Below are 144179 nucleotides of genomic sequence, written 5' to 3' on the forward strand. Positions count from 1 at the left end.
GTTTCGAGTTCAATCCATCCTTTGAAACTCTCCCAGAGATTGGGACAATTTCGTAAGAGGATTCCGATGGGAATGGACACAGGGCAACTCAGGATGCTAGAGAGTGCAGCTCCTTCAAGTTGACGTGGCGGTACATTCTGTTGTGGAGTCTGTTGTTGGAACAAAGGCTCGAGTACAGTATCAATACTTTGTGGGGCCAAGTCATGGAGTGGGTCTTGAGCTTGTTTCTGAGCCTCAAATTGAGCTTGTTCATTTTGGACCCATTGCTGAAGTGCCTGAAAACGAGCCTTCTCCACCTCTGCATTCGGGAATGGAGCTTCTTTTATTCGAGGCTCGGGAGTTGATGTGGATGAACTCGGCTGCTCAGTGCTTGGCGGAGGTGGAGGCACTTGTGCTTTCTTTCTCAGAAGTCGCTTCGGTTGGATTGGAATGATAGGGTCCTTCGTGGCCTCTTTCTGTTGGCGTGTAATTACATTGAGAGGCTGTGACCTTAGACTTGCCGGACCCAGACTTTGGTGGTCCACCCCAATGATGCCGATGGGGACGTCGGGCTTAACCTCTGTTTGTTCTGGGACCTTATTTTTCATGGGACAATCCATACAGGCATGTCCTATGCCACAATCTCTGCAGAGTGGTTGGAAAGTGGCTGGGCTACCGCGATGAGGGCACTCTGCGATTCTATGATTTTCTCCACAACCATAACACTTGATTGGTGCGCGAAATGTGCTGGGTCGCAGTTGATTTGCATAGACTGGTATTAGACCCTCTGCACCTTCTACATAGTACACTGGGTACTCTGCTTCATACTCAAATAGCGAGTCTACTTCCTCGGCTTGTAATTGATGTATGGGAACTGCCTGAGGAGCTGGATTAGGTGCTCTTGGATATGGTCGTGGATTCGGATTCCTGAGTAGTTGTGGGACTTGTGTCCGAACGGGAACAGAATTTAGCCTCGGAGCTGGTGGCGCTTGTGCAAGTGCCGGTTGCCTGTATACTGGCATGGGTGCCGCTTGGTATTGTGGTGGTCGAGGCGGATTGTTGCGCATGTTGAAGATGCAACTGGTCTCATCATGGCCGCCGACGACACAGATATGGCACCACAACCGTGGCGGTGGATTTGCTTGTGCAGTGATTCTTGCTCTTAGGACTGGACATTCATTTGCTGTATGATTTGCCAAGCAGTGTGGGCACCAGACATTTTCTCGCCGTGGATATGTTTGAGTTGGCGGCTGAGACAAGTGAAGTTTTTGATCCATGGCCTGCATCATATCTTCTTTCAGCTTCAAGGTCATGGCCTCAAGGCGATCTTCATTGGATGTTTCGGCAGTGTCCTTTGATTTACCTTTTTTCGAGCGTTTATCTCGTGTATTTGATCTGGCGTCATCACTGCTAGTGTCTGAATCTGTCATGCCATCTTCGATGTCAATGGCTGCCGCATGAGCAGCACTGAATGTTTCATAGCTACTTATCTTTTTCATATCCTTGCGAATTTTCTTTCTGAGTCCTGCTATGAACCATGCCGTGAGGTACTTTGCATCTGGGCGTGGGTCACATTTGGCGATCAATCTCTTCATCTTTCCCAGGTATGTGCGTACATCTTCCCTCCGGCCTTGTTCGATCTTGCTGAGTTGGAGAGCGGGATCATCTTGTAGTCGTTCCGTTTGAAAGCGACGTTTGAATTCGGTTTGAAGTAGGTCCCATGTAGCACGTTCTTCCACAAGAAGGTCGAGGTACCATTCCGACGCCTCATCAGTTAAGGCCATTGGAAACCAAGCCACCTTAGTTTCATGGGATTGATCACCACCTGCTCGACATGCGGCATCAAAATGTTGGAGGAAGCGAGCAGGGTCTCCCCTACCATTATATTTGGGAAGTTCCAGTTTTCCCAAGGGGCGTCGGCCGTGATTGTTGTGATTTTGTCGATTGAAGAAGTTGTCAGCCTCGGCATCGAGCTCGATGTCCCCATCATGCTCAGGACAACGTCCAGCCATGTTGGGGCGTGGAGGAGTTAAAGGAAGTTGATGAATCTCAGGGGGGGATTCGGGGTAGAGGATTGGCGGGGGCGGTTGTTGCAGTGGAGTTAGTTGCGGATTGGGCGAGCGTTGGAGTCGAAGTCGTTGGCCGGAACGTAACTGCATGCAGATGGTGCGTGATTTGCCAAGGGTATCGCTACCCCAAGTGTGGGAGAGGTGGTGCTGTTAGGAGAGTTAGAGTGGTGTTAGTTTGTGTAGGGACCGTCGTGTTAATAATGTGCCTAGGATTGTCCTACGTGTGTAGGGAAATGTGCCGGTGCAGACGGATTGTTAATCGGAGGTCGCGGCGTGAAAATACGAGTGAATTAATGCAAAATGAGGCCCATACGGGGGCGCGAATGAACGGGTGCTAGGGATGCCTAAATGGTGTGCAATGGGTTGGAAAAATACCCCGGAACGTGGTGTTTCCGTGTGTGAAATCTGGGTTCAAACGGGGTTCAATTTGGGTCCCAAACGGATGAGTTTCGAGGGGTTAAAGGAGGGGTAAATTTGGCGTTTGGAGGGTCCTAATGGTGGTGTGAATGGACTTTAAGGCCAACCGAGGGGTTGAAACCAAGTGGCTCTAGTTAGAGTAACTAACCTAGATCCTCCCAGTTACGGTAACTGGGAGGTTTAACTAACTGTAGTTAGATACTAACTGTAGTTAGTCTAACCTAACTAAGGGCTAACTAAACTAACCTAACCTCAAGTACTACTAACCTAACCTACGTAGCTAATCTAACTGAGGTTAACTAGCTAACCTAGGGTTAACTAACCTAACCTAACTGTAGTTAGTACTAACCTAACTGTGGTTAAACTAACCGTAGAGTTAATGTTAGGTTAGGGTTAGTTTGGTTAGGTTTAGTTTTTTTTTTTTTTTTTTTTTTTTTAAAAAAAATGTGGGGGGGGGCTGCCCGACGGCGGCGCCCGGAGAGAGGGGGGGGGGGGGGGGGGTTTGACGCGGCGGGGGGAACGGGGGAGGGCGAGGGGGGTGCGAGGGGGATTGCGAAGGGGAGGGCGAGGGGGGTGCAAGGGGGGGTGCGAGGGGGTTTGCGCGGGCGGGGGCGCGGGGTGGCGGGCGGGGGGAGCGCGGGGCGGGGCGGGTTGGGGGCGGGCGGGGTGCGCGGGGCGGCGGCGCTGCGTGCGCCGCTGCGGGGCGGGGGGTGGGAGAGGGACGGTGAGCGGGGGGGGCGGCGCGGGGCGGGGTAGGCGGGGGCTGGAGGGGCGCAAGGCGCGGGCGGGGGGGCGAGGGGGCGGGGCGGCGGGTTAGAGAGAGGGGGGCCGGAGAGCGGCGGGGTGGGGCGCGGGCGGGGGCGGCGGGCAGGTAGGGTAGGGGGGCGGGGAGCGGGGGCTGCGCCGCCGCGGGGCGGGGTAGGCGGGGGCGGCGGCGGCGTCTCTGCGGAGCGCCGCCGCGGGAACGAGGGGGTGGGTGGGGTGGGGTGGGTGGGATGGGGGGGTTGAGCGGGGTAAGGGGGAGGGAGAGAGAGGGGGATGGGGGGGCGAGGGGGGAAAGGGGGAGAGAGAGAGAAGGGGTGGGGGGATGGGGGAACGAGAGGAGGAGGGGGGGTGAGGGGGATGGGGGAACGAGAGGGGGAGGGGGGTGAGGGGGGTAAGGGGGAACGAGAGGGGGAGGGGGGGTGAGGGGGATGGGGGAACGAGAGGGGGAGGGGGGTTGAGGGGGATGGGGGGACGAGGGGGGTAAGGGGGAGAGAGAGAGAATGGGTGGGGGCGGGAATGAGGGGGAGAGTGAGAGAGAGAGGGGGTGGGAGAGAGAAAGGTGAGAGAGGGGGATGGGGGAGGGGGAGGGGAAAGGTGAAGAGGGGGAGGGGGAGAGGGGAGGTGGTGGAGAGGGGGAGGTGGGGGAGGGGGAGGGGAAAGGTGAAGAGGGGGAGGCGGAGAGGGGGAGGGGGAAGATGAAGGGGGAGGGGGAGAGGGGAGGTGGTGGAGAGGGGGAGGGGGAGAGGGGGAGGTGGTGGTGGAGGGGGAGGGATAAAAGAGCAACAACAAAAAAACTGAAAGACGGAAATTGAAAAGCAAGGCGAAGTGGTTACCTGACGCTCTCCAAGTCTTTCTCGATAGAACGGGATTGTCGCGGAACAATGGACGGTGGGTGGAAGGCTAGGTCATCGCTGCGAGAAGGGCTCGATGTCACTTACATGGCGAGGAAAGGAGTAAGGGGGCGGTCGATGGAGAGGGAGGAGTGTCTTGCGTGGGGCTCGGAAGGAGGAAGAGAATGGAGGCAAAAGTGAAAGATGAAGAATGAGGGGGGGGTGGAGTAGGTTTTTATAGGTTTGGATTTTAGGTTTAGGGTTTAGGTTTAGGGTTTAACCCTAAACTCTTCCCGAGCCATAACTTTTTATGGAGAGCTCGGTTTGCCTTTCTGTAAAAAGGTAAAATGATCGTAATTGAAAGCTCTACGCAACCGTATCCACTACCTAGCCTAATTGTACATCATGTGGCTTTTATTTAAGAAATTAAGAAAATCTCTTAAGGTAGTAACCCAAAGTGGATGTTTGGGGTTGATATGTTTGGCTAGATTTGGAAAAATTTTTACTCTCCTTGCCCTTGAGTGGTATGTGCGTGAAAGATTGAAGTAGTGACTTGTTTTACACCTACCTACGCATGTTTACTCGCTACTTGAGACGCTAGTCTCCCCGGCAACGGCGCCAAATGTTGGCTCTTTCCTACTGCCTTCGTAGGAAGAGCTGGGTATTCTATGTTGCAGGGTTCCGAGGCTTTTTGTCACCTACAGATATATTGGAATTGTCGTTGTAGTATATATGTAGCTTAGGACCTCGAGTCGTGTTCCGGTGAGAGACGTGGGCTTAAGTGTGGTGAGTAAACATAATGCAAGCATGTGTAGAAAGAGAGTTTAGGAGGACTCTCTTAGAGAGGTTGTAGGGTTTAGAAAGAGTTCAAGGGTTTAGGAGAAGTTCCAGGGTTCAGAAGGAGGTTCCAGGGTTCAGAAAGAGTTCCAGGGTTTAGAAGGAAGTTCCAAGGTTTAGAAGGAGTCCAGGGTTAGAAGGAGGTTCCAAGGTTTAGAAGGGGTCCAGGGTTAGAAGGAGGATCCAAGGTTCAGAGTAGAGTACATGGTGGAGAACTCGTCTCCCTCGTAGATCATGGAGTTTAAGGGTTTAGGAGAGCATAGGAGTGGGAGAGGAAGAAGGTGTAAGAGCATGGGTGAAAGAAGAGAGAGGAGGAAGGAGGAGGAAGGAAGAGGAGGAGGGAGGGGGAGGAGAGAGGAGGAGGGAGGAGTAGGAGGAGGAGGAGGAGGAGAAGGAGGGAGGAGGAGGAGGAGGAGGGAGGAGGAGGAGGGAGGAGGAGAGGGAGAGGGTGGGTTGCAGGGTTGGAGGAGAGGGGAGAAGGGTTGCAAGGTTAGGACATGCTTTTGGACGTGCAGTGCAAGGAAGCATGGACACTTGAGACAAATGCTTGGAATACCAATGTAGACTCAACACAATGCCCCAAGAGTGTGGGGTTCATTCCATTATGGGGTATTTATACAAGTTGGAGAGCTTCTCTCTCTGCATGTAACACAAAGTCGTATCACAAAGTTGTAACACAAAGTTGTATCACAAAGTTGTAACACCTTCTCTCTCTACATGTAGAAGTTGTAACACAAAGTTGTAACACAAAGTTGTTACACAAAGTCGTAACACAAAGTTGTGTCACAAAGTTGTAACACAAAGTTGTATCACAAAGTCGTAACACAAAGTTGTAACACAAAGTTGTGTCACAAAGTTGTAACATAAAGTTGTGTCTAGAAGTTGTAACACAAAGTTGTAACACAAAGTTGTATCACAAAGTTGTATCACCTTCTCTTTCTTCATAAGTTCATGTTGGCACAGAGTCAACAAAGTCCATGAAGGCATTGCAGGAGGACACTTCCAAGGGGAAGCCACAGCAAGAAAAGTTCTCCTCGCAGGCTACTGGTGGCCAACACTGTGGGCAGATGCCTATGAATATGTAAAAGGCTGTGATGTATGCCAACAGACTATTAAACCACAACACAAAGACTTCAATCCCCTAACAACAGTTGTTGCACAACAACCATTTGAAAAATGGGGGATTGACTATGTGGGTCCCATACATCCAGCAGCAAAAGGAACACAGGCATGCTACATCATTGTGGCCACTGATTACTTTACAAAATGGGCTGAAGCTAAAGCAGTCGGAAAGGCAGATGCCAAAAGCACAACAAGATTCTTATACGAATATGTGATCACCCGATTCGGATGCCCCATTGAAATTGTGTCGGATAGAGGCTCACATTTTGTCAATGAGGTAATCCAAGAACTCTTGTCTGGCTTCATGGTCATCCATAGAAAAAGCACACCCTACTACCCCCAAGGGAATGGAGTAGCAAAATCCACAAACAAAATCAGATGCAATATCCTCACCAAGGTAGTAGAACCACAGCGTTCTGATTGGGCAGAGAAACTAAATGCAGCCTTATGGGCATACAGAACCACATTCAAGGTCAGTACAGGGAACACACCTTTTCAATTGGTATACGGCCTTGAAGCCGTGGTCCCACTCGAATTTGTAATACCAAGTCTATGCATCGCAGTACAGGAATGCATGGGTGATCATGAGTCCTTGAAAGAAAGGCTCTGTCAGTTGGAAAAGCATACAGAGACAAGACTAGTCGCTTATCATGCCATGACAATAGAAAAACGTCGAAGAAAGGCATGGTTTGATAGGAATCTGAAAGCTAAAGACATCAAGGAAGGCGACTTAGTCCTGTTATACAATGCCAAAGTACACAAGGGAAAACTGAAGTATCTAGGTCAAGGACCCTACCGAGTATGAAAGATGAATCCCATCGGAGCTGTGCTACTTGAAACACTAGATGGAGTCCAATTCAACACAACAATAAACGGGAGCCGACTGAAGCGCTACTACATCAACACGCGAGCCCTCCCCGACAAAAATGAAGATTTGGGAAACCAAGTCTTCCTTAGTTAGGATTAGATTGTATCACGAGCACTCACTTGCATATGTACATCTTCGCACATATAGGTAGCATCAGTCGATTTTACCTAGAGCTCAGAAGTGATGAATGAATTCTAGGTACCCTATGAAAATCCCAGCAAAAAAAGCATATAGTTAGTCCCTACTTAGCTACTAGGTCACGTGCACTCACATGTTTTTGCTTAGACACATAGATGATTGCATGAATAATTGTACCACACACTTTCATTCCACACTCTCAAAAGATGTATAAAAAAAGGATCTCTCTCCCACACACACACAGAAACGTCATACGGGCATGCCAATCAATTTAATGATCAATGGTACACTACATGTACATGGATGCAGAAAAGATGCCGCCACTAAAGAGGATGTGCAGAAAGAGCCCACCACCTCAACCACGGGACCCCCTCCAAAGTTTGCAGCCATCTACATCTTCTCAACCATGGAGACCACAGGCATTCGTGGTCCAAAGCGATAGCTCCGAAGAAGATTCAGTGCATGAGCAAGCAGAACAAATGCCTCCCCAGTCACAACCGGCCTACACAACCGTTAACAAGGCCCAATCATTGGAACTTGTCTGGCCATCCACATCGACTTATGCTCTTTCCCAGGAAGCAACATCTTACTTAGAGCAACGGGGTCTAGGCAATTTGCATGAGAACCTCAAATCCTTGGAGGGACAGTCCTATCCTGACCACCTACATCAAGGACTTTCTCCATTCTTACTACTCCAGCAATGCAAAGGATGGCAAGTACGGTACAATCACTGTACAGTAGAGCCCACTGAACATTATCCTCGACAGTACGGTCATTCAAAGGGCTTTCTCACTGCCAAAACAAGGTGGCTAATACCCTAAACGGTCTGCTGATGCAAAGTTTATCGAAGTACAGTCTCTCCTCACCAAGGGTAACCTGATCCATAGAGATGGCATATTGCTTCGCACAATCCTTGACCATCGCCTCAAGGAAGCAGCACAATTTCTATCCACAATCTTGGGAATAAAGTACGGTAAGGAATGCTCCCTTCCAGTCCGCACATTTGTTTTGCTGAGTAGGAAGCTAAAACAAGACTGGGTACAGCACTTCGTCATTTTCTTTATCAAAAAACTCGATGGTTCTTCAGGCCAGAAATGTAAAATTCCGCACTTATTGGCTATAATCATCAAAAAAGGACTACAAGAAAGAGCAATGACTCTGCCCCAGTCTCCAAAGCCAATTGAGTAGTTGGACATACCCTTCTCACCAGTATGGGAGCCGTCATCAACTTCTCCAGCTATCACATTGATAAGTACAGATGCCTTAACAGAAGTACCTATTCTGGAAAGCAGGATTGTGGAATTGCCCCAGGAAATGCTACAACTCGGTGCACAACTACAACCACTAAGTCTCCACCAACAGCACCAACCCGAGCTTGAGACAAGGTTGGCACCCAAACCTGAGGAAAGATCAGCACTAGAGCTTAAGACCACATCAGCACTCAAACCGCCCATCGATGCCATGCTAGTCGATGAGCCCCAAGGAGAGCTAGTGCCAGATCAGTAGTATGACTATTGTACATAAGGGACTGAAATGTCATTGGAACAACCTCCCCCAAGTACTACAGAATCAACGGGATGGCTACATGGGCACCACTTGTATCAGCAATATCGCCAGACCTCATCACCGTCTATCATTCTCCAACATCAAGCTAGCCAAATGATCCAAATGTCAGAACTCTTCACTAGCTTGGCCAAGGAAGCATATGCAAGAGAATTGGAAAGGTAGACTGCATCAGAAATCGAAGACCAATTCCAGGCAATTGCCATAGAGGTCAAGGCACTTCGGGCACAGATAGATGAGAAGGAGGTAGAAGAAGTGTGCATGAACCAGACCCTCCAAGCTCAAGAGAAGGCAGTAAGGGATGTGACCTCCAACCTCCACCAAAGTCAAACACAGCTGATTGTGGCAGTAGAAGCAACGGCAATCCTATAGACCTACTATAACTCCTTGATATTTGCACATGCACAACAAACAGAGGTAGTGGCACAAGCTCGACTCACTCTCATTCACAAAGAAGAAGAGCTCCAAGATTGCAAAGACAAGCTTGAAGACATGAAACAATCTTTGGCAGTACGTGCCTTCAACATTGATGAGCTTACAAGGGAATGCCGACTCTTAAAAGACCAACTTGCTACTGTTCAAGAGGCCAGCACTTCACAAGCCCAAGTCTTGGACCAATGGTCCAATACCACTGAAGACATTCCTCAACAGGCAAAGGTCACCTTGCAAATGAAAAAGCTTAAGGAGGCATACACAACCATCTACCATCAGTACAAAGAAAAAATAATAGCCATCTCCAAGCTTGAACTCCAATTGCTAGTGCACAACAATGAGGCATTGGAAGACAACACCAATGACGCCCCACTACAATGCACAACCGTGGTGTACGAAGAGCTTGTGGCTGTGTTGGCTCTTTCCTACCGCTTTCGTAGGAAGAGCTGGGTTCTCTATGTTGCAGGGTTCCGAGGCTTTTTGTCACCTACAGATATATTGGAATTGTCGTTGTAGTATATATGTAGCTTAGGACCTCGAGTCGTGTTCCGGTGAGAGACGTAGGCTTAAGTGTGGTGAGTAAACATAATGCAAGCATGTGTAAAAGGCGCGTAAACCATTGTTGTTGGGGTAATGAAGGCTTCCGCCTTCATTGGGGGTTGTAGGGTTTAGGAGGAGTTTAAGGGTTCAGAAGGAGATTCCAGGGTTTAGAAAGAGTTCAGGGTTAGAAAGAGTTCCAGGGTTCAGAAGGAGGTTCCAAGGTTTAGAAGGAGTTCAGGGTTAGGAGGAGGATCCAAGGTTCAGAGTAAAGTACATGGTGGAGAACTCGTCTCCCTCGTAGATCATTGAGTTTAAGGGTTTAGGAAAGCATAGGAGTGGGAGAGGAAGAAGGTGTAAGAGCATGGGTGAAGTAAGAGAGAGAGGAGGAAGGAGGAGGAGGGAAGAGGAGGAGGGAGAGGGAGGAGAGAGGAGGAGGAGGAGGAGGGAGGAGGAGGAGGAGGAGGAGGAGGGAGGAGGAGGGAGGAGGAGGAGGAGGAGGAGGGGGGAGAAGGGAGGAGGAGAGGGAGAGGATGGGTTGCAGGGTTGGAGGAGAGGGGAGAAGGGTTGCAAGGTTAGGACATGCTTTTGGACGTGCAGTGCAAGGAAGCATGGACACTTGAGACAAATGCTTGGAATACCAATGTAGACTCAACACAATGCCCCAAGAGTGTGGGCTTCATTCCATTATGGGGTATTTATACAAGTTGGAGAGCTTCCCTCTCTGCATGTAACACAAAGTCGTATCACAAAGTTGTAACACAAAGTTGTGTCACAAAGTCGTAACACATTCTCTCTCTTCATGTAGAAGATGTAACACAAAGTTGTTACACAAAGTTGTTACACAAAGTTGTTACACAAAGTCGTAACATAAACTTGTAACACAAACTTGCAACACAAAGTTGTTACACAAAGTCGTAACATAAAGTTGTGTCTAGAAGTTGTAACACAAAGTTGTAACACCTTCTCTTTCTTCATAAGTTCATGTTGGCACAGAGTCAACATACCCCCGGATCCATTTTATTACCCGTCCTCGGGTTATGGCTTATTGCGATCACGTACCTGGGTTGCCATGTTTTTAGTCCAGTGGCTGTGGAACTTGTGTCGTGCCAGACGGTCCTGCTGTAGAGCCTTAGCACCATACAATTTTTGCACAGTTTCCAGGTAGCCTGTATCCACCATTTGCTCGAACAGAGATATGTGGCGTGCCTCCAAGAAGATCACTCTTTGGTATAGTCGGCTTGTAATCTGAGCATCAATCCGTTCATTGGGATTAAAGCTGAGTGGAGGCAAATGGGAATCAAGGTAACAAGGGACCTCCAGAATTAATGCTAATGTTTTGCAGAATATGGCACTTTGGCGAAGGAAGCGATCAATGTTGCCGCGCATTGTTTGTTCATGCTGCTGAAGTGCTCGGATCATGGCGCCTTGGATAGTCCATTCTACACCAGAGTAGGATTCGATCATTGGCCAATTAATGACTCGATCTTCAACCAAAGTGTGTATGTTGGCTTCCCATCTTTTACGCCGTGGAACTGCATAGAACTTGGGATGGGTTCTGAGACATGGAGGTGCCCGTAAGTACTCCTTTAAGAAGCTTACATCAAAGAGCTTGGGACGGCGCCAATCAGGTTGTGGATCCAATTTGCTAATCCAAGCTTCACTTATTTGGTGCTGACGAAGATTGGTAGGGAAGTTACCCAGGGTCCATCCACCGCGAGTTTTCATATCAGGATATTTGCTCCAAAATTCCTTGATGGGGTTACTGGGAAGTGGTATCTCATCAAAATCATACTCATCATTGGAACTTGGCATGGGTGTACGAATTGGATTATCCGGATCCTGATATTCAAAATCAAATACTGCATCATTTTCTGCTGATGGCAGCACTAGAAGTGTCGGAGGTGATGACGGGGCCGGGAGAGAAGCAGGGGACATGGGGGAGAAATATGGCTGAGTGATAGTGGCGGAAGGGGGAGCAGAGGGGAGGGGGGGAAGAAATGGGCAAATGGTTTGAGCAGCTTGGTAATCCTCAAGGGTAGGATTAGCAAGGGAGGGGAAAAAGCTAGGTGTGAGGGGCTCGTAAGTTTGGGACTATTGGGTAAGTTGAAAATGGTGAGAGGCATGAGCAAAGAGACGATGGAGGGAATAGATGTTAGGATGAAGCTCGGGGAAGGTTAAGAGGGTAGCAGCAGCAAGGGGAAGTGAGGTTATGATGTTGGCAGAAAGAGTGGTTAGATATGGGAAGTTGGATGTGAGATAGGCCTTGTCATCGTCCGACACTTCTTTTTGCTGGTGCGATGGGATGATCAGCTGCATGGGTTGGATGCCCGTTATGTCATGCCGTGCAAATAATAGGGATGGCCTTTGCAGCAACGGCAACAAACCTGCAATAACCCTGAGGGGAGGACTACCCATGAGGCAGGCATATGCAATGAAAGCATCTGTCCTGAGAGTTATAAACCCGGCATGTGTAGACAGGCAGAAGATATTCTTCTCATCTTCAGACAAGTCTTGGCAAATGATGCGCAGGGTTTTAATCCCGATGGATCATTTCCAGTCGATTGTTGGATGAGCAGCTATGATCTTGAGTTGGAGTTGCTTCCATTAGATCAGCACGCGTGCGTGGAGGTGATCTTCCATTTGGAGAGCAGTCACAAGCTCTTCATACACCACAGTTGTGCATTGTAGTGGGTCGTCATTGTTTTGCAATGCCTCATTGTTATGCACCAGCAATTGGAGTTCAAGCTTGGAGATGGCTATTTTTTGGGAGTGCATCTCATTCATCTTTTCTTTGTACTGATGGTAGATGCTGGTGTATGCCTCTTTAAGCTTTTTCATTTGCAAGGTGACCTTTGCCTGTTGAGGGATGTCTTCAGTGGTATTGGACCATTGGTCCAAGAACTGGGCTTGTAAAGTGCTGGCCTCTTGAACAGTAGCAAGTTGGTCTTTTAAGAGTCGGCATTCCCTTGTAAGCTCATCAATGCTAAAGGCACGTACTGCCAAAGATTGTTGCATGTCTTCTAGCTTGTCCTTGCATTCCTGGAGCTCGTCTTCTTTGTGAATGAGAGTGAGTCGAGCTTGTGCCACTTCCTCTGTTTGTTGCGCATGTGCAGTTGTCAGGGAGTTATAGGAGGTCTGTAGGATTGCCATTGCTTCGACTGCCGCAGTCAGCTGTGTTTGACTTTGATGGAGGTTGGAGGTCACATCCCTTACGGCCTTCTCTTGAGCTTGGAGAGTCTGGTTCATGCGCACTTCTTCTACCTCCTTCTCATCTATCTGTGCCCGAAGAGCCTTAACCTCGATGGCGATTGCCTGGAATTGGTCTTCGATTTCTGATGCCGTCTGCCTTTCCAATTCTCTTGCATATGCTTCCTTAGCCAAGCTAGTGAAGAGTTCGGACATTTGGATCATTTGGCTAGCTTGATGCTGGAGAATGACAGATGGTGATGAGGTCTGGCGATATTGCTGATACAAGTGGTGCCCATGTAGCCATCCCGAGGGTTCTGTAGTACTTGGGGGAGGTTGTTCCAATGGCATTTCACTCCCTTGTGGACAATAGTCATACTGCTGATCTGGCACGAGCTCTCCTTGAGGCTCATCGACTGGCATGACGTCGATGGGCGGTTCGAGTGCCGATGTGGTCTCAAGCTCTGGTGCTGATCGTTCCTCAGGTTCGGGTGCCAACCTTGTCTCGAGCTCGGGTGGGTGCTGTTGGGGGAGACTTAGTGGTTGCAATTGTGCACCGAGCTGAAGCATTTCCTGAGGCAATTCTGCAATCCTGCTTTCCAAAATAGGTACTTCTGTTAAGGCATCTGTACTTATCAATGTGATAGCTGGATCAGTTGATGATGGCTCCCATACTGGTGAGAAGGGTATGTCCAACTCCTCAATTGGCTTTGGAGACTGGGGCAGAGTCATTTCTCTTTGTTGTAGTTCCTTTTTGATGATGATAGCCAATAAGTGCGGAATTTTACATTTCTGGCCTGAAGAACCATCGAGTTTTTTGGTAAAGAAAATGACAAAGTGTTGGACCCAGTCTTGTTTGAGCTTCCTACTCAGCAAAACAAATGTGCGGAGTGGAAGGGAGCGTTCCTTGCCGTTCTTTATTCCAAGGATGGTGGATAGAAATTGTGCTGCTTCCTTGAGATGAGGGTCAAGGATTGTGCGAAGCAAGATGCCATCTCTATGGATCAGGGTACCCTTGGTGAGGAGAGTCTGTACTTCAATAAACTTTGCATCCGCAGACCTTTTAGGGTATTCGCCACCTTGCCTTGGCAGAGAGAAAGCCCGTTGAATGACTGTACTGTCGAGGATAATGTTCAGTGGGCTCTGCTGTACAGTGATTGTACCGTACTTGCCATCTGTTGCATTGCTGGAGTAGTAAGAGTGGAGAAAGTCCTTGATGTAGGTGGTCATGATAGGACTATCCTCCAAGGATTTGAGGCTCTCATGCAAATTGCCTAAACCCCGTTGCTCTAAGTAAGATGTTGCTTCCTGGGAAAGAGCATAAGTCGAGGTGGGTGGCCAGACAAGTTCCAATGATTGGGCCTTGTTAACAGTTGTGCACGCCGGCTGTGACTGGGGTGGCATTTGTTCTGCTTGGGCATGCACTGAATCTTCTCCGGAGCTATCGCTTTGGACCACGAACGTCTGTGGTCTCCGTGGTTGAGAGGATGTAGATGGCTGCGAACTCGGGAGGGGGTCTCGTGGTTGAGGTGGTGGGCTCTTTCTGCGCATCCTCTTTAGTGGCGGCATCTTTTCTGAACCTGCATCCATGTACATGTAGTGTACCATTGATCATTACATTGATTGGCATGCCTATATGACCTTTCTGTGTGGGTGTGGGAGAGAGTTTTTTTTTTTTTTTTTTAAAAAAAATAAATAAAATACATCTTTTGAGAGGGTGGAATGAAAGTGTGTTGTACAATTATTCATGCAATCATCTATGTGTCTAAGCGAAAGCGTGTGAGTGCACGTGACCTAGTAGCTAAGTAGGGACTAACTATATGCTTTTTTTTGCTGGGATTTTCATAGGGCAGCTAGAACTCATTCACCAATCCTGAGCTCTAGGTAAAATCGATTGAGGCTACCTATATGTGCGAAGACGTACATATGCAAGTGAGTGCTCGTGATACAATCTAATCCTAACTAAGGAAGACTTGGTTTCCCAAATCTTCGTTTTTGTCGGGGATGGCTCGCGTGTTGATGTAGTAGCGCTTCAGTCGGCTCCCGTTTATTGTTGTGTTGAATTGGACTCCATCGAGTGTTTCAAGTAGCACAGCGCCAATGGGATTCATCTTTCGTACCCGGTAGGGTCCTTGACCCAGATACTTCAATTTGCCCTTGTGTACTTTGGCATTGTATAACAGGACTAAGTCGCCTTCCTTGATGTCTTTAGCTTTCAGATTCCTGTCAAACCATGCCTTTCTTCGACGTTTTTCTGTTGTCATGGCATGATAAGCGACTAGTCTTGTCTCTGTATGCTTTTCCAACTGACAGAGCCTTTCTTTCAAGGACTCATGATCACCCATGCGTTCCTGTATTGCGATGCGCAGACTTGGTATTATAAATTCAAGTGGGACCACGGCTTCAAGGCCGTACACCAATTGAAAAGGTGTGTTCCCTGTACTGACCTTGAATGTGGTTCTGTATGCCCATAAGGCTGCATTCAGTTTCTCTGCCCAATCAGAGCGCTGCGGTTCTACTACCTTGGTGAGGATATTGCATATGATTTTGTTTGTGGATTCTGCTAATCCATTCCCTTGGGGGTAGTAGGGTGTGCTTTTTCTATGAATGACCATGAAGCCAGACAAGAGTTCTTGGATTACCTCATTGACAAAATGTGTGCCTCTATCCGACACAATTTCAATGGGGCATCCGAATCGGGTGATCACATGTTCGTACAAGAATCTTGCTGTGCTTTTGGCATCTGCCTTTCTGACTGCCTTAGCTTCAGCCCATTTTGTAAAGTAATCAGTGGCCACAATGATGTAGCGTGCCTGTGTTCCTTTTGCTGCTGGATGTATGGGACCCACATAATCAATCCCCCATTTTTCAAATGGCTGTTGTGCAACAACTGTTGTTAGGGGATTGAAGTCTTTGTGTTGTGGTTTAATAGTTCGTTGGCATACATCACAGCCTTTCACAAATTCATAGGCATCTGCCCACAGTGTTGGCCACCAGTAGCCTGCGAGGAGAACTTTTCTTGCTGTGGCTTCCCCTTGGAAGTGTCCTCCTGCAATGCCTTCATGGACTTCACTCAGGATTGGCAGGATCTCATGAGGCATTACACATCTTCTTAATATCTGGTCCTTGCCCATCTTGTATAGTTGTCCTGCAATGAGTTGATATGGTGCAGCCTTTAGAATCAATTTTCTGGCATCTACTGCTTTCATGTCAGGGGGTGGTCTTCCTGCCATCAAGTACCCAATGATATCTCCACACCATTCTGGAACAGCATCTATTTGAAATAGTGTGGCATCTGGTAAGTCATCTTCTACTCCAGTGGCTTCTTCTCCTGTCTTTACTCGAGACATGTGATCGGCAATGTAGTGTTGGGCACCTTTGCGGACCACAATTTTGAAGTTGAATTCTTGCAGCAAGAGGAGCCATCTGGTTATTCTTCCTGTGGTACACGGACGGTTCACAAGATAAAGCAATGCTTGATGGTCGGTGTAGAAGAAAAAATCATTTGCAAGGAGATAGTGCCGAAATTTCTTTACACTGTACACCATTGCTAGGGCTTCTCTTTCTGTGGTTGTATAGTTGATCTCTGCATCATTGAGTTGGCGACTGGCGAAGTAGACGGGGTAGTCTTTCTTATGTTCACCCGGTTGACAAAGCACACTCCCAATTGCATACTTGGATCCATCAGTATGAACATGAAAATCAATATCCCAATTGGGAGATAGAAGGATGGGTGCTGTGATTAGGCGCCACTTTAAAAGCTCAAAGGCTTGGTCGCACTCTTCGGTCCATAAGAACTCCACTAATAACTTGTAAAGTGGTCTAGCTATCATGGCATACCGCAATATAAATCTTCTATAATAGCCGGCATGTCCCATAAAGACCTGTACACCTTTGGAATTTGTAGGAGGAGGCAATTCCATGATGATCTTGATTTTGTCCATGTCAGTTGCAATCCCATGTTGAGAGACGATGTGTCCCAAAACAACTCCGTGGGTGACCATGAACTGGCATTTTGTTGGATTTAGGGAGATGCCATACTCCGTGCATTTGATTAGTACTTCTTCCAGACATTTGAAGTGGTCCTGTTTGGTTGAATGGATGCACAAATCATCCAAGAACACCTGTAAAAACTTATTCAAGAATGACTTGAAAGCTGTGAACATGACTCGCTGGAATGTGGCCGGGGCATTACAAAGGCCGAATGGCATGACTCTATATGCAAAAATACCCCATTCTGTAGCAAATGCTGTTTTTGATTGGTCTTGAGGAGCAATTTGTACTTGGTTATAGCCACTGAAGCCATCCAAGAAGCTATAAATTTCGGATCCTGCCACCTTTTCCAACACTGTTTCTGTTAAGGGTAGGGGGTAGTGATCCCTAATTGTGGCGGCATTCACATTTTTCAAGTTTACGCATATTCTGAGCTTCTTGTTGCGTTTAGGCACAATGACAATGGGTGAAACCCAATCAGTGTGCTCTATCTCGTAGATGAATCCGGCATCTAGGAGTTTTTCCAGCTCGTCATAAACCATGGTGCCATATTTAGGATTTGTGCGATAAGGTCCACATACCTTAGGGCGAGCACCTTCCCTTATAGGGATCGTGTGAACTGCCACTTCTGGTGAAATTCCTTTCATCTCTTTGTATGACCATGCTAGGCAGTCACGGTATTCCATTAGGAGTTCTTTGAGTTTGCTTTCATCTTCTTGACGGAGCTGTTTCCCAATGAAAACTAACTTTTCTTCCTCCCCTTCAAGGGCGAGGTTTATTGTGCGTGTTTTTGCCGGTCCCTCATAGATTGGAGTTTCTCCAATGCTATCAGTTTCTTGAACTTCAGATTCTCTGATTGGTCTTGGCATTGCTATTGGTGCACTGCCACTTGTATAATTCTTAAAGTATTCCGGCACTTCTCGAAGATCGGCCTCTGATGGGGTTGAACTAGCCTGAGATGTGTCATGAGTACTGGGTGGCATAGTTGCATTAAGTAATTTGTTAGGCTCTTCTTTCCTTTCTTTTTCTGAAGTCTCTGGATCAAGCTTCATCCGCACATGTGGCTTATATTTCCGAAACTTCTTACGTTGGGAACTGTGGGGTAACTTTTCCACTGGCAAGGTGTTTCCAAGTAAGGGTTCATGTGCTGCACATACTCCTTCCAGTCCTTCAGGGGACCATTCAAGAGGTGGTGGTTTTGACTTTGAGGGGACTGCCTTTGCAAGATACAATTCCACAATCCGTGTTTGGACTCGTTCGAATTCATTGAAGTGCTCGGCCTTGGCTCTTCTGCGATTTCCTCCTGCAGCTTTCTTGCGGGATCGTCTGCTGTTATGCAACTGTGGAGGTTCAACTTTTGGGAGCTCAACTGCCATTAGGGCATGCAGAATGGCGAGGTCATTATCAAAGATTTGATCTTCAATCTCATCATTCGCAGCCTTTGTTTCAAGGTCCCAAGGAAAATCTGAGTCATCATTGGTATGGGTACCTTCTTCAGGTTCATTATCCCATTCGAGATCAGCCATAAAGAATGGCATCTCTAGATCGATTTGTTCTTCATGTGTCGGTGGAGGATCGACCTGTAGTGCGTTAACATCTATTTGTGAGAAGATGGGGTCTAATGAATGGCAGTTGTCAATGGTTGCCAATGTTTGTATCCAGTTATTGACATTGCTTTGTGAGTCACCTGCTATGGCATGCTGTTGCAAGGGATCTGATTTGCTCGAAATTGTCGTGGAAGATGTGTCATCCAATGCTCTAGGAACAATGGGTTTAATAGCTCCTGTCCCCACATTCACCCTGACTGCAGTGTCTCGATTTTGGATTGTCAATCTATCCGTTCCCCAGTCATGGAGGACTGATGCTTCCCGTAACCAAGGACGTCCCAGTAAGATTTGATAGGATTTTTTGGGGAGATCCAGGATTGTGAATTGAAGGGAAAAGCGGACTCCTGCGATCTTTGTGGACACGCCATTCACTACTCCCAAGGGTTTAGCCCGTGAATCATCGGCAAGGCGTATGTTGAAATTAGCCTTTTGCATTGGTGGGAGACCCCATTCTTTGTAAAGCTCCTTTGATAGGACATTGACACCTGCGCCACCATCCACTATGGCTTGGATTTCATTATATGCCTTGTGGATCAAAGGCACAGTGATGTTGCGTATGTCATCTTTCTCACCCATCCGCACAGGGATATCATCAATGGCGTTCATAGGTGGAGAGGGATTTGCGAGTTCAATCCATCCTTTGAAACTCTCCCAGAGATTGGGACAATTTCGTAAGAGGATTCCGATGGGAATGGACACAGGGCAACTCAGGATGCTAGAGAGTGCAGCTCCTTCAAGTTGACGGGGTGGTACATTCTGTTGTGGAGTCTGTTGTTGGAACAAAGGCTCGAGTACAGTATCAATACTTTGTTGGGCCAAGTCATGGAGTGGGTCTTGAGCTTGTTTCTGAGCCTCAAATTGAGCTTGTTCATTTTGAACCCATTGCTGAAGTACCTGAAAACGAGCCTTCTCCACCTCTGCATTCGGGAATGGAGCTTCTTGTATTCGAGGCTCGGGAGTGGATGTGGATGAGCTCGGCTGCTCATTGCTTGGCGGAGGTGGAGGCACTTGTGCTTTCTTTCTCAGAAGTCGCTTCGGTTGGATTGGAATGATAGGGTCCTTCGTGGCCTCTTTCTGTTGGCGTGTAATTACATTGATAGGTTGTGACCTTAGACTTGCCGGACCCAGACTTTGATGGTCCACCCCAATGATGCCGATGGGGACGTCAGGCTTAACCTCTGTTTGTTCTGGGACCTTATTTTTCATGGGACAATCCATACAGGCATGTCCTATGCCACAATCTCTGCAAAGTGGTTGGAAAGTAGCTGGGCTACCGCGATGAGGGCACTCTGCGATTCTATGATTTTCTCCACAACCGTAACACTTGATTGGTGCTCGAAATGTGTTGGGTCGCACTTGATTTGCATAGACTGGGATTAGACCCTCTGCACCTTCTACATAGTACACTGGGTACTCTGCTTCATACTCAAATAGCGAGTCTACTTCCTCGGCTTGTAATTGATGTATGGGAACTGCCGGAGGAGCTGGATTTGGTGCTCTTGGATACGGTCGTGGATTCGGATTCCTGAGTAGTTGGGGGACTTGTGTCCGAACGGGAACAGGATTTAGTCTCGGAGCTGGGGGCGCTTGTGCAAGTGCCGGTTGCCTGTATACTGGCATGGGTGCCGCTTGGTATTGTGGTGGTCGAGGCGGATTGTTGCGCATGTTGAAGATGCAACTGGTCTCATCATGGCCGCCGACGACACAGATATGGCACCACAACCGTGGCGGTGGATTTGCTTGTGCATTGATTCTTGCTCTTAGGACTGGGCATTCATTTGCTGTATGATTTGCCAAGCAGTGTGGGCACCAGACATTTTCTCGCCGTAGGAAAGAGTCTTTTAAAAAAAAAAAAAAAAAAAAAAAAAAACCTAAACCTAACCTAACCTTAGTTAGGTTAACATCAACTACAGTTAGGTTAGGTTAGAGTAGGTTAGTTCACCCTAGGTTAGGTTAGGTTAGGTCGGCTAACCCTAGGTTAGTTCGTATAACCTGGTTAGGTTAGAATACCTAGGTTAGGTTCGTATTCAACTACAATTACTAACTAACTCCAGTCAGTTCAACCTCCCAGTTACAGTAACTGGGCGGACCTCAGTTAGTTAGTCTAACTAGAGACACTTGGTTTCAACCCCTCAGTTGGACCTAAAGTCCATTCATACCACCCCTAGGACCCCCCAACACGCCAAATTTACCCCTCCTTTAACCCCTCGAAACTCATCCGTTTGGGACCCAAATTGAACCCCGTTTGAACCCAGATTTCACACACGGAAACACCACGTTACGGGGTATTTTTCCAGCCCATTGCACACCATTCTGGCATCCCTAGCACACGTTCATTCGCGCCCCCGTGTGGGCCTCATTTTGCATTTATTCACTCGTATTTTCACGCCGCGACCTCCGATTAACGATCCGTCTACACCGGCACATTTCCCTACACACGTAGGACAATCCTAGGCACATTATTAACACGACGGTCCCTACACATATTAACATCACTCTAACTCTCCTAACGACACCACCTCCACGCCCGCCCTTGGGGTAGCGATCCCCTTGGCAAATCACGCACCATCTGCATGCAGTTACGTTCCGGCCAACGACTTCGACTCCAACGCTCGCCCAATCCGCAAATTACTCCACTGCCACAACCGCCCCCGCCAATCCTCTACCCCGAATCCCCCCCTGAGGTTCACCAACTTCCTCTAACTCCTCCACGCCCCAACATGGCTGGACGTCGTCCTGAGCATGATGGGGACATTGAGCTCGATGCCGAGGCTGACAACTTCTTCAATCGACGAAATCACAACAATCACGGCCGACGCCCCTTGGGAAAACTGGAACTTCCCAAATATAATGGTAGGGGAGACCCTGCTCGCTTCCTCCAACATTTTGATGCCGCATGTCGAGCAGGTGGTGATCAATCCCATGAAACTAAGGTGGCTTGGTTTCCAATGGCCTTAACTGATGAGGCGTCAGAATGGTACCTCGACCTTCTTGTGGAAGAACGTGCCACATGGGACCTACTTCAAACCGAATTCAAACGTCGCTTTCAAACGGAAAGGCTACAAGATGATCCCGCTCTCCAACTCAGCAAGATCGAACAAGGCCGGAGGGAAGATGTACGCACATACCTGGGAAAGATGAAGAGATTGATTGCCAAATGTGACCCACGGCCAGATGCAAAGTACCTCACAGCATGGTTCATAGCAGGACTCAGAAAGAAAATCCGCAAGGATATGAAAAAGATAAGTAGCTATGAAACATTCAGTGCTGCTCATGCGGCAGCCATTGACATCGAAGATGGTATGATAGATTCAGACACTAGCAGTGATGACGCCAGATCACATACACGAGATAAACGCTCGAAAAAAGGTAAATCAAAGGACACTGCCGAAACATCCAATGAAGATCGCCTAGAGGCCATGACCTTGAAATTAAAAGAAGATATGATGCAGGCCATGGATCAAAAACTCCACTTGTCTCAGCCGCCAACTCAAACATATCCACGGCGAGAAAATGTCTGGTGCCCACACTGCTTGGCAAATCATACAGCAAATGAATGCCCAGTCCTAAGAGCAAGAATCACTACACAAGCAAATCCACCGCCACGGTTGTGGTGCCATATCTGTGTCATCGGTGGCCATGATGAGACCAGTTGCATCTTCAACATGCGCAACAATCCGCCTCGACCACCACAATACCAAGCGGCACCCATGCCAGTATACAGGCAACCAGCACTTGCACAAGCGCCCCCAGCTCCGAGACTAAATCCTGTACCCATTCGGACACAAGTACCCCAACTACTCAGGAATCCGAATCCACGACCGTATCCAAGAGCAGCAAATCCAGCTCCTCAGGCAGTTCCAATACATCAATTACAAGCCGAGGAAGTCGACTCGCTATTTGAGTATGAAGCAGAGTACCCAGTGTACTACGTCGAAGGTGCAGAGGGTTTAATACCAGTCTATGCAAATCAAGTGCGACCCAACACATTTCGCGCACCAATCAAGTGTTACGGTTGTGGAGAAAATCATAGAATCGCAGAATGCCCTCATCGCGGTAGCCCAGCCACTTTCCAACCACTCTGCAGAGATTGTGGCATAGGACATGCCTGTATGGATTGTCCCATGAAAAATAAGGTCCCAGAACAAACAGAGGTTAAGCCCGACATCCCCATCGGCATCATTGGGGTGGACCATCAAAGTCTGGGTCCGGCAAGTCTAAGGTCACAACCTATCAATGTAATTACACGCCAACAGAAAGCGGACACGAAGGAACCTATCATCCCAATCCAACCAAAGTGACTTCTGAGAAAGAAAGCACAAGTGCCTTCACCTCCGCCAAGCATTGAGCAGCCGAGTTCATCTACATCAACTTCCGAGCCTCGTATAAAAGAAGCTCCATTCCCGAATGCAGAGGTGGAGAAGGCTCGTTTTCAGGCGCTTCAGCAATGGGTCCAAAATGAACAAGCTCAATTTGAGGCTCAGAAACAAGCTCAAGACCCACTCCATGACTTGGCCCAACAAAGTATTGATACTGTACTCGAGCCTTTGTTCCAACAACAGACTCCACAACAGAATGTACCACCCCGTCAACTTGAAGGAGCTGCACTCTCTAGCATCCTGAGTTGCCCTGTGTCCATTCCCATCGGAATCCTCTTACGAAATTGTCCCAATCTCTGGGAGAGTTTCAAAGGATGGATTGAACTCGCAAATCCCTCTCCACCTATGAACGACATTGATGATATCCCTGTGCGGATGGGTGAGAAAGATGACATACGCAACATCACTGTGCCTTTGATCCACAAGGCATATAATGAAATCCAAGCCATAGTGGATGGTGGAGCAGGTGTCAATGTCCTATCAAAGGAGCTTTACGAAGAATGGGGTCTCCCACCAATGCAAAAAGCTAATTTCAACATACGCCTTGCCGATGATTCACGGGCTAAACCCTTGGGAATAGTGAATGGCGTGTCCACAAAGATCGCAGGAGTCCGCTTTTCCCTTCAATTCACAATCTTGGATCTCCCCAAAAAATCCTATCAAATCTTACTGGGACGTCCTTGGTTACGGGAAGCATCAGTCCTCCATGACTGGGGCACTGATAGATTGACAATCCAGAATCGAGACACTGCAGTCAGGGTGAATGTGGGGACAGGAGTTATTAAACCAATTGTTCCTAGAGCATTGGATGACACATCTTCCACGACAATCTCGAGCAAATCAGATCCCTTGCAACAGCATGCCATAGCAGGTGACTCACAAAGCAATGTCAATAACTGGATACAAACATTGGCAACCATCGACAACTGCCATTCATTAGACCCCATCTTCTCACAGATAGATGTTAACACACTACAGGTCGATCCTTCACCGACACATGAAGAACCAATCGATCTCGAGATGCCTTTCTTTATGGCTGATCTCGAATGGGATAATGAACCTGAAGAAGGTACCCATACCAATGATGACTCAGATTTTCCTTGGGATCTTGAAACAGAGGCTGCGAATGCTAAAATTGAAGATCAAATCTTTGATAATGACCTAGCCATTCTGCATGCCCTAATGGCAGTTGAGCTCCCCAAAGTTGAACCTCCTCAGTTGCATAACAGCAGAAGATCCCGCAAGAAAGCTGCCGGAGGAAATCGCAGAAAAGCCAAGGCCGAGCACTTCAATGAATTCGAACGAGTCCAAACACGGATTGTGGAATTGTATCTTGCAAAGGCAGTCCCCTCAAAGTCAAAACCACCACCTCTTGAATGGTCCCCTGAAGGATTGGAAGGAGTATGTGCAGCACATGAACCCTTACTTGGAAACACCTTACCAGTGGAAAAGTTACCCCACAGTTCCCAACGTAAGAAGTTTCGGAAATATAAGCCACATGTGCGGATGAAGCTCGATCAAGAGACTTCAGGAAAAGAAAGGAAAGAAGAGCCTAACAAATTACTAAATGCAACTATGCCACCCAGTACTCATGACACATCTCAGGCTAGTTCAACCCCATCAGAGGCCGATCTTCGAGAAGTGCCGGAATACTTTAAGAATTATACAAGTGGTAGTGCACCAATAGCAATGCCAAGACCAATCAGAGAATCTGAAGTTCAAGAAACCGATAGCATTGGAGAAACATCAATCTATGAGGGACCGGCAAAAACACGCACAATAAACCTCGCCCTTGAAGGGGAGGAAGAAAAGTTAGTTTTCATTGGGAAACAGCTCCGTCAAGAAGATGAAATCAAACTCACAGATCTCCTAATGGAATACCGTGACTGCCTAGCATGGTCATACAAAGAGATGAAAGGAATTTCACCAGAAGTGGCAGTTCACACGATCCCTATAAGGGAAGGTGCTCGCCCTAAGGTATGTGGACCTTATCGCACAAATCCTAAATATGGCACCATGGTTTATGATGAGCTGGAAAAACTCCTAGATGCCGGATTCATCTACGAGATAGAGCACACTGATTGGGTTTCACCCATTGTCATTGTGCCTAAACGCAACAAGAAGCTCAGAATATGCGTAAACTTGAAAAATGTGAATGCCGCCACAATTAGGGATCACTACCCCCTACCCTTAACAGAAACAGTGTTGGAAAAGGTGGCAGGATCCGAAATTTATAGCTTCTTGGATGGCTTCAGTGGCTATAACCAAGTACAAATTGCTCCTCAAGACCAATCAAAAACAGCATTTGCTACAGAATGGGGTATTTTTGCATATAGAGTCATGCCATTCGGCCTTTGTAATGCCCCAGCCACATTCCAGCGAGTCATGTTCACAGCTTTCAAGTCATTTTTGAATAAGTTTTTACAGGTCTTCTTGGATGATTTGTGCATCCATTCAACCAAACAGGACCACTTCAAATGTCTGGAAGAAGTACTAATCAAATGCAGGGAGTATGGCATCTCCCTAAATCCAACAAAATGTCAGTTCATGGTCACCCACGGAGTTGTTTTGGGACACATCGTCTCTCAACATGGGATTGCAACTGACATGGACAAAATCAAGATCATCATGGAATTGCCTCCTCCTACAAATTCCAAAGGTGTACAGGTCTTTATGGGACATGCCGGCTATTATAGAAGATTTATATTGCGGTATGCCATGATAGCTAGACCACTTTACAAGTTATTAGTGGAGTTCTTATGGACCGAAGAGTGCGACCAAGCCTTTGAGCTTTTAAAGTGGCGCCTAATCACAGCACCCATCCTTCTATCTCCCAATTGGGATATTGATTTTCATGTTCATACTGATGGATCCAAGTATGCAATTGGGAGTGTGCTTTGTCAACCGGGTGAACATAAGAAAGACTACCCCGTCTACTTCGCCAGTCGCCAACTCAATGATGCAGAGATCAACTATACAACCACAGAAAGAGAAGCCCTAGCAATGGTGTACAGTGTAAAGAAATTTCGGCACTATCTACTCGCAAATGATTTTGTCTTCTACACCGACCATCAAGCATTGCTTTATCTTGTGAACCGTCCGTGTACCACAGGAAGAATAACCAGATGGCTCCTCTTGCTGCAAGAATTCAACTTCAAAATTGTGGTCCGCAAAGGTGCCCAACACTACATTGCCGATCACATGTCTCGAGTCAAGACAGGAGAAGAAGCCACTGGCGTAGAAGATGACTTACCAGATGCCACACTATTTCAAATAGATGCTGTTCCAGAATGGTGTGGAGATATCATTGGGTTCTTGATGGCAGGAAGACCACCCCCTGACATGAAAGCAGTAGATGCCAGAAAATTGATTCTAAAGGCTGCACCATATCAACTCATTGCAGGACAATTATACAAGATGGGCAAGGACCAGATATTAAGAAGATGTGTAATGCCTCATGAGATCCTGCCAATCCTGAGTGAAGTCCATGAAGGCATTGCAGGTGGACACTTCCAAGGGGAAGCCACAGCAAGAAAAGTTCTCCTCGCAGGCTACTGGTGGCCAACACTGTGGGCAGATGCCTATGAATATGTAAAAGGCTGTGATGTATGCCAACGAACTATTAAACCACAACACAAAGACTTCAATCCCCTAACAACAGTTGTTGCACAACAGCCATTTGAAAAATGGGGGATTGATTATGTGGGTCCCATACATCCAGCAGCAAAAGGAACACAGGCACGCTACATCATTGTGGCCACTGATTACTTTACAAAATGGGCTGAAGCTAAGGCAGTCAGAAAGGCAGATGCCAAAAGCACAGCAAGATTCTTGTACGAACATGTGATCACCCGATTCGGATGCCCCCTTGAAATTGTGTCAGATAGAGGCACACATTTTGTCAATGAGGTAATCCAAGAACTCTTGTCTGGCTTCATGGTCATTCATAGAAAAAGCACACCCTACTACCCCCAAGGGAATGGATTAGCAGAATCCACAAACAAAATCATATGCAATATCCTCACTAAGGTAGTAGAACCGCAGCGTTCTGATTGGGCAGAGAAACTGCATGCAGCCTTATGGGCATATAGAACCACATTCAAGGTCAGTACAGGGAACACACCTTTTCAATTGGTGTACGGCCTTGAAGCCGTGGTCCCGCTCGAATTTGTAATACCAAGCCTGCGCATCGCAATACAAGAACGCATGGGTGATCATGAGTCCTTGAAAGAAAGGCTCTGTCAGTTGGAAAAGCATACAGAGACAAGACTAGTCGCTTATCATGCCATGACAACAGAAAAATGTCGAAGAAAGGCATGGTTTGACAGGAATCTGAAAGCTAAAAACATCAAGGAAGGCGACTTAGTCCTGTTATACAATGCCAAAGTACACAAGGGAAAACTGAAGTATCTAGGTCAAGGACCCTACCGAGTACGAAAGATGAATCCCATTGGAGCTGTGCTCCTTGAAACACTAGATGGAGTGCAATTCAACACAACAATAAACGGGAGCAAACTGAAGCGCTACTACATCAACACGCGAGTCATCCCCGACAAAAATGAAGATTTGGGAAACCAAGTCTTCCTTAGTTAGGATTAGATTGTATCACAAGCACTCACTCGCATATGCACGTTTTTGCACATATAGTTTGCACTAGATTGTTACACGCACAGTCACTGCATACGCACATTTTTTGCACATTAGGGATGTTTGAGTCTTAGTTTCCCTATCAAATCCCACAAATAAGCATATAGTTAGACACATCACATGCACTCACATGATTTTGCATAGGCACATAGATTGCATAAAAAATAGTATCACACACTTTCATTCCATACTCTCAAAGCATGCAATGAATTCACAAGCAGTACACGAAGCTATGCCAAAGCTCAAGATGAATTGGCAACAGAGTCTGCAGCCTCCGCAACGAGACCCCCGCCAAACATCACAGCCGTCTCCTATATGCAAAAATATCAAACTTGCAAGTTCAATGCTACGGGTGCAATCGCATCCAACATGTATGCAAGATACCAAGAAATGACAGCCTCAACAACGAGACCCCCGCTAAACCTCTTTCCCAGAAGATTCGATGGCAGCGTCCGCAACCTCAGCAACGAGATCTCCTCTGACATTCATAGTCATCTACCCCTCCTTAAGAAGAGATAAGTTTCTTGACTATTGACTACAAATTGTGTGATGCAAAAGAATTACAGCAGGAACGACTCGCATACCACAAGCTAAATAGCCACTGAATTACACACATGGCATCCCAACTCTGAAATCAAAATAAGCCATAACCCGAGGACGGGTAATCAAATGCATCCGGGAGTATGTTGACTCTGTGCCAACATGAACTTATGAAGAAAGAGAAGGTGATACAACTTTGTGATACAACTTTGTGTTACAACTTTGTGTTACAACTTCTAGACACAAATTTATGTTACGACTTTGTGTAACAACTTTGTGTTACAAGTTTGTCTACATGAAGAGAGAGAATGTGTTACGACTTTGTGATACAACTTTGTGACACAACTTTGTGTTACAACTTTGTGTAACAACTTTGTGTAACAACTTTGTGTTACATCTTCTACATGAAGAGAGAGAATGTGTTACGACTTTGTGACAACTTTGTGACACAACTTTGTGTTACAACTTTGTGTTACAACTTTGTGTAACAACTTTGTGTAACGACTTTGTGTTACATGCAGAGAGAGAAGCTCTCCAACTTGTATAAATACCCCATAATGGAATGAAGCCCACACTCTTGGGGCATTGTGTTGAGTCTACATTGGTATTCCAAGCATTTGTCTCAAGTGTCCATGCTTCCTTGCACTGCACGTCCAAAAGCATGTCCTAACCTTGCAACCCTTCTCCCCTCTCCTCCAACCCTGCAACCCACCCTCTCCCTCTCCTCCTCCCTCCTTCTCCCTCCTCCTCCTCCTCCTCCTCCCTCCTCCTCCTCCTCCTCCTCCTCCCTCCTCCTCCTCCTCCTCTCTCCTCCCTCTTCCTCCTCTTCCCTCCTCCTCCTTCCTCCTCTCTCTCTTACTTCACCCATGCTCTTACACCTTCTTCCTCTCCCACTCCTATGCTTTCCTAAACCCTTAAACTCAATGATCTACGAGGGAGACGAGTTCTCCACCATGTACTCTACTCTGAACCTTGGACCCTCCTTCTAACCCTGGACTCCTTCTAAACCTTGGAACCCCCTTCTGAACCCTGGAACTCTTTCTAACCCTGAACTCTTTCTAAACCCTGGAACCTCCTTCTGAACCCTTAAACTCCTCCTAAACCCTACAACCCCCAATGAAGGCGGAAGCCTTCATTACCCCAACAACAATGGTTTACGTGCCTTTTACACATGCTTGCATTATGTTTACTCACCACACTTAAGCCTACGTCTCTCACCAAGTTCTTTTATACCAATGTAGACTCAACACAATACCAATCCGCTTGGTATTGTGGTGGTCGAGGCGGATTGTTGCGCATGTTGAAGATGCAACTGGTCTCATCATGGCCGCCGACGACACAGATATGGCACCACAACCGTGGCGGTGGATTTGCTTGTGCATTGATTCTTGCTCTTAGGACTGGGCATTCACTTGCTGTATGATTTGCCAAGCAGTATGATTCGATCCCCGGCAACGGCGCCAAATGTTGGCTCTTTCCTACCGCTTTCGTAGGAAGAGCTGGGTTCTCTATGTTGCAGGGTTCCGAGGCTTTTTGTCACCTACAGATATATTGGAATTGTCGTTGTAGTATAGTGGTAAGTATTCCCGCCTGTCACGCGGGTGACCCGGGTTCGATCCCCGGCAACGGCGCCAAATGTTGGCTCTTTCCTACCGCTTTCGTAGGAAGAGCTGGGTTCTCTATGTTGCAGGGTTCCGAGGCTTTTTGTCACCTACAGATATATTGGAATTGTCGTTGTAGTATATATGTAGCTTAGGACCTCGAGTCGTGTTCCGGTGAGAGACGTAGGCTTAAGTGTGGTGAGTAAACATAATGCAAGCATGTGTAAAAGGCGCGTAAACCATTGTTGTTGGGGTAATGAAGGCTTCCGCCTTCATTGGGGGTTGTAGGGTTTAGGAGGAGTTTAAGGGTTCAGAAGGAGGTTCCAGGGTTTAGAAAGAGTTCAGGGTTAGAAAGAGTTCCAGGGTTCAGAAGGAGGTTCCAAGGTTTAGAAGGAGTTCAGGGTTAGGAGGAGGATCCAAGGTTCAGAGTAAAGTACATGGTGGAGAACTCGTCTCCCTCGTAGATCATTGAGTTTAAGGGTTTAGGAAAGCATAGGAGTGGGAGAGGAAGAAGGTGTAAGAGCATGGGTGAAGTAAGAGAGAGAGGAGGAAGGAGGAGGAGGGAAGAGGAGGAGGGAGAGGGAGGAGAGAGGAGGAGGAGGAGGAGGGAGGAGGAGGAGGAGGAGGAGGAGGGAGGAGGAGGGAGGAGGAGGAGGAGGAGGAGGGGGGAGAAGGGAGGAGGAGAGGGAGAGGATGGGTTGCAGGGTTGGAGGAGAGGGGAGAAGGGTTGCAAGGTTAGGACATGCTTTTGGACGTGCAGTGCAAGGAAGCATGGACACTTGAGACAAATGCTTGGAATACCAATGTAGACTCAACACAATGCCCCAAGAGTGTGGGCTTCATTCCATTATGGGGTATTTATACAAGTTGGAGAGCTTCCCTCTCTGCATGTAACACAAAGTCGTATCACAAAGTTGTAACACAAAGTTGTGTCACAAAGTCGTAACACATTCTCTCTCTTCATGTAGAAGATGTAACACAAAGTTGTTACACAAAGTTGTTACACAAAGTTGTTACACAAAGTCGTAACATAAACTTGTAACACAAACTTGCAACACAAAGTTGTTACACAAAGTCGTAACATAAAGTTGTGTCTAGAAGTTGTAACACAAAGTTGTAACACCTTCTCTTTCTTCATAAGTTCATGTTGGCACAGAGTCAATAGGCTGCTCTACAAGTGGAAGATCACCTCAACGCACGCGTGCTTATCCAATGGAAGCAACTCCAAATCAGGATCATATCTGCTCATCCAACAATCAACTGGAAACGATCAATCGGGACTAAAACCTTGCGCATAATTTGCCAAGACTTGTCTGAAGATGAGAAGAATATCTTCTGCCTGTCTACACATGCCGGGTTTATAACACTCAGGACGGATGCTTTCATTGCATATGTCTGCCTCATGGGTAGTCCTCCCCTCAGGGTTATTGCAGGTTTGTTGCCATTGCTACAAAGGCCATCCCTATTATTTACATGGCACGACATAACTTGATCATCCCATCGCACCAGCAAAAAGAAGTGTCGGAAGATGACAAGGCCTATCTCACATCCAACTTCCCATATCTAACCACTCTTTCTGCCAACATCATAACCTCACTTCTCCTTGCTGCTACCACCCTCTTAACCTTCCCCGAGCTCCATCCTAACATCTATTCCCTCCATCATCTCTTTGCTCATGCCTCTCACCATTTTCAACTTACCCAATAGTCACAAACTTACGAGCCCCTCACACCTAGCTTTTTCCCCTCCCTTGCTAATCCTACCCTTGAGGATTACCAAGCTGCTCAAGCCATTTACCCATTTCTTCCCCCCCTCCCCTCTGCTCCCCCTTCCGCCACTATCACTCAGCCATATTTCTCCCCAATGTCCCCTGATTCTCTCCCGGCCCCGTCATCACCTCCGACACTTCTGGTGCTTCCATCAGCAGAAAATGATGCAGTATTTGATTTTGAATATCAGGATCCGGATAATCCAATTCGTACGCCCATGCCAAGTTCCAATTATGGGTATGATTTTGATGAGATACCACTTCCCAGTAACCCCATCAAGGAATTTTGGAGCAAATATCCTGATATGAAAACTCGTGGTGGATGGACCCTGGATAACTTTCCTACCAACCTTCGTCAGCATCAAATAAGTGAAGGTTGGATTAGCAAATCAGATCCACAACCTGATTGGCGCCGTCCCAAGCTCTTTGATGTAATCTTCTTAAAGGAGTACTTACGGGCACCTCCATGTCTCAGAACCCATCCCAAGTTCTATGCAGTTCCACGGCGTAAAAAATGGGAAGCCAACATACACACTTTGGCTGAAGATCGAGTCATTAATTGGCCAATGATCGAACCCTACTCTAGTGTAGAATGGAATATCCAAGGCACCATGATCCGAGCACTTCAGCAGCATGAACAAATAATGCGCGGCAACATTGATTGCTTCCTTCGCCAAAGTGCCATATTCTGTAAAACATTAGAATTCATTCTGGAGGTCCCATGTTACCTTGATTCCCATTTTCCTCCACTCAGCTTTAATCCCAATGAAAGGATTGATGCTCAGATTACAAGCCGACTCTATCAAAGAGTGATCTTCTTGGAGGCACGCCACATATCTCTGTTCGAGAAAATGGTAGATACAGGCTACCTGGAAACTGTGCAAAAATTGTATGGTGCTAAGGCTCTACAATAGGATCGACTGGCACGACACAAGCTCCACAGCCACTGGACTAAAAACATGGCAACCCAGGTACGTGATCGCAATAAGCCATAACCCGAGGACGGGTAATAAAATGGATCCGGGAGTATGTTGACTCTGTGCCAACATGAACTTATGAAGAAAGAGAAGGTGTTACAACTTTGTGATACAACTTTGTGTTACAACTTTGTGTTACAACTTCTACATGAAGAGAGAGAATGTGTTACAACTTTGTGACACAACTTTGTGTTACAACTTTGTGTTACAACTTCTACATGTAGAGAGAGAATGTGTTACAACTTTGTGTTACAACTTTGTGATACAACTTTGTGTTACAACTTTGTGATACGACTTTGTGTTACATGCAGAGAGAGAAGCTCTCCAACTTGTATAAATACCCCATAATGGAATGAAGCCCACACTCTTTGGGGCATTGTGTTGAGTCTACTTTGGTATTCCCAGCATTTGTCTCAAGTGTCCATGCTTCCTTGCACTGCACATCCAAAAGCATGTCCTAACCTTGCAACCCTTCTCCCCTCTCCTCCAACCCTGCAACCCACCCTCCCCCTCTCCTCCTCCCTCCTCCTCCTTCCTCCTTCTCCTCCTCCTCCTCCTCCCTCCTCCTCCTCCTCCTCTTCCCTCCTCCTCCTCCCTCCTCCTTTTCCCTCCTCCTCCTTCTTACACCTTCTTCCTCTCCCACTCCTATGCTCCCCTGAACCCTTTGTTTCTCAACCCTTAAAACTCCATGATCTATGAGGGAGACGAGTTCTCCACCATGTACTCTACCCTGAATCCTGGAACCTCCTTCTAAACCCTGGAACCTCCTTCTAACCCTAGAACCTCCTTCTGAACCCTGGAACTCTTTCTAAACCCTGGAACCTCCTTCTGAACCCTTAAACTCCTCCTAAACCCTACAACCCCCAATGAAGGCGAAAGCCTTCATTACCTCAACAAAGATGATTTACGTTCCTTTTACACATGCATGCACTTTGTTTGCTTACCACACTTAAGCCTACGTCTCTCATCGGAACACGACTCGAGGTCCTAAGCTACTCATATACTACAACCGACAATCCCAATATATCTGTAGGTGACAAAAAGCCTTGGAACCCTGCAAACATAGAATACCCAGCTCTTCCTATGAAAGCAGTAGGAAAGAGCCAACACATGCATTTGCCTGTCTATTGTGAAGAATGTATTTTGTTCTATCAGTGATATTTCATCAATGACAAGTAGTTCCAAGCTTGAATATACTATTGATAGCGTTTGCAATTTTTCAAGAGTTAAGCTAGTATAACTTGACACTAGCAAGGGAAAATGTAGTTTTGAGTGTATGGTGCATCCGACATTGTAGGCAGCCTTTCCTATGTATGCTAGAAGTAAAACCCTAGGCTTCTCAACATCTAATGTGTTTGTTTATGTGTAGTGTCAAAGAAGTCCTTGTACAAGAAGTGTCAAAGAAATGCTTGTAAAAGAAGTAGTGTGAATGTTTTTCCTATTCCAACGTTACTAGATAAGAATCGAACAATTTGTGTGATGGGTTGTTTCTTCTCTTCACCATAATGTCTTCAATAATTGCTCGTTGTTCATAATCCAATTTCCTTATAATTGCTCATTGTACATCGTTCAGTTTCCTTAGCATTCTTGGTAATCTTCAATAATTGCTCATTTTTCATGATTCAGTTTCCTTGGCATTGCTTGGGACCCTTGGTAATCATTGTTTCATATGTCTTTCATGGTTGTAGGGGCAAAAGGTCAAACTGCTCTAGTTTATGCTATGCCATTGTGGAGCTGAATGATGTGTTATTGTCACTATTGGTTGTTCCATTTTCATTTAGAGGTAGTATTGTCTTGTTTAAGTTATCCTTATTTGTATCAATTTTTTCTTTGTTTATAGCGCACATGTCATGCCAAGTGATCCTTTCATTATCTAGCAAGCACTCAGTGTTGTTGAAGGGTAAGTATAGTAAGCATAGTTCCCTATAGTAGTTTTTAGGGTCCTTCATTTTGTTGTAATTATTAAAGTGTATTATCTTTGGTTGCTTTCTTCTCTTAGTATTGTTTCCAATCTTGTTGTACTCACTCGTGTACTATGCGAGGCAAAGGCCCTCCAAAGTTGATGGTCTTTTCAGGTACTTCATGATGAAATCATTGAAGAAAATGTATGCAAATTCTCTCGTGCTACTTGTTAGTGCTACTGAGAGTGTTAGTACACTGCTTGCTATGCGATTATGTGCTATATGTTTGATATTGCATTCCCCATTTTTTGCACTCTCTCATTAGTAGGTGTCATAGATTTGATACATTGGTTTATAGCCTCTTTGGCTGCTTCTGTCATTGCTTTATCGGCTTTTACCATGTACGATGTGCAATATGCCACTGCTTCATGTGGATTTAATATGAATTATGTCAATATTTGCACCCCATGGTTTGGATATGGTGGGATTGAAGTTGTTTGTGTATATGTCTTTCATATCCCTTCTCAAGTATATAGATGGATGTGTTTCCTCTTCTCAAGTATATAGATGGATGTGTTATGTTGCTCCTTAAAACAAAAATATATTATTCCTTTGTTAATGAAAGATGAAGCATGAAGGAGTCAAAGACAAAGTTCTCAATCCTCAGTTGTTGCAACGCTTCAAAAATATGCTAATCGTTGTCATCATTGTTGAGTGGTACTAATATTCTCGTTTGTCTCATTCATGGAAACCAAACCTACATTGCTTCTTCTTTTTTAGGCATGTTCTTCTATATCGATGGATTTGAATGTCTTTCCCTGGTATGTCTAGCAGTGCATTGTTTGTTGTTATGAATTTGTCTATAAATTTGATAATATCGTGCATCGTTGAATTTTTTACTGTGGATGCATCATGAATCCATAGTAAACCATGGTCATATTGGATTCCTTGGTTTTGGAACTCTATGACAAAGAGGTCATCATCAAGTCCACCGATTATAAAGATGCTTTAATGCTTGGAATTTGTGTACATAGTATTGCACTATTGTGACTGGGTCAGATCAAATCAAATGTCATAGTTCTATAGGTCTATTGCAATTTCTTACTATTATTTGGATTTCACAATTCTTTTAAGCATTCGACTAGAGGTTGTCATAATCTTTCTGCTATGTGGATAGTGTTATGAAGAATGTTGGTGCACCTAGTTAACACAGCATCGCAAATAGGTTCATTTTTAGCTTGTTCTTATAGTCCATGGATGTTCGCAAGCATACAAAATCCATGTATCTAATGTTATATTCTTGTTATATTATTGCAACTTCCCAATGTTCGTGTCTGTTATAGCATCTTTTGCACATAATGTATGTCCTCTAAGTTGTCCTTTACACATTAGAACCCATGTTGATGAAAGTATTTGTTGGACCATTATTTTTATCGTCTTAAAGAAAAAGTTTTTGATTGATAGCGTGAACCTTCTATCTTGGTTTGTTAGTTCCCATTGCCCTATGGTTTGGTATGATGTGGAAGGTGGAATCGTGCATTGTCTTGCTTGTCCATGAAAAATTGTTGGAAATGCCAATTTCTCACTATGTTTGTCTTTTAACATGCTTTGTTTAATGACTTACAAACTCCTTTTTCCCTGTAAGCTCTTTTTATCGCTCCTTTGTCCTTTTGTTAGGGAATTTATCAGTGGCTGAATATAGTGAAAATTTTAGCTCCCTCCACCCCAACAACTTCAGCCAGTAGGCTACCATATGCCACAATTGCAGCTATGGCACCCTCTCCGTATGCACACACATACCTACAATAAGGTTTGAACTAGACCATCATTGGGTACCATGAACCTATTAACCCTTTAGAAGGTGCAACTGTGATGGTCCTATCTTCATAGTCTACTACTTGTTGTGGCTAGCGTTTATGCCATGGGCTAGAGTGTTTATGTTGTCTGTGATATTTTGTGTTGGTGATCTTGAAGGTCCTTCTTCGTTTCATAGTGACCTTTGTAATTATGCAATGTGCTCTATCCACATCGTATTTAGTTGCACATTGTTTTTCTTATATAAAGGTGAGTTGAGAAGTTCCTTTAGAGCGCACATCGCTAAAGTTGGGTGAACAAGACCACTGATATAGCTATGATTATATTCTAACTTTCTTTTTATGGAGACCATGGCTATTGTGCTTCCATTAATAAAACAAGGTAGGACATGCTGAACTCTACCCATATCTATGAAAACATTCACTATGCTTCCTTGCATTCTGAATCGCCCCTCATAAGATAGCTCCCTTATTTGCTAGAAAGGGATCCTGATGGATCCATGCAGATAAAATATATGTCTAATAAACAAATCTGCCACTTGCGGGGCACTAACAGATTCTCTAGTTGGAATGGAATAAACATGGAAAGGATGTTAATGGATAGTGTCGGGAGAGAGTTGCCTCTGCCTATGAAGGTTTCCCATAAAGGGACGATAGCATGCACATTGTAGTGGTACTTTCAAGAGGGGGTGCATCACTATGTCTATTCTTTGAGGGTGCATTTGATATTGCATCATCTTCAATCTTCCTTATGGACGAATGCTTGCTTGCTGGACTGTCAAGAACACACTCTCATAAGAACAAGAGGCATAGTCTACATAAGAATGCTAATAGAATACCAAGTGTATTCAATTGTACACATTTAAAAATCCAGATTTGCATTTATCCACACAGAGGGTGACAAGCAAATTTGCAGGTTTCCAAGTACACCAAGAAATCTCTAATACCAGTTGTGGGGAAGGCTACGTAATAGAGAGTGAGAGAGACAATGTTAGCCACACATAGAGAGAGAGAGAGAGAGAAAGAGAGAGGAAGTCCCACATGTGGTGGGTGAAAAGTCACCCTTATCTTCTTTGTCTTTCATATATATATATACGAGTATATGTGTAGTTTAATACATAACAGGGTTAGTTAGGCACAGGGGCCTTTAACCCCACATAGAGAGCAATGAAGACAAAGAAGATAAAAATGTGGTAAAAAAGGAGACCAAGATAAAAAAACAGAATCTTAAGAAAAGAGATTCAAGAAAACCCAGAGAAGGGAGAGAACTCATGCCAAAATGAATGGCCACATAGTAGAACAAGTATTGCTCAAGTCGATTCTGCAACATTACAATCTACTAACCCACAACCCCAAAGATTTCAAGTATAACAAAAGCAAGTAGGCTATCAAAGTCAATCAATTGGCCTAGGATCCAAATAAGGCCTATCAAGGCAAACAAACAAGGATGAATAGTACAACACGCTAGTTTTTAGAAAGGAAGGGCATTGCAAAGGCGAATGTTAGATATGGAAGAAGTAGCTAGAGATGATATAAAGAGTTCACAAGAAAAAACAAACGATTTGTAGCCTCGGTCTTGCTCTAAGGAAACATCAAACAACATCAACTCCCAAGAAAGCTTTGTTGCAATATTACACAACAAAATATCCCACAACATGACTGGGAATATAGATGCACAGAGGCGAACAACTCTTCGTTGTACTAGCCACCAACCCACAGGAAGGCTTGGCTACACTAATGCACATCAAAATCTCCCACAACACTCCTATGAATGTAGATGAACAGAAATGGACAAGTGTTTTCTATACTATCCCAACATGGAAATTAGTTAATTTTGTGGAGAGATTGTATGCACAACTAGCATACACATACGTTGAGCAGTAAGCATAAAGTTGACGGTTGCTAAAGTAATAGCCTACAAGTAGGGCAAGAAATCAAGTGTAGTGCGTGGGGAAAATCAACGAAGCCCGAAGGGATGGAAGGGAAAGATGTCATACCCTCTTCGTAAGCATGCTTCTTTGAAATCGTGAATTGTCTCAGTAGACTTCCTTGTTTGGGGTGCCTGATGTCTCTATATGGTTGTCAAAAATAGCAGCATGAGGGTGAGTTGCAGACGCTACCATGACAGAACCAAATCCGAGAGGATGGTGACTGCAAGCCATCCTCTTTGCACCGCACCATTGGACAAAGTATTCATGAACTTAAACAGACTGAGAAAAATACCCACCATGAGCAAGTAGAGTTTCAGCGAGACCTTCGCCTTCCTCTATGATTTGTTTATCACGACGGACATCACTAGCATAAATTCTGGTGCTAACACTAGGGCGGTAGTCTGCACGCACACACACATCGTATTATGCACGTACACATCGTATTCATAACAATATGAAAAGAAACAGAATCAAGGCATTCGATTCACGTGTGTTTAGAATGGGTTACTGAGTTTGACTCCATCACCAGTGCTATGCAAACCAAACTCGTTGCTTGAACCTGCACACATGGATGGCAACCATGATCTAGCTGAACATGCCAAACGAGGAGGATCAGAGAGAAAAATTGGACGAAGCATCCATACCCTTTCCTGCAAAATTATCCTACACACCGTCTTCTTCAACTTTGATCTCCGTGTGCACAGCATTTGGATCCCCATGCGGATTGCCAATATCTTCCATACGGTAATCCAATTCACAAGGTCCTGTTTTGAAGATGGTTTGCCTGTAAAGCGCAAAACACAACCTCTTTACCTCTCTGTTGAGCAAAAAAGCCTCAATCACAAGACTAAAGTACACGGGCGATACTACCGTGGACTTTGTTGGAGTTTGGATTCGATGCAATGGTAAAACTGCATTCGCTGCTATCAATTCCCTCTGACCCCTCCTCGACAACCAGTGATACATGCAATGGGTCGGAGAACTTTCGCATCTCTATGCATAACAGGATCTGTAAAGTGAGAAGTGTCAAAATTCAACAAATGAAGCAAGGAACACATGAAAGGAAAGTTAAAGTGGCTTAAATCGAAGCGGGGATGATGGGCGACTGCGGAAGGCATCCCTTCGTTAAATACTGTCAAGCAGAAGCAAAACGTGATTCATGGTAGTGGCACAAGGCCTTAACCACTCCTCTAGGGAAGTTTGTGTGCAATAGGGAGGTAGGGCTAGATTGTTTTTTTAGACCACTGAGCTAGGGTCTGCACAAGAGATCTTGGAGATGCAAGGTGCAAGATGCAAAGCAGTCACTTACACTCAGGCCCGGAGTTCATTCACACCCTCCTTCTAATGGCTTTTTAGGAGACTTTTGACTCTAACTTGCTACCCGAGTCTTTGAGTTGACAAAAGGGGGGAATAGGTCTAACAGTCAATAATCGAGCACGATAGGATGCAGTGGTCTTTGCTAGAGGGCACCATGGAGAGGTTGGGATTCTCAGATAGATGGACTCCAAGGTCTCAACCTTGTATGCAGGTAGCACCAATCAAATGCTTATAGGGGTCACATGGGGGAGGCCTTTGCAGTTCTAACTCAATACGACAAGGCTACTAATATGACAAGGCTACTATTGACGGTCTTTTCTCCTCACCCCTTAGTTGACCATTGACCCCAATGCAGGGCTAGGTGTAGAAGCTGCCTTTTATTGTGCTCCAAGGTATGCTTTGTGCAAAAACTACTCGGTGCTTTGCTATGGGGAATAGATGATGTTCTATCATAGGGCCAACCATCTCTCCATAGTCCCTTAACAAGGCCAAAAAGGAGCATTAACATGGTGAGTAGAGAGCTAGTAAAAAGAGAACTTCGTGGAATCTATTCTAGGTATTATCTATGGATTTGAAAAGAGGGACGAGTTTTTGACACCTGGTAGCTTGGAGGAGAAGAGCTGAGGAAATTCGCTCAAGTGGTAGCTTAGAGGAGAAGAGCTTGGGGTTCGGCCTAGTGGGTTACAACCGTGGACTCTTGGAGGTTAAAGTCTGCAAGCTTGGACTAAGACACACCTAAACATATGCATACATGTAGGCAACACAAATACACACAAAAACGAGTAGTGGCCGTGGGAAGACTGCACGTTATCCACACCCCGCTCACACTGAAAGCTATGGTAGCTCCTCTTCACCAATTCCTCCATTCTTCGTCCAATCACTTCTCAGGTATGTACTCAAGTCCTCAGTTCATCTTCAAACTTGGCAATGTAGATTCCGCTTTCCCATCGCTTTGAGTTGTACAGCTAGTTTGTTTACGACTCATGACTATCCTAGCATTGACAAAAAGGATTCTGTAGAAAGCCATGATTTGGAGAACACTTGCTCGTCATATGTTCACCAAATATGTAGTATGAGAAGAGCTTTACCCTCTCACATGAAGCGTGACATCGTAATCCAAGCTAATATCGCAAGCAGGAGGCTTGCATGATCCTATCTGCCCTTTAACTCACGCTCCTGCTATTTCTTACTTCGCATCAAGGTTTAGTCTCTTAATTAGGGGGGAGGTCAAAGTGTAGACAAAGTACTGACTAGCAATTCAATTCCTATTATAGTTTCTGGCATCTTCCCCCCCAAAGCCTACTTAGCAGACATCCACAGAGCTATCGATAAAGGCTTTTGCTTTCAAGTTGCTAGTAATACTGAAAGAACAAAACTTGTCTTCATGTAAACCCCTTTGCAAACTACATAAATACTGAAGAGATCCAGTCAAGGCATTATATGTAAGACATGTTTGAGCTCCCCCTTGTGTTCTATATGAGGGGTCTTTGAAGACGTTTATGTGAATACCCTCATTAGGGAAAAGTACCCTCAAATACAATCTTTCCTGAAACATTTCATTGCACAAAGCAATAAGGAAAGTGGATGAAAGGATATTTGTATAAATTGATATTGAAAGAACTCTTAAAAAGCAGGATCGTTAGAGTGCTGTAATTATCCCATTTCCACTTAATAATAGAGAGGGCTTCATGTCATGAACGTGAAATAAGAAGATGCTCGTAATGTGCAGAGATAAAATATGAGCATCAATGACTACCACATGAAGGTGAAGAAGATTGCAGATGCACTTGCTTCTATTGGGTCGCCAGTGAAAGATGATGAGAGTGCTCTCAACAGAAGCAAGAACGGAAGAGGGAGAGAGAGAAACAGAGAGCCACACAAGTTTTGGTGGGTGCAGAACACCCTAATCTTCTTTTTCATTCATTTATATATGTGTTTGAATATTGTACATAACCAAGGTAGAGGCACAGTGACCTTTAACGCCCACAACCTCCCACTTAAAGGACAATGTGCCTTTAAGGGAGAACAACCAGTGAGCATACTATCCAATGCCCATCAATACACAACAACACTCAAACCACTGACTAGGTAGAATCTTCCTCAGCATATCTGCTGGTTATCATCTGTATGAACCTTGACAAGCTCTATGCACTTGTCCTCAAGTACCTCCCTAATGAAATGGTACCTGACCTCAATGTTTTTGGTCTTTGCATGAAAGACCGGATTCCGTGCTAGCTAAATAGCACTCATGGAATCACTATGCAATGTCGGTACACCTGAATGAATCCCTAAATCTCCCACTAGCCGATCAAGCCATATAGCCTCCTTACAACCCTCTGTGGCTACAACATACTCAGCCTGTGTGGTAGACAAAGCAATGCACTTCTGTGCGCGAGACATCCACGACACTGCACCACCTGCAAAGGTGAACACATAACCAGAAGTGGATCTCCTACTATCCACATGCCCTGCATAGTCTGAATCTGTGTACCCAAGTACACGCATGTCTCCTCTACCAAAGCAGATGCACATCTCCTTGGTACCCTTCATGTACCTCATGATGCACTTAACTACCTCCCAATGCCTCTTTCTTGGATTAGCCATATACCGGCTGGCAACTCCCACTGCAAATGCAATGTCTGGTCTAGTAGCTATCATAGCATATATAAGACTCCCAACTGCTAATGCATAAGGAACCTTGGCCATCATGGCCCTTTCCTCATCTGATTTGGGACTATCTGTATGACTTAGTTTCACATATGGAGGTAATGGAGTACTCACTGCCTTCCCCCCCTCCATATTGAAACGCTGCAATACTTTTATAACATACTCTTTTTGTGAAAGCCAAAGGAGTTTCCTACTCCGATCACGCGTGATGCGTATACTAAGAATATGACCTGCAAGTCCCAAATCCTTCATATCAAAGTCCTCATGCAACTTGGTCTTTAATGCATCTAGCTCATAAGTATTCTTGCTAGCCAATAGCATATCATCCACACATAGTGCCAAGATTATCAGGCTATTATCCTTAGCCCTTTTAGTGTAGAGGCAGTGATCAATTTCACTCCTTCTTTTCACTCCTTCTAAAACCCTGGGACCGAATGAAAGCATCAAACTTCTTATACCATTCTCTAGGCGCTTGCTTAAGACCATATAGACTCTTCTTTAGCTTGCAAACTAAATGCTCTTTGCCCTTTTCTTCAAAGCCTTTTGGCTGCACCATGTAAATTTCCTCATGCAAATCCCCATGCAAGAAAGCTATCTTGACATCCATCTGCATAAGTTCCATATCCTCTGATGCCACTAGTCCAAGCATGCATCTAAGTGTGGTCATCTTCACAACCAGAGAGAATATCTCACCAAATTCCACACCCTTCTCTTGCTTGAACCCTTTAGCGACCAAACGGGCCTTATACCTAGGCACATCATCACCTGTGACCTTCATTTTGTAGACCCATTTACATGGCAATGCTTTCTTTCCATGTGGCAAAGAAACCAAGTCCCAAGTCTTATTCTTCATAAGTGAACTCATCTCTGATTGCATAGCATACTCCCACTTGCGTTGATCCTCGTGCATCATAGCCTCTCTGTAGCAAGAAGGCTCCCCCCAATCAGTAAGCATCACATAGTCTACCGCTAGAACAAACCTATCAGGCAGTCTAAACACTCTAGATGATCTTCTCAAGGGCATTTCAGCTTGCTGTCCCACCTACATATCAACCACATTTGGCTCATCATTTCCACCAATAGATGATAGCAAACTGTCCATGCACCAAATGTGCAAGAAATGGTACCACCCAGTACTCCCACAGGTATACAATCAAGGGTAGATGATTGTATACCTGTGGGAGTACTGGGTGGTACCATTTCTTGCACATTTGGTGCATGGACAGTTTGCTGTCTATCAACATATGCAGGTGGATTCACATCCTAGAAAGTGATTCTCCTCATTTCCACATCTCTCATGGGTTCCTTATGCATCTTCTTCTCATTGAAGACTACATCATGGCTGTGTATGATCTTCTTTGCTTCTGGATCCCAAAGACGATAGCCCATCTCTCCACTTTCACCATAACCCAGAAAGATGCATTTCCTAGACTTAGGATCTAGCTTCTTTCGAAGCTCTTTTGGCACATGTGCATATGCCTCACACCCAAATATATGCAAATGAGAGTAAGAGGGCTTCTTGCCACTCCATGCATCTTCAGGAATACCACCATCCAAACTCTTACTAGGTGATCTATTGATCACATGCACTGTAGTCTTCATTGCCTCAGCCCAAAAACCACCAGAAAGACTGGCATTGGAAAGCATGCATTGCAACCTTTCTTGAATGGTACGGTTCATCTTTTCTGCAACTGGATTTTGCTCTGGAGTATGAGGGGTTGTGAGCTCCCTCTTAATCCCACGTGTATCACAGAAATGCTGAAAGTCATGAGAGAGATACTCTCCACCATTGTTAGTCCATAGGCATTTAAGCGTTCTACTTGACTGATTCTCAACCAAGGCCAACCATTTCTGAAATACCTGGAACACATTACTCTTTCGAGCTATAGCATAAGCCCACTCTTTCCTAGTTGCATCATCAATGAATGTCACATAGTATTCAGCCCTGCCTAATGATCGTGTAGGCATGGGACCACATATGTCTGAATGCACCAAATCAAGCTTTTCAAACTCTTTCTTTCCCGGTCATTTATGGGCTGATTTAGTCTGCTTCTCATAGACACAGTGCTCACAAAATTCGAAATCAGAGAAACTCAAATGCGGTACACAACCCAAACGGCTTAAGAGCTTCATCCCATTTTGGCTCATATGGCCCAACCGGCAATGCCATAAAGAAGTGCTTGGCTGCTCGGTTATTGTAACAACATGATCAAACACCCCTGATACATGTAAGGGATACAAAGTCCCACACTTGGCACCCCTGGCAAAAAGCATAGAGCCCTTCTGAATTTTCCAACTTTGAAAGCCAAAAGTGGTGTGAAAACTAGCATCATCTAGTTGACCCACTGAAATAAGACTCGGTCAGCTTAGGCACATGTCTTACATGTTTCAAAATAAATGCAGACCCATTTGCAAAAGAAAACTTTATGTCACGTACTCCCACTATGTCACATGCATAGTCATTTCCAAGATGCACACAACCTGTCTTTCCACTGTCATAAGTGGAGAACCATTCCCTATGGGGAATAACATGGAATGAAGCACCAGAATCCAAAATCCAATCCTGGGAATATGCATCATCTGAAGTGGTAAGCAACTCTACAGATAAACCAGACATGAAGAGAACGTCATTGTAACTATCGTATGTGACTGCATTGATCTCCTCGATCTTCACTTTTCCTTTGTCCTCCCTTGGACTCTCTTCCTTTTGATTTGCACCCCAATTTGCATTCTTTTTCTTATCCTTTTGCTCTCTTTTCAGCTTGTAGCAATCCCTTTTCATACGGCCCTTCTTGCCACAGTGGTAACACTCAATGTTCCATGCCCTGGATTTGCTACGAGACTTCCCTCTTTCTTGGGACTTCCCCCTGAACTGTTATCTGCCCCTTTGCACATTTAAGGCTGCATCCTGCTTGTTGCCATCCATAGACTTCCATCTAATCTCCTCAGCCAACAAGCTACCCACAACATCATCAAATTTCAATACTCCACCAAGTGCAGAGTTAGTGACAGCTGTATGGAAGGTATCCCATGAGGATGGCAATGAACATAAGAGAAATATTGCCTTAGTCTCTACATGAAAATTCATCTTCTGAGCCTGAAGCTGGCTGAAAATAATATTGAATTGATTCAAGTGAGAAGAAATGGAGACCCCTTCCTTCATCTGCAGCTCAAACAACCTCTTCATGAGGTAAACTTTATTAGAGGCAGTTTTCTTCTCATAAGTGGCACACAGTTTTTCCCACAAATATTCCGTAGTCTGCACATTTACTACTGTGAAATAAACTGAATCTACAAGATGAAGTCTAATAGTAGACTTTGCTAATGCATCCAACTCATTCCGATCATCTTTAGACATATCTGCAGGCTTAGCTTCAATCCCTGCCAAGGGTTTAATCTACTTCTTTTGAATAAGCACATCCCTTATCTGTTATTTCCACAAAGAAAAGTTTGTCCCATCAAACTTTTGAATGCTAAAAAACTCCTTTTCAGACATGGAAGAGGATGCCATGATGCAAATAAAGCAAAATCCCAAATGCTAGTGCCTACAAGAGAGAATCACACCAAATACCAGGTGCACCCAAATGTGTATGCCACAATAGATTGAAATATCACCAAAACTCATGTCTCAAAGCATCTGACTCATGTGCATATACTATGCATCCATATGAGCAAATCTGGCCCAAAAGAAAATGCCAACTACAATGGCAATCCAAAATGCCAATAAGTGCCAAATGACTCAAGCATAAACACCGTCCATCAGCATATGCATTAATAATATCTCATCCAAGAGAGCATAGAACTATCAGTGCATTACCTGCAATGTGTCAAAGCTGTCCCTCAGCATAAAATAGCGTCCATGTGCAAAGCGTCCATAAAAATAGCATCCCACAAGGCAATTTGGGCCTATCAGTGCATCCAATAAGGACCGCAATGCATCCAAATGGCCTATAAATCATCCACTGCAACCCAATGCACACCACGAATGAGCGCACATTGCTCAAACTGCAACTAGAGTGATCTGCATAAGGTATGCTCAAGAAATCATAGTCTCACGATAATGACCGCTACTGAAAATAGAGCGTGAGATGCCTCAAAACATGGGCGCCATTGCATAATCGGACTCAGCAAGAAAATCTGCAAATATCTCTCTTCTGCTGGAACTTCAGAATCCCAACCGATGAGTGAGAAATGGGAGTCAACACTTATCCACTACCATGTGGCATAAATCTAAGGTTTTAAAACGTTAGAATGAAAAAATGCATAACAGAGAGATGAAATCGAATACACAGAGATCTATAACTCTGAAAATCCTCCACCGAATTGCACAAGAACTGACAGGTAGGGGTTTTTAGGTGTCCGAAATGCAATGGGATAGACGGTCTTAGAACCGTGGTCTCAATCACTGGGTCCAACACATGGACTGAAAAACGTTTTTGGAAACAGAGCTGTTTGTAAACTCGACCGGAGTGCGAATGATGAGCAACATAGAAGTTTTAAGACCTCTTGAGTCCATCGGAACTGACAGATCTGCAAATGGTTGCTCCAAACTTGAGTTCCAACACCCGGGTAGAAAAACGTAGAAACTGACACAGTGAGTCAGAAATCCAATGAAATGATCCCAGATTTAAGAATGAAGGTGTTTCCAAGCTCCTAAAGTGAAGTGGACACCAGAAGCAAATAATAGTTGCCTCTACAAGTCAATACGGAGTCTTTGTCATTGAACGGAACAGGGAAAAGCTCAATAAACGACTTTTTCTTTGAAAACACTTAACAGGCTCTCAAAACCACTTCGCAAAACCAAAGTGACTTTTCCAAAGGTTCCTCCAAGGTCTCCGCACACTCCGATGCAAGTAAAGTCACCACAAAGCTTCCCACAGAGCTTCTCCTTCCTCCCACAGAGCTGCTGAGCTTCAAGCATTCACGCACGCTCAGCTAGATCACCCGGGTTGTGATACCAGTTGAGAGTGCTCTCAACAGAAGCAAGAACGGAAGAGGGAGAGAGAAACAGAGAGCCACACAAGTTTTGGTGGGTGCAGAACACCCTAATCTTCTTTTTCATTCATTTATATATGTGTTTGAGTATTGTACATAACTGGGGTAAAGGCACAGTGACCTTTAACCCCATAGATGATGATTTAGTTTCTGTGACCTTGAATGGTCTAGGAAAGGATTATGCATAATTTCGTACATCCATTGCCGTCCGTGAGAATTTTCCTGATTTTGAGGAGTTGATTGCTCTTCTAATTTCTGAAGAGCTGAGAAATGGTGGTGCATCTTCTTCAGGAGGAACTTCAAAAGAAATTGTCTTCTACTCAAATGTTGGAAGAGCTAGAGGCAAAGGTAGAGTTGATCTAGAGGCCGTGGTAGAAATCATAATATGCAACAAATTCAAGAAAACCAGTCCTATGGAGGAGGACGTGGTAACTTTAGAGGCAGGGGGAGCCAAAGAGGTCGTGGTGGATGGCAGAGAGGCCAAAATGCAAACAGCAATGTTGAATGCTACTACTGTGGTAAAATGGGTCATATGGTTAATGACTGCTATAAAAAGCAGAATGACATCATGAATGGAAAATTGCAGCAAGGCAATTATGCATCCTCTAGTAGACAAGGTGATGACAGAACTGAGCATCTGTTTATGGTGCAGCACATGACCAATTCTGTGACAAGTGCAGGAGAAAGCAATGATGTGTGGTATGTTGACTCAAGTGTGTCAAACAACATGACAAGTCATGCACAATGGATGTAGGATGTAAGGAAAATGGAAAGACCAGGATTTGTGGAGACTGGTGATGATACTGCACATCCTATTGTGCAGATTGGTAAAATTCCTTTGTCTATGCAGGATGGAAAAAGAAATACCTGTCTGATGTATTTCATGTCCCAAATATCACCAAGAACCTCGTTTCTATTGGTCAAATGGTTGAGTAGGGCTTGCATGTCAGATTTAATTCTCATGGATGCTTTGTTGAGGATATGAAAAATAAAGGTCGCTTGATAGCAAAAGGGAAGAAGAAGGGAAGGATGTTTACGTTGGATGTGGACATGCCTAATTTAGTGCAGCAATGTTTGCACATGGGACCGGTGTAGTTGCAAATATTGATATCTGGCATAAACGCATTGGTCATGTTAATGTACAACAATTTAAATTAATGCAGGACCAAAAGATTGTTGCAAGATTGCGTAAGTTCAAGGTTGCAGAAATGCATAAGGTATGTGAAGCCTGTCAATTTGGAAAACAGGCAAGGAAACCATTTCCTAGACATGTTCAAGAGAGTAAGAGGCCATTCCAGGAACTAATCCACTCTGATGTGTAGACTACTAAAGCTGCATCTATGGGAGGATGTCATTATTTTATCACTTTTATTGATGACTACAGCAGAAAAGTTTGGGTGTATTTTATGAAAAAGAAAAGTGAAGTGTTTGGGCATTTCAAAGCTTTTAAAGCTATGGTTGAGAAAGAAATAGGCCTGCAAATAAAATGCCTAAGGTCAAATGGAGGGGGAGAGTACCTCTCAAATGAGTTTGCAAGGGTCTTGCAGGAGCATGGCATAAAGCAGTAATATTCATGCAGTCATACCCCACAGCAAAATGGACTGATAGAAAGGAAAAATAAGCATATTGGAGAGGTATCTCGTGCCATGCTCAACGAAAAAGACTTGCCAGATTATTATTGGGCTGAAGCAGTTGCTACAACAGTCTACATAATGAACAGGATTCCTACTGCAACAATACATGACATGACGCCAGAGGAGAGGTATACTAATAGGAAACCAGATATTTCTCATTTGAAAGTTTTTGGTTGCATTGCCTATGTTCATGTGCCAGATGAATTGAGATCCAAGTTGGATCCAAAAGCTGAGAAGTGCATCTTTATTGGTTATTCTTTGCAGCAGAAAGGGTATAGATGTTATAACCCTTATACTTGTAAGTTTACAGTGAGCAGAGATGTTTTTGATGAAATGAGCAGCTGGTATAAACCAGTAAATGTGATTGATGATGTAGATGCACAAAATGGTAATGCTACACATAATTCATAGCAGCAATCACAAAATATTAGTGGACTTGTAGTGTCCTTTAGCAGTGGTTCACATACTTCACCATGGACAAACAGATTGAGGTCAGGAGGATCTCCTCAAAGAAATGGAGATAGTGGTATGCAAGTATCACGAAAAGGAAAAGAGGAAGTAGATCAGCCCATGGTTGATGTGAATGCAGGTCACTCTTATGTGGATGGTGAATGCAATGGCTCAGAACAAAGCCTTGAGATGATGAGTTGGGTATTCCTTCTATTGTTACACCTGGAGTAAGGAAGACAAGGGATGTTTTGAGAGCACTTGGTAGTGAGCCTATTTTGTGCAGGTCTACCAGAGTTATCCTATGGATAGGCTGAAATATGATGGATTTATAGCGATTCACTATGCCTATATGGTCAAAGTGATACATGAACTAGAACCCACTTCTTTTGAGCAATCCATGGGGAAAGAAAAATGGGAGAAAGCCATGGATGAAGAAATGGATGCCTTGGAAGCAAATGCTACATGGAAATTGGTGCCTTTGCCTAAAGACAAGAATGCAATTGGCTGCAAGTGGGTTTATAAGGTGAAGCACAATGCAGATGGTTCTGTGAACAGATACAAGGCAAGATTAGTTGTCAAGGGGTATGCACAGACAGTTTGAGAAGTATCAGTCTAGAATCCTTTGAGAAAACTCAGAAATTGATATGACTTGCTTACTCTCTCATTTAAGAGTTGAGTAGGCTAAATGATTTAGGAAAGATCCATGCTAGATCCCTACATGATTTTCTCTTATTCAGATCTCATAAAAGAATAATAACGTGGCTGTCTTGACCTTTAAAATAGTCACATACATTGGCCTATAGAGAGAGAGGTAAGAGGCAAAAACTCAGTCAAGATAACCACTTGACCCCTCGTTTTCCAACTGGACATGAGACTCAGACACTAAGGCAAAAACGTGGATTTATGCTTAATCGACAATGCAACGCATATGCGATCATGAGAATACTTTGCACACATCTCAACCTAGGTATTATTCACTTACATGCAAGGTGGTGTGCCCATCCCACAAGTACTTAGTCGAATAACATGAGACCCACATATAGGGTTCACCTATTCCTTTTGTACTTAGAGAGAGTTCTTTTGGCTTTCACAACAAAGAAGAGGAACTAAAAATGTTGGTTGTTGCAACTAAAAATGTGCAGCAAGATTCAATTGCCTCCCACAATCACATCATTGCAGGCAAATAGGGAGGCCCCATGATTCCCCACTACTGGTTGAGCATGGAAAGCCAATAGTCAAATGTCACCCTAGAGACTATGAAACCAAGGAATCCAGCCCAGCATTCAATTGCTGGACTAGGAAATCAGGTATCCTTCATTGTCAGACACCCTCAAAGATTTTTCTCTCCATGTAGTCTGCTGCCACTGACTTTGCCTATGAGGAAGCCAAGTTGAGTAGCTACAAGGAATATGGTGGGATGTAATCCTTCTAGCCCTCCAGGTATGCCCAGTTCAATGGATCCCCATTACTAGCAAAAGTGCAAGGAGTCCCTCTAAGCATCTCCATGCGTTTGAGTTGTTTAGGGTAGGTTTTCTACTTATATAAAAGATGACATTCTTTTGAGTTAGCATTCTCCTTGCACCACCACTACTATTGCCCATTGTCTACATAGAAAAGAGCTTGAATTTTCAAGCAAACTCTCTACACCTCCTTATTTTTTCAATGGCCAAAAAGGACAATGATTTGAATGAATTACCTGGTTACCTTGACACCCATACTGACTTGGAGCTGTCTGAGCATGTTCAAAACCTATACCAATAGTATTTTGATCTCAAGAAATACTGGGATGTGGACCTCCGTGACCTCCCTGGGGCAACTCTCATTCCAATGGACAAAGGATAGCTTGACTTGAATACATATGAATAAGGCAAGACTAAGAGGAAAATTTTGGAGGACTCCATTGAAGACATGCTAGAGTTGATATAAGGTGAAGATGGGACACTGCTACAAACCCCCTTGAGAGCATAGACTCCAAAGGAGCATTCCGCTATCAAACTGGAGTGCAATCAGGCAGAGGGGCCACCAAAGAGGCTAGAGATGAGGCCCACAAGCCTTCAAAGCGAGGGAGAAGAAGTTGAGTAGGGAATATTTGTAGATTATGTTGAACCATGTGCATGGTGCAAGTTGTAAGGTCTTTTTTGTGGGTTGACCACCCATTTAATGTAAGACAACTTTATTCGGGCATTTATGTAAACCTAAATCACTTTAAAATGTTTGAATTATATTTCCATGCATGTTTTTAGTAAGAATGTTTCAAAGATGGCACGTTTTAAGAAAGTTTCAAAAGAAAATGTCTAATTCACAAAGGGACATTTACACTAGAACCAAAGAACAATTTGTAGATAGATCCGAAGGAAATTTTGTTTACATAAGCTAATGCACAAACTATCACATGCTAGAACTAAAGTTCAAGCATGATCCAACCAAATTCTCAAAGATGTCAACAATCACATCTGCTCATGTTCAAGGAACTTATATTCAAGCATTCTCAAGGAAAATTCACAAAGATGTTGCAAGTGATCATAGAAGCTCACCAATGAAATCACATCCTAATGATAGAAGCTAGTGTAGTAGCTGTCATATGGTCAAACTTAAGCTTGAGCACGCTCCTTTAAGCATGCTCCTACCAAATTCACAAAGATGGTACCAGAGATCACATATGCTTGTGCACCACTTCCACCACCCCACTCGTTTTTTGGAAAGGCATTGGATTTCATCCAGAGATTCTTCTTTGTTTTGATTGTGCTAGAGTGGAAGAAATTGTGCATCGATTGAAATTACCTCTTGCCAGATTCTCATAACATCCCAACTTTTTGCAACACTTTTTGGATAGAGAGCTTGAACTTAAGTTCGCGCATGCCTATTGACCCTGTGTCAACATGGACTTAAGGAACATAGAATGTGTGTGTAAAGTAGTGGCAAAGCTCCGCTTGTACTTGCATAAGGCTAGCCTATAATCTCTCTTAGGAATCCAACATGCATGTTCTACATGCAAGTTCTACATGCGATTCCTACATGCATTTTCTACATGCAAGTTCTACATGCGACTCCTACATGCATGTTCTACATGCAAGTCCTACATGCATGTTCTACATGCAACTTCTACATGCAACTCCTACAGTCAACTTCTAGATGCACGTTCTACATGTAGAGAGAGAATATCTTACAATTCCTACATGCAAAGAGAGAAGTTCTCCAACTTGTATAAATACCCCATAATGGAATTCAGCCCACACTCTTTGGGGGCATTGTGTTTGGTATTCCAAGCAATTGGCTGTCCATGATTCCTTGCACTCCACATCCAAAAGCATGTCCTACCCTTGCAATCCCTCCTCCTCCCTCCTCCCCCCTCTCCTCCTCCCTCCTCCTCCTTTCTCCTCCCTCTCCTCCTCCCCCATGCTCTTACACCTTCTTCCTCTCCCACTCCTATGCTACCCCTAAAACCTTCTCCCTTAGATTAGTCCCTCAACCCTTGACCTCCATGATATGAGGAAGATGAGTTCTCTGCCTTGTACTCTACTCTGAACCCTAGTTCCTCCTTGCAACCCTTAAACTCCCTCTAGACCCTGCAACTCAAGAAACTTCTAATGAAGATCACCTAGAGGTCATGACCATGAAGGTCCAAGAAGAAATGATGCATGCCATGGAACAAAAGCTTCACATTTCTTAGCCACCACCTCAGACTTATCCAAGGTGAGAAAATATATGGTGTCCACATTGGATGGCCAATCACGCAACAAATGAATTCCCCATCCTAAGAGCCAGGATCAATGCACGCTGCCAAGGTTGTGGTTCCACATTTGCAAAGTCGGTGGGCATGATGAAAATAGTTGCATCTTCAACATGCACAACAACCTACCCTTAACTCAATAATACCAACCGGCACCCATCCCAGTGTATAGGCAACCAACAATTGCCCAAGCACCCCCAGCTCCGAGATTGAATCCTATTTCCATCTAGAACCAACTCAAAAATCCTAATCCACGACCATATCCAAGAGTGCCAAATCTAGCTCCTTCGGGGGTTCTAATACAACAACTTCAAGCCAAGGAACTGGATTCACAATTCTAGTATGAAGATGAGCACCCAAGGTACTATGTGAAAGGATCAAAAGGTTTAATCCTTGTCTATGTGAATGATCAAGTTCGGCCCAACACATATCGAGCGCCAATCAAGTACTATGGTTGTGGAGAAAATCACTAGATCACAAAATGCCCTCATCATGGTAGCCCCCATGGATGTTTTTATCTAAGCTATACTTATATATTAATATAAAATCTTAGCGAAAGTTTATGCACCTATGTTTTTTAGTTTCACAATATTGATAGCATATAGTGTGCTTTTATATATTATCTTTTGAATATTGAATTGAAAGGTGTAAACCCTGATGAAAGTTTACATTTCTTTTCATAAAAGTTTCGAATACTGGTGAATGTTTCAAACATTTATTTTTATTAGGGCAAACAGACTTTCGACACGAATATAAAAGTTACATTTCTTAACAAAACCTCGGGGGGGTCACTCATCATATGTAACTCTATCACGTGAGTTCAACAAAAGGATATTTTTTATTTCTAAAATTTACAGAAATAAATATACATAAGGGACTATTTTAAATAGTTTTGGAAAAAAATTACAGATTTGTATTGAAAAGGGGTACATTTTATTAATGAAAAATTTTACAGATAAGGGATTTTAAATATAGGCCTTGAACGCACGTGATATAGAGGGTTTGTACATAGTGACCCCCCCGAGAACAAAACTAACATGAAAAAATCATCCATGGTAGCCCCGCTACTTTCCAACCACTCTATAGAGACTGTGGCATTGGCCATGCTTGTATGGATTGTCCCATGAAAAATAAGGTCCCATAATAAAATGAACCTAATCCTGACATCCAACTGACATTATTGGGTGGACCATCAAAGTCTAGGGCCCTCAAGCATATTATCACAACCTGTGAATGTAATTACATGCCAACAAAAAGAGGCAACCAAGGGAGCTACTATTCCAATTTAATTAAGAAGACCTCTCCAAAAGAAAGCACAGGTGCCTATACCTTCCAAGCAATGAGCAGCCAAGCTCATCAACATCATCTCCTAATCCTAAAATAAAATAAGTTCTATACCTTAATGCAGAAGTGGAGAAGGCTCAATTTAAAGCACTTCAACAATTGGTGAAAAAAGAACAAGCTCAATTCGAGGTTGAGAACCAAGCACAAGATTCAATCCCTGAATTGGACTCTCAAGTATTGACACTATACTCAAGCCTCTATTCCAGCAACAACAAGAACCACAACATAATGTACTACCACACCAACTTGAAGGTGCTGCACTCTCTATCATTCCAAGTTGCCCTATGTCCATTCCCATTGGAATCCTCTTAAAAAATTCTCCCAATATCTGGGAGAGTTTCAAAGGATGGATTGAATTAGCAAATCCCCCTCCCCATATGGAAGACATAGAAGATATCTCTATGGATGGGTGAAAGAGATGACATACACAACATCACCGTGCCTTTGATCCATAAAGCATATGATGAAGTCCAAGCCATTGTGGATGGTGAAGCAGGTGTGAATGCCCTATCCAAGGATCTCTATAATGAATGGGGTCTCCCACCAATGAAAAAGGCTAGTTTCAACATATGCCTTGCAGATGATTCACGTGTAAATCCCTTGGGAATAGTGAATGGAGTGTACAGAAAAGTAGCAGGAGTTCGCTTTACTCTTCAATTCACAATCTTTAATCCCCCTTTGATCTCCCCAAGAAATCTTATCAAATCTTACTTGGATTTCCTTGGTTGTGTGAAGCATCAGTCCTCCATGATTGGGGAACTAATAGATTGACAATAGAAAATTGTGACACCACAGTAAGAGTCAATTTAGGGATAGGAGCAATAAAACCCATTGTGCCTAGAGCATTGGATGAAACCTCTTCAACGATGATCTCAAGCAAATCAGACCCCCTGCAACAACATGAATTAGTGGGATATACACAAAGCAATGTCAACAATTGGATCTGAGCATTGGAGACCATTAACAACTGCCATACACTAGATCCAATCTTCTCGCAAATTGATGCTAAGGTCCTGCAGGTAAAACCTCCACTCACACATGAAGAACTAATCAATCCAGAAGTGCCATTATTTATGGTTGACCTTGAATTGAATAGTGATCCTGAAGAAGCTATCCATGACAATAAGGAGTCGGATTTTCCTTGGGACCTTGAAAAAAAGGTTGAAAATGCTCAATTAGAGGACCATGTCTTAGACAATGATTTAGCCATTGTCCATGCCCTAATGGCAGTTGAACTTCCCAAAGTCAAATCTCCAAAGCTGAATAATAGCAAAAGGTCCCACAAGAAAACCAAAGAAGGACATCACCACAAAGCCAAGGCAGACCACTTTAATGAGTTGAACGAGTCCAAACTAGGATCGTAGAGCTGTATCTTACCAAGACAGCTCCCCCAAAATCTGACCCACCTCCTCTTGAATGGTCCCTCGATGGACTTGAAAGGTTATGCACAACAAATGAACCATTACTTAGGTATACTTTGCCAGTAGAAAAGTTACCCCATAGTCCCCGACGTAAAAAGTTTTAGAAGTTGAAGCCCCTTTTAAGCCACATGTGCGAATGAAGCTTGATAATGAGACTCTAGGAAAAAAAAGTCCACAAGATCTTGAAAATTTGGTTAATGATACTATGCCACCTAGCTAATGTAAGAATAGTTCAACACCATCATAGGCTAATCTTTGTGAAGTACCAAAGTACTTCAAGAACTACACAAGTGGTAGTGTACCCATAGCAATTCAGGAGCAATTCCAAGACTAATACATGAATTTGAAGTGCAAGAAATTGATAACATTGGAGAGACTCCAATCTATGAGGGACCGGCCAAAACTCACACAATAGACCTCACCCTTGAAGGGGAGGAGAAAATTTGGTATTATTTGGGAAACAACTCACACCAGAAGAAGGGTAAAAGAACTCCTAATGGAGTACTGAGACTGCCTAGCATGGTCATACAAGGAAATGAAGGGAATTTCACCCGAAGTGGTAGTACACATGATATCTATTAGGGAAGGTGCCCACCCTAAGGTATGTGGACCATATAGATAAAATCCAAAATATGGCACCATGGTCTATGACGAACTGGAAAAACTCTTGGATGCAAGATTCATCTATGAGATCAAGCACACTGAATGGTTTCAGCCATCATCATTGTGCCTAAACGTAAAAGAAGCTAAGGATATGTGTTAACTTAAAGAATGTGAATGCCGCCACAATCAGGGATCACTATCCCCTACCCCTAACAAAAATAGTGTTGGAAAAGGTGGCTAGATCAGACATATGGTGTAGCTCATTTTCAAACTTATAATGAATTGAAAAGTTCCTTTTTAATTCGTTTTCATAAATAAAAAATTCCAGAAGACATACTCAAGAAGCTTCGAAATATGAAGCAAAAACATATGTTAATTGAAGACTATGCACAGATGTTCAGAAATCTGAACAGGAGGTTGACAAACACTCAACAACCCCCACTGATGAGCAGTTGGGATATTATTTTTGTAAAGGACTCAACAAAGAATTAAGGACAATAGTACCTGGGGCAAAGATCAGCTCGAAGGAGTAAATGATTTCAACAACATGGTTGATACTGTACAAAGAGCAGAAAGAAGACTTGGTAGTAAGTCAAGGTCCAAAAAACAAAAGAAGAAAAGACATTTTGACACTAACACAGATTCTGAAATAGAAATAGATACTGATGCAGAGGAAGAGGAAAGTGATGCAACAACAGATGCCACATCAGATGAAGAGAGTGATGAGGAAGAGATCTGCAAGAAGAAGAAAATACAAAGCAAGGACAAAGAAAAATCAAATGGCAAGAAGAAAATAGATAGGCTCTCTAAGCTAGAGCAAACGATCAAGGAGCACTTGGAAACTCTGAAAATGCCCCCAACTCCACCTAAAATTTATTGTGCATTTTGTAGGAAGGACAATCATGATAAAGAAAGATGCTGGTACAATCCAAATTATAGGGGAAGAGTTCCTCCTCATGTACAAAACTCAAACAAACAAGCCCCACTTGTGGCAGCCAATCAGATTGCAATAGGTAGCCAAGGACCACAAAGATTCAACAATCCACAACAAAGAAGACCCAATCAGTAGAATTGGGAAAACCACCAAGGGTAAAACCAGCACCAACCATGCACATACTATGGCATGGAGGGACACAGACAGGGTCCTCAGTATGAACTTTGGTGCAAGCACCGAGGAGAAGAGGAATTCCCATTATCAACTATAATGCACAGGGTAATAAGAATCAGCAAAACAACAGCCACCACCAGGTATGCATATGGTGTACTTGGATCTATCAATGAAGATTACAACAAGCAAACTCAAAGAAGTCAGAGTAATCTACAAGCAATGGCAGTAACCAGATCTAAAGGTACAAAGCCCATGCCCGGCCTTATAGATGTACCAAGAATGACAACATAGCCAATGAATTGGCCCAATCAGCATAGGTCACTAATAAAGCTCTACAGTAAATACTAGAGAACAATGCACAATCAGAAGCACAAAGATCACAACTACAAAACAAAGGTAAGGCTAAGATCAACCTCGAAGAAGTCCAAACACAATTCGACATTGTTCCGACACAAGACGTCTGACAACAACCTACAGCTAGTCAAATTCAGCATGGCAACATACAACAATTTAACAAGACCCCAGACAAACAAAGAAGAGTACAAGCCTTCTCCAACCAGAAATATATTCCAAATGATAGACAAGATTTGGTGGCTGGGGACTCAACATAGCAGCAGCAAAATAGCGGTGACAAAATCAAGATAATACAAATCAAAGAGAAAGAGACAGTTCCAATTCTAAACACCACGCTCAAAAATAGAAGTCAAATACAGCAAAAGGACAAGCAGGAATAAGAAGATCCCACACTCTTCTTTCAAGAGCTTTTGGAGTCCAAAGTGAAAATAACATTGGATTAACTTCTGAATCTTGTTCCAGCCTTTAAGCATCAATTATGTAAGACTTTGCATTTTATAGACCATCCTCTACCAACAAATCAAGCATAGAGTGATGATGAAGAGGAAACCCTCGACATCTACACATCCACTATTGAAGATGTGGACTATCAAGTCCCACTCATAGATTTGAATATAAAAGGCAAAGAATCCGTGAGGTACTAGTTGATGGAGGGTCAGTAGTGAACATCCTCTCTGAGGATCTCTTTAAAATTTTTTATTGCAAATGAACTTGCAACAGCACCATTTCATGTCAGAATGGTTGACCAAAGGAGGATACAACTTCTTGGAATACTATGAGGACATAAAATTACTATTATGGGACTCTCCTTCATAGTTACATTTGTGGTACTCAGGATGGAGGAAAGAGATTGGGCATATCCCATGTTATTGGGCAGGCCATGGTTGAGAGCTGCCAAAGTGAAGCAAGACTAGGGTTCAGAAAGAATCTCAATCAGGAAAGGAAACAAGAAGTTCAAAATCAATCTCTCTTCAAGGAGAAGCTTCCCCAAACAAGGTCAACCACAAGCAGAAGGCATTAATATGATAGTAGAATTCGAGGAGGATGAGGAGGAAATTTTCCATAGGAGAAATCCTACGGTTTTCCCCATCTTTGACATTGATGTAATCAAGATTCTTGATCAGTATACATGCTCAAATCAACAAATAGAGCCATCCAACCTACATCCAACTATGGCAAAATAGAACATAGACAGAAAACTGTCGGAACCAGATCCTATTAGCACCAGCATCGAGAGTGATAAGCAGGCCCAGGAAAATGTCCCACTACATGAGGATTCTTAGAAATCAGCTAGACAGGCCATCCGAGAAGCTGAAGCTCACTTTGAAGAACATATACAAAAGAGTGCTAGAGTCCAACAAGATGACTTGGAGGAGATGAACCTTGGAGACCCTCACAACCCCAAGACAGTTTTGGTAAGTACAGGCCTTCCTCCACCTTTCAAAATGGCTTGTATAAGGATGTCTTTGCTTGGCATTATATTGATATATGAAAGGAGTACACCCCAAGTTTCTTTCAGCACAGAATCAACCTAAACCTAAAGCAAGATCACTACAAGGCATAGGCCATTTTCCGACGGAAATACCGACGCTTTTTACATTAAAATATTTTTTTTTCACAGGCGCAAAGGTCGCTATAAAAGTCGTTAAAATCGTCGAAAAAGGAGCGTCGCTATAAACCGTCGCTATATAGCGACGCTGTTAATCATCGCTATATAGCGACGATGTAAACGTCGCTATATAGCGACGATGTAAACGTCGCTATATAGCGACTTTGTTAATCGTCGCTATATAGCGACACTGGTAAACGTCGCTATATAGCGACGATTAACAGAAGGTAAAAAAAATGGTTAGTGGGGCTAAACAGGGCCAAAAGGAAGCCCTGTTTAGCCCCACTAACCATTTTTTTTTTTTTGTAATTACAAAAGAAAGTTTTTTATAACAAAATTTCCCTTGCTTGCAGGGTGATACAAAATTGTTCTTGTGAACGATGAGGAAGAAATGCATATACATATACAACTGTGTTTGAAACAAAATTACCCTGTGAAAGGGTGATACAAAATTGTTCTTGTGAACGATGAGGAAGAAATGCATATACATATACAACTGTGTTTGAAACAAAATTACCCTGTGAAAGGGCGATACAAAATGGCTCTAACGAGCGGATATGAAAAATGCTACTACCACTACTAATCCGAATCCGAATCCGAATCGTCTTGTTGGGCTGTTCCCTGGTCCTCGGCACCTGCATCTTCTCCCTCGTCCCCGACACCTGCGTCTTCTCCTTCGTCATCGGCACCTGCGTCCGATCCTTGCCCCTGTTGATCGCTCGTCTCTGATGATGGGACGCTTGAGCTTTGACCCTGAGAGTGAACCATATAAATCAAAAATTAGATTGGAACTTAAATTAAAAAGTGAGATTACAAGCAGGAGTAAACTTATACCGTGCGAGCAGCCACCTCAGCCCAATCGACTGTCGCTCCCATTGCCTCTTGCTCAATGAACCACGGCTTGGTTCCTATCCGAAATGCGTGCCGCGTCTCTGCATCCGTAGGAAGACGACCCATCGCAGCTTGCTGTGGATCCAATTTACGAGAGTTAGAGTTAGCTAAAGTGCATGTAATATGTAAGTAAAACAAATAGAACAATACATTAAATGGAAAGAAGTAAACTTACCACGGTTGCCTCGAACGCATACCGTCCACCTGCACCAAAGTGCGAAGTACCTACGACATCTAGCCGTCTCTTCGCAGCCCTCCTCTGACCCTCGAACATTTCAGGATGGTCCCTATGTTGCTTCTTGAAGTACTTCCAATCAGCTTTGTCTGCCCAGCTGGGTTTAGACAACCCCTTTGTAATGGAAGTACGCATGGTTGATCTGCGATGCTTTAGGACCAAACCCATGCGCTCGAGCATATAACTGTTATTAAACTCCACATTTGGCGGATTAGGAAATCTGAGTTTTAACTCATCGATCACCGCCTGCTTCTTTTGGCCATCTTGATACCGCCAATCGATATTTATGCCGCTCTTGAAGTGATGACTCATCAACCGCCTCATGGCGGCCATCACTGCTTTGCCCTTTTTGTCTTCTATTATCTCTCCGGCAGATGTGATTTGATAGGAGAGATCCCCTGATGAGTAAGGGGGACTGACGGTAGCAGAGTCTGAAGGAGTGGAAGCTGCGCGACCGCTTCCGGATCGAGGAGTAGCTGTGGGAGTAGGAGAGGGAAAGGGACCTGACTGATACTGTGTCTCCGGACCAAGTGGAGACCTAAAGGAGCGTGAGTGTGCTGACTCGTCTACATCTCCTGAGTCAGCACAACATGAGCCGCCCATCCTACTCTTCCTTCCCTTGCGGGAGGCATGCGCAGGTGATGATCCCGCGGTCGAAGGGGCGCGAGGGGATGGCTGGGCTATACGTCCACCCGTCGGTGTAGGGGAAGGAATTGCGGAGGTCCTCTGAGAGAGCAGAGAGAAGAATCTCGCTGCCTCCTCATCGCTCATCTGTGCTACAAACTCGTCGGGAGTCCCAACAAAGCCATGCGCGGCTAGCAAAGGAGTCCCCTGAGGGGTAGTCGCAGTGCTACGTGGAAGAGGGGTCGGACCAGGGGTAGTCACAGTGCTAGGACCGAGAGGAGTCGGACCAGGGGTAGTCCTCGGGGTAGTCGCCTGAGAGGAATCAAAGTCCTCTGGAGCATATAGATCGTGAGCTCTCCTCCTGCGAGGCTGTCCGTACTCGTCCGATGAGCGACGTGATCCCATGTCTAACATAGACACAAACACGAAAACAGAAAACAAATAAACAAACATGAGCATTCTCATAGGCATAGGCATAGGCAAGAAGAAAGAAGAGGGAAAGGAAAGAAGAGGGAAAGGAAAGAGGGAAAGAAGAGGGAAAGATAAGAGGGAAAGAAGATGTAAAGGAAAGAAAAGAATGAGAATGAGGAAATAGAGAATGAGAGAAAGGGAAAGAGATGAGGGAAAATAGAGAATGAGAGAAGGGGGAAATAGAGTGGGAAATAGAGAATGAGCTTATGCAGAAATAGAGAATGAGCTTATGCTTCTCTCATTCTCTATTTCCGCATAAGCTCACGCATGTGCATGAGCTTATGCAGAAACTTAAGCATAAGCTCATGCACATGCATGAGCATAAGCATGAGAAGGATGAGTTTCCGCATGCTTATGCTCATGCGGAAAAAGAGAAGGAGCTTATGCAGAAAAAGAGAAGGAGAGAAGCATCTCTCATTCTCTATTTCCGCATAAGCTCCTTCTCTTTTTCCGCATGAGCTTATGCTTATGCTCATGGGTGAGCATGAGCTTATGCGGAATGAGAGAAGGAGCTTATGCGCAAAAAGAGAAGGAGCTTATGCGGGAAAAGAGAAGGAGCACTTGCGGAAACTTGCGCATAAGCTCTTGCGGAAACTTGCGCATAAGCTCATGCTCATGCATGAGCATAAGCATGAGCTTATGCTTATGCTTATGCTTATGCTTGCGGAAACTTGCGGAAACTTGCGGAAACTCATGCTTATGCTCATGCGGAAATAGAGAAGGAGCTTATGCGAAAAAAGAGAAGGAGCTTATGAGGAATAAGAGAAGGAGCTCATGCGGAAACTTGCGGAAACTTGCGCATAAGCTCTTGCGGAAACTTGCGCATAAGCTCATGACAAGCTCCTTCTCTCATTCCGCATAAGCTCCTTCTCTATTTCCGCATGAGCATAAGCATGAGCTTATGCTTATGCTTATGCATAAGCATAAGCATAAGCTCATGCTTATGCTCATGCGGAAATAGAGAAGGAGCTTATGCGGAATGAGAGAAGGAGCTTATGCGGAATAAGAGAATGAGAGAAGCGTATGCTTCTCTCATTCTCTATTTCCGCATAAGCTCTTGCGGAAACTTACGCATAAGCTCATGCGGAAGAATGAGCATAAGCATGAGCTTATGCTTATGCTTAAGCATAAGCATATGCTTATGCTCATGCGGAAAAAGAGAAGGAGCTTATGCGGAAAAAGAGAAGGAGCACTTGCGGAAACTTGCGGATAAGCTCTTGCGGAAACTTACGCATAAGCTCTTGCGGAAACTTACGCATAAGCTCTTGCGGATGAATGAGCATAAGCATGAGCTTATGCTTATGCTTATGCATAAGCATAAGCATAAGCATAAGCATAAGCATAAGCTCATGCTTATGCTCATGCGGAAATAGAGAAGGAGCTTATGCGGAATGAGAGAAGGAGCTTATGCGGAAAAAGAGAATGAGAGAAGCGTATGCTTCTCTCATTCTCTATTTCCGCATAAGCTCTTGCGGAAACTTACGCATAAACTCATGCTCATGAATGAGCATAAGCATGAGCTTATGCTTATGCTTATGCATAAGCATAAGCATAAGCATAAGCATAAGCTCATGCTTATGCTCATGCGGAAATAGAGAAGGAGCTTATGCGGAATGAGAGAAGGAGCTTATGCGGAAAAAGAGAATGAGAGAAGCATATGCTTCTCTCATTCTCTATTTCCGCATAAGCTCTTGCGGAAACTTCCGCATAAGCTCATGCTCATGAATGAGCATAAGCATGAGCTTATGCTTACGCTTATGCTTAAGCATAAGCATAAGCTCATGCTTATGCTCATGCGGAAATAGAGGAGGAGCTTATGCGGAATGAGAGAAGGAGCTTATGCGGAAAAAGAGAATGAGAGAAGCATAAGCTTCTCTCATTCTCTATTTCCGCATAAGCTTATGCGGAAACTTACGCATAAGCTCATGCTCATGAATGAGCATAAGCATGAGCTTATGCTTATGCTTATGCTTAAGCATAAGCATAAGCATAAGCATAAGCTCATGCTTATGCTCATGCGAAAATAGAGAAGGAGCTTATGCGGAATGAGAGAAGGAGCTTATGCGGAAACTTACGCATAAGCTCATGCTCATGAATGAGCAAGAGAATGAGCTTATGCTTATGCTTATGCTTATGCTTATGCATAAGCATAAGCATAAGCTCATGCTTATGGTCATGCGGAAAAAGAGAATGAGAGAAGCTTATGCGAATGAGAGAAGGGGGAAATAGATAAGGGAGAATGAGAGAAGCATAAGCATAAGAGAATAAGAGGGATGCGGAAATACAGAATAAGGGGGAAAGGAAAGAGAGAAGGGAAAAGAGAGAGGGGGAAAGAGAGAATAAGAGAAGAGGGAAAAAAGAGAAGGGGGAAAATGAGAAAAAGAGAAGGGGGAAGAGAGGGTTCCTACGCCCATCACTGCAGCTAGCACTTAAGGCGCTAGCTGCAGGCCAATGCAAATAACAAAAAGCTTAAATGGAAAGAAGAGGAAGCACTTACCTGTAAAAGTATGTCCCGCTCGGTGTAGTGGACTGGGCCCACAAAAGAGAGACTATGTCCCGCTCGGTGTAGTGGACTGGCCCTACAAAAGAGAGAAAACAACCCATTTTTTCAAATAAGATGTTAGTGGAAAGAGGAGATCACAAAAGCAACTTCTTGAAAGGAGACAAGAAAAGAGAAGATTGAGGAGACAAGGAAAGGAGGAGATTGAGGAGAAGAGAAGGAAGAGAAGGAAGAGAAATACAGAAAGAAGAGGTGAGTTTCTTTCTTTCTTTCTTGAAATTTCGTTTTTTGTTTGAATCCTTTCTAATCAAGCATGAAAACTAGTTTAAAACTTTAGCAATACAAGTAGAAACACTCACAAAACCAAAGCTAACAAACAAACAACCTACATTGTTGAAAAAAACTCACCTTTTGAAGAACTTTCTTTCTGGAAACCAAAGAGGGAAAAAGGAGAGAGAGGGTGCACAAGAGGTAGGAGGAGGGTGAGGAGTGGGAAATAGGGTAGGAGGTTGCTTGGAATAGATGGGAGGTCAGTGAAAATAGGTGGGAGGAGATTTTGGAGAGCTTAGTTTAGAGATTAGGAAAGCTTTGAGCAAAACGCCGCGAGTTTCGTCGTTTCGGGTTTTAACCCACAGCGTCACTATATAGCGACGCTTATTCGTCGCTATATAGCGACGTTTTTAATTGAAAACGTCGCTATATAGCGACGCTTTCAATTAAAATCGTCGCTATATAGCGACGGAACAGAGCGTCGCTATATAGCGACGCTTACTGTTTGTTTTTTAATGAGGCCTCTTGTGACTCAAACATGCTATGCCTATAATTGTCAATATCTCCTCTTACTACATAGCCTTACTATATAGGATTTTTTGTTTCAATCCTTACTATATAACGATGTCATTCTTTTTATATAGCCTCAAGAGAAGCTCAAATTAAACATGCTATGCTCATAATTGTGTACATCTCCTCTTCATGCTTATGTTTTGGTTTTATAAGTGTAGATGGAAGGGACGAGTGGAAGCTCATCCGATGATGCGCCAACGCCCGGGAGCACGAAGTGGCTTACGGAGAGGTTATATTGTCATTGCACTCATTGCAAGCGAGAAGTACGACATCAACGTCGTATTATCATGCGCCACTTGCGGATGTATGGGGAGGAGCCGGAACCAGTACCCCCCGTTGGTGTTGCACATGTTGATGGATCATCGGTAAGTCAAAGCTATTTAAGTTCGCAATCTTATTGTATACCCGGAATTAGAAGATCTTCTATTTACACGAATGAGCTTATGACAGGATGACGAGGGTGACGAGGGTACACATATACCTTCTCACTTTCAACAAGACTATAGTCTCCCAGATGACGACGAGGGTATGGTCGACATGATGGATTCCATTTTTAGGGGCACTACATCCCACGTACACATGATGTCAGAGTCTGAGGTGAAAATGCGAGAGTTGCAATCAACACAATTGTACGAGGGTGCCAGGATGTCTAAACTACGTGCTTGTCTCTCAATCTTGAATCTACAAGTACAGTATGGGTGGTCGGATACAAGTGTCTCGGCCTTAATGAGGTTAGCCCTTGCATTAATTTGATTGACTCATTATTTGGATATTGTTTGTTTTGAGAATCATCATTTGGATAGTGTCTTTGTCATAGGTTGCTCCAAAAGATGTTGCCTGCACCAAATACCATGCCCGCATCAAGAGATGAAGCGAAAAAGATGCTAACAATGGTGGGTATGGATTATGATACCATCCATGCTTGCCGTAATGATTGTATTCTCTTTCGTCGTGAGCATGGAGATTTGGCTAGTTGTCCAAAGTGTGGGGAACAACGATATAGAGATGACTTGCAGGGTGAGAGGATACCGGTAAAGGTCTTAAGACACTTTCCCATCATTGCAAGAATACAACACATGTTTCGATGCAAATCCATAGCGGAGTTGATGACATGGCATGCATCTCATCGGTCCACTGATCACACATTGAGGATTCCCGCAGATTGTGCGGCTTGGAAGCACATAGATAATCAGTGGCCGGACTTTGCGAGAGAGCCACGCAACTTACATCTTGGGCTAGCCATGGACGGCGTGAATCCTTTCGGGTTATGCTCGACATCTTGGTCGACATGGCCCATAGTCGTGGTGAATTACAATATCCCACCATGGCTAACAATAAAAAAGGGACACCTCATGCTTGCACTACTTGTGCCAGGAAAGTACAAGGCAAGAAACATGGACGTGTACATGGCACCTTTGATAGAGGAGTTACAGATATTATGGAGAGGAGTGCAGGTCTTTGATATTTCCAGAGCTCCTAGGCATACCAATGATATTTCCGTCAGGGGTATCTTGATGTGGACCATGCATGACTACCCAGGATATGGAGAGTGCGCAGGTACGTGGTTATGTCTTTACATGTACAATGAGGGATTATGCTTTTTTTACTCTCTTTTGCACGCATGTCTTGTACTAACATATTCATGCACGCGTGCAGGGCTTGTTACAAGTGGGTACCATGCTTGTCCTGTTTGTGGACCCGCTCTGAAATCACTTGCACGCTACTCCAAACACATGAGGAAAAATGTTTATGAAGGTCATGCTCGATACCTTCCGCTCGACCATCTCGCACGTGGAGGTCAGCTTGATCCACCACCATCATATTTAAAAGCAAGTGATTGGATTCAAGCTTGGAGGGAGAATGGAGAGGAACCTCCTCCTGGTATGAAGAGGCTATCGATCTTTCACGAGCTTCCTTATTGGGGTCAGTTACAAATCAATCATCTCTTGGATCCCATGCATATCTTTAAGAATGTGGGGGCTACCATTTGGGCACACTTGGTTGGTTCCAAGGACTCGAGAGGAGTGCGAGAAGACTTGCGTGCTATGAATAGGATGTCTCGTTTGTGGCCCCAAGTGCATGCTTCAGGAAAAGTTGTCCTCCCGAAAGCAACATGGATCCTCTCTACGAGGGAGGAGGCAGCGATCAAGGCAGACATTGCCTCTTTTCAAACACCGACAGGGTACATGCGTTGCTTGAAAGGAGCATTTTCAAAGGACAATAAGCTTAGTGGCCTCAAGTCCCATGATTGGCACAAGGTCTTACAGGTATTCTAAGTAGAATTAGTGTACCGATAATAGTGATGCATTAGCGTAATTATTATTATGTTATATTGTTGACATGATTTCATTGTTGCTTTGATAGTTCATCCTTCCAATTACAATAAAAGGGTGCTTACAAGAAGATGTTAGAAATGCTATATTCAAGATCTGTGGTATTGTGAGGTATGCTTACTATCAATTCGCATTATCTATTTTCTTCATGGACATATGAAATAGGTGGATATCTCAAATATCTTACATATGCATGGACATGTGAAATAGGTGGATATCTCAAAAAGAGATCTCTATATCGAGCATCGAGAAGGCTAGGGTGGAATCCATCGAAGCCGTATGCTTGCTTGAGAAGCACTTTCCCTCAAGCATTATGACAACTCAAGTCCACTTGCTTGTGCACATAGTTGATGAGGTGGCTATAGCAGGTACCGTTCATAATCGATGGATGTTTTTTCTCGAGCGGTTTATGAAAACTTTAAAGGGGTTTGTAAGACAAAGAGCAAGACCAGAAGCAAGCATGGCAGAGGGATGGCTTGTGCAAGAGTCATTAGTATATATCACAGAGTTTCTTGCATCCACGGATCCTGATATGCCGCAAGCTTGGCACAACAAGGATGATGATCGCATCATTGGCGAGGTCCCCTAAGGAAAAGGGATTGAAAGAAAGATGAGCGAAGAGCAAATGGAGAAATTCAATAAGTTTTGTATCCTCAATAGCCCTGAGATGCAGAAGTGGATTGAGAGATATGAAGTGACCAAAGCAGAAAGAATAAATGCAAGGACGAGATTCAGAGTAATGTACATGCGATCACAACCATATCCACGAGATCTGGCTCTTCTCCCTACTCACATGTCACTTGATTGGCTACAACTAGCTATACGTAAAGCCGAACGTGATGGAGAGACAATAAACGAGCGCGAGCGGGAGTTATCATCTGGATGTATGGTGCATGTAAGTTTCTTATCTCTTGATGTAATTAAGTAATTATTTGTGGCAATATATGCTATAAAATAGGTGCATCTTCATTGTTTTAATGATGCTCTTTTACAGTACAAAAAGTACAGTGCATTATGGTCATATGGACGACATTTTCGCATAGAACGCATCGATTCAAAGAGAGTCACGTATGATTGTGGAGTCATGGCTAACTTCACACAAGATAGCCGAGCAAGTGCTTCGGATACCAATCTTCTCTCCTCACAGTTGGATTATTGTGGAACCATACGCGACATCTATGAAATTGATTTCAGACGATTTACTATTTTCATTCTTGATGTAAAATGGTTTAGAACTACTTACAACGGTCCCCATGCAACTGTGAGAAAAGATGGTAGCGGTCTCTTTGCAATAGACTCCACCAAACATTGGACCGATGAAAGTGATACTTTTGTTCTTCCCGAGCACTGTGAGCAGGTGCATACTAATGATTTAATTAGTCGAAGCTTTCGTTTTTTAAGTCCATTGATATATATATAATTGACGACATTTGGCACGTGATTTTTCATCTTCAATATAGGTGGTTTTTCATCCGGATCGTTCTGATCCAAGATGGTGGTACGTGATCCAAGTTGCACCACGAAGTAAGCAGATTTTTGAAGATCGAGATGTGGATATGGAGATGCCACTACCAAATCCGGATCCAATTGATGAATCTAGCGAAGAAGATGTAGATCACCATATGAGGCAAGAGGAAGATGCGCATAATGACATCGCACGGGAGGAGGATGGAGATCACGATATTGACGAGGAAGACAACAATCGTCAAGATCAATCACCACACTTAAGCTTAATTGAAGAAGATGATCAAATACTTTTAGGTGAACGTACGATGCTAGAGTACGATGATGATATAGGAGATCAACTCGGTATAGAGTTGGAGATAGACTTGCTTGGCGCCTTAGACTTGGCTCAAGATGAAACAGTTGATGTAAATGCTCTTATTTAATTTGATTTTTCTCATCTCCAACTTGGACATGAATATATGAGCTTCAAAGGCTTGATGTACATGCTCTCATTTTTTATTTCTCTATGAGCTCAAACATGTATGAAAATTTAAAAAATTTTGTCATTGGAAGAAAATAAATTTTAAGGCTAAAAAAAAAAAAAAAACCTCTCTATAAAACGTCGCTATAATATAGTCTCAGTGTCGCTATATAGCGACCTTTAAAAGTCGCTATATAGCGACTTTTACTAAGGTCGCTATATAGCGACCTTTCAAAGTCGCTATATAGCGACTTTTACTAACGTCGCTATATAGCGACGCTTATTAAAAGTCGCTATATAGCGACGATTTACGACACCCGATTTTTATACCGACGATTAACGCTAAGCGGGCGCTAATCGTCGGTACGTAAACGTCGCAATAGGATGCGTGTGTAGTAGTGGATGCAATACCAGTGATAAGGGAAGATACAGAATGAATCCCAACTATGCCAAACAAGTTAAAGAGGAAATTGATAAGCTATTGAGAGTTGGTTTTATTTATCCTATCACACATGTTATATGGCTTTCACCTATTGTGATTGTGCCCAAAAAGAATGGAAAACTCAAAATATGTGTGGACTATAGAAAGCTCAATGTTGCCACCATTACTAATCCTTTCCCTCTACCATTTTGTGATTCTTTACTAGATGTTGTAACAAGACATGAAATCTATAGTTTTCTTGATGGTTTTAGTGGGTACAACCAGATCAGAATGGCACCTAAAGATAAAGACAAGACAGCATTTGTCGCTGAATGGGGAGTATTTGCTTCAAATGTGATGACATTTGGTCTTAATAATGCCCCTTCAACATTTCAAAAATACATTCAGGAGGTATTTGCTGAATATCTTACCTCATTCATGAAAGTTTTCCTTGATGATTTTTCAATATTTGAGAAAAAAGTGGAGCATATACAACACTTGAGCTTATGCTTTGCCAAGTGTAGAATGGCTAGTCTAAGCTTAAACCCAACCAAATGTGCATTTGCTATAAGTAGAGGAATTCTACTAGGGCATATCATCTCCCAAGATGGAATGGAAATAGATCCATTCCATCTTGGAATGGAAGAGTTCCTCCTCATGTACAAAACTCAAACAAACAAGCCCCACTTGTGGCAGCCAATCAGATTGCGATAGGAAGCCAAGGACCATAAAGATTTAACAATCCACAACAAAGAAGACGCAATCAGTAGAATTGGGAAAACCACCAAGGGTAAAACCAGCACCAACCATGCACATACTATGGCATGGAGGGACACAGACAGGGTCCTCAGTATGAACTTTGGTGCAAGCACCGAGGAGAAGAGGAATTCCCATTATCAACTATAATGCACAGGGTAATCAGAATCAGCAAAACAACAGCCACCACCAGGTATGCATATGGTGTACTTGGATCTATCAATGAAGATTACAACAAGCAAACTCAAAGAAGTCAGAGTAATCTACAAGCAATGGCAGTAACCAGATCTAAAGGTACAAAGCCCCCATGCCCGGCCTTACAGATGTACCAAGAATGACAACATAGCCAATGAATTGGCCCAATCAGGCACAGGTTAGTAATCAAGCTCTACAGTAAATACTAGAGAACAATGCACAATCAGAAGCACAAAGATCACAACTACAAAACAAAGGTAAGGCTAAGATCAACCTCGGAGAAGTCCAAACACAGTTCGACATTGTTCCGACACAAGACGTCCGACAACAACCTACAGCTAGTCAAATTCAGCATGGCAACATACAACAATTTAACAAGACCCCAGACAAACAAAGAAGAGTACAAGCCTCCCCCAACCAGAAATATATTCCAAATGATAGACAAGATTTGGTGGCTGGGGACTCAACATAGTAGCAACAAAATAGCGGTGACAAAATCAAGATAATAGAAATCAAAGAGGAAGAGACAGTTCCAATTCTAAACACCATGCTAAAAAATAGAAGTCAAATACAGCAAAAGGACAAGCAGGAACAAGAAGATCCCACACTCTTCTTTCAAGAGCTTTTGGAGTACAAAGTGAAAATAACATTGGATTAACTTCTGAATCTTGTTCTAGCCTTTAAGCATCAATTATGTAAGACTTTGCATTCTATAGACCATCCTCTACCAACAAATCAGGCATAGAGTGATGATGAAGAGGAAACCCTCGACATCTACACATCCACTATTGAAGATGTGGACTGTCAAGTCCCACTCATAGATTTGAATATAAAAGGCAAAGGATCCGTGAGGTACTAGTTGATGGAGGGTCAGTAGTGAACATCCTCTCTGAGGATCTCTTTAAAATTTTTTATTGCAAATGAACTTGCACTAGCACCATTCCATGTCAGAATGGCTGACCAAAGGAGGATACAACTTCTTGGAATACTATGAGGACATGAAATTACTATTATGGGACTCTCCTTCACAGTTACATTTGTGGTACTCAAGATGGAGGAAAGAGATTGGGCATATCCCATGTTATTGGGCAGGCCATGGTTGAGAGCTGCCAAAGTGAAGCAAGACTGGGGTTCAAAAAGAATCTCAATCAGGAAAGGAAAAAAGAAGTTCAAAATCAATCTCTCTTCAAGGAGAAGCTTCCCCAAACAAGGTCAGCCACAAGCAGAAGGCATTAATATGGTAGTAGAATTCGAGGAGGATGAGAAGGAAATTTTCCATAGGAGAAATCCTACAGTTTTCCCCATCTTTGAAATTGATGTAATCAAGATTCTTGATCAGTATACATGCTCAAATCAACAAATAGACCCATCCAACCTACATCCAACTATGGCAGAACAGAACATAGATAGAAAACTGTCGGAACCAGATCCTATTAGCACCATCATCGAGAGTGACAAGCAGGCCCAGGAAAATGTCCCACTACGTGAGGATTCTTAGAAATCAGCTAGACAGGCCATCCTAGAAGCTGAAGCTCACTTTGAAGAACATATACAAAAGAGTGCTAGAGTCCGACAAGATGACTTGGAGGAGATGAACCTTGGAGACCCTCACAACCCCAAGACAATTTTGGTAAGTACAGGCCTTCCTCCACCGTTCAAAATGTCTTGTATAAGGATGTCTTTGCTTGGCATTATACTGATATATGAAAGGAGTACACCCCAAGTTCTGTCAGCACAGAATCAACCTAAACCTAAAGCAAGATGCTATACCAGTGATACAGGAAGATACAGAATGAATCCCAACTATGCCAAACAAGTTAAAGAGGAAATTGATAAGCTATTGAGAGTTGGTTTTATTTATCCTATCACACATGTTACATGGCTTTCACCTATTGTGATTGTGCCCAGAAAGAATGGAAAACTCAAAATATGTGTGGACTATAGAAAGCTCAATGTTGCCACATTACTAATCCTTTCCCTCTACCATTTTGTGATTCTTTACTAGATGTTGTAACAAGACATGAAATCTATAGTTTTCTTGATGGTTTTAGTGGGTACAACCAGATCAGAATGGCACCTAAAGATAAAGACAAGATAGCATTTGTCACTGAATGGGGAGTATTTTCTTCAAATGTGATGACATTTGGTCTTAATAATGCCCCTTCAACATTTCAAAAATACATTCAGGAGGTATTTGCTGAATATCTTACCTTATTCATGAAAGTTTTCCTTGATGATTTTTCAGTATTTGAGAAAAAAGTGGAGCATATACAACACTTGAGCTTATGCTTTGCCAAGTGTAGAATGGCTAGTCTAAGCTTAAACCCAACCAAATGCTCGGGGGGGTCACTCATCATATGTAACCCTATCACGTGAGTTCAACAGAAGGATATTTTTTATTCCTAAAATTTACAAAAATAAATATACATAAGGGACTATTTAAAATAGTTTTGGAAAAAATTTACAGATTTGTATAGAAAAGGGGTACATTTTATTAATGAAAAATTTATAGATAAGGGATTTTAAAAATAGGCCTTGAACGCACGTGATATAGAGGGTTTATACATAGTGACCCCCCCAAGACCAAATGTGCATTTGCTGTAAGTAGAGGAATTCTACTAGGGCATATCATCTCCCAAGATGGAATGGAAATAGATCCAAACAAAGTTTTAGCCATTCAACATGCTAAACCACCCAAGAATATCAAGCAGCTTCAAATATTTATAGGGAAAATTAAATGACACTGTAGATTTCTCAGATACCTTGCTGACATATACTATCCTCTCATGTGTCAACACGAGAAATAGAGCCATACATCTAGGGTGATGCTCAATAATATGCTTTCAATATGCTGAAGAAAATGTTGATGATAACTCCTATTCTACAACCACCTGACTGGACTCTTCCTTTTGAGGTTTTTGTTGATGCTTTTGATTTAGCAGTAGGAGCAATACTTATGCAGCAAAGAACTATTGCATGAAATTTGCCAAAGATCTCTCTTTTGGGACACTTGTATAGGGCACTTTAATTACTGGGTTGAAGAATCTCATGCATGCACTAGATTTTTGTGGACTACCACAGTATAGTCTGTGCAGCAATAACAGTCCATTTTTTCTTCATAGATAGTTATATCTTGATGGACAATGTGGACCACTTTTGTAGTTAGCCTTCTCCTGTAGCATTCATTACAGCTGAGTTTTCCCTTCACCTTCAGAATTCAGACAGAGACTCAGTACTAAGACTCATAATAGTCTGTGCAACAATAACAGTCCATTTTTGTCATAAATAGTTTTATCTTGATGAAGGGCAATGTGGACCACTTTTGCAATTAGCCTTCTCCTGTAACGTTCATCACAACTGAGTTTTCCTTTACCTCCAGAATTATGCCAGAGACTCAGTACTAAGACCTTTGCATAAAGGGATGTTTGGGGGGAGAGAGAGAGAGAGCATATGTTAATAGAATTGTCTATACCTAGAACTCGCCATTATGGCAATGTCATAATTGTTCTGGTTATATGTAATGTGGTTTATGGTTTTGAACCATGTGGTTGACTCTCACACTCTTGCAAGGTTAAGACTGCACTATGTTTTTGGAGAATGGGTATGCGCATGCTCTTGGATTCATCTAAATATAAGCATGTGCGGTGTGATAGTCCATCGCGGCCTCTCCTAGACTAGCATTGTAGTCCCTGAAAATCCTTGCCATTTATTGTGTCTCTCAGGACTATGTGAAAGAGCTTCATGCAGTGCATACGAAACTAGCACAGCACGTTGATTAATTAATTTGGTTTCATTGGTGGATACGCCCGTTAAGCCTGTGGTCATGGAGGGAGCTGTACCAGGTCATGCGCTTAGATAGTCGCACTTTGTAGTTGTGAAAATCCAGAACGATGGACGGGATGTGTATCCTGTAAGAGAGGAGTGTCGTGTGTAGGGTGCGAACCTTTAGAACTTGTCAGTCAATGTTTTGTCACACAAAACATTATACTCGTAGAAAGTGGTGATAGAGGCTATTGAGGAGTGACGGGCTGTACACCCGATGGGCAGGTGCATTAGCAAGGGATAAATCTGACTTTGGAGAGCTTGAGTGGTATACATAGAGGGACGATGCAAGAAAGACACAAAAGATGAGAAGGTAGAAGGTTATCCATTTTTTTGTACAGAGATGGGTAAAGGCATTTGATGGGAAGAATATTTGCAGTGGGAGGATTGTGGGAGAAACATAAAGGTGGGAGAATGAGGTGGGGTCGAGTTAGCTACTCAGAAGGGTAGGAAGATACTCCTCTACTAATTACTTACAAAATATCCCTGAGTATAGTGATTGACATTGACAAAAGAACTCCGCATGATACAAATAATGTCTCCATGCTTTTCAAAGCATGAATTACAGCATATAACTGTAACCGGCCTTCAGTTTCCTAAAGGGTAGTAGACCATAACTTGCATTGCATATTTATTACTCACAGCCAATTGCATCATTTCCAACCACTTAACTTTAAGCAATACCACTTAGAAATGATTGGAGAAATAAGTGGATGGAGGCTAGAGTGCCTCTGCTCAATGAAACCAAGTACAAGACACCACACTGGCTCCAAACACTTGGCACCCCTTGCGATATTTATTTATTTCTTTAGGAATGAAATTGGTACATATAACAAGGGCTCACCCTTGTGCTCTGCCCCGCAGGCTATTTGCACTGTCCAAGCCAAACTTTGGCTACAACCTGCATTCCATCCTAGTGCACACACTAGTACCCAAGTGCCAAGGCAAGGCTAAGGCATTCACCATTGTCCATGACCAATTGTAAAGGTGTCCAAGCATCCAACTTCCTCAACTAGGATCGGCAATCCCACAACGCACTGACCAGCCTCTCGGGGTGATCAAGCTTCAACACAGATCTCAAACTGAACAAGTGACCACAATACAAGAAGAAAATCCACACACTGCCCCTTTGACCCTAATCTAGTTACTCCCTCTGTGACTGGGTGTCAATTCACAACCTGAATGGCCAAGAGGAGACTTCCAAAAGCAAAGGAGCAACAACAAGCTTTCAAAATGACTTCAATCCAGCTCCAAAACACCTCTGGGGGCAGCAGATCCTAGCAAGCAAGAGGCAGCAGAAGGAAATGGCAGCTTGGAGAGGGGAAAGAAAAGAGATAACGGCTGGAATCAAAGATAGAGTGCAGGAGGGTCATGGGCAAGAGAGGGAGAGCATTCACTGAAACTAGCAAGGAAAACACCTCGAAATGGACATAAATCAGCCATACAACAACAAGAATACCTCGAAATCAGTGCCCATTGGTCTGTACAGTAGCAGCTTCACCTCGAGATGCATGTAGGAGAAAAACAGCCGTACATCAATGTGAAGAACAATACACCAGCATTGGGAAAGCATGCAATCAATCATACAAACAACCTAGGGATGCGTGCCTCTTTCGTACAGCCAGCAAAAAGGATGTCTACCTTGGATTCTGTACAACAGCCCATACAATCAATAATTAATGCTTCCGTACAGCCATACGCAAGCCTTGAGAAAGAGCCTTAGAGAGAGAGGACCTCGGATGTGTACAGAAAGAGAGAGGAGCCAGCCAAGAGAAAACATCACGTAGCCTTGAAAAGAGAGGAAGAGGGTAGGTGTGCATGAGGGGTTGCCACGTGGCCCTCTCATTAATGCTCTAACCCACAAAAACCGTTTGCCCCTCACACTTAAATCCTAACCCTTCTAACCAATGTATCATTGGTTTCCTTGGGCCTAACTTTAAGACCCCTCCAAATCTTGCCTTGCCCCTAGCACCTACGAACTTCTGGGAAGTGTCGCTTCTCTTGGGCAAGTTCCCTAAGCCAAAGTTAGTCACAGTTCATACATTCAGGTCCCCGTGACAATACCTCTTACTTATGAGTTGGCCAATCCTTCTAAGAGGGTGACAGCTCCTTGCTTTCAAAGGCCTTGGCTTCCCTTCTTGCAATAAAATTGCTCCCACTGCAATGCCACTTGCTTTGGTCTTTAGAAAAAATGGTTTCTAGGGATCAATAATTCTTAACAAGGGTCCTAGAGCTGTTGCTCTCTTTATCGTGTCAAAGCTTTTTTGTGGATTTTTTACCCAAACATAAGGTACTCTGTCTGAGGTCAAAGTTAATGGAGAGACAATGCCATAATATGGTCTAATATGTCTTCTATAAAACAAAATAAATCCTAAGAAGGGTCGTAAAGCTGTCACATTCTTAGGCATTAGCCATACTAAAATTCTTTGGGTTGGAGTTTCATTGTTTTCTCACATGTCTGTTGGTTTATCTTTATTCCCCTTGTGTTAGGATTAGTTGTTGTAATTGTTGTTTCTTTTCTCCCTCCCTTAGGTTGTGTTGTGGTAGAAATTAAACTTATTTAATTCTCTCTCTCTCTCTCTCTCTCTCTCTCTCTCTCTCACACACACACACACACACACACACACACACACACAATTTTTTTTAAATTTAGTGAAAACTTTTGATTGATTACATTACAAGAGTAGCAACCTCAAAACGAGGCAGCCGAAATTACATCAACTGAAAATCTTAGTGTATGCTACACACACACACTTTTTTTTTTGGGGGGAGGGGGGTGAAAATTTGAGTTGCTTTATATTATAACATCATCATCCCAGAATAGGACGATGAGGAATACATCAAGAGAAACCTCAATATAAGACATATATACATCATGAGCTATGCACTTTGTCTTCCACACTTCTTATTCTGTTCTTAAGCTTTGTTTCTATCTTTTTGCTATCGAAGTTTTTGTTGTTTGGGTTGGGATTTCAAAGTTTAGTAAGCACTAGGTTTATCCGAGAAATCTTGGAATCTTTGGAAACTGAGATGGCAGCTTATGCTTGGGTATTGATAAGAACCTAAGTGTAGCTTTGCTTACTAAATTATTTTTATTTGTTATATTTCTCATTTACTCATAATTTTGTCTGAATTCGCTTACAAACTCCCTTCTTTTGCTTGTTCTATAAAATATTTTAATTTATAAGATTGGATATTTTCTAGGAGTTTTAATGAAACCAAGATATTCTAGTTCAACCATTCATAGCAACAAATCATCAATTCTTGCCATCCGATGTTTTTGCTTAACAGTAATAATGTCCAAACTTCAACCCATGATAATCGATACACAACTAAAAGATACCATCTTTCTTTTTCTTCAATATTATCCATGAAGCAAATGGTGGGAAACTGGTTTAATCTGCCCCAACTTGAGGCATTCTTCGAGCTACCTACACACTTGCCACTCTTACCTACTTATTGAGGATTCATCGAGCAAACACTTAATTCCACAAGAGACATCACACCTTCCTCATGACCCTAGTCTAAAGAACAAGAAAATCATTATACCGAGGCAAGAAAAACACGCATTACACACATGAACGAGTCCCCCATAATCATAAATTTATGTTATTTAGAGACTGCTCACATTGACATTAATCAACCAATATCCAACTTCATAAGTCAGCTTTGAGCAAAAACAAACAGATGCAATATATAATCTGGAAATGGACTGGCTTGTACATGCTGCAACCCATCCAATTTATTGAAAAGGATTTTAAAGACAAGAACGTGTTCAAATCTTTAGCAGGATATTCTAGGAAAAAAGATTTGAAGATCATAGGAATGCACTCCTTAGCCTCTTTTGTAATGCTCGGCCTACAAGGCACTCTATTTATAAGTTTTACCCAAGGAATAAGTTCAATTGTATGTTAAACATTTCGTTTTGGAGGTCACCCAAATAGTAATTCATCCTTGAAATAACAAAAAATTTGAGAATTTGATTGGCTAATGAGGCAATCTCCCCATCTTGGGTAGTCAAGGAATGTGTTGGTGCATCCACACATGACTCAACAGATGCACAACAAAGAAACAAAAACTCACCTAGAGTCTTTAGAACATCCATAGTTGAGATCAAAGCATCTTGAGGAGGATACTCTCACCTCAAAGAATGTATAGCTGACCGTCCAATTGTAGATGTGCTTCTGCCAATCCACCTTCACCTTAAGATTTTTCTTCGAGTGCCACGCCATCCCAAGAGCTACACCTGCATGAGCAAGTCTAGTCATTTCAAAGTCTAGCTTCTCCACGCAATCTTGGATGTTTATCTCTAGTTGGTGACCTTTTAGTCGCACATACATATATATACCTAGATGAATCCAGGAACATTCCCAAACTCATCCTCTAAAAACACAACATAGTGCAGCTTCAATCTCACGATAGTCACTCATAAGATTTATCGGATCAAATGAAAGAGAGAGAGAGTGCAGGTAGCAAAGAGTCACACGAGTCTTAGTCGTCAAAACTAAGATAATGAAAAATCTAAGTACAAGGTACTTGTACCTAGACCTAGGACTAAGTGTCCTAGGTGTCACATAGGACTAAGTGTCCTATGTGGCCTAAAAGGCACTAACACTACAAGTGCCTACATTTATGCCTACAAGGCACATACCATGGCCTATAGGGCATCACTAGAACCACCAGAAGATGGCCTACAGACCCCCCTCCATGGGGTGCGCTGAAGTACTCTGGAAATGTCTGAGAATACCTAGTATTTTTTGGTCATGGTGGCATATGTTCATCCAAAAGGATATAGCCACCTATGAATGTACAAGGGATGTTAGATCATGTAACAAAGGGAACCAAGTGTAAAGCCTGTCAGAAGACTTCGAACTTGGGATGAGGAAGTGCCTTTGTAAACATATCTACTATGTTATCCTTTGTGGGAAGATAGGACAACTCTATGTCTCCTGCTGACAACCCCTCCTGAACATAATGATAGTGAACTTCAATATGCTTGGTACGTGCATGAAACACTGGGTTACGCACAATGGCCAAAGCACTCTGGTTGTTAATGTAGACAATAGTGGAGGATGTCTGGCAAATACCAAGATCTGTAAGTAACTGTCGAAGCCAAACACACTCTATTGTAGCGGTGAAAGCTGCCCTGTACTCAGCCTCACAGCTAGACGTGGCAACTGTTGGTTACTTCTTGCTAAGCTAAGAGATACATGGATTGCCAAGAAAAAAACAATTGCCAGTATGTGACACTCTGGTGTTGGAACATCCTACTCAGTCACTATCCATGTAAGCATGCATGGTAAGTGAATCCTGATCACCATAGAAGAGGGCTAAATCCTGAGTGCCTCTAAGATATCTGAAGACTCTCTTCACTGCCTGCCAATGCTGTGAACTGGGCATGTGCATGAATCTGCTGAGCTAAGATACTGTATACTCTGCAAGTCAAGTCTGGTGTGACATACATAAATAAGGCATCCAACAGCCTGCTGATAAAGAGTGATATCACATGGTGGGCTCCCATCATGAGCTGAGAATTTGAAGCCAGGGTCCACTGGAGTAGAGATTGGCTTGCAATCCTCAAACTAAAAACGATCAAGGAGCTGTCCAATATACTTGGACTGAGACATCATGGTAGCCCCCCCAACATGAGCAAACTAAATGCCCAAATAATAATGGAGCTGTCTCATGTCTGACATGTCAAAAATATGCTGCAAATCAGCCTTGAAAGCTACAATTTGCTGAGTATCTGGGCCCGTGATGAGCATATCATCCACACATAAAATCAGCACTAAAAAATTAGATCCACTCCCACGGACATAAAGAGTGGGTCCTGTGGGACTATTCTGAAAACCAAGGGATAGTTAGTGTGCATGAATTTTGGCATACCATGCCCTGGGTGCCTGCTTCAAAGCATAAAGGGCTTTTCTAAGCCGGCATACCTTATTTTCAGAATTAACAACCTCAAAGCTAGGAGGTTGTGTGACATAGACTTCTTCCTGTAGATCCCCATGAAGAAAAGCAGTCTTGATGTCAAGTTGGTGCACTTGCCAATGATGATGGGCTGCAATGGCAATGACACATCTAATGGTAGTAATCCTGGATGTGGGAGCAAATGTCTCCTCAAAGTCAATGCCTTGTTGTTGGGCATACCCTTTTGCAACAAGATGGGCTTTGTATCGATCTATGCTACCATCAGATTTCCTTTTTAATTTGTAGACCCACCACGTTCCAATGGCATGCTTGCCGAGAGGGAGATCTACTAATTCCCATGTGTCATTTTTGGCAATAGATTGTAACTCATCTCTCCTTGCATCCATCCACTCTTTTCTGTCAAAAGCATCTTTATGGCACAGAGGCTCTTCATTGCAAGCTGTAGCAAGGAGTGCAAACTCAAGAAAGTGACCATGCTGTCTGTTCCCTGATCTTGTTTGGGCAGTAAAAGGCTGATCTTGTTTGCTGTCTTTCAATGTATCAAGAAGCCATTTGGGAACTTGCCTTTTCTGTCTATTGACAGCTTTTTCTTCAATGATTGCATCATGAGTAGTGGGATCATTTTGTGCCGGAAGAGAAACCTACAAATCAGCATGAGGTTGTAGCTAATTATTACTTAGTGGAGGGCCTGCAGGAGGCTCATGTTGCTGGTCAAAATCCTCTTTTGATGATGGCAGAGGTAACCAAGATTCAAAGGCATCAAAAATGTCAACATCTGGCTTTGCTTTGCAGTCCACAAGAGAAGAAGCTGAATGTTCAGCAAAGATTACATCTCTACTGACAATAATCTTCCCAGTATTTGGTTGATATAACCGATACCCTCTGCTCTTCTGGCTGTAAACAATAAATATGCATTTGATTGCCTTGTCATCAAGCTTATTGTGGGGATTAAAGGTCATTGTGCCTTTACCCCGGTTATGTACAATACTCAAACACATATATAAATGAATGAAAAAGAAGATTAGGGTGGTTTTGCACCCACAAAACTTGTGTGGCTCTCTGTTTCTCTCTCTCCCTCTTCCGTTCTTGCTTCCATTGAGAGCACTCTCAACTGGTATCAGAGCCCGGGTGATCTAGCTGAGCGTGCGTGAATGCTTGAAGCTCAGCAGCTCTGTGGGAGGAAGGAGAAGCTTTGTGAGAAGCTTTGTGGGTGACTTTACTTGCATCTAAGTGTGCAGAGACCTTGGAAGAACCTTTGGAAAAGTCACTTTGATTTTGCGAAGTGGTTTTGAGAGCCTATTAAGTGGTTTCAAAGAAAAAGTTGTTTTTTGAGCTTTTCCCTATTCCGTTCGATGATAGAGACTCTATATTGACTTGTAGAGGCAACTATTGCTTGCTTTTAGTGTCCACTTCACTTCAGGAGCTTGGAAACACCTTCATTCTTGAATCTGGGGTCATTTTATTGGATTTCTGACTCACTGTGTTACTTCCTACGTTTTTCTGCCCGAGTGTTGGAACTCAAGTTTGGAGCAACCATTTGCAGATCTGTCAGTTTTGGTGGACTCAAGAGGTCTTAAAACTTCTATGTTGCTCATCATTCGCACTCCGGTGGAGTTTACAAACAGCTCTATTTCAAAAAACGTTTTTCAGCCCGTGTGTTGGACCTAATGATTGAGACCACGGTTTCCAAAATCATCTGTCCCATTGCGTTCTGGACGCCCAAAAACCCCTACCTATCAGTTCTTGTGCGATTCGGTGGAGGATTTTTAGAGTTATAGATCTCTGTGTATTTGATTTCGTCTCTCTGTTATGCATTTTTCATTCTAAGGTTTTGAAACCTTAGATTTATGCCACATGGCAATGGATAAGTATTGACTCCCATTTCCCACCCATCGGCGGTTGGGATTTTGGAGTTCCGGCAGAAGAGAGATATTTGCAGATTTTCTTGCTAAGTCTGATTATGCAATGGCACCCATGTTTTGAAGCATCTCAGGTTCTATTTTCAGTAGCGGTCATTATTGTGGGACCATGATTTCTTGAGCATACCTTATGCAGATCACTCTCGTTGCAGTTTGAGCAGTGTGCACTCATTCGTGGTGTGCATTTGGTTGCAGTGGATGATTTATAGGCCATTTGCATGCATTGCGGTCCTTATTGGATGCGCTAATAGGCCCAAATTGCCTTGTGGGATGCTATTTTTATGGACGCTTTGCACATGGATGCTATTTTATGCTGAGGGACAGCTTTGACACATTGTAGGTGATGCACTGATAGTGCTATGCTCTCTTGGATGAGATATTATTAATGCATATGCCAGTGGACGGTGTTTATGCTTGAGTCATTTCGCACTTATTGGCATTTTGGATTGCCATTGTAGTTGGCATTTTCTTTTGGGCCAGATTTACTCATATGGATGCATAGTATATGCACATGAGTCAGATGCTTTGAGACATGAGTTTCGGTGATATTTCACACTATTGTGGCATACACATTTGGGTGCACCTGGTATCTGGTGTGATTCTCTCTTGTATGCACTAGCATTTGGGATTTTGTTTTATTTGCATTATGGCATCCTCTTCCATGTCTGAAAAGGAGTTTTTCAACATTAAAAAGTTTGATGGGACAAAGTTTTCTTTGTGGAAAGAACAGATAAGGGATGTGCTTATTCAAAAGAAGTAGATTAAACCCTTGGCAGGGATTGAAGCTAAGCCTGCAAATATGTCTGAGGATGATTGGAATGAGTTGGATGCATTAGCAAAGTCTACTATTAGACTTCATCTTGTAGAGTCAGTGTATTTCATACTAGTAAATGAGCAGACTACGGAAGATTTGTGGAAGAAACTATGTGCCACTTATGAAAAGGAAATTGCCTCTAATAAAGTTTACCTCATGAAGAGGTTGTTTGAGCTGCAGATGAAGGAAGGGGTCTCCATTGCTTCTCACTTGAATGAATTCAATATTATTTTCAGCCAGCTTCAGGCTCAGAAGATGAATTTTGATGCAGAGACTAAGGCAATATTTCTCTTATGTTCATTGCCATCCTCATGGGATACCTTCCGTACAGCTGTCAGTAACTCTGCACCTGGTGGAGTACTAAAATTTGATGATGTTGTGGGTAGATTGTTGGCCGAGAAGATTAGATGAAAGTCTATGGACGGCAACAAGTAGGATGCAGCCTTAAATGTGCAAAGGGGCAAATCACAGTTCAGGGGGAAGTCCCAAGAAAGAGGGAAGTCTCGTAGCAAATCCAGGGCACGGAACATTGAGTGTTACCACTGTGGCAAGAAGGGCCATATGAAAAAGGATTGCTACAAGCTCAAAAGAGAGCAAAAGGATAAGAAAAAGAATGCAAATTGGGGTGCAAATCAAAAGGAAGAGAGTCCAAGGGAGGACAAAGGAAAAGTGAAGATCGAGGAGATCAATGCAGTCACACATGATAGTGACAATGATGTTCTCTTCATGTCTAGTTTATCTGCAGAGTTGCTTACCACTTCAGATGATGCATATTCCCAGGATTGGATTTTGTATTCTGGTGCTTCATTCCATGTTACTCCCCATAGGGAATGGTTCTTCACTTATGACAGTGGAAAGACAGGTTGTGTGCATCTTGGAAATGTGCCTAAGTTGACCAAGAGTCTTATTTCAGTGGGTCAACTAGATGATGCTGGTTTTCACACCACTTTTGGCTTTCAGAGTTGGAAAATTCAAAAGGGCTCTATGCTTTTGGCCAAGGGTGCCAAGTGTGGTACTTTGTATCCCTTACATGTATCAGGGGTATTTGATCATGTTGTTGCAATAACTGAGCAGCCAAGCACTTCTTTGTGGCGTTGCAGGTTGGGGCACATGAGCTAGAATGGAATGAAACTCTTATGCCATTTGGGTTATGTACCGCATTTGAGTTTCTCTAATTTTGAATTTTGTGAGCACTGTCTCTATGGGAAGCAGACTAAATCAGCCCATAAATGAAGGGGAAAGAAAGAGTTTGAAAAGATTGATTTGGTGCATTCAGACATATGTGGTCCCATGCCTACATGGTCATTAGGCGGGGCTGAATACTATGTGACATTCATTGATGATGCAACTAAGAAAGTGTGGGCTTATGCTATAGCTTGGAAGAGTGATGTGTTCTAGGTATTTCAGAAATGGCTGGCCTTGGTTGAGAATCAGTCAGGTAGAACGCTTAAATACCTACAGACTGATAATGGTGGAGAGTATCTCTCTCATGACTTTCAGCATTTCTGTGATACACGTGGGATTAAGAGGGAGATCACATCCCCTCGTACTCCAGAGCAAAATCCAGTTGCATAAAAGATGAACCGTACCATTCAAGGAAGGTTGCAATGCATGCTTTCCAATGCAAGTCTTTTTGGTGGTTTTTGGGCTGAGGCAATGAAGACTACAGTGCATGTGATCAATAGATCACCTAGTAAGAGTTTGGATGGTGGTATTCCTGAAGAGGCATGGAGTGGCAAGAAGCCCTCTTACTCTCATTTGCGTATATTTGGGTGTGAGGCATATGCACATGTGCCAAAAGAGCTTCGAAAGAAGCTAGATCCTAAACCTAGGAAATGCATCTTTCTGGGTTATGGTGAAAGTGGAGAGATGGGCTATCGTCTCTAGGATCTAGAAGCAAAGAAGATCATATGCATCCATGATGTAGTCTTTAATGAGAAGAAGATGCATAAGGCACCCATGAGGGATGTGGAAATGTCGAGAATCACTTTCCAGGATGTGAATCCACCTACATATGTTGATAGACAGCAAGTTGTCCATGCACCAAATGTGCAAGAAATGGTACCACCAAGTACTCCCACAGGTATATAATCAAGGGTAGATGATGGATCATCTATTGGTGGAAATGATGAGCCAAATTTGGCTGATATGCAGGTGGGACAGCAAGCTAAAATGCCCTTGACAAGATCATCTAGAGTGTTTAGACCGCCTGATAAGTTTGTTCCAGGGGTAGACTATGTGATGCTTACTGATTGCGGGGAGACTTCTTGCTACAGAGAGGCTATGATGCGCAAGGATCAATGCAAGTGGGAGTATGCTATGCAATCAGAGATGAGTTCACTTATGAAGAATAAGACTTGGGACTTGGTTTCTTTGCCACATGGAAAGAAAGCATTGCCATGTAAATGGGTCTACAAAATGAAGGTCACAGGTGATGATATGCCTAGGTACAAGGCCTGTTTTGTCGTGAAAGGGTTCAAGCAAGAGAAGGGTGTGGACTTTGATGAGATATTCTCTCCAGTTGTGAAGATGACCACACTTAGATGCATGCTTGGACTAGTGGCATTAGAGGATATGGAGCTTATGCAGATGGATGTCAAGACAGCTTTCTTGCATGGGGATTTGCATGAGGAAATTTACATGGTGCAGCCGGAAGGCTTTGAAGAAAAGGGCAAAGAGCATTTAGTTTGCAAGCTGAAGAAGAGTCTCTATGGTCTTAACCAAGCACCTAGAGAATGGTATCAGAAGTTTGATGCTTTCATTCGGTCCCAGGGTTTTAGAAGGAGTGAAATTGATCACTGCCTCTACAGTAAAAGAGCTAAGGATAATAGCCTGATAATCTTGGCACTTTATGTGGATGATATGCTATTGGCTAGCAAGAATACTTATGAGCTAGATGCATTAAAGGCCAAGTTGCATGAGGCCTTTGATATGAAGGATTTGGGATTTGCAGGTCATATTCTTGGTATGCGCATCACGCGTGATCGGAGTAGGAAACTCCTTTGGCTTTCACAAAAAGAGTATGTGAGAAAAGTATTGTAGCATTTCAATATGGAGGGGGGGAAGGCAGTGAGTACTCCATTGCCTCCATATGTGAAACTGAGTCATATAGATAGTCCCAAATCAGATGAGGAAAGGGCCATGATGGCCAAGGTTCCTTATGCATCAGCAGTTGGGAGTCTTATGTATGCTATGATAGCTACTAGACCAGACATTGCATTTGCAGTGGGAGTTGTTAGCCGGTATATGGCTAATCCAGGAAAGAGGCATTGGTAAGTGCATCATGAGGTACATGAAGGGTACCAAGGAGATGTGCATCTGCTTTGGTAGAGGAGACATGCGTGTACTTGGGTACACAGATTCAGACTATGCAGGGCATGTGGATAGTAGGAGATCCACTTCTGGTTATGTGTTCACCTTTGCAAGTGGTGCAGTGTCGTGGATGTCTTGCGCACAGAAGTGCATTGCTTTGTCTACCACAGAGGCTGAGTATGTTGCAGCCACAGAGGGTTGCAAGGAGGCTATATGGCTTGATCGGCTAGTGGGAGATTTGGGGATTCATACAGGTGTACCGACATTGCATAGTGATTCCATGAGTGCTATTCAGCTAGCACGGAATCCGGTCTTTCATGCAAAGACCAAACACATTGAGGTTAGGTACCATTTCATCAGGGAGGTACTTGAGGACAAGCGCATAGAGCTTGTCAAGGTTCATATAGATGATAACCCTGCAGATATGCTGACGAAGAGTCTACCTAGTCTGCGGTTTGAGTATTGTCGTGTATTGATGGGCATTGGATAGTATGCTCACTGGTTGTTCTCCCTTAAAGGCACATTGTCCTTTAAGTGGGAGGTTGTGGGGGTTAAAGGTCACTGTGCCTTTACCCCGGTTATGTACAATACTCAAACACATATATAAATGAATGAAAAAGAAGATTAGGGTGGTTCTACACCCACCAAAACTTGTGTGGCTCTCTGTTTCTCTCTCTCCCTCTTCCATTCTTGCTTCCGTTGAGAGCACTCTCACTTATGTCTCAGGTGAGATGGTACATGAACATATGCAAGAGACCCAAAAACTCTCATGTGTGAAAGTGAAGGCTTCCTGCCTTTCCATGCTTCATAAGGTGTAATAGTCTTCAATGCCCATGTAGGTGATCTATTCAGCACATAGTTGGCGCACATTAGTGCATCAAGCCAAAATTTATTGGGTGAAGACTTGGCCTTAAGCATGCATTTGGCCATCTCCATTGTGGACAACAGGATTCTATTGAGGAGTGTAAGGAGTAGTGCATGAGTGAATAATGCCCCGTGAAGAGAGAAATGCATCAAACTCCTTTGACATATACTCTCCCCCCTATTTGTGTTGAGGGTGACAAGCTTGCATCCTGATTCATTCTCAACCATAATCAGCCATCTCTGAAAGCATAAGAAAACTTTAGATTTGGCCTTTAAAGGATATACCCAGAAATGTCTTGTGAAATCATCAATGAGAGTCATGAAATACTTATACCCCCCAAGGGCATTTGTACTCATTGGGCCACAAACATCACTGTGTACTAGCTGCAATTTTCTTTGTGAGAGTCAATTCTTTTGAAAAGGAAATCGATGCATCTTACACAAAAGATAACCCTCACACACATGTTTGGAAACTGTGTGAGTCTGAGGTACCTCATTTGCCATCTGCTATGAATGTAGCTTTGCAAGAGCTCTATAATTGAGATGGCCCATTCTCTCATGCCAAAGATGACTTTCAGCAAGCTGTGAATCTAAAATAGCCAATGCTTCAATAGAAAGTGCAGCTAAATGATGATCAAGGTGATAAATCCCTTTTTGCAAAGTGCCAGTGAGAACTATGGCATTGTCATCATGAAGATCATAAACTAGACATCTGTAGCCATCAAAAATCACTCTGAAACTTGAAGTAGCAATTGCTGAAATTGAAATCAAGTTGACTTCAATGCCAGGCACAAAAAGAACATTTGTCAGAGTGACAGGATGGCTTGAAATATGCGTTGCTTTGCTTTTGAGGGAAACTTTTTAGTAAAGTATGGCACATATAAGGCTAGGAATGTGAATTACCCCACTTGTATCCATGCTGACCTTACTGACAAATATAATTTTGGCACTGTAACCTTGGTTGTATCCCATGCATTTGTGGAGCAATATAGGAATTACTTAGAGGTAGACTCTTTCTATCATATAGAGGGTGCTACCATGGTTCCCAAGGGGAGTGATGAGGGAGGTACAGCTAGCTACGTTCTACATGTAAACACAACAATTGTAGTAATCCGTGGGGAATCATTTGAGGGGTGCATTTCATTCTTACTTGAAACCACAATCACATGCTACTTCCCATGGTCTTTAAGCTACATAAAATCAAGTTTGGGAAACATATCTACTACTACCTTGCCATTTCTTTTTAGCATACCATCCCTTATGGCATATCTTGCATAAGTTTGGCCTTTTCTGGATGCCAGGTCATCCTTTTCCCTGGGTTTCAATACATGAGCCTTAGGCCAAAGGCTCTGGACGAACTCGTCCACCTTTTGAGTTTCTCTAATCTCGGCCATTAGAGCACTCTCTAACATCATGAAACTCATGTTATGCATAATGCGTGACAATGCATCAGCAACTTTATTATCCTTCCCTCTTCGATACCGAATCATCAAATTAAACTCGTGCATGAGTTCTGCCCACCTAGCTTGGTGGCCTCTCAAGTCAAGTTTACAAAAATGTTTCAGAGTATCATGATCAACATCCACACAAAAATATGATCCATACAAATAATGTCTCCATGTTTTCAAAGCATAGACAACAGCATACAACTCTAATTCATGAGTTGGCCAATTTCTTTGAGAGGGAGAAAGCTTCTTGCTTTCAAAGGCTACTGGCCTTCCCTCTTGGAGGAGAACTGCTCCTACCGCAATGCCACTTGCATCGGTTTCAAGGAAAAATGGTTTTTGGGGATCAACTATTTTTAACAACGGTTCTATGACCACAGCTTGTTTTATGGTGTTAAAACTTTCTTGTTGATTCTGTCCCCATATAAAAGGTACTTTATCTGAGGTCAGATCAGTCAATGGTGATACTATTTCAAAATATCCTTTGATATGCCTTCAATAAAATTGGACAAATCCCAAGGATGATCGTAAAGCGGTCAAACTCTGAGGGATTGGCCAAGTCAGTATAGCAGCCACTTTCTTTGGATCCATTTCTACCCTTTCTGGAGTAATTATGAATCCTAAATATTCAAGTCTAACTATACATAGTATAGTTTTCTTCTTATTTACATAAAGACTAGCTTTCCTCAAAGTACTGAACACTATTCTTAAGTGTTCGCGATGCTCAGTAATACTTTTACTGAATACGAGAATATTGTCAATAAAATGTACTATAAACTTTCCGATATACGGACATAGTAAATCGTTCATAAGCATGACAAATGTAGTTGGAGCATTGGTAAGTCTAAAGGGCATTACCAAAACTCATAATGACCAAACCTGCTTCTAAAAGTGGTTTTATGCACATCCTCGGCTCTAATACGTATCTAATGGTAGCCACACTTAAGATCTATCTTACTGAAAATTACGGCCCCATGCAATGCATCTAGCAAATCATCGATCCAAGCCATCGGGTACGTGTGCTTAATAGTGATATTATTCAATGCTCTGTAATCTATACAGAGGCAAAAAGTATCATCTTTCTTCCTCTTTAATGTCACTGGGAAGCAAAAGGTGAAAAACTGGGTTGAATCTGCCCCAGCTTGAGGTATTCTTCCAGTTGTCTTCGCACCTCAGCTTCTTCTGTAAAGCTTAATCTATAGGGAGGTCTATTTACAGGTTTTGCCCTCGGGATAAGCCCAATTTTACGTTGAACATTCCGCTCTGGAGGTAACCCATAAGGTAATTCATCCCTAAAACAATCAGAGAACTTCTCCGATATCTCTTTAGCCCAACTCGGCCATTTTCCCATCTTGAGTAGGCTCAGTGCTAGCCGATGCATCATCAATCGACTCTACCGATGCTATACACAGACACAGAAACTCTTTCGGAGTCTTCCGAATTTCCATGGCTGAAATCAATGGTCCTCGAGGTAAATCCTGTTCACCTCGCAAAATATATTCTACCCCATTCATCTTGAACTGGTAATTAAATATGCTTTTTCCAATCAATGGCTGGATTTTTCCAAAAATGCCAAGCCATGCCTAGGGCTATATCTACGTGAGCTAGCCTGGTCAATTCAAAGTCTAGCTTCTCAACATAGTCCTGTATTCGAAGTTCCAACTGGGTAACCCTTTGGTCCCATACTTCAATTGAGCTTCCGTCTGCCATTTTGACTGTATAAGCATAGTCAGATGGACTAGTTTTCAACTTGAGTCTCTTAATAAGCTTCGAGTTAATTACATTGTGTGTTGACACTGAGTCAAACAACACAATCACATCATGATTGGCTACTTGCCCTTTCATTTTAATCAACTTGGGCTCATCGAAAACCGTATACACCGTTGCTACGGGCTTTGAAAGGATGTTATCAGGTGCATCGCTTACTAACTTAGTAACAGACACACTTAACAACACAGGTACTAACCTCTGAGAAGGTCTCGCCAATTGCATCTGCATATGTTCCACATTGGGACTCTCGTGCATTTCCGCGTCGCATTCAGATATCATATTGGCCGTGCGACGGTCTTTGTTTAGTGGACAATCTTTCCACTGATGTCGCTGAAGGCAGCCGAAGCACAATCCTTCTTTTCTAGCTTTTTCTTTTTACTCAAGGGTCAACGAGGACTTTGACCAAGCCCGAGTTGCCATTGGAGTTACTTTTCTTTTCACTCCAATAGTGGTACTTGTCTTTGCTGGTCCCTCAACCAGCTTCACCTGCTTGGTTTGGCCACTTGGTTGCGAGACACTTGTCTTTGAAGTCCATTTCCTCTGAAATCCCTCTTTTCTCGGGTACTCATGCTGAGTCCCTGCCTGCATAAACCCACTAGGTCTGCCCCTGGCATCCTCATAGTTCAGGGTTACTACAATAGATTCATCTAATGTAGTCACATATTTAGCCCGAACTTCCATTTTAATCTTGTCGTTCAGTCCCTATATATAGTCTTTCAACTGAACCGACATAGAGATCTCAGGGGGGTCACTATGTATAAACCCTCTATATCACGTGCGTTCAAGGCCTATATTTAAAGTCCCTTATCTGTAGAAAATTTTATTAATAAAATGTACCCCTTTTCTATACAAATCTGTAAATTTTTTCCAAAACTATTTTAAATAGTCCCTTATGTATATTTATTTCTGTAAATTTTAGAAATAAAAAAAATCCTTCTGTTGAACTCACGTGATAGGGTTACACATGTTGAGTGACCCCCCCAAGATAGAGATAGGGTCTGTTATTTTCATAACACATTTCCTGAACTTGTCAGTGTACTCTACCACCAACAAATTAGCCCGAACTTCCATTTTAATCTTGTCATTCAGTCCCTATATATAGTCTTTCAATTGAACCGACATAGGGAGAGGGTCTATTATTTTCATAACACATTTCCTGAACTTGTCAGTGTACTCTGCCACCAACAAATTCCTCTGGTGAAGGTTTCTATAAGCATCCCAAGCTCGGGACACTTCATCAGGTGGAAGAAAGTGTTTCTTAAATTCAGCTTTCAACCCTTCCCAGGTGGTAGGGGCAACTTGAAATTTTTGTTGCTTTATCCACCACCTATCCGCTGCCTCAATAAACAGGTGAGTGGTCTCGTGGATTTTCTTTAGATCAGATCTGATTTCACAAATGGCGAAGGCTTCTTCCCACTTGTGTAACCAAACCTCGATCACATCAGAACTGCGCTCAGTCATCCGACCAGCCTACTTCTCTGGTCTATAGTTGGCAATATTAGGTACCTTGACCTTCGCACGTTCTGATGAGTGTATACTGGGGGCTCTGGCTCTGCTGGAGCTTTGCCCCTTTCATTTTTAGATGGTCTAGCCGACAAGGCTTGCACCATTTCTCTAATTTCATTTTGACTAGCATTCACTTGAAGCTGCTGGTTCATGATCTGTTGTAAGGCATCTTCTAGTACAGAAATCCTACCCACCAGAGTAGGTGTTGTGTGATGGGACATTTCTTGCTTAGATCATGCTCTAGATTCACGCTCTAGATTCACCAGGATTTACCCTAGAATCTTGTCCCTCTGTCTCCATTCTTTCAAAAGGGAAAATAGTTATAATAATAATAATAATAATAACTTCTTTCCATACGTCAAAACCCCAAAAATATATCACACATCGAACTCCCCTTTTGCTGTACAGGAATAATAGACTGCAACTGAAAAGTTGTATAGAAGGAAAAAAATTGATGCTCCCTGGAATAAATTGTTGGAGACGATGCTGAGACCCAAAAATCACCCGTCACCCCTCCTGATACGTAGTGCAATTCTGAAGGGCCAGGTTTCCGCTCTTTCACGCTACCGTCAATCCTCAGATGAAGTCGTGAGTGGTTCCAGCTGTCGAACCAACAACAGCAATAGCGATACCCCTCTCTGAGATAGCGAGAAGCAAGAAAAATGAGGAACGAAGGCGATGAGCTGTTGCTACTACGGGGGCGGGTACTGGAGAGCTTGTCGAACGTAAGAAGACGATCAAAGCGAGCTGCTACTTGTACCTACATCGTGACGTGGTGGATGCCTTGTTGCGCAAGGCGTCGTGGAGAGTGCTCTTCACTTTAATCGTTCCCACATTCAATTGCCCCTGGCTATTGCTTTCCCAAATCCTTGCCTCGGAGCTCGGAGTATATGCCGCACGATGAAGCACCCAACTGCTTGGACGACACCAAGCCTTTTCTCGCCTTCTTGCCCTGCTATTCGATCTTTCAATGGGAAATGTGCAGCCCCTGCGATGGAAAGCCCAGATCCAAAAAGGCAACTAGCTATTCGCTTCTCTCTTTTAGAATCAGCCTACTCTTCTGTTTTCCGTCGTTGTCCTAACACCCTGTGCTCCTACGACAGCTTATAAGTCTGGAGCTTGGCTGTATCATCGTCACATATCCCGCGCCTGAGCTCTTATACCAAATGATACAATCACTAACTAATCTCTCATTCTTTCTGCCAATTCACAGACGTAATTCACAGGCGTAGGCATCCCAAATATCCTCCCAGCCTCTCTTGTGGATTGCATGCACATAAAAGATACATAATTTCATTGCTTCATGCCTATCCACAAGCCCACAACTCCCTAAATGGTTCCCTCCTGCCACATGTCATCATTTTAGACCTTTAGCTTGGTACACCATTTACCCCTCTCCTGCGGCACAATTAAAACATTTGCCCCTTGGCATTTTTACACATTTAGTTGTACCTAGGCCTTAGCACTCAGAACCACCTAGTTGATGCCAATACACCCTCACCTAGGACCTTGGCAGTTACTTCCCTTGACCATTTTATTTACGCACATAAAATATTACAAAAGTCGGTCGTCTAAGGGAAAATGCCCACCGATCTTTTCGAGGTCATGCTATCTCGGCTAGAGCATAACAAGACCACATCGGATAGTTGGTGCCATTCAACTTATCATTTTCATGAAGAACTCCAAATAAATCTTGATTGTTCCCAGCCATAGCAAATGTGATACCCTGAAAAGGACCTGAAAACCCAAAAGCCTGAAGGCTATCACTGCAAAAAGCTGGCTATCCAAAAAATGATAGCAAATATCTACAAATTTCTGACCCAAATCAAAGGGCAAATGCAGATCTGACCCAAATGTGACTGTGACAGGTAATGTTCACTGCAAAAAATAGCAAATCTGGCAAAAGCCCCAAATTTATTAAGGGCAAATAGGCGAAAAAGAGGGCAAATGCAGAAAAGCCCCAAATTTTGCTGAAATTTTTGCAAATGTGACCCAATGTATGCAAATTTGACTCAATGTCCTGCAAAAGTGATTCAATGTCCTGTAAAATTTGACTCAATGTCCTGCAAATGTGACTCAATATATAGCCTCAAGGCTTGAAGCTGCAAAAGTATGAGTTATTGTCCCAAACACTAGTTGAAATTAAGCTCCCAACACAAAAACCCCAAATTTTGTTGACTTGAGTGATGGCGTGGCACAATGTGACAGTCTTGAACCAAATCCCGAAGTACAACGTGTGGTGCAAGTACTGAACAGATGTACAGAACAGTACGAAATCCAGTGTGCAACTATACGGATGCGAGATGTATAACTATACAAAAACACAGTACGGGACAGATATGCTGACTGTACGGAGAGTAGTATGGAGCCCTGTACGGTGACATATGGAACGGGTACGCTGTATGGAAGCTGTACGGACAGCTACTGTGTACGGTTGTATAGAGCAGATCCAATGTACGGTGCATAGTGTAGGTACGATGTATGGAATAGTACGGACGATATACGCTCAGTTATGATGTACTGAACTTAGGTACGGAAGTACTGAAGCAGTTACGATACCTTCTATACAGCTGTACAAAAGGTGTATGGCACAGTACTTCTATCGTGCGGATGTCTGGTGTATGAAATCAGAGGTACGAAGAAGAGCGTACGGTTGTAGCAGGTACTTGTTGTTCTGTACGGCGGGGGTCTTGATTGCAAGCTTATTTGTACGTGGGTCCGTACAGTCGTACGGACTGTACGGATGGAGGAGCAGGTAGGTTGAAGGGAGCTGGTGCGAGTCTAGGAGCAGGAAGCAAGTATTAACGTGGCTCTGATACCACTGTAGGATCGAATGAAAGAGAGAGAGAGTGTAGGTAGCAAAGAGTCACACGAGTCTTAGCCGTCAAAACTAGGATAATGAAAAATCTAAGTACAAGGTACTTGTACCTAGACCTAGGACTAAGTGTCCTAAGTGTCCTATGTGGCCTAAAAGGCACTAACACTACAAGTGCCTACATTTATGCCTACAAGGCACATACCATGGCCTATAGGGCATCATTAGAACCACCAAAAGATGGCCTACAAGATTGAAAACCATAAACTCCATCACGCATAATAGGGACTAGCAATATGACATCCCCACTAACGTCATCAGCCCCCAATAGTGGGTGTAGACCATAGTATAAAAGTATGCTCTCACACATACAAATCCACACACCCACACATACTTCAACATCCATTTATACAAAGTCTTCGTACTGAGTTTCTGTCGGCACTCCGAAGGTGAAGGGCAAACTTAGCCATGACGAAGGCTAGCACGAAAGGAGAAGGCTAATCCAAAAGTAGTCCAAATCTCTTCATTCAAGCTACAACTGCTTGTGAAGTCTAAACGATTTCATTTTAGTCTCTCGCCAATTGGAATCCGTCATTCGAACTTTATAGGCATAGGTAGACGGATTGATTTTCAGCTTCATTTTTTTTCCAGTTTTGAGTTAATAATGTTGTGTATTGATGCCGAGTCAAAAAATACAATCACATTATGCTTGGCAACTTGCCCCTTCGTTTATATTACTTCCATTCCAGCAAAATTTGAATACCCTGTTGCTGTAGGTTTTGATAGGATATTACTAAGATGTATCCTTAAGGTTTTAGAAATAAAAACACACAATGTATTCTTAACTTTTTAGAAACAAAAACACAAGTTGTATTTTTAAGATTTTAGAAACTAAATAACACAATAAAACACACCATAAAGCAGGTTTTAGAAACAAAAACACACAATAAAGCAGTTTCTAACGTGAGAGAGGATCCTGCTAGTTGAATTTGAACATCCTCATTTTGGATTCTCTTCCACCTTTGCATCACATTCTGAGATTACTATTTCAGCCATGCGATATTCTTCCGACAGTAGCCCTTCCACAAATGTAGTTGAATGCATCTTTCCTTGCTTTCTCCTTCGGCTTAAGAAAGACTTTGACCAAGCCCAGGATGCCATAGGAGACCCCTGTATGGTGGCTTGGCTGTGACATACTACCAGTTATCCTAGCCTGCTTGGCTTGATTGCCAGTTTGCTGCACTGTACCTTCTCCAACAAACTTTTTTGAAAAATTCGTCTTCTTTGGAAACACCAATTGAGTTCTCATGCATGCAAAAGCACTCGCCTTAGCCCTTGTTTCCTCATAATTCAACGTAATTGTTATTGCATCATCCAATGTGTTGGCATATTTTCCCCCGACTTTCATTTTGATTCTATCATGCAAGCCACGTACATGGTTGACACGTTCGATCGCATATGATGTGTACCGTTCGATATTAGTGCGGTACTAAAAGAACAAAAAAAATTTGGGTGTACGTTCGATACCCAAAAAAAAGAAGAGATTTTAGAGTTTTAGAGCTCACAAGTAGTTGTAGCTTTAATCAAGAGATTTGGACTACTTTTTGATTAGCCTTCTCCTTTAGTGCTAGCCTTTATCATGGCTGAGTTTGCCCTTCACCTCCGGAGTGCCGACAAAAACTCAGTACAAAGACTTTGTATAAATGGATGCCCAAGTATGTGAGGGGGTGTGGATTTGTATGTGTGAGCATATTTTTATACTATGGTCTACACCCACTGTTAGGCGCTGATGACATCAGTGGGGATGTCATAGTAGCTAGTCTCTGCTATGTGTGATGGAGTTTATGATTTTCAATCTTATGAGTGACTATCATGAGATTGAAACTGCACTATGTTGTGTTTTTAGAGGATGGATTTGGGAATGTTCCTGGATTCATCTAGGTATATGCTTCTGCCATATTAGCGGACATGCAAGTTTCACCTTGTGAGGTTTTCGTCCAAGTTGCAGCCTGTTGGTATTGCGAGAATTCTTTCTATCTTACTTAGTGCGTTGCCCTATCAGCTAGATTTAGATTCTCGTTTGGGAGAGGCTAAAATGAAATCGTCTAGACATCACAAGCAGCTGTAGTGTGAGAGCATATATTTATACTATGGTCTACACCCACTGTTGGGCACTGATGACGTCAGTGAGGATGTCATAGTAGCTAGTCCCTCCTATGCGTGATGGAGTTTATGGTTTTCAATCTTATGAGTGACTATCGTGAGATTGAAACTGCACTATGTTGTGGTTTTAGAGGATGAGCTTGGGAATGTTCCTGGATTCATCTAGGTATATTTTAGAGTGGGTACTTGTACAAGGTTTTAAAACTTGTTGAAACACAAACATGTTACATATGTGCAAAAGAATAGAATGGGCTCTTGGAACGTTCCATACGTCGAACATAGGCAATCATGGGACCCAAGTATATAATCTTTGACTTGAACCAAGCGAGGTAAAGGTCAAGGGATCTTCATAAATGTCTCTTGAAATTTATCAATATAGTCAGCTACTGATAATTTCCTCTGCCTGAGATACCTATACTCATCCCATGCTCTAGAAGCTCATCTCAAGGCAGAAATTGTTTTCGGAACTCTAGTTTGAAAATTTCCTAGGTGATTGGAGCCACCCCATCCTTGTGCTATTTTATCCACCACCTATCGGCAGCCTCCATAAACCTGGAGTCAAAAGGCAGCTGAGTTTTGGGGGCAGACAAAGGGTAGGCCATGGGTAAAAAGTTTGGACCTACCCCATAGTCCAGCAACACTCCAACGAAATGGTGGAGCAGGTTGGAGCAGAGTGCAATCCTTTTGTCATTGCTGTTTGTCTCTCATGCTATGCTACATGTGCCTCCTTGTCTTCTCCGTGATTAGTGCTTCGCCTTCTCTTGTGTAAGCAATTGTCTTCTTCTTGGCATCCTTTACCTCTTCTATCTTTGTCAATCTTATGGTGTATTGCTCTCATGTAGGGTGTTCATTGATCCAAATTGCAATCCAATTTCGTGATGTATTGCGTTCATGTTAGATCTTCATTGTTTTAGATGAAATGGTCACATAAAACTGATGTCATCCTAGTTCTTGGGACACTGGGTTTTCACACAGAGAGAGAGAGAGAGAGAGAGAGAGAGAGAGAGAGAGATTGAAGAGTTGTCATGGATAGGATTGGTAGCTGAGGACAAAGTAGAGGCTGTGTCCACCAGCAGGCGAGCGGTAAGAAGCCCTTTCTTTGATGGATTGTGTGTTGTACTTCTAGCAGAGGATCTAGCTCCTTGTGCATGTCTCTTTTCTTCCTTTATTTTCCCCAGCATAGCTTGTTTCTCCTGTGACAGCTCAGGGGGGAGAAAGTTCCTGAAAGTGAGTACAAGACTCTTCCAAACGGTCTCAAGTAGGTAACCTATCTAGTTGATTCTGCTTAATTTATACACGAAGTTTCATAAACTGCTGTTATTTATTGATTCTTATTGGGGATAATTTGCTTTTGCTTATAACTGTATTATAATTTTCTTTTCAGACAAATGAACTGTTTAAGTATCACATTTTAATCCAGGCAGTTTTTCATAGTGTGACACACTTGCAGTTTTTCAAAGTTGGACACACTTCAATGCATGATGTGCTTGTTAGAAATATGGACTGCTTTGTAACCCACATTGAATAAATGTGAGAGATCAATCAGGACATTGTACTCAATAGACATAGTGAACCTAGGTGGAAAAGTCCAATTCCTACTAGTCCTGAGGAGTGCGGAGTAATCAGTGAAAACTGGGGTTCGTACATTCATTTTCCTTTCATATTACATTTGAAGGTGGCCTACCTTTTTGTTTTCTAGGTATTATGATCTTAAAGTTGGAGGTGGTGCTGTTGCTGCAAAGGGTTCTCGTGTTGCTGTGAGATGCCTATGACCCATTGAAACGTGAAGTTTAGTTAGAAAGATTCAAGTATTAGTCTTGCATTGTTTTCTCCTAAAGCTGAAACCAGATATGTTCTGATATTAAGGGCGGCTTTGCAAAATCCTGGGTGTCAGGTAGATATTGGATTTAATTTTTAACCATATTTCCTGAGTGGAGGCCTGGAAATATTTGGCAGGTACATTATGTAGCCAAGTGGAAGGGTGTGACATTCATGACAAGCAGACAAGGGTTGGGAGTAACTGGTGGCACTGTGAGTGGACCTTATAAATAGTCTTCTTGCGAGATATACATGTTTCGTATGATGCACAGGTCAAAGTGGTTTCAGGCATACAAAGTCCTGAGCTTGCTTATTGTTCCTCCTGAGCTTGCCTATGGGAACAAAGGTATACAAGAAATTCCTCCAAATGCAACCCTTGAGGTAGTCCTGGATTCTTTTGCCCTTTGATTGGATTATTTTACTGTAGTACTATAAAAACCTCAGCTTTCTTGCAGATTTCTTTAATTATACATCTAATTCTTGTTTATCTACATCAAGCAGTTTGACATTGAGCTTCTCAGCATCAAGCAAAGTCCATTTGGGTGAGTTCCCTTAGCCTTATTGCTTTTGTAATGGATTATGATGAATATTATGGTCATGAATTAACAGCTTAAACGTCATCTTATTACCCTAACAAATACTCTTTTCCCGTTACTGGAGGATAAGATGGAATGTTTTAGTTGGGCCAAAGGCAGTTCTTTTGGCTTGCATGTCTTTTTTTTGTTGTTGAATGTCTTAGTAGGTCCAAAGGTCCTTAGGCCAAGATGGATGTGCAGCTAATGGTATACGAGCTGAAAGGTCCAGGGAATCTTGTGTTAGAATTTACCCAACAGAGGGTACACACAGCGGAAGACTTATAGTAATGCCCAGGAGCTCACACAGTGTGGTGTGGGATGTGGAATCACAAACTTCTTAACTTATGTGCATAAAATAGATGTGTAGACTCATCAATAGACAATGAACCAGCCAGATAGAGAAACCACCAAAATAATATATTTCCGTCTAAAATTATGGACACAATACAAAAGAGATGGATCCAAAGTCCCACCAATGGTGTGGTCCTTTGATCTTACGACAAGGAACTTCTCCTATCTGCTGGCTATCTCTAGACTCGAGCCCGCGTTCTCCACCTCGAGCGTCTGTAGACTTTCTGTCTAGTGTGTTCTTCTCCACCTTACTGCCTGTGAATCAGCCTAGGTGGGCAGCTCCTGCCAAGCTTTGTCTGCAGCACACAGGTCCCCTTGGTCCTCCTGAATGTAGGCCCCAAGATAGCTGTTCCACTGCTCCAACCTGCTTGTGAACGGCTACTCTAGAAGATGATGATCGCAGCGACCTTCTGCCCTAGAAGACAGTCTAGGTTCAGCCTCTCCCTGGAGCTAAGTCTGCAGCCCTTCAAGCACCCTCTCACCTCCTGGATATAGGCCCAGAGGGTGGCTTCCTGCTGCTCCTTTCTGCCTCCTGGATTGCTGGCTGCTGGATATGAAATGAGGCAAGTGCCTCTCTTTTTATAGGTCCCAAGGCCCTTTCAAATAGTCCAACCAACCAGCCCTAAATGGGCCGACTGGACAGACTTGGTTGGCTGGCCCAACTGACCTGGTTGGCTCAGCCCAACCAGCCCTATATAAGGACCCTAGCCAGGCTCTTTTGGGCTGCTGCTAGGCTCCCCTTTGCTGCTGCTGGAGACCCTGCTGCAGGCTGTATACCTGCCCATAGACCCCCACTATGCTGCGCTATTTCTTGGCTCCCTGGTCTGCCCACACGTGTGCACCTCAGCTCCGTATTGTTCCGTACTGTTGCTGATCTCATCCGTGAGCTCATGGCCTCTTCTCTTGGGTCCCTACTGCTGTCCTCTGCTCCGCCTCATGCTCCTGCAGATCAGCCAGGTACCCCCTCTCTTCTTTTGGGGCACATCCTGCCCAAGGTCTCCCTCCCCCACGCTCTCCTCATATGGGGGCTTACAGATGGGGAGGTGACCTTTCCAACACCCCCTCTCACCGACACATCTCGGCCCAATGCCAACACGTCGATGAAGATGCTCCAGTAACTCCCTTGTTGTAGTCCTCTGGAACTTTTCGATGTCGAAATCTTTTCCTGGCTTTTCATCCAGTGGCTCTTGCTCCAGCACACCATCTTGGTACACAGGTCCATCTTTGGTAGCACCTCCTGGCACCACCTCCTTCCGTCACATTCTTGCCTTCGAACTCGAGCAACCCAGCCTCTACGATCTTCCAGCTGTCCCCCTCATAATGAGTGAACAACTTGGAGTCTTCCAGGCACCATGCTCTTAGGGTCTGTTTCAACCCGTCCTTCCTTTGGCAAGGTCTACAACAAAAGTACATCTCCAGAAAACATGGACCGCGAACTTTAAACACACCTGACTGAACCTGAGTCACCCTCCTTCTCGCAAGGGCACAATCCTCCAGTTGTGGAAGTCGATTCCCAAGAGCTTTTGAATCAGGGTCGTCCTTCAGCAAGGTCCCTGCCTTCAGGCTCCCACACCTGTGAGCCTCCTACTTGGGCTCTGATACCATGTTAGAATTTACCCAACAAAGGGTACACACAGCGGAAGACTTATAGTAATGCCAGGAGCTCACACTGTGTGGTGTGGGATGTGGAATCACAAACTTCTTAACTTATGTGCATAAAATAGATGTGTAGACTAGGTTCAGCCTCTCCCTGGAGCTAAGTCTGCAGCCCTTCAAGCACCCTCTCACCTCCTGGCTATAGGCCCAGAGGGTGGCTTCCTGCTGCTCCTTTCTGCCTCCTGGATCGCTGGCTGCTGGATATGAAATGAGGCAAGTGCCTCTCCTTTTATAGGCCCCAAGGCCCTTTCAAATGGACCGACCAGCCAGCCCTAAATGGGCCGACTGGACAGACCTGGTTGGCTGGCCCAACTGACCTGGTTGGCTCAGCCCAACCAGCCCTAAATAAGGGCCCTAGCTAGTCCCTTTTGGGCTGCTGCTAGGCTCCCCTTTGCTGCTGCTGGAGACCCTGCTGCAGGCTGTATACCTGCCCATAGACCCCCATTATGCTGCGCTATTTCTTGGCTCCCTGATCTGCCCACACGTTTGCGCCTCAGCTCCGTATTGTTCCGTACTGTTGCTGACATCATCCGTGAGCTCATGGCCTCTTCTCTTGGGTCCCTACTGCTGTTCTCTGCTCCGCCTTATGCTCCTGCAGATCAGCCAGGTACCCTCCTCTCTTCTTTTGGGGCACATCCTGCCCAAGGTCTCCCTCCCCCACGCTCTCCTCATATGGGGGTTTACAAATGGGGAGGTGACCTTTCCAACATCTTTTGTCCAATGTTAAGCCAGTCTACAGGCCTGGATGCTCTGTAGGCTCTATATTGGCTCTTATGGCTTCAAGAATCTCCAAAGAGACTGCCACAGAGGGCTACCTTACCAATATAAAACTTTCACTTATTAGCAACCAGCCAGTCTTAGACACGAGTCATAGTGGAGACTGTCTTTATGGGACAGGTCATGGATGGTTTTGGCTAGAGCAAGTCCTCTAGCTAGAACCGGTATCCTTCTTGTCCTATGTTACATGTATTGGTAGATGTCTTCAGTTTTCCTTCTCCTTCATGACTTCACTTCACATGAGAGCTAGCGACTTTAGCAGCAGGGACCTGGCTTTGGTCCAGTCATTGGCTGTAGAAGATCTTGTATTTCAGGCATGTGCAAGTGGAGCTCTCCCAATTTGGCTGTGGTTAGAGTACGTGGTGATAGATGGTACCCACAGGAGCAGCCCATGCTGCCCTAAGAGTCTATATGACAGTCTATGCTAGCTCATGTCATTCGGAGAGCATGCTTATGATCATTGCTGGACTGCAGCAGGCGTCCCAACTGCTGACATGGGGCATGGTAGCATGGCTCCCAGAGGGTATGAAGGCCTGCCTATTCAAGGAAAAAGGAGGTTCCCCTGTATATATTGTGAGTACGCATTCGGTGGTATGTTAGCAGGTGCCTCTATCGACTACTGGAGGTCCGAGGATGATGTCTTGGAGACTTCAGCATAGCACATATGGCTGGCGCCCATGCAACCTAGTGATGGATGGATGGAAGACTTGCATTGCAACTTAGTGAATGTCGTGGCTTGACATTGTTTACACACTACACTCAATTTGGGAGCAGAGCTAGGGAGATTCTAGGAGAACTTGAGAGCAGAACACACATTTCTGCAATGTTTGGCATGCAGGCATATTGTACGTCTTCACAGATTGAGGAATCTGTTGTCTGTACAATATCCCACTCTGGCTACTTGTGTCTGCTCTGACCTGTTATCATGAGATCCCATCCCTTCTTGTTGTCAGTGCCCTTGTATGGAAATTTACAAGCCTAATATAAGAGGAAAGTCTCTTTTTTTTGGGGAGGGGGGGGGAGGGGGATGAGAGTTGAGCTTGGAGGCGGCTCTTGTAAGGAGTCCATGTTTTGTGGCAAGCTAGCTAACTTTACCTTGTGTGGTATTTGGTTTTCTTGGCATGGGTTGAGTTGTGTAAGAGTTTGGGATATAACATATTTGAGAGATTAGGGGAGCAGCAGACAACATTCCAAGGATGGTTCACATAATACTGCATCTTTTTGTACAATGTTTGTTTCAATTGGCCTAACTGGCCTTATGATTATGATGCACTTTGTATGATTTGAGTTCTTTCGGACAAGGCGACAAAAAGTTATATGCATTGAAACATTGACATCTTTGTAGTACTTTATATGCATTGAAGAGCACATACTAAAGGTCTGCCAGAAACTGATGTGAAATACACTAGGCGTATGGGTGTGTCACAAGATCAGGAATGTGCATCCTGCTTGCAGAAAAGTCTTTCCCATTAGTTTAAGGGATCAAGAAATTTTAGCTTCGTTTTGTGGTTGCTATGAAACATGAGCACTGGAATCTACATCCACCGCGTGTCTTTCTGTATGGGCAACTTTCCTCCTTTTAGTGGATCTCCTTCTGTCCCCCAAGTTTCCTGGTCAGTACATGTCTAAATTTGTTTTGGGTCTTTGAATGAAGAGCATGAAAATTGTTTTGCAGGTCACCAGTAAAAGTGGTTGAGGGCTGATATGACAGGGATTTTGGTTTTTTTCATTGTGTCGTGTATTTCGGCCACAGTGTCTTGTTCAGAGATTATTACGATCCATTGATTGCTTAAAGAGGCAAGCCTATGAAATGTACATTCTCAGAATTTGTATTAACATCATTTTGGGAATTGGTATATCCTGGTCTTTTGAAAGTAAAAGGGTTTCCTTCAATATTTTTTAATATTCTTCTAAATCATTTGCCCATCCTGCTGATTGCTGTGATGGAAGAAGATTTTCAATCTGTTATAACTCTCATTACGAGGCTTTAGCTGGACAAATCCAATTATTTTTGCCATAATTGTGTGCCTATAATTTTTTTTGTATATAACACATGCATGTTGTGCTTTTATTTGTGACGATTACTGCCTTTAGGCTTCGACTTCAAGCTAAAACTTGTAAACAAGTACCTGGCAGTGGCAGTATTCTTATAATGCATTTCTATGTTGTCCCTTGTTACTCGGGACCTTGACGGTTAGTCCAGTCTTTGATTACCTTTGAAGCATTGAGTGTTTATTTAGTCTTTGGTTAGATCAGAAACATTAAGGAATTTAATTCATGGTGATGAAAATAACTTCGAATGTTTCATGCTTGCCCTGGCTGGGTATAGGTTCAGACCACTACAGGGTCAGCTCCAAGGGCTTCTTTGCCATGGAGGACTCATCCGAGAGTCTGAATAGGGTTTAGCTTTCCCTGGAGGTATACTATTTGTCTTCAGAGCTTATCTCAATTGGAATAAATTAGTCGGTTCTCGGTGACCTTAGGCTCTGTTCGATCCCTGGGGGGTAGACGGTGAGATACCTGTGCTTTCAGGTGGGACTGGATATTTCAGCAGAGCAGCAGATTGCCCTAGTCTTAGAGAGTGTTCGATACAAGCTCCTCTACTTCTCATTGGTAGAGGGAGCATTGGTGGTGAACTAGGTCCTTTTGGTGACGGCTTCGTACATCGCCTCATGTTGGTGCTTGCATTGGGGTGGCTGGGGCAGCTGAGGTGGTTGGTGTCATTTTTTTGTGGGAAGGCTCTGTATGAATGGAATACTTGGCCTTGGGTCACTTGGAAGACGGAGGCCTGGGTATCATCAAACTGGACATGCAGAGTAAAGCCATGTTGGGGAAATTCATTGTCAAGGGTCTACCTCTAGGCTCCGAGCCTTGGAAGCTCTTGCTATTGTAGAACACGCCCGGGTCTTTCACTATTTTGACACAGAGGACCTTGAGACGATAGCCCATATAGTCGTCTGGTATGACACAGGGACGACATGCTTTCCCCATCAAGATGGTCTATCTAGTATGGACTGGGCGTCACGTGCTTGGAGACTCAGGATCTGTCCCTGCAATTTAGGAGTAGGGCACGAAGGGGTTCTAGGAAGACCTTTGAAGACGGAAGCATCCGTGCAAGGCAAGGCACACATTGATGCTTGAAGGGATCTGTTGGTTGTATAGTCCTCTCCCTGGTTGTGGCACTGCTTTCGAGGTATTGAAGGTTGTAAGCTGAGCTCTTGAGAAGTAGGTTGCGTAGCAAGCCAATGCCTTGCCCATTTTGATTGGTCAAGCGTCCCATGGATTGTTGATCCATATCGGTTCCTTAGGCTTCTAATAAAGAAGAATGCCCATTGGTGCTTCAATAGCTTTGGACTTGAAGGTTGTTACTTACGAGGTGAAGCACATTTAGGGGCAATGGTGAGTTCTTGCATTGAGCGCCCGAGGAAGTTTGGGAGAGTGTGTTGCATGGGGTATTAGTGAGGAGGGATTAGGAGGGGAGAAGTTGATTAGTTGGATTTTGATGAGGGTAATGTAGAATGCATTAAATCATGGGAGTCAAAGGTTGTGCGATCTTGTATGTAATGGGGAGGATTGTACCTTTTAGTAGGTGTCTTCTTACATGGAGTCAAACCTTTGGGCAATTCGAATTGCTTACTCCCTGTTTGTTGATGCCTTCCACTTGTATTGAACAAGCATGTGAGCTCCATAGATGCAATGCATTATCTATAGGGTTAACCTCTTGTTTTTTAGATGCATTATCTACAGGGTTAATCTTTTGTTTTTTAGATGCAACTCCTTCAGGCACTGTAGGAAGACGACTTCCCAATCAGCCTATTGGCACATTGATTACCGATCTTCTTGCCTTAGTTGGACAATTCACAGTTGGATTCTTATGGGGCCTCCCTTTGTCGAATTTCAAACAAGTGTCGACATCATTCTTGTCTGATGTTGCTTTATTCCTTACGTTGATGCTCAAACTAGCTTTGTACAAGGACTTCTAAGAATGTGTAGCAATCCACTTGCCTTTAGAAAGACATCCCGATGCTATACAATGGCATTTAAATGGGACCAAGTAACCTTGGAATCTCCTCTAATCTATTGCAAAATGTTATCAACTTCAGCTCTTCTTGTTTGCAAAAGATAGAAGAAAGTTGGCATGGATGGTAGTGTCTCAATAAATGTTACTCAAAGCAATTAACAAGTCATAATACTAGTGCCAACAATTGTAGGGCTTACGTGGTGATTTTCTTAGAGTCTTGAAAAGAAATTCTAAGATGAATGTTGCTAGAAGTTAGAATCCTTATCGAGAAAGAGCTAGATTTGAGAGCCTCACATGAGATGGAGCATGATATCTTTTTGAAGATTTTTGTTTATGTCAAGGTCGATGCAATCGTTCCTCTTCTGCATGGGGAGGTCTTAAAAAAGACTTGTAATTTTGAGAGATCCTCCCCCATTTGTCTTCATGTAATATTATAAGTTCTCTTAGATCATCCTAGGTACCACACCTTTGGCTCTTCATATAGTGTTAAAGGAGGTACCAACAACTGTCATTCTTAGCTTATGGTGACTTTGTGCCTTTGGGCATGCTAGAGGATAAAAACCTTGGACGAAGCTCTCTTGCTGATAGTCACATCTTAACTATTTTTTTGAAGCAATAGTACCGCACTTCACCCTCTAATGCGTGCCAAGAAGGGATGAAGGTAGCAAAGATGTAAAGGCTTTCTAACAAGACTCTTGCAATAGATCAAGAAAGCATCCATTTTGAAAATGAGAATTCTTGCCATCAAAGGTATATGTTTGAGCAACTATATTCCATCTTAACAACAAGCAGCAACATAGGGGTTTTGAAATTTGACAAAGCAAACCTACGCGCACATGAAGGAAATGAACGAAGGCTGAAACAACTTGAAACACACACACACACACACACACACACACACACACACATACACCACATATGTGTGTTTAGATTAAAAAGTTCCATCAATAATTGAGCCATATAATTAATTCCATCAATTTGATAAAAAGTAAAAAAAGAGAAACATGTAAGGAAAAAAAGTTTGAGACATCTAAGCTGAAAAAGGCAACAACTAGAGTTTGCAAATATTTCGATCAAAATTAAGAATTTTTAATATTGAGTTTGATAAACATAATGTTAAAAAAAGATGTAGAATCCTCAGGTAGTCCAGGTTCCAAGGTCGAGGTCCACTTACTTGCCACCATCCAAACAAACTAGGTGTTAGAACATCATAGTTACGTTCGGGTAGATAGATAATGTTTGTTTTCCTCGGCTTGTTGTCGCTTTATCTAGGAATATAGACAACCATATGGATTTATAGATAATTAAGATAAATTTAAGCCACAAGTGAAGTTTAAGTCACAAGTTGAGAAAGAGCGAATGAGTGCATGGGTTGAGATGGGATTAGAGGAGGTATGGAACGATTAGTGGGCTTGGTGTGTGGGGTGGTTTAAAAGAGAGTATAAAGAGGAGATTTCACGGGGGTAAATGAAAGAATAATTCATAGTTGGGGAAGTATACATGTGTGTGTGTGTGTGTGTGTTGCTCACCCCCAATCCAAAGGATAAGACCACATGGTGGGGAGTAAGCCCACCATATAGAACTTACTTTCTACCTCTACTGACAATAAGTAAATAAAAGTGGATTTGTATGATAAGTGTCAAAATGAAAAAATAATGCCTATAGTAAATGTGTAAATCACTTTTGCAAAACAGATATAAAAGTTAGTAAAAAATAAGACAGATTACAAAATAACTAAGGATTATCCATGCTAAAGAATTATCCAGTGGATGTGAACAACCTGTATGGTACTAGTTCGACCAAAGGTTAGTTGGGAAATCAAAGCATGTGTTTAGATTAAAAAGTCTCATCAATAATTGAGCCATACAATTAATTCCATCAATTGGATAAAAAGTAAAAAAAGAAAAACATATAAGGAAAAAAGGTTTGAGACATCTAAGTTGAAAAATGCAACAACTAGAGTTTGCAAATATTTCGATCAAAATTAAGAATTTTTAATAATATTGAGTTTGATAAACATAATGTTGAAAAAAGGTGTTGAATCCTCAGGCAGTCCATGTTCCAAGGTCGGAGTCCACTTACATGCCACCGTGATCCAAACAAGCTAGGTGTTAGAATATCATAGTTATGTTTGGGTAGATAGGTAATGCTTGTTTTCCCCGGCTTGTTATCGCTTTACCTAGAAATATAGACAACCATATGGATTCTTAGATAATTAAAAAAAATTTAAGCCACAAGTGAAGTTTAAGTCACAAGTTGAGAAAGAGCGAATGAGTACATGCGTTGAGACAAGATTAGAAGAGATATGGGATGATTAGTGTGCTTGGTGTGTGGGGTGGTTAAAAAGAGAGTGTAAAGGGGAGATTTTATGGGGGTAAATGAAATAATAATTCATAGTTGGGGAAGTATACATGTGTGTGTGTGTGTACATATATATATATATAACGAGAGAGAGAGTATATGTTGATTTTGTTTTAAAGATTGAGAGGAAACCTACATGCATGTAAAGGAAATCAGCGAAGGATTGAACAACGTGAAAGGTTAAACATGGCCCCCCAGTAATAAAAAATGCTATTAATTAATTAGTCGATCGGGAGGGAGATTAACGTAAGCATATTTGAGAGGGGACCGATTGATTAAGGCGCAACGACAAGTCTGCATGCAGAACTCTTGAGAAGATGTTAGATCCAGAAGTCTCTAGAAGTGCGGCTAGCTATAAGTAGACGGTCTTGAGTCCAAGGAGGAAGGAGAGGGAGGAAGAAGAGGAAAGTTGAGTGTCACAGAGGTTGAGTGAAGAGAGGAAAGGTGAGTGGAGGGAGAGGAGAGGGAGAGGCAAGGGAAGGGGGAGGTTGAGGGAGAGGGAAGGGAGAAGATGGAGAGAGGCGGAGGGAGAGGGAACATGGAGGCAGAGGGAGAGGGAACAGGGAGAGGGGAATGAACGGCAGAGGAAGAGAGGGGCAAGGATAGGTCGAGGGAGAGGGAGCGTAGGAGCAGGGCAAGGGAGACGAAAGAGGTGGGTAGAAAGAAACTTAGGTTAATAAAATTAATGCCCATGCCCCCTCACATATTTGAAACTTAGGTTAATACATATGGTGGAAAACATGCTGCATGTCTCATGATCCAAAACATGACGTCTTGTCTCCTAAACCTTAGCTACGTATGCTCCCATAGCTAAGGTATGGCCACATTGGGAGAGGAAAATAGCAATGCTTAAATGCCTTGAGATGATATTTTTGAAATCCTCTTTGATGCTTGAGTAGGCATCACATGCTAAAAAAGGAGTGTTTATCTCACTCTATTGTGCCCTAATGGCATAGTGTGCATTGCCTCTCTAAATGAGGAGTGTGTGTAGGCTTGTACTCCCTCTACCTCAATTGGGCTGACTTGGATAAGCTCCTTCCCTAGTCCTCTACCTCTTAGAGCACCGTTGGCATAACGCATCAAAGAGACACTTTTTCAAATTTCGTCTCCATATCTCAACCTGCATAATTGAGAGAGAGAGAGAGAGAGTTTATTAAAACTGATGGGTCTATGAAACTTTGAGAAACCTGATACAATAAAAGGGTGCAGCTACTAAATGAGCATCATCACCCATGCTAAATGCTAAGTACTACATAGTCACGACATCATCAATACTACATCGTTAGAACATCATCATCATCATATCAAATCAGATCCGATGCCAACTCTAGTTAGATACAACAGATACATGAATGGAGGCGCCAAAAGTGGAGATCATGATGGACCTGTTGGTGGGTGGGGCTATATTGCTATAAGGTTAGAGATAAAACACTAGCAATTATCCATGGATGCAGTCCATTGTGGCCTCCTAGAGATGGCTCTACGTTTGACAAGGGCCATGGGAATCTTTGTCGATGGGGCTTCGGTCCTGAACATGGAAGGAATGTCCCCAAGTATGATCTATGCATTCGTTGCCCTCAGTCGAGTGTGTCTTGCTGCTAGCTTTGGACCTCTACGCCACCAGCCACGTGATCTGGTGGTTTGTGTGGTCTGGTTGGAAGAAGTCCCTAATCATACTTTGAGATGAGTTTGTTTGTGTGTCCTGTCCCTATCTCCATGATCTGAGTAAGCACTCTTTGTGCCTACTTGCCTCATGGATGAAGGTGGCCAAGGATCTTTGATCTAGATAAGAGAGGAATCGATCTGAAGATGAAGCGCTCCTCTCACTCAATCTCATGTTGACGATACATATGTGACTCTCTTTGGGTACTCCCTCAACTCGCACACTCTCAATTGTGAGTCGATGTGATGAAACATAGAATCGTCCAATAGAGATCCTAAATCAATGTGGGAGGTGGATCCATGTATATCTTGGAGGATCAATAAATCCCTCCTCGGAGATATGCAAGTAATGATCCCCATAGAAGCTGAGCTTGATTGGGAGCTCACTTGGTGCCAACCAAGTCATTGATTCCTAGGTCGAAACTGCATCTGTCAATGCCTTTATGGCTAGGTGCTATTTGTCAGGGCCTTTATGGCCATGCCACAAAATTAAGTTAGGAACGTTAACATACGGTGTTTTAGTACTCAGTAGCTTAAACATCTCTTAGTTTAAAAGTAGGCATCATCAAATGTCATGGATGACCGTTGACAAGAAATAGGATTTATAGGGCATATTGCCCCTTCTAAAGTGGTTGTTGAACTTCAATTCTTTTTGTAATACAAGTATTCTAAGCTTTGTGACCTCCAGCATTGAGTAGTTGAACTCCGTGGTGGTGCCGAAGGTGTATTTTACATATATGATACTTTTGGCTTGGGGCTGTCAGGGCTAATGGGGGTCTCGCTTGATAAATTAGTTGGGGAAGGATCCTCGGGAATCGGCATTAGGAGGAGTCATGGTTTTCCCATCTATAGTAGTGTGCACAGTAGAGCACTTGCCTTGCCTTAAGGCGAGGACACTCATTGGAGGGGTGATTGCCATTGCATACCTCACACCACACGTTGTCTCTCTCAAAAAAGGGGGGGTTACTCGATGTCTCCTTGGAGGTCCCTGACTTTCACTGTTGGCCCAGCTGATTCAGTAGGTTGGAGGCTAACTAAAACATGCATTACCTATGTCATGGTCCTAGATAGTACTAAGTGTGCTTCAACACACACACACACACACACACACACACACACACACATGTGACTGCTACTAGATGCACACATGCACCTTAGAGTGATATTCCTAGGTAAAGCGATAACAAGTCGAGGAAAACTACATCATCACCTATGTCATGGTCCTAAATAGTACTAAGAGTACTTTAGTATCAAGTGTGCTTCACACACACACACACATACGTGACTGCTACTAGATGCACACATGCACCTTAGAGCAATCCCTTGATCACAAATATCCCAACATAACATGCCCCTCCTCAAGGGTTTGCCTCATGCTATGTTAAGGATACATCTAGTCACATAGTTTCACATGCCATCTCATGGTTGTCAAGGATAAATTTATGGCTAGGATCTCATGCTAGCAAGGGTGCCCAAGAGTCAAGGTTTACAAAGATGGGATAACCCCCCCCCCAAATGGACCTCTCTCTTGCATGTACTTGTGTGGACCTAGTTTCTCATGTTTGCAAGAGGTACCATGGAGGCAAACACATACTACATGGCCTACATCATATGGTGACCAGAGGTGATTTACAAAGATTATAAGAACTAAAAACACATAATGTTCCTTTTGGAGTACTACTCTAGGCAGAGAACCTCAAAATTGACTACATGACCACATGATGACAAAAGTTCAAACATGTTGGGCTTTAGAAGGTCCAATCTTTATCTTACTCTACCACAAAATTTGTTTCTTCATTTGCTGAAATATGATGCATAGAATCATCTCCCAAATCTAATGCAATGATTGCATAGGCTTTCTCTAGCCTTTTAGCACCTACTAGTGTTGTTGAAGTAGAGTCACTTGCCTTCCCCTTTCCTTTGGTTGTGGTGTATTCACCCTCTTATGATGACTGATTCCTTGGCTGGACTAAATCCCATAAATTCTTCTTCATAAGAAAAAATTTAATTTTCATTTGCCAAGTATGGAAGCCTTGGCCATTGAATATCTATTTTTTAGGGTAGTATTAGCTGGAAAAGAAATCAGGACTAGAGGCTAGAGTCTAAGCATGGCGACACTAGAGGGCCATAGAGGAAAGGAGAACGTGAGGGCGAAACGTTATCATGGGAGGGGAAAAGGAATTAGAAGGGGAGGGAATGAAGAGGGAGACTATGCCACAAGGGGAAAGGGAGAGGGGGAAGAGAAGCGTGTACATGATGGGAGGAGGAATGTAAAGATAGAGACATCAAGAGAAGAGGACCATGCCTTATTTGAAAGGAAGGGAAGGGGAAAATCAAAGTACTAGCTAGGTGGCTTTACAAGAATGAGCGTGTACCATCAAGGAATAGCCCCCTCCTTTTATAGCCAAGAGAGGGGGGCTCTCCCAATAAATGCATCCTCCCACATGCATGGTGTGTGTGGAAAAGTCTCCCATGTGGGCTAGGCGGTTACGCACTCTCAATTGTGTATAACAACCTTTTGCCTCATTTTTCCACATAAATCAAGCCCCATATCTCAAGTCTATAATACTCCCTTGATCTCTCCCCAATTTTATAATACGTTCAAACCTCTAGGAGGACAAGTGGAGGGTTGGCACAAGGAATCTTGCCACCTCATCCTACTTTCCCCATTATTTAACTTGCTCTCTTGGACATTTTATACCTCCCCCACATGAACCTATCCTATATGGAGGGAATAACCCAATATAATATCCATCTCCACCTATTTTATATTACTTCTCCCATGGACTTTGAGCCATATCTCACTAAATGCAGCCTAGGTGGAGGGGTGGCACATGGAGGAGCCATGCCACCTTACATTTTATAATATTACCACCATGGATTATGTACAACACACCTTATGGGTCCTCTTACGTGGAAGGGTGGCACATGGTCATGCCCTGCCACCTCAACCCTAGGCCCTATGCACACCATATTTTATTATACTATTGCCACACATACAAACACACACACATATTAATGCTTTTTTCCTTAGACAATTTTATCCATAACAGTTCCTCCCCCCTAGGCAGGGAATGCGTAGCATTTCCATGCCTGGGTCCATCACGCACAAAGAAAGGCTTGAGGTAACGCTTGTTGATCACCTTCTTGCCATATGGTTCATGTAGCTCCTGAACTTGTACACACCCATTGCTATGTTCCTTGATGACTTTGTATGGACCAGTCCACAGTGGTAGAAACTTCTTATCCATTTGGTGGTCCAATCTGTTATCAAAGCATAGCACAACATCCCCCTTAGCAAAGCATCTTTCCCATCCCTTGCGAATCTTAGCATCCAAGCGAGCCTTTTTTCGATTCTTTTGGATCTTTGTTTGGTGTAGTGCAAGCCGTCGGGTTTCATCTAGCTTCTCAAGTTGCACCAATCTGGCCTCTACATGTTCATCTTCTGTCATCCTCTGTTCTTGTGCCAATCTCAAGGCTAGAATCTCTATCTCTAGTGGTAAAACTGCCTCAGTTCCATACATCAACTCAAAAGGAGTGTGACGTGTAGACGTTTTATGAGTGATGTTGTAAGCCCACACGGCTTCAGTGACCTTCTGATCCCACTGGCTCTTGTTTCCTGTGGCCATTTTTCCCATGGTTTTACAAAGGAGGCCATTGGTTTGCTCTGTTTGACCCATAGATGCTAGAAGTGTGATGATCAATACCCATGCGATCCATGAGTAACTCCACTGCTTCATTTAAGAACAGACTCCCATGGTCAGAGACTATTTCCATTGGTGTCCCGAACCTTGTGCAGATATGTTCAAATATGAAATTTGAAATTGCCTTACCATTTGTAGCGGGGAGGATGATAGCTTTAGCCCACTTAGTAACATACTGAGTGGCTACCAAAAGATACTTCTTTTTGCGGGTAGTCATGGGCAAGGGCCCGACAAAATCTATTCCCCACTTCTGAAACGGATGGATGGACATCATTGGGTGATGTTGCCCAGGACGCAAATCCTTCCTACCAAAGAATTGGCATGGTTCACAAGTTTTGCAATACAAAGTGACATCCTTGAACAAGGTCAGCTAATAGTATCCAGCATGTAAAATCTTCTTAGCTGTATAGTCACCGGCATAGTGGCCTCCACAAAATCCATCATGATAATGCTTCAATACCTTAGGCACTTCATCTGCATCAATGGCCCGTCTTAGTACCCCATCCATGCCTTGACGGTACAACACCCCATCAAAGAGGGTGTAGCACCTACTATCTCTGTGGATCTTCTTTCTCTCATAGCTACTACTTTTTGGAGGAAAGGAGAAAGCAGTTAAAAACCTATAGATACCGCCATACCATGGATCCCCAACTTCTATGGCTGCTACAAGGGTTACATCAAGGCACTCCTCTAAATCAATCAAAGCATTCTTCAAGTTGGAACAACCACCTTTTACAATTTTGAAAGAAAAATCATATTCTTGTAAAACTGCTAACCATTTGGCCAACCGGCCCATGGGATTTGGTGATTGAAGAACCTGCTTTGCAAGACCAGTGCTAGTGAGTATAATGAAGGACTTTCTAGCCACATAATGCTTAAATTTCTCAATGCAAAACACCAAAGACAAGGCATGCTTGTCAGCCTCCGAATAGCATCGCTCAGTGTCGAGCAATTGTCGAGAAGCAAATCGAACGGGATACATGAATCAATCCTCCCCTTGCTGGAGAAGAATACCTGCCAAAGTGTGCTCACCAAACCCAGGATTGATATAGAAATTCTTTGACCAATCTGGATTGCATAGAATGGGTTCTGAAGCCAGAGCATTCTTGATTTGTGCAAACCCATGATCACAATCCTCATCCCAAGAGAAATCAACCCCATCATTTAATAGCATAGTCATGGGTCATGTCAAAGCAGCATATTGATCAATGAAGCAGCGATAGTATCCTGCTAGATTAACAAATGAGTGTACCTGATGTTTGGTTGTTGGCTGGGAGAGCTTGAGGATAGCTTCTACCTTCTCGGGGTCAGGCTTGACACCCTCGGATGAGACAATATGTCCCAGTAACCTCCCTTGGGTGGCTCCAATAGTGCATTTCTCAGGGTTGAGATTACCATTTGCATCATTGACCCTTTGGAAGGCCAATATAACCTTCATGATGTGCTCCTTACATGATGAGAATATACAAAAATCATCTAAAAACACCTCTAAGAAATCCCCCAAATAAGGAGCAAATACCATCTGCATAAATCTTTGAAACGTAGCAGGAGCATTGGTGAGGCCAAATGGCATTACTTTGAATGCAAATGTCCCCCAGGGTGTGGCAAATGTGGTTTTAAGCACATCTTCTTCGGCAATTCTGATTTGATAAAATCCAAAGTAACCATCACAGAAAGTATACATCTCATGACCACTTACCTTCTCAAGAATGAGGTCTTGAAAGGGAAGAGGATGATGATCCCTCTTGGTGGCTGCATTGAGTTTCTTATAGTTGATGCAGACCCGCCACTTGCTAGTTGCGAAAAGGTCAGGAAAATCTTTGAACATTTCTAGGAATTCATCTTTCTCACTTAGAGTGCGGTCTAGGGAAAGCATAGATTCAAGCTGTTGAGGACTAGCTGCTATCTTTTCTGTAGGTGGCAAGGTTGGAGACACCCCCATCATGTAAACTTCGTCATCTGAGAACTCCTACCCCCCGTCTGATCCTTCCATTGATTCAGACATCGAGGACGAGAGAGTATCACTGTCTTGCTCCTCTTCTTGTTTTGGTTCCGTGGCACCTAGTTGCACTGGGATCTTCTCCTTAGAAGCACCAAAAGCCATGTGTCCTATCTTCCAATAGCTAACTACATCACTCTTTCTCACCCATGGTCTCCCGAGTATGGCTGGGTAACTCCTGCCTGTATCTTCGATGTCCACTAAATAGAAATTGACAGTGGTGGTCAACCCATTGAGAGTGATGGGCAAATCCTCAATGACTCCCAGGGTGGCGAGACATCGACCATCTGCTACCTTGATTCGAGTGGAGGAACGCCTTGTGCATTTCAAATTCAATTTCTTCATGATTCGGGGCACCATGATATTACATGCAGCTCGCCCATCAACACACACATTTTTGACACGGCAATTATCTATGATGACATCGACTGTATGCAGGTGCTGATCAATTTCTTCAGAGATAGAAGATACCTCTCTTACCTTTCCCTTTTTCTTGTTCCTCCTTGTTGAGAGCCCTTGTTGCAGCTCACGTCTCACCTTAGGGCTTAATGCTATTAGTTGAGGGAGCGTGATGCTCAAAGAACGATGAGCAAGGTCCTGAACGACCAAATAGTCATCTTGCCCCGAGCCGATGGGAAAATCCGAGGGTGACCACTTACTCCTACGGGATCTTTTAGTCTTCTCGGTTGGTGGGTTTGCCATCTCAGCATCTGAGGGCTCTGAGAAGGACACTTCTTCCTGGGGCGGCCCGGTCCATGGTTTGGAGAGGGGTCCGAGGTGGTACGACTTCTTTTCCCAAGGTCAAGGATCTCAACGTCAGAATCCTCAGTGCCTGATTCACTTAGAAGATTGACCCTTGGAATATTGGGACATTCTGTGTGATAATGACCCTTCTAGTGTCACTCGTAGCATACAACATTAGCACGGTCTCTTGGATGGCGGTTGGCTTGATTTCTGATGCCCACCATCTCAAGCCGAAGATCATTCAGGGCCTTGGCTAGGTCATTGACTCCAGGTTCTATTGCAGGGGGGGCCTCTTTAGCTGGAGGGGCCGAGGGAGTAGAAAGGAGGGGCGCTCGTGGGCGAGGCTGGGGAAATCTTCGAGGCAGAGGGTGAGAATATACAACTTGTTGAGGGTAAGCATCTAAGGGAGGACCATACATTTGAGGTAGAGGCGGTGGATACATCCCTGATGAGGGTGGGGGTATGCCCCTGAGTTAGACCCCCCAGGTTGTTGTTGCAAGAATCGAGGGGGTTGTAGAGGGAAGAAATGGCACTTTTCTTCTTTTTCTTCTTTGACACTCTTGTGCTTGCTAGTTTTCCCCATTCCTTCCGTAGTTTTGGAGACAAAGCAAGTAATTGACCAAAGGTGATATGAGCTTTCTTTTCTTTAAGGTCGGACAGCAAGTCATAGCTTCCAATTCCTTGTCCTAAAGGAAAGTCTGACTGGCTAATTCTCCTTCTAGATGCCTTCTTTTTCTTACTACGGTGTTCCTCTTCCTGATGTTCCTCATCTACTTCTTCCTTGCTTTCTTCTTCTTCTCTCGCTTTACCACGCCCCCGTTTAGCCATCATTACCTCTCTTTCCTCATCCCCTGAAGAAGCTTCTAACAAGGATACTTGTTTTTCTTCTTTCTTTCTCAATCTAGGACACTCGGGGCGATAGTGACCTTTTTCATTACATTCATAGCAAGTGACCCCACTCCTATCTCGAGGCCTATCTTCACTCTTTGGTGCTCTAGGTTGTCGTGCATTAACCAAATGCAATTTCAAATCAGCAAACTCTGCCATCAATTGGGAGATATTATGATCTAACTCAGAGGACTTTGGTACCTGAGGAGTGCTCATTACCTCCACCTTAGAAGTTGAAGCTGTTGAAGACACAAAAGAGGATTCGATCTTTAGAGAAGCTTCTTTCTTGGTTGCAATGCGAAGCGCCTCCACATATGTTGTTGGATCTTTACTCATTACTTTTGAGCGAAGACGAGGCTCCAAAGCCATAACAAATTTGCTCATCTTTAAGTGCTCCATCCCTGAGAGACTTTGAGGGGCCGATGATGCCAATGCCACAGCTCGCAAAGCTGCCCTTTCATACTTTGTCCACAAAGTTTCATATCGGATTGCCAACGCAACTCACCCTCTCCTTGATAGAACCGGTCCAACTGCAACATCAAAGCATTTGGCAACTCCACTGCCCCAAATCTTTGCTTCATTGCTGCCACCACTTGGTCCCAGTCCTCCTTGGTAGAGTCTGGCAAGGTCTCATGCCAACTCAAGGCTACATCTTCAAGAAAATCAGGCAAAATCTCTACCTGATCCTTCATGGACCATCCAGAAAGCCGGCATCCTTGAACAAAATCCCAAAGATAAGACTCCGGGTCTTCCCCTTGGGTCCCTCAAAACACTGGAATCTTCACCATGATGAAACACAAAAAGGAGACACCAAGATCCAAATAATATCCCAAACAAGATCCGAACAAGATCCCATAGAGCCTTAGTATACCAAGACCAACTTATTATGCATAACCACTTGTTGAAAACCCTCCACAATGTGATCCTCAACAAAATCTTCAAAAATAAGTGACCAACCAGCACCATGAAAACATTGTGTATACATGCATTCTGGAATCACCCTTCTCACAATAGGAAGTGGACATAAAAGCTTCAAGATATTGTACTCTTCATCATTTGCATAGCAAAAGAAGTTGAAAGCATTAAGAATCACCACTCCATTGTTATAGTCAAAAACTACCCAAAGACTCAACTCTTCTTCACACCAAGCTGCCAGTGCATGGAACAATCCCCAATATATCATTGTGCCTGCTGCCGGCGTTGTCGATTCACTAACATATTCAACAATGCAAACATAAAGGATATAATCATGGTGATTGTGCGAATAGCTTGAGCATCACCTTCACAATCTTCAAGTTCTCTTAAACGGGTTGCAATCTCTTCTAACAGAGTTTTTCCAGGCATCTTCTTTATCTCATCAAAACACATGCCTCTTCTAGGCATAACATGCAACCAAGTACACCTGAGACCGTTTACTAAGGTGGGATGAATCCAATACCAAACGTACCCGGCGTCTCCACCAAAAGATGTGACATGAAGTTGGGGGTAATAAACTTCACACACCTCTTCACTTCTTGCTGCTTTCGAACGGACTGCCAAAGATATTTATCATTGAAAATGGGACATTAGAAAGAGTCTTTTATGTCAAGATACCACACCATACTTTCCTCCCTCATATGAGAATGAAGATGGTAACATCCCAAGTGATGCTGTAATCAAGCATAGGGAGAAGGAAAGGATCAGCAGAGGCCATAATCTCAGCGAGCCAGTCTGCACCAAAGAGAAGAGTGATACGTTGTTGAAAGAATATCTTGCGGCTCAACATGACATGAACTGATATATATCGAGGAGTTTGAAGGGGCTGATTGGGTCAGATGGGTAGATTCCGAGGAAACATTGCACCTCCTTCATAGACACCTTTACACTTAGCTCAAAACACTCTACAAACTGTCATTAGACACAAAGGCCTATAACTTTTAGTAGAGACATGATATCAAAGATTCAAGCACAAAAAGAGATGCCCTTGAGATGGGCTTTGCGCTGATATAATTTTCATTGAAAACAGACAGACGGTTGAGGAGATATAGATAGTTTACTGGAAGGGGGTAAAAACTGTCATGAAAACAGACTGTCAAACACAGAGACTCATAACTTTTTGCAACAGTATCTAATTCAAGATCTGATCACATAGAAACATGTGTGCGCCTTGAAGAGAGCTTCATGATGATATAAATTTTATTACAATCGGACTACGAGCAGAAAGTTATGAGAAAAACGCTAATAGGGGGTCAAATTGTCATGAAAACTACCCTCCACCCAGGCTAATTTCGCCTGAGCAGGATGCTCCCTCAAGACTCCACCTTCATCAACGATCCACCCCTCATAGATTTTGCCTAGAAGAGGGAAAGAATTTTTCATGGTGGCTTGGGAAACAAATGGACCATGTATGCACAGTGAGTGGCCGAATAGAAAGAACTTTCAAGGCTTTAAAAGAGAAAAGGGACGAGACACTCAAGAGAGAGAGAACCTGAAGTGACATTCATTACAAATAGAGTGAGAATCCACTTCAACACTATAAACACAAGGGAGAAGAAGAGGTTTCATACATACAAGAGGGAGCGGAAGCTCCAAGACTACTCATAGAGAGAGAATAAACTAGAGAGAGATGGACTCAAGAGTCTACATAAGAGAATATCTACAAGAGGGAGAGAAGGCTCATGGAAGAGGCTTGGGGAGACTAGAGCTACAGCAACATGAGGCCTAATGGTGGAAGAGATTGATGAACAAGGGAGAGGAGGGCTCCTTTTATAGAGATTTTTTTACCCTCCTTCACCCATTTACAATTGCTGCCTGTAGATTCCTTTCCCCATCAATCACATAAGCACGTATGTCACCATCCATGTCCTTTTTGGCTACTCTTGCCATGTGTCCCATCAAAAGATTCTCAAAACTCTTAAAATATTGAGAAAGTCAAGAGTCTCCTCACATGGAGCCCATAGGGACCCTCTCTTTTCCACATGTCCACATCCTCCTTATTCCACATAGGAGTTCTAGAAGGATTCCTCTTGACTTCACACTCCTCCACATGCCTTCCACACGCTTGGCATGTGGCCTCTCTTATATTATTGGAACACATGGACATGAGCCCACCTCTTTATATGACTCACTCTTCCTATTTTCTAAAAAACTCATAATATCCCATACACAAATAACTCTCACCCCATACCAAGGTATTTATAATTCATACCCATGGTATTTACAATGAGCCATTCCACTCATCCTCTCCATCCCATACAATATCATAGAAAATAGAAATAAGTGAGAGCTGCTAGGCTATCACTTGATACTCAAACTCTTATCAAACATAGAGAAAAACAATACCAATGCCAAATTCAAAATATCAATTTTTGGCATCACAGTGCAAAGGTAACTACAATAGATGCATCAATAAATCATATGTGAAACCATAGATCTATCACACAATCATACCCATTATAGATGAAAGTAAGGATGATGAAGCAGAGGAGATCGATGTATATGACGAACGTTCTGACAACCTAAGCAATGCTCTTTGCATGGATGTCAATGTTGTTGTGAATGCACAGCTAGGAAATAAAGAAGGTGTTAACTTCTATGTTATTAAATGCACTAAATTAAAAAGTCAAATCATTAAGAAAACTAAAGATGGATGGGGTGGCACTATTGCAGTAGATTCCCATGTGGTCAAGGGACTGTACTATGAAAAATTTGGTGACTAAACTTGAGGTCTTAATGTACTCACATCTAGTGTGAAGTATCAAAATTCATATGCAGATTATGGACAGGTATGAACAAATATATAAAATGTCTTAAAAAACACACCACAATGTCATGGACAACATGCCATTTGATAGGTAAACCAACCTTTTTTTTTTTTTTTGCATGGCCACTCCTTGCCCCTTATCCCATCCCTCTCTCAACATCACGTCACTTTCAAATATTTTATATTATGTATATCATGACCATGCTATATGTCATGCCTTGTGTGTGAAGATAGTGGGAGAGAGGGAAGGAGTCTCACTTGCGGCTTTCTCACATGCACAAAATGGGGGAATACACACAAAGGTGGAGGCTGAAAACAGTTTTCCTCTTCTTAGTTGTAAAAGCCAAAAGAACACTTGTACAAAGAAATAGAAGAACCCTATATGTGGGTCTCAAACCAAACTCAACTAACTAAGGTGGCATACTAACTGAGCCACGAACTAGTGTAGATAAGGATAGCTGTCATCCAGCTATTATTCGTGAGCGGTGTACCAACCGCATCTCCAGCTAACAAGTCAGTGACATAAATACACAACGGTCACCCTGGCATATCGCGAGTGGAGCTCGATATCTCAACACTCCCCCTCAAGCTCAATCCCAATTCCTGCACAACACCAAGCAGGTCTCTGAACTTGCGCAGCTTCTCTGCGCCCAATGCTTTCGTGAATATGTCAGCTACCTGATCCTCTGTGCTGACATAAACTAGATCAATAAGACCTAGTAAAACCTTCTCCCGCACATAGTGATAATGCACCTCAATGTGCTTTGTTCTAGCATGAAAGACTGGGTTCTTTGCCAAGTGTATGCTGCTCATGTTGTCACAATAAATGACAACTAGCCCATCTGTAGACTGATGCATATCATAGAGTAGCTTATGCAACCAAGCTACCTCACATGCAGCCATTGCTGCACCCCTGTACTCAGCCTCTATGCTCGACAAAGCAACTGTAGGCTGTTTCTTGCTGCTCCAAATGACTGCAGCACTCCCAAAAGAGAACACATACCCACTGGTAGATCGTCTATCAGAAATACTACCAGCCCAATCAGCATCAGTGTATCCATGCAACCGTATCTGAACCCTAGCCTCATAAAATAGTCCATACTGCAATGTGGACTTCACATACCTGAGTATGCGTCTAGCCGCATCCAAATGCGGTTTCCTTGGAGCCTGCATAAACTGACTTACCAACCCAACAGCATAGCTCAAATCTGGCCTGGTAATAGTCATGTAAATCAAACTTCCTACTATGCGTCTGTACATAGTAGGGTCTTCCAGAAGCTCACCTGCATCTGCGCTCAGCTTCACATTCTGCTCCAAAGGAACTGAAATAGGCTTATAGCCTGTCATCCCATATTTGGACAGCATGTCCAATCCATACTGCCTCTGCAAGAGCTGTATCCCACTTGGTGATCTAATCACCTCAATGCCCAAGAAATAACGCAGCTCTCCCAAATCCTTCATCTCAAACTTCTGCCTCAATAGCATTTTCACATGAAGGATATCTTCATCACTATCACCTGTGATGATCAAATCATCAACATAAATGACCAGCAGCATAATCCCTTTCTCTGTTTTTCTCACATAGAGTGAGAAATCTGCCTTGGAAATCTGAAAGCCAATAGTGACAAGATACTGTCCTATCTTGTCAGACCATGCTCTAGGTGCTTGCTTCAAGCCATACAAGGCTTTCTTCAACGTGCAAACAAACTCAGGATGAATAGCATGAACATAACCTGCTGGCTGCTCCATAAAGACCTCTTCTTGCAAATCACCATGCAAGAAGGCATTCTTTACATCCATCTGATGTAAAGACCATCCCTTTGATGCAGCCATAGCAATGGCTGCTCTTACGGTTGCCATCCTTGCAACCGGGCTGAAAGTTTCTTCATAATCAATGCCATATGTCTGTGCATACCCCTTGACAACTAATCTTGCCTTGTATCTATTCACAGAACCATCTGCATTGTGCTTGATCTTATAAACCCATTTACAACCAATTGCATTCTTGCCTTTAGGCAAAGGCACCAATTCCCATGTAGCATTAGCATCCAAGGCATCCATTTCTTCATCCATGGCTTTCTCCCATTTTTCATTTCCCATGGCTTGCTCAAAAGAAGTGGGTTCTGGTTCCTGTATCACTTTGACCATGTAGGCATAGTGAATGGCTGTAAATCCATCATATTTCAGCCTATCCACAGGATACCTAACCCTGGTAGACCTGCGCAAAATAGGCTCACTTCCAGGTGCTCTCAAAACATCCCTGGTCTTCCTTACTCCAGGTGTAACAACAGAAGGAATACCCAACTCATCATCAATGCTTTGTTCTGAGCCACTGGATTCACCATCCACACAAGAGTGACCTGCATTCACATCAAACATGGGCTGATCTACCTTCTCTTTTCCTTTTCGTGATACCTGCGTACCACTCTCTTCATTGCTTTGAGGGGATTCTCCTGATCTCAATCTGCCTGTCCATGGCGAAGTATGTGAACCACTGGTAGAGGACACTCCAGGTCCACTGATATTTTGTGATTGCTGTTGTGCATTCTGTGCAGCATTACCATTTTGTGCATCTACATCAATCATCACATTTACTGGTTTATACCAGCTACTCATCTCATAAAAAACAACACCTCTGCTCACTGTGAACTTACGTGTAGAAGGGTTATAGCATCTATACCCTTTCTGCTGCAGAGAATAACCAATAAAGACGCACTTCTCAGCTTTTGGATCCAACTTGGACCTCAACTCATCTGGCACATGGACATAGGCAATGCAACCAAAAATCTTCATATGAGAAATATCTGGTTTCCTACCAGTATACATCTCCTCTGACGTCATGCCATGTATTGTTGCAGTGGGAGTCCTGTTCATTATATAGATTGCTGTAGCAACTGCTTCAGCCCAATAATAATCTAGTAGATCTTTTTCATTTAGCATAGCCCGAGATACCTCTCCAATATGCCTGTTTTTTCTTTCTGCAATTCCATTTTGCTGTGGGGTATGGCTGCATGAATATTGTTGCTTTATACCATGCTCCTGCAAGAACCTTGCAAACTCATTTGAGAGGTACTCTCCCCCTCCATCTGACCTTAGGCATTTTATTTGCAGGCCTGTTTCTTTTTCAACCATAGCTTTGAAAGCTTTGAAATGCCCAAACACTTCACTTTTCTTTTTCATAAAATACACCCACAGTTTTCTGCTAAAGTCATCAATAAATGTGACAAAATAGTGACAGCCTCCAATAGATGCAACATTTGTAGTCCACACATCAGAGTGGATTAATTCCAATGGCTTTTTACTCTCTTGAACATGCCTAGGAAAAGGTTTTCTTGCCTGTTTCCCAAATTGATAGGCTCATTAGGAAAAAAGGGAGCTCATTTTGGGGCCCTGTAAGAAATTCACTATTTTCTCTTTTCTCTCTCTATAAAAGCAAGAAAATATGGATACTTGCGTGAGAAATGTCAGTGTGAAAAGGAATAAATATATTCTTTCACATGCTTTACATTCAATGTTCATATAAGAGCAATACTTTTCTGTGCAGAATTTGGTGATTCTAACACCGCAAACGCGTCCGGAACGGCCCAAAATCCCAGAAACGACACTGGAAACGCTGAAATCGGACATCCGGAGACCCGGAAACGGCCAAAAAAGGCCGAAAAGTGGGATTTGCAGCAAAACGCGATCTGGCACCTTTGGAAATTTCAAAAGATGCCAGATCGCGTTTTGTTGCAAATCTCACTTTTCGGCCTTTTTTGGCCGTTTTCGGGCCTCCGGATGTCCGATTCCAGCGTTTTCAGTGCCGTTTTTGGGGTTTTGGGCCGTTCCGGACGCGTCTGCGGTGTCAGAATCACCAAATTCTGCACAGAGAATAAAATCTTAAAAGATTCAAATTAGATCACCTCATTAATGTGACATGCTTCTACGAACATATAGTACTATTACTTTTTCTTATTTTCATCTTCTTTTGTTGAATTTTCAACGTTACGTTGGCCCACTCCTGATTGGTTGAGAGCCTATTTTCTCTCTCTTCTAAAAGGCCCCAAAATGAGCTCCCTTTTTTCCTAATGTCACAAACCTTGTGCATTTCTGCAACCTTGAATTTTGGCAATCCTGCAACAATATTTTGGGCTTGCATTGATTTAAGTCGTTGTATATTAACATGACCAATGCGTTTGTGCCAGATATCAATATCTGCAACTACACCGGTCCCATGTGCAAACATTGCTGCACTCAATTCAGGCATGTCTGCATCCACCAACGTAAACATCCTGCCCTTCTTCTTTCCTTTTGCTATCAAGCGACCGTTATTTTTCATATCCTCAACAAAGCATCCATGAGGATTAAATCTAACCTGCAAGCCCTGCTCAACCATTTGACCAACAGAAACCAGGTTCTTGGTGATGTTCGGGACATGAAATACATCAGACAAGTATTTCTTTTTCCCATCCTGCATAGACAAAGGAATTTTGCCAATCTGCACAATAGGATGTGCAGTATCATCACCAGTCTCCACAAATCCTGGTTTTTCCATTTTTCTTGCATCCTGCATCCATTCAGCGTGACCTGTCATGTGGTTTGATGCACTCGAGTCAACATACCACACATCATTGCTTTCTTCTGCACTTCTTACAGAATTTGTCATATGCTGCACCATAAATAGATGCTCATTTCTGTCATCACCCTGTCTACTAGAGGATGCATAATTGCCTTGCTGCAATTTTCCATTCATAATGTCATTCTGCTTTTTATAGTAGTCCTTAGCCATATGACCCATTTTGCCACAATAGTAGCATTCAATATTGCTGTTTGCATTTGGGCCTCTCTGCCATCCACCACGGCCTCTTTGGCTCCCCCTGCCTCTAGAGTTACCACGTCCTCCTGCATAGGACTGGTTTTCTTGCGTTTGCTGCATATTTTGATTTCTACCACGGCCTGCAGATCGGCCTCCTCTACCTCTGCCTCTACCTCTGCCAGCATTTGAGTAGAAGACAGTTTCTTTTGAAGTTCTTGCTGAAGAAGATGCACCCCCATTTCTCTGCTCTTCAGAAATTAGAAGAGCAATCAACTCCTCAAAATCTGGAAATTTTTCACGGACGGCAATGGATGTCCGGAACTGTGCATAATCCTTTCCTAGACCATTCAAGGTCACAGAAACCAAATCATCATCATCCACTAGCGACCCAATGGAAGCAAGTGCATCTGCAATTTTCTTCACTTTCATGTGGTAGTCATTTATGCTCAAATTTTCTCTCTGCACATTGTGCAACTCCTGTTTGAGTTGCATTTTCCTGGCTTGCGTATTTGTGCTATACATTTTTGCCAAAGTATCCCATGCCTCCTTTGGCGTATTTGCATCCTGAATATGCACAATCATGGAGTCCGAAATACTGATAGACAGTCAGTACATAACTTTCCTGGCTCTCTCATGCCATCCTTTAAATGCATGCATTTCCTGTTGACTGGGAACATTAGGAAGAACAGGTTCTTCTTCATTTCCTGTAATGAATTCCCAATAGCCTTTTCCCATCAAGAAATTCGTCATTCTAAATTTCCATGCCTGGAAGTTGTTCTTGTCAAGCTTTTCAGTGACAATCTGTGAAAGAGAATCAGATGCCATTACAGAACACTGCAAAATATTCTGTCACTGCAAAAAACACAGCTTTTGCCTCACACGGGCAGATCTGCAAAACTAACGAAAGTGGTATTTCACCACACAGTCACTTCCTAGTGACGATTTTGCATCAACAGGCAACAGGCATTAATCTGCAACTCCCAATATCTCTGCACACAGGCATACGATGCAATTTCTGCGGCACCTTTCCACCGACTAGCCGCGCAGTGGTCGCACAGCAAAAAACAGGGCCTTTTTCTGAGTGCCTGCGAAGAACTTCCACCTTCAAAACGGGCCTCGAAACGGCCTCAAATCAGAAAAATAAAGTGCACTCTTGCCACACCGCGAAGGGCATCTCAATCTGAAACAGTGCACTCCTGCACTTCTGGCTGTGCTACCTGCAGAGATTTGCTCCCAAACTCGAAATAGGAAAGCAACACTGGTCCTCTTACCAGGACACCATGAACTTGGCTTGCTTTCTTGAGCTCCTTACCACGAACAAGGCTCTGATACCATGTGAAGATAGTGGGAGAGAGGGAAGGAGTCTCACTTGCGGCTTTCTCATATGCACAAAATGAGGGAATACACACAAAGGTGGAGGCTGAAAACAGTTTTCCTCTTCTTAGTTGTGAAAGCCAAAGGAACACTTGTACAAAGAAATAGAAGAACCCTATATGTGGGTCTCAAACCAAACTCAACTAACTAAGGTGGCATACTAACTGAGCCACGAACTAGTGTAGATAAGGATAGCTGTCATCCAGCTATTATTCGTGAGCGGTGTACCAACCGCATCTCCAGCTAACAAGTCGGTGACATAAATACACAACGGTCACCTTGGCATATCGCGAGTGGAGCTCGATATCTCAACATTGTGTCTAAAATGTAGAACTGATATTAGAATCTTAAAATTTTCATAATTTAAGATGCAAGTACTGATAAAAACCATATTATGATAAGATTGATTACATATTCTAAAAAACCACATATTTAAAAAACTATATTCTGACAAGACTAATTATCTATTGTTGCATGGTTGCAGAATTGAATGGTTTCCTTTCAAAAGGAGTGCTTACACATAACTTTATCTTGAATACAACATATTATCTACAACACCAATGGGTATGAGGACTACAATAGAACTGCTTGCAAAAATGAGTTTTTACAATATATGATACAATATGTGAGCTACCTAAAGTATTCATTAACACACAGTCATGATTTGAGTATCGTTGCAAATTTCCATCACATTGTCCCATGCATACACAATGCGATTGGGTGCCACTAGCCAATTCCATAGCCAATTCAAAAGCATGGTAGTCAGAAAAGATTCACCGGTGGTACATCTTTGGTGTAAAGACACAACAATCCCTTGGGTTATGCAAGAACTTGTGAGTAGTATCATCAACTAGAAGTGTCTTTGTGCTATTGCACTGAGGGTTTCCATTCCAAAACTTATTGAGATTTTTTCAAGAACACTACCTTGTTATTAGTACCTATAACCTCACGATTTGGACCAAGATATTCATAGGAGTTATGTCCATACACTTCACTAAGCTGGTCCTTTTCAACTAGAAAGCACACTGACAACATCTCTCTCACACCTAGCACCTTAATAGAAGTCTAGATAAAAACATGGAATTGCTTCAAACCCCACTAAAGAAATAATCTTGCATCTTGACACATGAAAACTTCAGCTCTAGGAGTGTGCAAAACCCATTTCAAACACTGATAATGTGTAGGGACTTTATGTCTTGCACGAATGCTGTGAGCCTAGACACCATTCACATCTAAAATCAGTGCATGGTCCTCATCTAGCAGTGGTGGGGGGTTCTATTCAAGATCCAAAAAAGTTTATGGAGCCAGTTGATGAGGAATTTCCTCAACCTATTCCTACTGCTACCCAATTCCCTCAAACTTTTCCTCCTATTGGCCACTGTTCTGTTCATCCTGCTACCCAACTTCCTCAATGTATTTCTCCTCTTTACCACATTTTTGCTCCTCAAGCTGCCCAGTTTCATCAATCTGTTCCTCCGATTTGGCCACCTTTCTGCTCCTCCTGCTACCCATTTTTCTCAATCTATTCCTTCTATTGGCCACCTTTCTGTTCCATCTTGAATAAGAAACAAGTAAGATGTTCTGTCTTGATTGCATAGTTTCTCTAGGGTTTGGCAAGTATCTTCTAGATTCCAAAGACACTTGTAAGCACTATCATCCAACAAGATGGTGTTTTTTTCATTGTACTATGGCTAGCTTACCCAAAAGGTTGTTAAATTTTTCTAGAACATGGGCTTTCATTGAGGGTGGATCACAAATCCTTGCTCTTTCTCACAATGCTCCTATGAGTACACTATATGGAACCTATGATATTGATATGTGGAACTGCAACACCTTGTGGAGGGGTAGCATCCCTAGCTCCTGTGACATCATGTGATAGGGCTACAACTTTGATGACATCCTCAGGTATCCCATGTTGTCCTTTTCTTAACATATCTTCCATAGTTTTGAGTTGTGGAGGCATACCATCATTGTGCAAAACAGAGGCTTCTGTTGGTTCACCATTATAACCCATCAAAACAACACTTGAATTTTAAGAGGATATTCTAACTAGACTACCTATACAAACAACACACCCTTCACCATTGTGCCAAATAATTGACAATAGAGAAACACAAATGGAGGACACTCTTCACACGAAAATTAAGAATTTATTAATTTTGCACTATAAAATTACAAATGGAGCATTAGACCAGCATTTGAAGGGTGGAAACAAGTCATTGTAAATGCATATATGGTTTAGGGGATACACATAAAAAGAAATGAGTATATTCAGCACTGGTAATTGGGGAAGGAGCACCATTTGCAAGCAATGATGCCAAAGCGAGTACAAGTTTGATGGCCCTAATGTCTACGAGAACTACAATTTCTTGTAGGCTCTAGACTTTGATTGTCCACCTTTTTTTAGTGGTGGACCCTTTTCCCATTTCCTTGCACTCACCTACATAGGGGGTGTGTTTTGCTTATAACTCCATATTAGAGAATTTGGAAAAATCCTGATAATTTGGGAATTTTTGAGGGGTTGTAATTATGTAACATTCAATGTTTTTCATTGATTTTTCCCATAGATTTGGTAGTCCATCCAAATCTTGCAAATGTGCATGGTTTGCATCAACATAAATAAAATGTCAAATGTTGAGGTTTCGACCAATGCATGGTATTTTTTGAGGGGTTGCAATTACAATGCATTGAGTGCACTCCATTGACTTTCTCCTTGAATTTGGCCGTGTATATGAAACTCATAGTTTGGAGTGTGCATGTTCTGTATTAGCCAAGAAAAAGACATCATATGTTTGAGTTCAACGAAGCATTTTTTGCCTCTTATCGAAAAAAGGTGGTGTTCAAAAACACCATTTTAGTTTAGTTGGAGAAAAAGTAAGAATGCAACACTAGTCCTTGATATTTTGTCGAGTGTGCAGAACTTGCAACCACGAAGCAATGGTCTGCAAAAAAAGATAAATAAATCAATGTCATACCTTCCAAATATTTGTCAGTATTCAATTAAATTATCGTTGTGCAAGGAAAAAAAATTCATATTTTTCAAGTACCTTCACTCCATTGTGGAGTCAGCATCAGAGTGGGAATCTATTCTATGAGACAAACTGGATAAAGCTCGCTTGCGTGCAATGGTTGGTATCTTCACCTTGATGGGGAGGTTACTGCTCTTCGAGGAAACCTTCTTTGAGAGGATACCTTTTGGAACCCATGACCATACAATAGCATCAACAGATTCCCAACGTGGAGGATCACCTTTATTGTACATCCAAATCTTGTTCCAACAATCTGCATACACCTCCTCAATTTGTGCATTGCATCTTTTGCATATAGGTGCCCAATATTGTATGAAAACCTTCTCGAAATTTTTAGATTTATTATCCTTCTGTACATCAGTTTGAGCAATGCCTAGCCAAATTGGGTAAATTTTTTCTGCTGGTCGGACCAAAAGGAAGTGTCCTTTTTGTACATCAATCATTGGATCAAATGATTGTTTTGGCTTTTTCCTTTGAGGTCCGCAGTAGTGATCATTCAACTCTTCAATTCCTTGAAACTCATCGTTTTCATTATCAACTACTTGCACACAATCAATATGTTGCATCTTTGGCCAAAATCTCTCGTACACTGACTGGTAAGTAGGAGGTAGCTAGGAAGCATTGTCTAGCTAGTAAGCAGTAGCTAGTAATCACTGCTGGTAAGCATTACCTAGCTAATAACTAGTCAGTATATAGATAGCTAGTTATTAAGTAGTACTTGCTAAGTAGTAGCTAGGTGGTAACTAGTAAATACCAAATACCGAATGAAAAACCACACAATACTTACTCTTAGGTATTTTGTTGCACCCAAGTGGGATGAACCCTATGATTTGCGCCCTTGTAGCATTTGATATTGGATGGTTGATTGCATGAAATTTCAACACATGTGATCTCTGCCTGGCACATAAGAACAAAGAACATGATATGGTATGGGTGTTTGTAGGAAAGCATGCAAACATCCACCATATCAGCATTTGCACCATAAATACAAGGCCACACCCAACACATGCACCCGCTATGTGATGAAAAGCATCCTTGAGCTCACGGCAAGAAACTTCTATTTTGAAGGGATGCAATCTTCAAATTTAGGTTGCCAACAACCATGAACATGCCCTCTCTTCAATGGGGCATACATTTTGCCTCCACTTGTAGCACAACTGCCTTTCTACATTCTTATATTGCTATCGTCATCATTGCCTTATTGTTAGAGAGTATCAACTCTGCATTCTTTATATTTTCAGGTTGTAATTCATCGGCCCTCGAATCTAGCTAGAAATCTACCCCACTACTATGCTAAATTTAGTTGTTGCCCATGAAGTCAAATTTGTCCCTTCGGACACTACCTACTGGTCAGAACCCTCTCGACTTACAGAAGTCGGGCATATCGTCTTTCATTCTTTCTTTCATGATCTCATGCCTTCATCATAGTCCATTGTTCTAACATCATTGATCTCATGCCTTCATCATAGTCTATTGTTCTCCCAGGGGATTCACTCTTAGTACAAGGGGGACGTCACATGCATGCATGGACTTCAAGAAAACCACCTATATATGGTCCATGTAGCATAATAAAACACCCCTATTTAAGCTTATAAGTATAACACCAAAGGGGCACTATGTGCCCCCTTTCCTTAAATGTATGTTCTTTCTCAATTATTTAGATTAGACCATAAGAAAATTAGATGATATAGATTAGACCATCTTCAAATATTCACCAACAGGTAATGTTCATTTGTTTCCCCTGCATGGCGTAATACTAGCCATAGCTCGAGCTTAGTTCATGCATACTTGATACATGACTGAATGTCACTAGTCAAATTGTGTATGTGTGTGTACTATTTATGTTTAGGGGGTTAAAACTTGTATTTCCCTACATCCCTCCCTCCCCCCCCAAAGATGTCAAGTCCCCCATAAATTTAATTTAAGATTGGGAAAAAGTAAAAAGGGCCCTCACCCCTAATGTATTAGCTTATGCCTCATCTTCAAAAAACCCCCTATTGTACACTCACATGATATCTTTAGTTTCCCCTTGCGAATCACCCGGGATTGTTCTAAGCTCTTTTTAAAAAATCGCAGTCCATTAATCTAACCATCATTGATTGATCATTTTGACTTAGCAGAGTGTAGATCGCTATAGGTCTTAGTGCATGTAGAGAGAGGGTGCCATGTAGTGAGTTGGCTTAATAGCGTTCTCACTTATATGCCTCTATGAAGAAGAGGAACACTATATGCGTTCTCACTTATATGCCTCTATCAAGAAAAGGAACACTATAGATGCCTTGGTAGCTCATTGTATTATTGTACATCTACTATTAATAGACCTAGTATGGTAGGGCATGTATGCTCTATATCTTGCATCCTTCACACGGCACCATGCATAGTGCTCACATAGTGAGAGTTCCTATGATGATGAGGGAGAGTTTGGATGCCAATGATGTGATGCTTTGTGAACATCTAGCAGTCATGCACCTTTGATTGGTCCTTTGCTTAATTATAGCACTAGATCTTGGATTTTGAGTATTTTTGGGAGGAGAATCTAGGGCATCACCAATTTATTCAAGAAGGTATTGAGGAAGAGAGTTTCAAAGGACGTTTTCATTGAGCTTGATGCATGTTTTCTTGAGGATATCCAAAGTAATTTGTGAATTTAGTTTACAAAGGTGCATCTCCACCTCAACATTGGTTAGAGCTATTTTGAGAGGTTCTAGCCGTGGTTTGTGTGATATTCATGAGAGCACAACACATGTTGTCGATACTGTGTTGACTTTAAATTATTTTATGACATCTTTCATTCCCCTAATGGTCATAAGGCAATGGTCCTTACTAGTCCATGCAATTCCACTCTCTTTATTGTGTCCACAAGGGCAGGAATTTTCGTACCATTCCCTTACTTATGTGGAAGGGATATTTGGCACACGTGGTCGATTCGCCAGGCTTCCCATGCACAAGATGCAAGTGAGGTGGATAGTGCATTGGTGGGATTATGAGTATGTTATCCATGTGGCCCATGTGCTAAATGGTGGATAGTGCATTGGTGTCATTATGAGTATGTTACCCATGTGTCCCATGGCGTATATGCATGTTAAGGTGGACCACTATTTTAGCTAAATAGTGGGTGTTGGCTAGTGGTTGGCACTAGTAATTGAAGTTTAAAACTTAAGAAAAAAGGTAAAAATTGTAACTGAAATTCGAGCCCATCCAAGTACAAATTGAACTGCGTGGGTGTGCATGCAAGACATGACTTGATGTGTACTCGCACAAGAGCCTCCTATTCGTGGATTCCAAGCTCTCTCTTTCTGCCACATGTATGTTTTATTTCTTCAGCAACTCTCCAACCTTGAATATCTAATGATACACTCTCCCTACTCAATACTCCTACACACATTCTCCTTTTTGGGTTAGGTTGGCAACCACTTCTTGTAGCTTACATTGAAGGTTTTTGTGTTTCTAGCACATGATTTGTCTTGTTGCCTTTATATTTTGTTTCCCTGGTTTCCTTAGCTATTATTTAGCTCAATTAAGGTCAAAGTTCTGATGCTCACTACATTTTTTCTTATTGTGATGTATGATAGCCATGTCCAAGTTCCACGCTTCACATTTTGAAAATTCGCAACAGAAGTAATTTTGCAAAATAGAGGAGGATTTTAATTCTAAGTATATACTTAGTTTGAGTTGTGGGAACCCTTGCCACTTCTTATCCTCAGATGTCTCAAATGACCTATGGCTCTCTGTTTTCAAGGAGGTCCAAAAGGGGACAGGGCCAATTATATGTAGAATGGTGTGTGAAGATAGGTAGAAAGACTGCTCTTGCTCCACTACAAAATGTATCAAGAGAGGTCCATCAATAGTGGAGTATGCCTCACATTTGCAAGGGGATTTGCTTATGATTTTGGCAAGAAAGATGCCCATAGTAATGAAATGGTGCTCTCTATGGCATAAGCAAAGTTTGTAGAATAGTAAATCAGAAAATCAAAGAAGGAAAAGGATTTGGAAAAAACACGATGAGTGAATTACTTTGTTGCGACTCTAAAGTGACCCTAAAAGAACTGACCTTCCTCATCGACGATGGTTTCAGTGAGTGCTCCCTTTTGCAAGTGCGTGATGTGATTTTAAAGTCTCCTTGATCGCCATCTCTCTCAATCTCAGACACATCCTCTACATGCCAGTGTAAGAATGAAGGCGGATGACTAGAGTGGGATTATGGTGGTAGTTGCGGGCCGTGGGTTACGACAAGAGCGATGATTCTAGTGTTGATGAATCAGAGCAAGGGCGAGAGGAGCTCTTCACATAGTTGCTCAATGGATTACATTCTTGTGTGGAGCATGGGTTTCATGCTAGTGATATTTAACTTGGGGCGATACTCTTTCCCATAAAAGCCCTTTTCCACCATCTTAATAGACTTAAGAAAGGCTATCCCTTGATGCCCATTAACATCCAACACAAAATTAAACAATAACCTACTTTTTAGCTTAGGAGCATTAGTTTGAGATTAGTATTTTTCATAAAGCCCCTTTTATCACCATGCCATTAGGCTTAAGAAAGGCTATCCTTTGATGCCCATTAACGTTCAACACAAAATTAAACACCAACCAAGTTTCTACCTTGACTAGAAACAAAGGAAAACAAACATCCTCAAATTGGCAAAAAAATAAGTGGGGAAAAATTGGTTCTTTGGCGAGATTGTGGGATACACCCGAGTTTAAATCTCGTTTGCACAACTCCAAAGATTATTAATGGATGACCAAAGAGTTCCAAAAGGCTAGTAAACCTCAAGCGCACAAGTTTATTAGGTCATAAAAGAGAGTCCTCATGGGGTCCTAGCGTTCTTAAACACACCCAACACCAAGAGTAAATGCACTCCCAATGTGCTCACAAAGCACCTCAAGATTCAACTAAGAGGGGCTTCATCACGAGAGTCTCCTCACCAAGCACCAAAAGATTCAACCAAGACGGCTTCATCACCACAAAATTGTTCAGCACATATTCAGTGGTGGGTGTGAGCAACCCAAAGAGTCAAATACAAAAGGAGTAGAAGCATCATCTTGGCGATAACACAGTCGACGATGACATAGTCGACGAGGCCGCAAAACTGTCTTCCGCACGAAAAACAAGCTGCCCCATACCAGGGATCCCATGGGCTTCTCCTCCTCCCTCCAACAATTTAAGCGAGTACTGGAGCTCCTCCACCACCTCCTTCATCGACGGCCTCTCGTTGCGGCTGTCTCTCAGACAGCTCAGAGCCAAGTACGTTACGTGCTTCATGCTCTCCACCACCGCTGTTGATCCTGTGGGTGCTGGAGATAATGCTGCTGTACTTGCTTCTGCTGGAAATGGTGCTGTTCGTGCAGCTTCTGCTGGGAATGTTGCAATACCCATTACTGATGATGCTACTGAAGACGGTGCTGATGGTTGTATTGAGAACAATCGAGGAATTGAACCTCCTGATCCCGAAGACGCTGCTAACAATCGAGACATCCCTGCTGCTGTTTCTTCCGCTGATGATGCCGAAGACGGTAAAGAAGAAGCAGCAGCACTCGAAGGGGGCGCCGAAGAATTAGTCGCAGTGAATAACCGCTCATCCATCACGTCCATGAGCCGCCCTTCCTGGGCTTTGCGCTGCACGTAAACGGCCAGATTCACGTAATCCTGCCCCCGGGCGAAGTCGATGGCGCGCTGCGAGGTGACCAGCTCAAGGAGGACGATACCGAAGCTGTAGACATCACTCTTAGCAGTGAGCTGGTAGTTCCGGTAGTACTCAGGATCGAGGTAGCCGACGGTACCTTGGGCGCAAGTAGAGATATGGGAGAGGTCAGAGACGGCGAGTCGGGAGAGACCAAAGTCGGAGACGTGGGCATTGAGGAATTCATCAAGCAAGATATTGCTAGATTTGACGTCGCGATGGATGATGGGGGGGGAGGCGGAGGAGTGGAGGTACGAGAGGCCATCAGCAGTTTGCAGGGCGATGGAGAGGCGGAAACGCCAAGGCAAGAGGGCGCCATAGCCATGCGAGTTCGAAGCAGAAGGTGAAGAAGAAGAAAGGTGGTGGAGAAGAGTGCCATTGCCGATGTATTCGTAAACAAGCAAAGGCTGTTCAGTTTCAACGCAACATCCCAACAATTGAACTAAACTCTTGTGATTCACTTGTGATAGTATTCTAACTTCGTTCAAGACTTGCTCTACGCCCTTCATGTTTCCTAGCTTCGCCACCTTCACAGCGACTTCTTTGCCTCCCTCCATCACGCCCTTGTATACGTCCCCGAACCCCCCGCTCCCCAGCAGCCTCTCCCGAGCGAAGTTCTGCGTCGCCCTCCTCATCTCCCCGCTCGTGTGCAGCTTCGCCGACCTCCCCCCGCCGTCAGTATCACTTGCCTTTCCCTTGTTAGCTTCTCGCTCGCCCGCCTCTTCCTTCTCCACACCGCTGATATGCCAAGCACCACCATTAGGGAAGCCGCCAGACCCACGGTCACGCCTGCACGCCCAGTTCAGGATTTCAAACTCAACAACGATCCGACAACAGACATTTTGAGCTTCTACTCAAACCGGTGCTTAGGCTAAACAAAACTTTTGAGCTAAACGTGCACGATCAGCTTCTACTCGTATCGGTGCTACCTGCGATGATGGGCCCCTCGTGGCGGTGGCCTCCGCATCCAGCCGAGCTATTCGTGCACAGAGCGTTATCTGCTCAAAACGTTTCAATCAACATTGTCCCCACAACAATCTCTACAATGAGTCGACTCACTCTGCAACTTAGATTCTTCAAACTGGGACTCGGACTACCTAATTAAACAGACCTGGAGTGCACAGTCCCGATGACGGATTCCAGTGGTATCCTCCGTTGCACAAACATCTCAACGTGCTGGTCCTGGTGTCTCTCTGGCAAGTCGAATCTTGAGAGCAATTCTTTTGAGAAGTACAAACCGGTTCTAATGGCGTTGTCCATTCCAGTTCGATTCCATAAGTCCATGTGCTCGCTGGAAAGCTCGGATTTACGGAAAGCACGCTCACGTACGCTGTACAATCTCCTTCCGCCACTGTAATTTTGTGAGACGTTGAAGAAAACGCTGTGAAGGTGCAGCACAGTTTATTACGGCATGCGCTGCCTTCGCTGTCCTGTGCCACAAATTGGGAGCACAGACTATTCGAAGAACAATTCAAGGGAGAAAGGAGAAGCGTGGAGGAACAGTTCAGCAGCATCACGGTGTTACTGCTGGAAACATTGAAGGGAAGACTGGGGTCTAACAAAAGGCCACCGCCTTGCAGATCTGTCGTGCTACATGAAGTCGAAGATATGCTAGGCGTGCCGATAACTAGTCTCTGAGATCCGGGATTGATTCTGATAATTGGATACGTTCCCGAAAGCGCCTTAAGGCTGAGCTTTTTCTGAGAATCGCAGACCACTTTGTATTGAGGGTCACCGCAACTACTGGACGAACTCAGAGGATACGGCAAGGTAAAGTTGCCACATTTCGGACAAGTAGAAGCATTGCCAAGAAGCCCGCAACAAAGGAACAAAACCACAGCGATAAAGGTACGAAGAAACCTCTGATGAAGTCTCCCCATGGCTTGGTGTAATGGATGAGACTCGGAGGGCTTGGAAATCGTGGGCGCTTCTCGAGCTAGATCTACGTGCTAAAAACTTGCATGTGGCTCAGAAGCGATTTGGGCTAGAAAACGATGCGAACTGTAAGTCTAGGAAAGTGAGGAGGTGAGGTTCTCTGAAGTGGTGTTCAACAGGAAGCTGCAAGTGGGCGAGTGCAAATCGTAAAGGACGGTGCTAGAATCGACAGGGCAGCAGTCACGGAGGGTGAAAGAATGAACGTGAGCAAAATAGGGGTCCAATCGCAAGTAAATGAAATACGACTACGCCACGTACCCTCCACCTTTGAATACTCCACACCCTATAAAAGCAACATCCTGATTGTTATCTCGAGAAGCCTTTTCACCACCATTCTTTCCTCCTCTCGTGGGTCACGCTGCACGACCTCCGGCCTTTTGACCACCATTTTTTCCTCCTCTCGTGGGCCACGGTGCACGACCTCCTCCTTCTCGGGTCCATGGAGTGAATTGGAGCATATGAAGTGTAATAGTTCACATCTATTTGTCATTGGTTCAAATTTAGCTCAAATTTAGTGAATCTCATTAACTCCCTTCTAGAATACATGGCCCTCCATGAGTTTCTATGCACCTTTTAGAATACACGGCCCTTGAAGATCTTGATTGATTGAACCCCTTCATCTCTCCTAGCTCTTCACGACTTCCCTTGAATTCAACCTTGTGTCTCGTCGAAAATGCTTTGTACACTTTCTAATGGCCAATGAGTTCTATTGCACATTTGTACATGTAGAGGGACTTGTAGGCAATTAGATCAACCTGTTAATAGAGTCTTACTTGAGTTAGCTCATTAGTTAATTGCTCCTACTCATGTCCATAAAAGAGGTGGCACCCCATTTTGCTAGCCCATAGATGCCTCAAATCACTCCAAGCTATCATTTGATACTTGCCAATGAAAAGGCACTAACCAAGCCCATTGGTCTTACATGAACATTGTGTTGCTTGACAAGGATTGCATGAGCTAGGCTCCATCTAATGAAACCCCACCATCCAACACAACTTTGACTTCCAAAAACTTTAAATGGAGCCCTAAGATAGTTGGATGGATTGTTACCTCCATAAACATCGCACCATTACTTGCACATTTTCAAGCTTTTTTTTTTAAGAATAAAAGAGTAATTATATTTATAGGAGCGGGTTAGGCCCAAAGTAGAGACCCAATACAAAATTTGGGTGTCTATAGGAGTAAGGCCCGCAGCCTATGCTATGCCAACAGAGAAACAAACTTAGTTACAAGATGCAACCGATAGAGAGCAAGGCATGATTGGTCACGGGTTCCTTTGCATCTAGCATCCACATTAGGGAGAAATGGGGTCTCAAAAGGGCCTCATAAGAAATGGATTAGACCTTATGAAAGGGCCATGGTAGGGCACAAAAAGTCCTAACCCCCCCTCACCTAGGTGGGTTAATCCCACAAGTGACCCCACCTCTTACACCTCTTACACAATTCTAGGTGGGAACCAATCCTTACACCTCTTACACAATTCGAATCTCCTTCTCAGTCCTCCCTCCCTCCCTCCCTCCCTCCCTCCCTCCCCCTCCCCCTCCTCACTCCTTGGACTCCCCCTCCCTCCTCCTCCCCTCCACACCTACTCCTCTCCCCTCCCCCTCCCTCCTCCTCCATGCCTGCTCTTGCTCCACGCTCCCTCCTACTCCTCCTTACCTCCTCCTCCCTACCTCCTCCTGCACGCCTACTCCTCCTCACCCTCCACACCTACTCGTCCTCCCCCCTTCCCTCCTCCTCCATGCCTATTGGTCCTCCCCCTCCATCCCTCCTCTTCATCTACTGGTCCTCCCTCCTCCATCCCTCCTCTTCATCTACTGGTCCTCCCTCCTCCATCCCTCCTCCTCCTCTCCCTCCCCCTTCATGCGTGTTGCTCCTTCAAGCCTACTTCTCCACACCTTCTCCTTCTCTACATTCCTTTATCCATGGCACCATTTGAGGATATCTCCAACAAGTACCAGGTTCATCTAGAGTTGGAGGCTGACTATGCAAGCACACGTAGTCTGGGATTGAGGAGACCTTCCAAGATCCACAATCTTCGTTTGCAAGGAAATAAGCATCTCAACCTTTGGGTAGAAGGATTGTATCCTTTAGATCATGCCAACCAAAATAGCCCTTCCTTTCATATATTGCATGAGCTAGTTCGGCTTGTTGGAAATGGACATGCGGGGTTGCTTGGTTATTGCAATTGGTTAAACAATGCTCAGACAATGGTTATGCAAGCAACCGAGATGCACAAAGCCACAATTAAATTGACATGTTATTTCTTTTGATGTTTTTTTCCTTTGAGTTCATGGTAGATTTTTTTCAAAGAATTTGGGGATTTTATGATTTGTTTTAATTTTTAAGGTTTTGATATATATAAAGGGGTAAGAGCCATTTTTACATTACATTCTTACTTTCACTTTTAGAGAGCCATAGAAACTTCCACCCTCAAAACTTACTCACTCCATCAACTCGTTATTTGCCATGGATTCAGCTAGTGCTGCACTCCATGATTTCATCTCGCAAACTGCATTTGCAGGCCACAAGGAAGACTCGCTAGTTTTTGTGTTTGATAGGGCTTTAGATGACCTAGGCACATATATGTGAGCCAAGGATGACTTCACATATCTCATCCCCTACATGTAAGAGAACTTCATTGTTTTATATACACTTTCAAAGAGATGGGTTCTAATAGAATACATCAAGTATCTATTCCTAGACGAACCCAAATTTGTGAAGCGCTTGGCCCGCTTTTGTGATGATCTTATAAAGGAAGGATTTAGGATGGTAGACGGGAAATACAAGCACTAAATTCCTGTAATGGGAGATGACAGTCATCTTTCTTCTCTAAGAAGGAAATTCAAAGGAAGAAGCCTCATCGTCCCCGACACCCCCTCTAATAGAACTATTGATCTCTGCATCCCTAGAATAGATACTGACATGTACACAGAAGAGAGTCTTGACCATGGAAAAGAGGAGATGGAAGCAACTGAAGCATTGAGCCTACTTCAAGAACCCCCAGCAAGAGTAGAGCAAGAATTTGCATCGGCGACCGTTGACCTAGAAGCAAACTTATGGTCCTTGTCCCCTCTCATCATTGATGGAGAAGAGTATGTATTCCTCCACGACATAGAGGCTCTTTTTGGACTACGAGAGGATGAGGCACTTGGTGTCCTATCTGGGTTCAATGTTGACACAAATGTCAAAGATCCCAGGGTTTTAGGTTTTGAAGACCAGACAATGGAAGAGATTCTCCTGACGATGCTAGTTTCATTGAGGGATGCAGACATGTCCATATATGATGCATAGCCCTCTCATGTAGAATCTTTGACACTGGTTTCATTGAGGGATGTAGACATGTCCATATATGATGCACAACCCTCTCATGCAAAAGCTTTGATGCTAGTTTCATTGAGGGATGCAGACATGTCCATATATGATGCACAACCCTCTCTTGCAGAAATTTCCACGTCCAAGATAGGTCAGGAGAAAGCTTCCACCTCCTAAATGGAACATCACATAGCACCTGGCTCCATCAACATTGCAAATGAGGAAGGGATAGAAGCTGACGATGCTATAATGGTAAGTTCGAATAATATTTTGCAGTTTGTTTTGTTGGTCTTCTAATTTTTATTGAATTGTTGCAGGAGGCATTTGAGATTGATGAATTCTTATCTCGATGGGGTAATGTTCGCAGTGCATTTGGGTGAGATCATTCTTTGGCATATTACCTCAGCAAAGTCACACAGCACCTCATGGTCTATCACATCAAGTTTTCTCCTCGAGGGCTTGCGGAGATGCGGAAATGCAAGGCATTGTCGCGCGCTGTCAGATACTCCAAAATTACTCAGAATGCCGACAAGGTGATTTTGGTACATGCCTGGCTGCTATCAATGCTTTTGCATTGAACATTCATGGAAGGGCATTGACGGAAACATCTATGTATTTGGCAGTAGGAGAGGAGGATCTTATTGCTATTACAGCTAGGTTTACATCTGGGAGTCTAGTAGAGGATTCAAAGACCCCTATTCTCAATGTACTCAAACTAGCTAAGAAGAAAGATAGCTTGTGAGACCTCTTCTAAATATAAACATATATTTCAATGTACACATGACTTTAATGAGTACATCTTTCTTATTTGTTTTGTTTTAAGTCATCTTTGCTCTTCATGAATTCATAATGTTTATTCCATTGTATTTTTTAAAGGCTGTTGATGCTATATTGTTCCATCCTTTGAATTGTGTTAATTTAATGCATTTCTAGCCAATATAGTATGATTTTCACCAATTCTGGATTTCCGATGTTCATTTCTGTCAAACCCAGCAAGAATGACCAAATTTACACCATGGTAGGTTTAGGGAATTATGGTCTCCTTGCGATGTCCTGGACACTTTCGCCTTCTGCGCCATGGTGAAATTCCTCCAGGGTATGACAGAAATCAACAGTAACACTGAAATGAAGAGTAAATTCAGTCATAAGCATGGAGAATTCACACAACAATGGGGTAGTGTACAAAATGTAGAATCTATTATTTATTAAAAAAGATCGCCCCTTGGGCCTCAGATACAAGAATGTGTCTTTAAGGGCAGGGGTAAGTCTAAGTCCTAAGGGTGGGCTCCAGGAGATTCTAGGGCTTGAAGCTTGGGTCCATCCGTAGCCGCTTTGCTAGAGCTATGTCCTTGTCCATAACCGTGAAGCACTTTGTGGGGATGGCACACAAGTTGGCGTTCTCGAACAAAGAGGTGGTGACTTGCTCTGTAGCCTCTTGGAGCACTCCCATAGCTCCTAGAGCATCCCCATAGCTGCTGTGCGGAAGTGCACATCATCCTTGTACCCCTGTGCTCTCTCTCATACCACATGTTGGAAGGGACCACGCAGGATCAGGTTCTCGGTGCTCTTCTATAGCTGTCTCATCTTCCTTAGGGCCTTCGCTCTTAGCTTTGCTTTTCATGACTTCCTGACTCTTGGTGGAGGCCATATAGGTACTTGAACTGTGAAGATAGTGGGAGAGAGGGAAGGAGTCTCACTTACGGCTTTCTCACATGCACAAATGGGGGAATACACACAAAGGTGGAGGCTGAAAACAGTTTTCCTCTTCTTAGTTGTGAAAGCCAAAAGAACTCAAGTACAAAGAAATAGAAGAACCCTATATGTGGGTCTCAAACCAAACTCAACTAACTAAGGTGGCATACTAACTGAGCCACGAAGTAGTGTAGATAAGGATAGCTGTCATCCAGCTATTATTCATGAGCGGTGTACCAACCGCATCTCCAGCTAACAAGTCGGTGACATAAATACACAACGGTCACCCTGGCATATCGCGAGTGGAGCTCGATATCTGAACACTCCCCCTCGAGCTCAATCCCAATTCCTGCACACCAAGTAGGTCTCTGAACTTGCGCAGCTTCTCTGTGCCCAATGCTTTCGTGAAGATGTCAGCTACCTGATCCTCTGTGCTGACATAAACTAGATCAATAAGACCTAGTAAAACCTTCTCCTGCACATAGTGATAATGCACCTCAATGTGCTTTGTTCTGGCATGAAAGACTGGGTTCTTTGCCAAATGTATACTACTCATGTTGTCACAATAAATGACAACTGGCCCATCTGTAGACTGATGCATATCATAGAGTAGCTTATGCAACCAAGCTACCTCACATGCAGCCATTGCTGCACCCCTGTACTCAGCCTCTGTGCTCGACAAGGCAACTGTAGGCTGTTTCTTGCTGCTCCAAGTGACTGCAACACTCCCAAAAGAGAACACATATCCACTGGTAGATCGTCTATCTGAAATGCTACCAGCCCAATCAGCATCAGTGTATCCATGCAACTGTATCTGAACCCCAGCCTCATAAAATAGTCCATACTGCAATGTGGACTTCACATACTTGAGTATGCGTCTAGCTGCATCCAAATGCGGTTTCCTTGGAGCCTGCATAAATTGACTTACCAACCCAATAGCATAGCTCAAATCTGGCCTGGTAATAGTCATGTAAATCAAATTTCCTACTATGCCTCTGTACATAGTAGGGTCCTCCAGAAGCTCACCTGCATCTGCACTCAGCTTCACATTCTGCTCCAAAGGAACTGAAATAGGCTTACAGCCTGTCATCCCATATTTGGACAGCATGTCCAGTCCATACTGCCTCTGCCACTTGGTGATCTAATCACCTCAATGCCCAAGAAATAACGCAGCTCTCCCAAATCCTTCATCTCAAACTTCTGCCTCAGTAGCATTTTTACATGAAGGATATCTTCATCACTATCACCTGTGATGATCAAATCATCAACATAAATGACCAGCAGCATAATCCCTTTCTCTGTTTTTCTCACATAGAGTGAGAAATCTGCCTTGGAAATCTGAAAGCCAATAGTGACAAGATACTATCC

At 43.3% G+C, this 144179-nt stretch overlaps 3 protein-coding genes and 1 non-coding gene across 4 annotated transcripts; 2 read left to right on the forward strand and 2 right to left on the reverse strand.

Annotated features, from left to right (window-relative positions):
• The first annotated feature begins 29471 nt into the window (after positions 1 to 29471).
• Positions 29472 to 29543, forward strand: TRNAD-GUC (transfer RNA aspartic acid (anticodon GUC)). Its single transcript has one exon. It is a non-coding gene; the product is annotated as a tRNA-Asp (tRNA).
• Positions 29544 to 37919: 8376 nt separating this feature from the next.
• Positions 37920 to 38895, reverse strand: LOC147897922 (uncharacterized). Its single transcript, XM_087380147.1, has 4 exons — positions 38775 to 38895; positions 38549 to 38688; positions 38201 to 38463; positions 37920 to 38089 (listed from the first exon to the last, which is right to left on the reverse strand). Exons 1-3 carry the CDS (start codon positions 38893 to 38895, stop codon positions 38389 to 38391), a joined length of 336 nt encoding a protein of 111 aa, XP_087236273.1. The 3' UTR covers positions 37920 to 38089; positions 38201 to 38388.
• A 1162-nt stretch (positions 38896 to 40057) lies between these two features.
• LOC147897923 (peptidyl-prolyl cis-trans isomerase FKBP16-4, chloroplastic-like) lies at positions 40058 to 103787 on the forward strand. The gene is made up of 7 exons (XM_087380148.1): positions 40058 to 40109; positions 97727 to 97776; positions 97896 to 97951; positions 98393 to 98450; positions 98650 to 98892; positions 99013 to 99053; positions 103546 to 103787. The coding sequence occupies exons 1-5, from the start codon at positions 40058 to 40060 to the stop codon at positions 98743 to 98745; spliced, it is 312 nt and encodes a 103-aa protein (XP_087236274.1). The 3' UTR covers positions 98746 to 98892; positions 99013 to 99053; positions 103546 to 103787.
• A 31197-nt stretch (positions 103788 to 134984) lies between these two features.
• Positions 134985 to 137784, reverse strand: LOC147897924 (wall-associated receptor kinase-like 20). The gene is given in 4 exon segments (XM_087380501.1): positions 134985 to 136545; positions 136548 to 136658; positions 136799 to 136867; positions 136981 to 137784. Coding segments are annotated over 4 exon segments (2268 nt in total). The 5' UTR covers positions 137750 to 137784; the 3' UTR covers positions 134985 to 135226.
• Positions 137785 to 144179: the final 6395 nt, after the last annotated feature.

The sequence above is a fragment of the Dipteris shenzhenensis genome, chromosome 10 (assembly GCF_047967505.1).
Source record: "Dipteris shenzhenensis isolate YYH24624 ecotype China chromosome 10, Dip_SZ_1.0, whole genome shotgun sequence".
Lineage (NCBI taxonomy): Eukaryota > Viridiplantae > Streptophyta > Polypodiopsida > Gleicheniales > Dipteridaceae > Dipteris > Dipteris shenzhenensis.

Coding starts and splice junctions, on each gene's coding strand:
- LOC147897923 (XM_087380148.1), top strand. CDS start 40,058: ATGGTAGCTCCTCTTCACCAATTCCTCCATTCTTCGTCCAATCACTTC. Junction 40,110..97,726: donor TTCGTCCAATCACTTCTCAG/GTATGTACTCAA, acceptor TGTCATGGATAG/GATTGGTAGCTGAGGACAAA. Junction 97,777..97,895: donor TGTCCACCAGCAGGCGAGCG/GTAAGAAGCCCT, acceptor CTCCTGTGACAG/CTCAGGGGGGAGAAAGTTCC.
- LOC147897922 (XM_087380147.1), bottom strand. CDS start 38,895: ATGCGAAAGTTCTCCGACCCATTGCATGTATCACTGGTTGTCGAGGAG. Junction 38,689..38,774: donor AAACTCCAACAAAGTCCACG/GTAGTATCGCCC, acceptor TGCGCTTTACAG/GCAAACCATCTTCAAAACAG. Junction 38,464..38,548: donor GGATAATTTTGCAGGAAAGG/GTATGGATGCTT, acceptor CCATGTGTGCAG/GTTCAAGCAACGAGTTTGGT.